The following is a 141,375-nucleotide window of genomic DNA, read 5'->3' on the forward strand; positions in this document are numbered from 1 at the left end:
AAGACTCACAATTGAAAATTTTAGAATACAGAAATGACATTCAAAGTTATCCTGCTAAGTCAACAAAGTAGTCTGAAAACAGCAAATAAAATTTTGCAGAGGCAAATGCAAAAAAAAAATTGTTTAAGAAAATACACAAGTACAGGATGAGACCACACTTAAAATGTAGTCAACAGTACATGAAAAGTTTATAATTCTAGTTGTCACAGAATACACATCAGCAATGTGATATGGCTTGAAAAAGACAAATGCAATTTTTTTACTCTTTTTTTATTATTATTATTATTATTTTAAGACAAATGCAATTTTAACTGCATCAATAGAAATATATTTTCTAAATCGTAAGAATCTTTATGGCAACTCGAGATATTGGAACACTGATATCATGTCCCCCCTTGTCCTTCTCTTCATTAAACTAGACATACCCAATTCCAGCAACCGTGCCTTATATGTTTTAGCCTCCAGTCCCCTAATTGTCTTTGTTGCTCTTGTCTGTACTCTTTCTAGAGTCTCAACATCTTTTTTACATTGTGGTGACCAAAACTGGATGCAGTATTCCAAGTGTGGCCTTACCAAGGCATTGTAAAGTGGTTTTAACATTTCACGTGATCTTGATTCTATCCCTCTGTTAATGCAGACTAGCACTGTGTTGATTTTTTTTTGGCAGCTGCAGCACATTGCTGGCTCATATTTAAGTGACTGTCCACTAGGATGCCGAGATCCTTCTCACAGTTACTGCTGTTGAGCAAGGTACCACCTACTATACCTGTGCATTTGGTTTTTCTTGCCTAAATGTAGAACCTTACTTTTTTCACCATTGAATTTCATTTTGTTAGATAGCCCCCAATGCTCAAGTTTGTCAAGATCCTTCTGTATCTTAAGCCTGTCTTCTGGAGTGTTGGCTATTCCTGCCAGCTTGGTGTCATCTGCAAATTTGATGAGTTTCCCATCTATCCCCTCATCCAAATCATTGATGAAGTTGTTGAAGAGCACTGGGCCCAGAACAGAGTCCTGGGGCACCCCACTGTTGTTGGTTAGTGTGCTGGCTTTGTTCATATGACCATTGCCAACTGCTAGATTTCCAGCACATCCTGGGTATATCTTGAGAAGATTGTTGTTGATATAGATTTCTCACTTTCTACACCAGGGGACTCCAAACTTGGCAACTTTAAGACTTGTGGACCTCAACTCCCAAAATTCCCCAACCAGCCATGCTGGCTAGGGAATTCTGGGAGTTGAAGTCCACTTCTTAAAGCTGCCAAGTTTGAAGACTCTGTTCTATACCATCCTGTATCTGGTTTCAGTACCTATACGAAACAAAGCCCAAACTGATGGGAAATATGCAAGGTATCTGCATAGGAATTGACACTGGATATCCTGGCAGAGCAAAAGGAGATGCAATACACCCACCAGGATGATCTCAAACCATGGAAACGGTGCTTGTTGCACTTACTGGTCCTGCTACCATCTGTCACTGTGAAAAGCAGAAATCAAAACACACTCTGGTTTCTGGGGACTGCACATGAGTACTATATTTATATACAACTTATCCTCCAACACAACTATGCAACAAAAAGGCTGAAGGCATAAATGCATAGCCATCATGTGACAATCAGAGCTTATGTCAAATACCCCAGATAGCTTTTTCACATGACATTAAAAAAGCTTCCTCCAAGGCATTGCCCTCCAGATATGCTAGATTTCAATGCCCAGCACTCCAGTGTAGCAAGATCATCGCAGAGAGAATTAAAGGGGGAAAAAAACCCACTTTTGGTAGATCCCAGATCCCAAGTACATGTAGTCCTCGACTTACAATAGTTCATTCAGTGATCAGTCAAAGTTATAACGCCACTGAAAAAAGTGACTTATGACCATTTTTCACACTTATTGACCATTGCAGCATCCCCATGGTCATGTGATTTACATTTGGATGCTTGACAACTGGTTCATATTTAATGACAGTTACAGTGTCCCAAGGTCCTGTGATCCCCTTTTGCAACCTTCTGACAAGCAAAGTCAATGGGGAAGTCAGATTCACTTAATAATCATTTTACTAACTTGATTAAGTTGTTGTGATTCACTTAACAACTCTGGCAAGAAAAGTCATATAATAGGGCAAACTCACTTAACAAATTCCTCACTTAGCAACATCAATTTTCAGTTCAATTGTGGTCATAAGTCGAGGACTACCTGTAATTAAATACAGTATGGTTATATAGGCTAACAGACCAGAGCTGCAAAAATCCAAAAAGTCATAAGAGGGAAGCAAGGAGAAAAGCATCTGCTGCCAGGCAGTGATCCTGCCAATTTCTTTAGCCACATTTGGTAGCCATATTGATACAACTGCCTTCTACTAACTAAGTCATGTTACCTACTCAATACTGTATAACTGAGCCCTGAAAAAGTCTGAGGAAACTACCCCACCATTCAGGAATTTCTATTTCTTCTTACTTAGACCGTCTCCTAATTACGCAGAGATCGTCCGGGATTCCGTTGCAAAAAAGGGGAGGGAATCAGTCAATCGTCTGGACTTGCATTAAGCTTCCCGCCCAACCTGACAGGCGAAAGCAGGTGGGCGGGGAGCTCCTGCCGTCCGTGACTATCTCGGAGTTTGGACGACATCTCTCCCCAGCCCGCCAACCCGAGCGCTTAACGGATCTGTCTCTCTCGGAGCGGAAAGGCGGCGATCGTCATGGAGACTTGAGGGGAGGTTATAAAGCCGATCTGGAGAGCCGCCGCCTCGAGTCACCAGCAGGCACCGAACCAGGGGGGATCAAGAGCAGCGCGAGGCCATGCTGAAACCGCGGGACCTGGGCCCGGGGGCGTCCACGCAGACTTTCCTGGAGGCCATGAGGGCAGGCCGGATGCATCTGGCGCGCTTTGTCCTGGATGCCGTCGATGGGACTATTGTGGATTGCCGATCAGACCGGGGCCGTTCGCCGCTCATGTACGCCGTGCTGCTGAAGGACCCGGCGTGGCGACTGGCCTTCGCGCGACTGTTGCTGGAGCATCGCGCCGCTGTCAACCTGAGCGACGACGCCGGGCGCAGCGCCCTCAGTTTGGCCTGCGAGCGCGGTTATTTGGAGGTCACCAAGCTGCTGGTTCAGTGGGGCGCCGACCCAGACACGGTGGACGGGCGCGGCTGGAGCCCCCTCATGTACGCCTCCTCGGAAGGGCGGACGGCGGTGGTCGAGTGGCTCCTGCGCGCCTTCCGCCGCTTCGGGCAACTCCGCCTTGAGCGCGCCGACCGCGCCGGCCACACCGCGCTCCAGCTGGCCGCCAGCGGGGGCCACCACCAGTGCGTGCGCGCCCTGCGCTCCGCCGGCGCTTTGCTCCTCATCTTCCCGGAGCCGCCGCAGTCGTCGCAGGCCGGAGACAAGGACGGGGCCGCGTCAGCTGCTTCTCCCCCGCTTCAGGCGGTCAGAGAGCGACAGCTCCCACTAGACGAGCAGGAGCAGAGATTCCAAGGAGAGGAAGGAGGAGGAGGAGGAGCAGAAGAAGAAGCGGATGGCTCAGAAGCGAAAAAGGAGCCTTCGGCGACGAGAGGCCGCCCGCTGCTTCGCAGGTCCACGGCGCCTGACTGTCAGAGTCTCCTCAGCCATTGATCGTGGGGGCGGGCGGGCGGGCGAGCGGCTGGAAGTGACCCGCTTTTCCTGGAGAGCCGCAGCTCATCTCAGCCGCCTGTCGTGTCCTCGCTTCGTCCCGAAGACGGCGCCGTTAGGAAGGCATCCGATCCAGCTTTGCTTGACAAATGTCTGGGGTTACCCATCCGTTAATCGTGCTGTTACTTCAGCTCGTTAGTATTTACATTTCTGCATCGCTAGCGGGTGGACTGGGAAAGTGGTGCTGGATGTGGCTTCTCGGGAAGGTTTTATTTAATTAGAAAATTAGAAGTTTATTTTTCTTTGCTTATGAAATGCAGTGTGTATGTTCAGTTCCTTCACCTGTGTGGTTTTACTGTATGACTTTTCATATCAAAGCTATGCAATAGTTGGTTTATTAAGTCTGCCCCTCAAAAGCTCATCTTTTTCTCTGAAATAAAAGGACTCAAAGCCCTTAGCGTCAGAATCTGCTCTCATGGTGGTCTTCTGATGAAGAAAATTATTTTATTTTCATGTTCATCAATCACTTTTCAACCAAAGAGCAAGAAAGTTTGAAAAAGCATTAATATGTGTCCATAACGGTTTCTATGGTGATAGTGAGGATTGTGTTTATATATGTTACAATTTAAGTTATAAGTCCTAATAGGAACCTGGAATCATGTACTATAAAGTTAAAAGTACAGACTTTTAGGTATCAAAGGTACTAAATACACAGCCTCTAACAAGAAGCAGAAGAGGTATAGAAACAACAAAAACAATATGATGATATTTGAGAAGGGTATTAAAGTTAAGACTTAATTTTAGCAAAAGCTTATATGGTCAATTTTTTTATTAAAAGTTTTACAATTTTATTACAATATAACCCCCCACCCCTCAACCCTTCCCCCTCCCCCACTTCCCAGAGCTGATTACAGGGTAACAAATAAACAAACATAATCTAACTAACATAAACCAACTATACTATCAATCAAAACCATAACACACTTTAACTCCTTCTCAAAACAAATATTAACCAATTAAAACAAAAATAATAATATAATTAAAACTATTAATAATTATCTAAAATCTACTCAAAAGCAAGGTAATACTTTTCAGTTTCATATTTCTTTTGAATATAATGAATCTATTTTCTCCAAACCATAATGTATCTTTCTTGTGAGTAGTCCTTCAAATAGGTGGAGATTTTCGCTATTTCTGCTAAATTAGACACCTTAAGTATCCATTCTTCCAAAGTAGGCAGTAAGTTTTTCTTCTAATATTGCCCCACCAATAATCTTGCAGCTGTTATAAGATTCAACTTCAAATTAATTTCTTTAACATCAAAATCTATAATAATTCCCAACAAAAATAATTGCGGAGTAATATGGTTATATGGTTCATTTTATCTTGTTAGCAATCATTATACTAATGGAAATGATATTTTAAATGCGCATATAAACCTGCCTTGAAAAGTTTGTGTAGAAGTTATTACTTTCTAAACTAGACTATTTTGCCTGCTTCTTTTCACTGGTATTTTTCCCCACATAACATAGCGTTCCAAGACCACTTCTGGTGTGCAGCTGATCTCTCTAAAAGAGTCTTTTTACTTGCAGGACTGGCTGCTGGGAATTAGAGGTCTTTCAATATTTTATGTGACATCTTTGGGAAGTGAGGGGGATTAAAAGCAATTGTGAGCTAAAAATGAGATTGAGACACTGGAAGTTGGAGGATGGGATGAGAGCTTTCCCTTTCCTCCTGCCACTATTTACCTGATGTGAGTTCCCACTGTGGCACTTGGGTGCAGTATGGTGTTCATATACAGCTCCTTGGTACTTGCCTGACTCTGTCTCTCACCTAACTACACTGAAGAAAAGGAGAGGAGAGTTGATATGTAGCAAAGCAAAAACAGTCAGCATATTTATTATTTGATATGTAGCAAAGCATATTTATTATTTGATATGTAGCAAAGCAAAAACAGTCAGCATATTTATTATTTGATATGTAGCAAAGCATATTTATTATTTGATATGTAGCAAAGCAAAAACAGTCAGCATATTTATTATTTCCAAAAATGCCTCTGGAACCCAAATGAATTTCAAACTCTGAGGAAAGGAGAAAGATAGATGATTGGTGCCATCAAGTTGATGTTGACTCTCATCAACCACATAGAGAGATCTTCTTCAGGATCATCTGTCTCCAGGCTGCCTCTACAAGTTTTCCAGTGATGTACCCATTGCATCTTGTCCCTCCACCATGCTTTCTCTCTATCCTCTTCTTTCCTTTCACCTTTCCCGGGTTTGTGGATTTCTCAAGGGAACTAACTGGATCTTTGCATAATATGTCCAAAGTATGATAATTTCAGCCTGGTTTTATTTATTTGTTTGTTTATATCCCACCTTTATTATGTTTGCAAATAACTCAAGGCAACACACATATTCAACGCATCTTCCTCTTCCCATTTCCTCCCAACAACAACCCTGTAAAGTGGGTTGGACTGAGAGAGAGTGACTGACCCAAAGTTACCCAGTGGGCTTTCATGGCTAAATCAGGACTAGAATTCACGGCCTCACAGTTTCTAGCCTGCTACCTTAGCCACTAGACTAAACTGGCCCTCAAGTGATAAGTCTTGATTTCTTCAATAAAAAATGAAAGGGGTTGCAGTTTGAAAGTCTGCTCATTTGTGGAAAAAAAGGAATGAAAACAGAGGTATAAAGAGAATCTTCTGCAGGAAGGGGCAGAGGAGAAGCAGATAACTTTCTGATAAAGCTCTATTTTGTATCTCGCTAAATCCTCTATTTTTTGTAATAAGGCTTGTCCACTCAGCCAGTCATTAACAACAGTATGCCTACCACATAACACAGACATGTCAAACACAAGGCCCAGGGGCCAGATGCAGCCCACGACATGGTTTCATGTGGCACACGAAGCCATCCTGGAAACAGTGAGGGAACGGCCCCTGCTGCCTCAGCCCTGGTTCAGGCTGGCCGGGAGCCAATGTACAATTTTGTGGTGGCCATCTATGCTGAAACCATTCAGTCTTAGCTCCACAAGGCCGTCTGGAAATAGCAAGGGACCGGCCCCTGCCACGTCGGCCCCACCCCCTGGGTACATGCTGGGGAGGTGTCACCCTTTGTGAGGAATGAAGAAATGCACCATCACCTGGAAGTGGCCAGCAAATGGCCCTCACCTACTTCATCTATCTGGCTTGATGGGCTCTGGGAAAGGGGTTTCAGTAAGCTCTTCCAGTGGACCATGCCTTGGCGCTTGCCCCGGTCCCACCCCCTTCTGCCAGAGACCCTCAGATCTGTCCCACTCCTGCCCAGGCCCCCACAGGCAGCCTTGACGCGAATGATGTAGAGCTGGCCATGCCCACCTAGTAGGCCACACCCATTCCAGCCATGCCCACCCAGTAGGCCGTGCCCACCCTGGCCACACCTACCCAGCCCCCCCCCCCAGGACAACCGCAATGCTGATGCGGCTCTCAATGAAATTGAGTTTGACACCCCTGACATAACATAACGAACCCTGATTTAACCACCTTTTAATCAGACATCCTTCGAATTTAGTTGGAACCTGGAGTGGGAAGAAGACAATATTTGTATTACTGTAGGTCCTTTTCCCCTTTCCATGACTGATGGTAGATTCAGTGGAATGATTTTATTCATGCCTATGATAGTGGAAAGAATGTTAACTGATCACCCCTCCCCCAGGACTGCACTTCAAAACTTAATTGTCTGTTAAGTGGTCTGCTTTAATCAAAGAAACCTAACCCTAGGTTTCCTCTGAGACATCTTCATTTACTCTGAAGGATACAGATGCACACATTCCCATGGACTAAAAGTATCTATTTTTTAATAATATTTCTACTTGGGAGATTAAGCTGCACTGATGGGGATTGTGTAGCTCTGCAACTGATCAAACCAGGCTCCATCAGCTAACATTGGCTGATTGATTGATTATGTGGCATGAAATTAATATTGACCCTTAGCCACCAGATAGATTTTCTGCAGGATGATCTGCCTGGTCCTTGAGGTCTTTGTAGGCTAGCTTTGCATAAGAAATCAGCCCTGAGACTTTGAGACAGATGGTACCATTCTAGATCTTTAAAATTATTGCTATGAAGATACATTATGCAGTAATAATGCAATTTCAAATCCCTGCTGTCCACTTGTCTCAATTATTACAGAGCTCTCTCTCACTGAAAAGTATTTTGCTTTTTTCATTGACATTCTAAGACAGTGAGTTTTCTTCTTTTTTTCCCCTTTCAGTTCTTGGGGCAATGGACTATTTGGCTTTCAAAATGTACTCTAAAATCCATTGAAACCTAGCTCTCCTAATTATGAATTAAATTGAATACTGTTATTTGGCCACTTTATTTGGTGTCTAATCACACCAATACTTTATTTGGTGTGGTTAGACACACAAGAAATTTGGTGCTTTCAGTAGTATGCCTCTGTAGTGGAGGCATTGTCTTCTATAGATGTGTCCCACAGACTATCTTCCCCAACACTTTTTCATCATAGGGAAAAATAGAGTCAATCTGTTGACTTTTTGAAGATGGTATCCAGTTTTCATTGCTTATGCTGGGGAGATTCAGTCTTGAGATTGTTGATTCATGGCCCATTTGATTCCTCAGATTTTCCCTCTAAGGATAGAGAGAGGATTCAAATGTTGGAAGGCAGGCAATAGGGCCAAGTTGTTTCTTCTGACAGCCTCCATGGCTAGTGCTATCTTGGAAACCTTCATTTTGAAATCCCCCCAAAGAGGACATGCTGGCTTGATTGATCTGAACATGCCCCTAACTAGAAATGGACTTATAGCACATGTTTAGATGGGCTAAATCTTTTTTTCTTCAATTTTAAGCAAGAAGTGGGAAAGAAAGGGCTTTTTAAAACATAAGCAAGGCAAGGAAGGAGGGAATGCAAATGTCTAAATATTCATTATTGACCTACCTTGCTGTAGGTAGGAATATTGAGATATTGCATCCTTAAGCACTTCAAACAAGATCCAAAATTGTAATGTGAGGGAACAATATAAGACTCCCTGAAAGGAAAAAGAGTCTGTGGAAAGGGACCCATTTATCTTTTCAGGTAACTAGCAGAGAAAGTGATCAGCCCACAGAAAAGGAAACACTATCAGTGCAGCTGCTTTTAAAGTTGTTGACTGAAGGCTTTTTGCTGCTCTGGAAGCAATGGGGCTGGACAACATTACTTTGGACATAGGACTGTTTAGATTCTACGTAGTGCTATTTGTTATGACCACCATTGTATTGGGCAGTGCTTTATGCATTTTAATTATGCATGTGTCCACAGAGTTTCTAGGTAACTGGAACATTTTAATTTAAACAGAGATTGTATTGTTTTCATAGCAGGCTCTAATTAAAAGACGAAGAAATCATAGGAGATTGTAGCAGCATGAAATATTCCAGGACTTAGTCCTCCTGTCTTTAAGTTGGGATACAACAGAATACAAACTCACTCTCCTCTCGCTCATAAATTTATTTACTCATTTATTGGGGAAAAAAATCCTACATACTATAAACCTGGATGGCATACAGAACAACAATAAAAACATAAAAACTACAACAGAAACTCCAGGCATCCCAAAAACAACATAGCTCACCCATCTACATACAAGTATACAGAACTCCAGCCTCACCTTTTCCAAATAGTTGCAGGAAAAAAGCCAGCTCTTTGAGGACTTCCAGAAGATTAGGAGGAAAGGGCTAGATCTCAGGGAGAAGGGGGTTCTGCAGAGTAGGGACCTCTATGGAGAAAGCCCACTTCCTAGGTCCCACAAGATGAATCATGGCTTGAACATTCCTGAGGCTAACAATCCAAAGTCTTAGCTGGGGCAACATTATTAGAACTGGGGTCAGAATCCGAATCTGAATCCTGGCTCATGACACACGGGGTGGAGGTAGGTGAAAGGAAAGGTTTTGTTTTGGGTGCTGGAGAGTTTTGTGAAGGACAAGTGTGCCTGCTCAGGTAGAGGCAGAAAGTGGGCTAGAGAAGCACCGGAGCCTGAGCAGAGCCTGTTTGTCTAGATAATTTATTTGGAAGTGGGTGGCTCTCAGTGCCTTGGGGATAGGGAAAGCTGAGGGGAAGGGAAGCTAGATAGGGAGCAAGAGGTGATGATAAAGGAGGGAATTGCAGTGGTGAGTATTGCCATGGCAATGCATTGCAATGGCTTGGGAAGGTATAGTGGGAGACAGGTGGGTGCTCTCAGGAAAGGAGGACCTAGGGTTTAATGCCAGTACTGCATTTTGGCTCCTTGTGTTTGGCCACAGAACCTGGTTTCCAGAGCGTTGCTAGCTTTAGTCTCAATCCAATTGTGGATGGAAGAGCCATCTGGCAGGTATCACTGTGACCTGGTAGGGCAATGAAGGAGAGAGGGATTCCGTCTCTGAAATATGTCTTCCTAGGTTTTGAGTATGGTATCAGCTGTGACTCCAGGACAGAGTGGCAGTTGTTACTGGTGAGTATCTGGTGGCCTTCAGGGACCCTGCCCCAGACATCAGAGGAGGTGAGTCTGTTTGGGAGGCTGGGGATTACTGTTTACTTACCTCTGTAGGGTAGCTGCATCCCTAACTGTGCTCCTGGACTCTGTGTCTGAGCTAGCTTATGGTTCTGGGGGATTTCAGCCTGCTGCTTTGGGGTCTGGATCGGAGCAGCAGAGTTCAGGGCACCCATGGAAGCCTTGCACCTGCTTCAACTTATTCATGATCTGCTTCACATGAGAGGCCACATATTGGATTTGGTGTTTGCCTCGGGGCACTTGCTTCACGATCTGGATTGGTGGTGGTGATATTAACGTAAGTTCCCTACCATGAACAAAAAGTGCTTAGGAGCTGCCCCTCATCACAGGGAGATGGGACCTATTACATTGACCTTGCCCAGATGCCTGATGGGCCCAGTGTGGTTTTAGAGAGAAACCTGAGTATTTTCCTGAAACTCTTGTGTGCAGTTGGCTGATGCCCTTGTCGCTGCTTGGAGTAAGCAGGCAACAAGGGCATTAGCCTGTGGGTTCTCTGTGCATATGGAAATCATAGATGCCATGGTTTCCCAAGCAACACAAGAGACTCCTAGAGTGTTGCTGGAGGAAGACAAGGAGTGAAGCTGATTGAGACAGTTGAGCCTGAATTCAGACTTACTTTGTGGCAATAAGGGTGGCAAAGTGTTCTTACTTCTCCACCCTTATTGCATCTGCAGGTAGCCATGCAACAGCCTTGTTTCAGTGACCAGGTCCCGTCTGAGTAAGGAGGACCTGGCAAGCTCCTGCAGGGTCATAGTGAGGAATATTCTCAACATCTGCTTGACTTTGTTAGGGTTGGGCTCTGGCTGGGCAGATCCTTTGAAATGACTTGAGTCCTGTAATCTGAGATAAGTTTGCCAGTTGATCTCAAGGAAGTGGACAGGTTCCTTGTGGATGTGAGGTCATCTATGGCATGAGCTGCACTGAGTCTCAGTTTACTTATGGGTGCAAGTCAAGAAGCTGATTATCATTGTAATTATCATGGCGCAGGATGTGCTTATTTGTGGGACTATCTCTCAAGAATATCTGCCTCTCCAATATATTGGATAGAGTAGGCATGCTCTAGTACAGTGATGGCGAACCTTTTAGAGACTGAGTGCCCAAACTGCAATCCAAAACCCACTTATGTATCGCCGGGTGCCAGGTGGGCATGGCCCACTGGGTGGATGTGGTGGTCATGGCAGACTGGGTGGGTGTGGCCAAGGTAGGCGTGGTCTCCTCAATGTTGCTTGTGGGGAGGGATGCCTGTGGGGGCTGGGCAGGGTTGGGGGAGATCCAGAGGGTCTCTGGCAGGTGGGGCGGTGGGCAGAAGACTCGTCCTGCACGGTGAGGCGAGGTGAGGCGAGGCAGAGTGGGGGTGCCACTGCTGTGGAGCAAGGTGAGGCAGGGGCTGGGGCGGCCGCTGCCCGACACCATCAGCCCTGCACACAGGCCAGCAAGCACATGGGGGCTGACAGTGTCTGTCAGCAGTCACAGCCTGCTGGCCCCTCAACTGGCGCACTCTGGGGCTCCGCAGCCCACTGCCAGCAGTTCAGAGAAGCTGCCTCTCAGCTGGACAGCCGGCCGACAGCTGAGGAGGTGATGCAGTGGGTCGTGTCCGGGAAAAAGACAGCATGCGAGGCCAGGAGGGATGGGATGGGGGGAGGGAAACCAGCTGTGCTGGAATGCATCCAGCCACGTGGGACCTCAGCGAGTTAGCAGGCGTCTGGTTGAAGAGGGACGGTTGCCATCTCCAGAGCATGGCGCGCGTGCCCGCAGAGAGGGCTCTGAGTGCATACTCTGGCATGCATGCCATAGGTTCACCATCACTGCTCTAGTACCCTTCTTTGAAATTCTGCCATCTAGTGGAATCTTGGAAATTGCCTTTTTCATGGCTGCCCCTACCTTATGGTTTACCTTCCCTCACCAGTGATTCAGGACACATACCCTTTAGCCTTTTGAAAGGCCATCAAAACCTGACTGAAAGAATGGAATGAAGATAATTGAGGCTTGCTGTGGGGCATATTAAAGGAGCAGATTAAGGCCAGGGTTTTTGTTCTTGTTTGTTTTACTGTTTTATTATTGTATGGTTTTGCTTTATAATTACTGGTTTTACTGCTGTTGTGAGCCGCCCAGAGTTGTTTAAAGTGAGCAATAGCAATAGCATTTAGATTTATATACCGCTTCATAGAGCTTTTACAGTCCTCTCTAAGCAGTTACAGAGTCAGCATATTGCCCCCTACATGCTGGGTCCTCATTTTACCCACCTTGGAAGGATGGAAGGCTGAGTCAACCTTGAGATGGTGAGAATCAAACTGCCGAACTGCAGGCAGCCGGCTGCCGGCAGAAGTAGCCTGCAATACTGCGCCATCACGGCTCATATAAATAAACAAACAAATAAATAATAAGATAAACAACATCAGTAATGACTCTGTGTACTCTATGGATAGATTATGTCTAAAATATGTTAATAAAGGAATTATAGACTTGGAACACATTTTATCTGACAAGAGAAAGTATCAAATGTGGAACTACAAATGACAGGTTAAGATAATGATTTCAAAAAAGATGCTTTACCAGATATATAAAAGAAACTGGATGAAAGTTTAAAAATTAAAAGGGAAATACAAATGATAAACCAGTAGAATGACTTGAGAAAAATTCCTTATTGGATCTGCAAAAGAAGCTAGTTAAAATCTTGATCAAATCTGTGCAATGGGATAAAGAAGAACTGAAATCAAATCCTATGAAAATATTAAAGATTCAGAATGTTAGAAAGAAATATAAAATTGATTTATTTAATCAAAACTGAAACAAGCCTTTTTCTTTTTTCTGCAATGTGCTGACAACTGTTTGACTTTTTGCTAATACCAGGATTGGAAACTTGATGTTTTATGGATTTGCTTATAGATAAGGAATGGGATATGGAATGGAGAATGTCTGTTTAACCTTATAGGGGATAAAGAGTTATTAAATTTGTTTATATTTATTGTGATGCAGATTGGAAATCACTTCTTTATATATTTCCCTTTTTTGTTATTATATTCTCATTTTTCTTTTCTTTTTTCTTGCACTTTATATTTTCATTCCATTCTCTTCTCTTCCTCTAGGTTTAGTTTATATTAGTTTTTACTATTGTAATTAAAATTCTTAATATTTAAAAAACTTTAAAAAAAACTAGTGGACTCCATATGAACCTTATTGCCCAAATAACTATTGACATTGTAGTCTTGGACCCTACTGAATAAACTTTTGAATTATTTGCTGAATTTTGTTGGCTCTTGCTTAAACTTCAGAGCTATAGGACTGCTATTCTTCACTGGAAGTTTAACTACAAAATAACAACTGCATGTTTAAACTATATCAAAACTGCAAGATATTTATGAATAATCAAAAATCTTTTAATTTAAAACAAAAGCAAACAACTTACACACACAAAGGAAATATTTGTTTAAGATAATTAGGTTTTTTTTTAAAAAAGGAACTTGCTTTGCACAGATCCTGAAACATACAGAAATATTTTACAGCAAAAATGTCTCTAGTATTTCAAGTTTATATTTTTACACAAATCTACACTTGAGTCAGATGGGTAATCTATCATGTGAGGGCAAACTCTGAGGCAGTAGAAATAAAATTTAACCCCCTTCAAACTCCCACCTAATTTTTTTGAAACAATCCTCACAGTCCACAAATTACAAAACATCTGTTTCACAAGACTGAACTCCAATATATTGTAATTAACACTCCATACAGTAATGCACATAATACCACTTAAGTGTCAAATGACCTTGTTCTTACACTGGTAAAATTCCCCATACAAAATTGCTGCATTGACATTAGAAAAGAATACTAAAAATGATCAGTCCACATCCAGGATGAGCATACATTTAAAAATCTGTTCCATGCTTTCCCCTGCTTAAAAAACATGGGAGGTAGAGGGTAAACATTCTCACCTGCAAAACAGACATTTTCAGGGGAATTAACAGGATTGCTTCCAAAACTTTATTCCCCTTGCTACAGAATTCAAAACTGGTATAAAATACAACCCAATAGTTGCCTCAATCAGTAACCACTGAGGAGTCCAGTGTATTTAGAGGGGTCCAGGATGAGTGCAGTGTACTTAGAGCAAACGTGCTTCCTTATTTAGATAACCCCTGTGCTGCCTTCTGTTTCAGACACTGCTAGAGAAGGCACTATGTTTATATGCTTCAGAATTTCAAGAATAAGATTCCAGGGGAAGTGTCTGCCTTACAGCGCTGCTCCCCAAAGATATTGTGTTAAGGTGGTGAAATGACAGACCATTCTAAACATTTGTAAAGCTGTAGGCTCAATATTATTCATTCTTGGAAAAGGAAAGAAAAGTTCTGGAGGAATGATTTAAAAATAAATAAGGGACAAGGTCATTTTATAGCAAGTTTAAGACAGACATGATGCCATTTAGAGTTAAGTGAATGAGAATGCTTATCCTTTAGTTACTATGAAAGATCAGACTTCATTCTTTCAGAAAGTTCTAGTTCAGTCACTATCTAATGCCTCTGGAGGTTGCAGATACATATGACCCAAGTTGACAGAATCATCTTACATGTGTTTCTAGAAATAAGAATCCAGACATTTTAAAATATTCATAATATAGTAAGAATTTGTAGGAATCCAGATTTTGATTGTCTTCAGCCACAAAATGAAAGGTAAACATTAAAAAGCAGCTAAAAGATGGTGAAAATTTCCTCTCACATTCACATCTTGGGAAAGAACCCTGTCCAATTTGAAGCAGTGTGCACAGGGCAATGCTGCCCTTCATCCTTTCCTAATCAAGTAAGAATTTCTAGGAAAAAGGTTGCACTTCAATGCTAGATTCAGGTTCAGAATCAGCAGGTAGAGGTGCGTTTCCTGTATCGCTGAATAAGGGGCACGAGGCATTCTGGAAGTCCAGTCTGAAGCAAAAAAGGGTGATCCAGGAGTTCTTGTGCTGTTGCTCGCTCTAAAGGATCTCGTGTTAACATTCGTTCCAGGAAATCCCTTAAAACTGGAGAGGTCTGTGGAAACAAAATTTGACAGTTTTAAGACACTTCAGGTAGCCAGTTTCAACCACACAAAAAGTTCTTCTAAAATTTTAAATTAAAATTGCAATTGCTCCCAGAAGTAATCCAAAGTTCTTTTTCATAAACTTCCAACGTCAGAACAAACAACCAAGCATGGAACAGCAACAATAAAACTGTAATTATAGTTTATTTTGCTTTTTTTTCCCTGAATTCAGACTTATAAACACCGGCTATTGTACTTGCAATCTACATGTCCAAATTACAGAATGTTGTACTTGGAACTGAGGAAACCCAGACTGATATCTTACTTTGACTACTCTCCCATCATATGCACATGGGTATTGCTTTCAGATTTTATACTTTGCTGTGAGGCCTAGGGACATGAGAGAATCTGATTACATAATACTGTCATCTAAATATTTTCCCAAATAATTAAAATCCTGGCTTGGTCACAAGGCTTCATGAAAGGTTTAGTATGGCGCTTTTTGCAAGCTGACTTTATATAAATAAAAAGTGCTATAGAAGTATTATGATATACAAATTAGATAAAGATTCATGTTTTTCTCTCAATCTTTGGCAAAGATTGATAAACACACCCAACTATTAAATAGTAAGATTAATCCATTAAACCCCGCCAGTCATTTTTAAATACATTGTGGAAATGTTTTATGCCAGGCCTCAAGAAACCTGGAAATTTCACTGGAAATAATATTAGACATTACATACAAGAAGACAGATTCCAGTAATGTCTGAAAGGATTTGCGTCTGATGTTACTAAAGGCAATAAAAAGGAAAGGATAAAAGACAGAATGTTGGAGCTTTTCAAAAACTGTGTCCTATATACTATTGGAGGAATTTATTTATATGATGATATCCTTTTAGAAAAGCAGAAATGGCATCAAATCTGATAAATGTCATATAAATTTTATTTCATATTTCCAAATTAACTCAAACTCATGCCACAATACATTTGTTAATCTTTAAGGTGATACAAAACTATCATTTGAGAGTAAAATGTAATATGAATATATAATTATTCTGAAGGATCTTTTAAAGTGCCAAAGGCATGATGTCTTTGCAATAAATTAGATAGAAAGAATATTTCCATACTTTTTTTTAGGCCCATCTATAAAGATTGCTTTTTAAATCCTACTTCTTCCACTAGAAGAATTTTGTGGCTCTTCAATTTTCCTTTTTAACAGAACTTTATACAAAGAGTAGGGAAAATAGAAAAAGTTGCAAATAAAATATGGATAGATTACACTATTATGTGAACTGCCTTTAAAATTGTGACATATCCTCTCAGCATTATAGCTGTGGTAGTTACATGGTTGCAATTCTAAAATACAGAAATTCTATGAAGAATATTTGGCAAAGAATAAAAGGTTAGAGATCTCTGGAGAATATAAGAAGTTCTTGTATTCTTCTTGTATTCTTTCCTGGGCCTGTCTCTTTCTTTACAGCATTTTAGAAAGCTCATATAGAAAGAGTCATGTATGGGAAACACATATAACCAAAAAGAATACAAGAACGAATTGAAGGAATTTTCCCTGGAGAGCTAAAGAAGAGAATCAGCTGAGGCTTGTGGGACATACTTAAAATAACAAAAGAGGTGGTAGGAATATTTCAGAACATAATAATAGTAATAGTAATAGTAGTAGTAGTAGTAATAATAATAATAATAATAATAATAATAATAATAATAATAATAATACATAGACGCCTTGGGTGCAATCCCAAAACAACTGGAGCACCACTTGAACACCATTGGCATTGACAAATTCGCTATTAGTCAATTGCAAAAGGCGGCCTTACTAGAAACTGCTTCCATCCTGCGACGATATCTGTAATACCATCAAACATCCACATCTGCCTATCCCAGGTCCTGGTAAGGACTCGATAGGTAGACAAAATGCCAAATCCAGTCTGAACATCTGGCTGACAGTGCGATGATCGATAATAATAATAATAATAATAATAATAATAATAATAATAATAATAATAATAATAATAATAATAATAATATAGCAGAATAGAAGAGAAAGAACTGGAGAAGATAACAAAATACAAAGACCTACAAATAGAAATAGAAAGACTGTGGCAAAAGCAAGCAAGGTAGTACCAATAGTCATAGGCTCCTTGGGTGCAATCCCAAAACAACTGGAGCACCACTTGAACACCACTGGCATTGACAAATTCGCTATTAGTCAATTGCAAAAGGCGGCCTTACTAGGAACTGCTTCCATCCTGCGACGATATCTGTAATACCCTCAAACATCCACATCTGCCTATCCCAGGTCCTGGGTAAGGACTCGATAGGTAGACAAAATGCCAAATCCAGTCTGAACATCGGGCTGACTGTGCGATGATCGATAATAATAATAAAGTTGGAAGGGACCTTGGAGGTCATCTAGTCCAACCCCCTGCTCAGGCAGGAAACCCTACACCATTTCGGACAAATGGCTGTCCAGTCTCTTCTTTAAAACTTCCAGTGTTGGGGCATTCACCGCTTCTGGAGGCAGGCTGTTCCACTGATTAATTGTTCTCACTGTCAGGAAATTTCTCCTTAGTTCTAGGTTGCTTCTCTCCTTGATTAGTTTCCACCCGTTGCTTCTTGTCCTGCCTTCAGGTGCTTTGGAAAATAGCTTGATTCCCTCTTCTTTATGGCAGCCCCTGAGATATTGGAATACTGCTATCATGTCCCCCCTTGTCTTTCTCTTCGTTAAACTAGACATACCCAATTGCAGCAACCGTTCCTTATATGTTTTAGCCTCCAGTCCCCTAATCATCTTTGTTGCTCTTCTCTGTACTCTTTCTAGAGTCTCAACATCTTTTTTACATTGTGGTAACCAAAACTGGATGCAGTATTCCAAGTGTGGCCTTACAAAAAGGAAAGAAGAGGGTCCAAGAATTTAGACTTGTCAATTTGGTACATGTACTGAATAGTGTTGTAAAATACATTTTTAGATAACATATTTATGAGCACTTGGATAGGAATGCAATGAGAGCCAGCATTTTTCACAAACAAATCATACCAGTTAAGTCTTATCTCGTATTTGACAGACTTACTAACTTAATTATCAGGGGGATAGATAAAAGTAAACCAGCAAAACATTCAGCTATGGTTCTCATAAGATCTTTATTAATAAAATGGCAAAATGAAGGCTAGATGATACAGTTGCCTGAAGGATTCATAGTAGGTTGAATGACTGAGAATATTTATACATGTCCCCACACCAGCTTTAAGAATATTCTCAATTGGAATACCACAAGTAATTGCTTGGATTTTGTACTGCCCTATATTTTTATTAATGACTTGGATAAATGTCATGATATTGCATTTACTCTTTAACTTGAGGTCTTTAGACAAAAGCTGAATAGCCATCTATACTTATACTCAAGCACCACTGAAGCTGTAAAATCCAGGATTTCATTTAAAATTTATTTTTTACAGGCTTCTTTGTTAAAAATATATATATATATATCTTGCATTCACCACTAGATGCCAGCAACAGTCTGCAGAAGTCACAGTTAAGCTAAATTCTGCCATCTCCAGCTTCTGAACAGACCTTAGATCTATGTGGTTGTTCTCATAGGCAGAAGAATGTTACCATATGGTACCATCACATTGTATCTGATATGCAACTATATTTTAGCTCAGAGGAACTTGCAGATGAGACAAAGCTAGGGAGAATTGCTAACACTTTGGAAGACAGACTTAAGATTCAGGATCTTGGCATTGGTCCCTATCAACAAGATGCAGTTTAGTGGTGAGAAAAGTAAGATCCTGCACTTAGCTAGGAAAAACCAGATGCCCAGGTACAGGATAGGAAATACCTGGCTCAACAGTAAGCCTATGAGAGAGATCTAAGTGTCCAAGTGGACCACTGCTTAAGTATGAGTCAGCAGTGTCCTTGCAGCTTCCCCCCCAAAAAGCCAATGCAATTCTAAGCCACATCAACAGAAGGATAACAACAAAATCACAGGAGATGATAGTACTGCCCTATACCACTCTAGTGAGGCCACAGTCGGACTACTGTGTCTAGTTCTGGTCACCACAATACAAAAAAGATGCTAAGGCCTTAGAAAAAGTGCAGAGAAGAACAACAAAGATAAGGGGTCTGGAAACTAAATCATATGATGAATGGCTAAGGCAGTGGTTCTCAACCTGTGGGTCGGGACCCCATTTGGGGTCGAACGACCATTTCACGGGGGTCGCCAAACAACGCAGTCCGCCATTTTTTCCCCCTTTTCCTTAGCTGTGCTACTCCCTTTTATTCTATTGGCTTTTGAAAGCCAATAGAATAGACTCTCTTGAATAGAGTCTAATTCTATTGGCTTTCAAAAGCCAATAGGAATTGTCCAGGCTGTCTCTGCCCTGCTGAGCCCGCCAAAAGTCCCATTCTGCAAATGGTGCTGCACCAGTTGAGTAGTCCTCGACTTACGACTGGTTGAGTAGTCCTCGACTTACGACCGGTTGGGGGTCGCGGCATTAAAAAGGTTGAGAACCACTGGGCTAAGGGAACTAAGTATGTTTAACCCAACAAAGAGAAGGCTTAGGAGAGACTGATGAAGGGAAAGGGGACTTATTCTCCATAGCATCTGAGGGCAGAAGAAGAAGCAATTCAGTAGAAGCTTGTCAGAGGGAGATCCAACCAAAAAATAAGGAAGAATTTCCTGACAGTGAGAACGACTAACCAGTGGAACAGCTTGCTTTATGGAATTGTGGGTATTCTATTGATGGAAGTTTTTAAGAAAAGATTGGACAACTATTTGTCCAGAATGGTATAAGGATTCCTGCCATAGGCAGAGGGTTGTTCTAAAAGACTCCAAGGTCCCTTTCAGTCCCATGATTCTATGATCACCAGAATTACTTCAAAGATGGTACTTATCACTTAGAAAGTCTCCCTAAGCGCAGAAATGGGAAGGCTGTATTATATGCTAGCTTATGTGTTAACTATATGAATATTGGCTTCATTACAAGTGCATACAATTTAAAGAGTGTAGATTTATGGTCAGGTTCAGTTTCCCCAGTAGTGCACATTCGTACAACAGCAATAGGTAAGAACAGCAAGAGGAATCCCTTGCAAACATTGTTCATGCTATTTCTAAATGTTTTTGTATATAATATTTAGAAGTGTATTTAGCTGCTACAACATACAGAGTTGGGAAATTTTTGTAAATATATTCACCTTATGAGAGTTTTTCAATTTGGGAGGAGGGCTGTCACGGAGCCGCTTCATTGCTTGGACTGGAGAATCACTGAAATAGGGAGGTTCTCCATCAATCATTTCAATTACCATGATTCCCAAAGACCAGATGTCTACCTGCCAAAACAAAAGATTGCAGGAGGTGATGTGCAGAAAGATACTCTATTTTCTTCAGAGTTAAGAGAATTTCCCAGCTGAGATACCAAAGAACCTGAAAGATTATAAATTAACCTTTTTTCTAGCATTACATTAAGAGGGTATGTTTATCTTCCTGTCGGTGTTGTGCCGTTGCTTCTGTTATTTATTTTTACATTCACAGTAACATATTCTGCAAAAATTAATGAATGTAACATTTTTATTATAACAGTCTTATAGTGATGCCAGCTCTGCACTGATGTACAGCTGTAAGCTGCTGAATTAGATGAGAAAGCCACATCCACCAACTTCTTGGATTCTGTCTGAACATGGTTTTCAGCATACTGGAAATAATAATACAGAGGGCATGAGGAGACATCGAGTCATACTTTGTCATAATATTGAAGGGTAGGTGCTAAAGGGAAGTTGGTATAATATTTCAAACTGCCACCCCTTTCAGATTCTGCAGCTATAATTACCTCAGTGGTGTATGGAGACCTCGAAATAACTTCTGGAGCCATCCAATATGGTGTTCCTACTAAGGATTTCCGTTTTGGTACATCCTTGCTGATTTGTGCACAAAAGCCAAAATCAGAGAGTTTCACCTACACAAAAGAAAGCAAGGTAACATTAAATATCCTACAGTGAAAAAGGGGAGGAAACGGTCCAGTAAAGAGATTGTAGGAGAAGACAGTCATAAAGGGTTTACGGGTTAAAGTCATGAAATGAATCTTCTCCCAACAGTTTGATGCAAGTATTAAAAAATATCACAGAGAAGCCCTCTGGTACTCCACAAAGGGACACTTGTCAAACTGATATCTGCTTCCCCTGCAGCATATTGGAACCATTTGCTTTGGAAGGAATGGAATTACTGTTGAATAGTGTCCCCAGCTCCTCACAGATAGTCCAAAAGAATATGTGATTGAAAGGGCCCAGAAAATCAGTTTCTTCTATGAGGTCTCTGTAACTGGAGCCCCACCACCATCTCAAAAATGTTCTCCAAAACGGAAAGCTGAAGATGGTAAATTTTAAGATGGTTTCTTTCCCCCCTCTCCTCAAGGGGCACTGATCACCTCCTAGACCCAACCAACCATTGCCTCCATGCCCACATAGGTTCTCAACGGAGTCTAGCAAGGTGTGACTGCAAATCCCATCTGGTTGTAGGATAAAATGTATCCCTGCCAAGTGAGCAGGCCCAGCTGGAAGAAAAAATGTAGAAGTGGGCAATGGACTAAAGGCCCTGCCTGAGGATTCTAACTGAATTCTCTGAATTGGCAGAGCTGGCAGCTTATTTACCTTTTAAAAACAATTCACACAATTGCTAACTGTGTGTATATATGGCCCCTTGTCTAATTTGTTTATTTTAAAGTGTAGATGTCAGGGACTGAACTTTGAATTTTCTACATACAAAAGCACACTTTGCTCCTGAGTTATGGCAAAGAGAAGCCAAGGTAAAAAAAAAAAACGCAGGAAATAAAAGAGATGAAAGAAACAAATTAAGAATTACCCTTCCATCAAGAGTCAAGAGAATGGAGTCACTCTTAATGTCTCTATGAATCACACCTTGGGAATGCAGGTAGGCGAGTGCCTGCAAGACTGACTCACATACTGTAGCAATTTGCTCTTCATTCAGTCTGAAATACAGCAGCCAAAATTGTATAGGGGAGTAATTTAATTTCATACAGCAACAATTAATTAAATGTTCACTTATAGCATGCGTGATATTTATGACACTTCCTGCTTCATTAAGAGTAAGAATTATGAACAGCCATTCTTAAAAAGTAGAGAAAGTCAAGAAATTCAGAATAAGTGATTTGGAATTCCAAAATCAAGTTTTACACACATACTAGACAATATTCTGGTGACAAAACAAAATTTATCATCCTCTTTCCCTGTTCTAGTGGAAAATTACTAAATTAATTTCATTACCAAATTTGATTCTGTGAAAATAGTTCTCAGGACACCCCACAGGAGCTAATTCTTTCTCATGACTAGGCATTATTGGTATTCTTATACTCCAAGAATTAAAGCCATCCAAACTGATAGGAATCGTCAGTATTCCAACAAATGTGATACTTTAAATGCTGTTTGGAAAAGTGCTCCCTTCCTTTTGTCTACTCGGCATCTCCTATCACAGAGTTTCCCTGGGTATCCCTCGTGATTTTTAAGAGCAGGCTGAAATTACATTCTTTGGCTGTCCTATAATATGGTGCAGTAAATTGTGCAAAACAAAGCAATTTATAAACCACAGATTCTCTACACAGAATTTCAGTGACAGATTTTCTAAATAACCCACCCCAAAATAGGTGCTTTGAATCAGAAGAGAGGGATTCATATATTCCTGCTTTTTTCCTACCTGATTTGAGAGAGAATGTCTGTAAGAGCTCCTCCTTGGAGAAATTCCATCAGCACCCAAAGCTCATCACCTACAAGGTAGCTTTTATACATCTCCACGACGTTGTCATGCTGATAGTCCCTCATTATCACAACCTGAGAAAGATGACAAAAGACAAATGACTGGTAATTCACAGTATGCTTTTTGCTGATGTGATATATCTCCAATTAGAATATTTTCTTTTAGCCCAGTGGTTCTCAACCTTTCTAATGCCGCGACCCCATAATACAGTTCCCCATGTTGTGGTGACCCCCAACCACTTATACATCACCGGGTGCCATGGGCGTGGCCAAAGAAAAGGGGGAAAACTGGCAGACAGCCTTGTTTGGCAACCCTCGTGAAATGGTCGTTTGACCCCAAATGGGGTCCCGACCCACAGGTTGAGAACCACTGTTTTAGCCTTTCAGTCTATGGCTAAGGGTCACAACCCATGATTTCAACATGCACTTCTTCACCGTCAGTATCCTTCTATAATTCAAGGACCGACAAGACATACTACTGGAACAAAAAGTTATTCCACGTTGCAATCTTTTTCTTTTCCTGGAAATTCTGAGCAGTTTGGACCTAAAAGACAACACTCAAGGTTGGAATAGAGACTATTATAGCCTTGACTAGATCATAATGATTTTCAGCCACCTCCACACTACAGTAGCACTATTTTCATTCCTGAAACTCTCAGTAGATTTTTCTGTTTGTGCTTCTGCCAGTTCAAAATGCTGAGAACAGGGAATGAAAATGAAATTCACTGTTCTGCCCAGGTTCCTCCAAAATTTACTAACCCCCTTTAAAATAAAAGTAAAACTAGAAAACAAAACCCAACATCATAGTCCTTTTAGAGGAAAACTGACACAACATTTGTCAATTTCGCACTTATTTTTACTGACGAGGTTCTGGAGGCCAGATTGCCAGCATTTTCCTGACACTCAGGAATTTGGAGAAAGAGGGGAGAAAGAGGTCCTTCAAATAATGAACTAGATTAATTACATCATTTTTTAAAAAGTAAAACACTTCCCTCCAGCTTTGCAACAATTCCAACTACATTACAATTAATCTGGAAATAAATCAACTCGGTGCTCCAACAGCTCTAAGGGGGGGAGACACAGAAGTTCAAAACTGTTTTTAAATCAGCACAGAATCCTTGATGAAAGTGCATGGGAAAGTTATTAAATGATATGAATATAAGGCACCAAAAGCAATCTCTAAAAGCCAAATGAATAATTTTCCTTCTGTGTCTTTTTAGATGCAGTACAACTACATCTCAATGACATTACTCACTATCTACTTTGGTGCAAAAAAGGTTACATCTAATACTGTATCTATTAATTTAGTCACCTCATTAAAAAGGAGTTCTCGTCGTTGCTGCTTTCGTAAATCCATCATCTTCACTGCTACCTGCCTTCCAGAATGCTTCTCACGAGCAATACAGACAATACCCGTAGATCCTTCACCGATCTTGGCGTAGCTTTCTAGCATTGTCCTAGGATCTCCTTGATCCACCACCATCCTCAATGCAGCTTTGAACTGCTCATGAGTTACCACCGCTGGATCCTCGCTGGTTGGCTGTGCTTTAGCATCCAGGGGAAGGTGAAGGTTGCTGGAGCTGGTTTGGGTGTGTCTGTTCCGTGGGGACCCTGCTGGCGATGGCCTACCTTGAGGCAAGCCAATTCTATGTTCGATTGTTGGGGACTTGTGAGGGGTACCACCAGCTTCTGAAATCCTAGCATAATCAGGCACAGGCTGGTCAGAGGGAAGAGACTGGGATTTGGCTGCAGGACTGAGCGGTGAACTCCAGTGCTGGGGTGCCCTGAAGAAGGGGTTTGGCTTGTAAAGAATAGAAGAAAATGTATCGTTAGCAGAACTGTCAGTTCAGATAAAGACATTAAATATATTTGAATCAATACATTGCTGATGCAATCTACATACATGGAGTTATTGAAACAATTGTTTTGAATGGAGATTAAAGTATTCTTTGTATTTTGAAATAGCACACCTATCGATTGCAGAGGATGCCACCTTGGGAAAAAATTACTTGATACAAACACACACACTGTAATGAGCACTTCAATATCTAAGTCCAAATTAAAGCATACTTGATACATGATTGTGTAGTCTTCACTTGAAAACATTCAGCAGAGGGAAGTCACAATCTCTCAGAGTAACTGATACCATTCTTCAACAACAATGTTAGGAAATTTCTTCTAACATTCAACAAGAATTTGCTATATTCCCTGTCCTGCACTTTCAAATAGTAGAGAGTTTCTTGAGCTCCTCCTATTCTTCTATTTGAAGAACACCCTCATATGCCACCTCAGTTTTCTTGGCTTAAGTATGTATGCATATGTATGATAGGTATTGTACAATCATCACCTTGTGCAATTTCATATTTACGGATAGAGCAGGGATGAGAAACAAAATTCTTATTATTTTTAAAGACATATAAAGTGAGGTAAAGAATCTATCACATGCAGTCAACAAGCAAAGCACTTATTATCTTTAGCTGAGCTTTAAAGAGATAAGCATCTTGTGTTGCATCACAATCCCCCTCCTAACTGATTTAGTGGTACTGGAAGTTCAGTAGAGGAAAACGTTTACACTATTATACATTCTCTAAAAAAATATGTTGCTTGTATAAGCGACTTTTTTTTCTTGTTAGTACACCATTAATACAAGACCAATAGTTTAACTTGGTCATTGCCCAGGTGTTTTTTCAAAATATATATACCACAAAGTTACACAATTGGATTTCATGCTACAGAACATTTTACATATCTACTATCTACATGATAACAAACATTCAATTGTGTATCTTATTCACAAAAAGAACCATTCTAATGATAAACTTTAAAAACTAGAAAAGAGATTAAAACAAGAATTTATTTGTAACAATGGCACTCTAATAAAAATATGTCATAAACTCTTCTAAACTCTTGCCGTGATTATATATGCACAACTTTTAAATAAGCAAATTCAGAATATGTTAAAATATGGTAATGTTTAATAACATTATTACAGAGAAAGGGGATCTGCTGCAGATAATTGTGAGAAATAATGTGATTTAAAATTAATTCTCCATTCTTTTTATTCTTACTCTCTCTTCACAATCTCCACCAGTTCAATCAGGCAATCTTTTAAAAAGTGTTTTTTTTTAATACATCCCCAGTAGGTTTGGCCCTCAATTTTGCAGCTTATTTCTTTTATGTTTCTTTATCCCTTCTGGGGTTTTTTTATACTTCTAGAACTTCAAGGTCTGCTAAAGTACCCCTTTTGGCATGGTGCATGGATGATGCCAGCTGAGCTGCTATAAGGGCTGGAATTTCAAATGAAACGTTTATCAGATCAATATAAAGGTGATCTGCAACAGAAGGAAGAAGATTTTATGTTCTTCCAGAAGATTTAATCAGTAGATTCTATTCTGAACACCCAATTACTCAGCTACTACATATATTCCATACTATTATTGCTGAAGGGACTTTCTTTCCCTGTGCTTTTATTCCCTGCTGTTCTCCCACTCTGTAAAATGGAATATAAATATTCTGGTCCATTTATTTTTATAGAATGTATGTATACAGATAGTCCTTGATTTAGAACCACAACTGAGCCCAACATTTCTGTTGCTAAGCAATGCATTTGTTAAATTGTGCCTCATTTTACAACCACTTTTGCAACAGTTGTTAAGCAAATCACTGCAGCTGTGATCAGAATCATGTGGTCATTTAGTGAATCTGGCTTTCCCCACTGACTTTGCTGGGAAGGTTACAAATGGTGATCACATGACCCCAGAACGGTGGAAGTTGCCAAGCTCCCAAATTTTGAACACGTGACCACGGGGATGTTGCGATAGTTGTAAGTGTGAAAAATGGTTATAAGTCACTTTTTTCAGTGCTGTTGTAATTTTGAACAGTCACTAAATGAAAGGTTGTAAGTCGAGGACTACCGGTACAACTACCTCTCTCAATCAAAAAGTAATAAAATAATATCATAGCAAAGCCAACCCCACTAAAACAATACCGAACTGAACCGTACATGTCAGACTTAGCTAACAACCTGTCCTAACCCTGAGGATAAAGACAGCTGTTCAGGACTGTCTGGCAAGCTAGGAGAGTCGGGGCTGCCCAAATCTCAGAGAAGATCCTGTTCCATAGGGTAGGTGCCACGACGTCGTAGGCGTATTTCCTGGGTCCCACTCGGTGCTGTTTCAAAGAAGGACTCGGACCCCGACAAATCTTGTGGAATGAGCAAACATATAATTGGGAATTAGCAGTCCTGAAAAGAACTTGACTCTATCCTATATAGAGCTTTATAGCTGACCATTACCATCTTAAATTGCACTCAGAAACCTATTGGGAGCCAATGCCAATGTCTTACATGGGCCTACCACTGCATTTTGAACTAACTGCAGCTTCCAAATACTCTTCAAGGACAGCCAGATATAAAGCACTTTGAAGTAACTTAGGTGTGAGTGACTGAAAGCTAATCCTCCTGTTCCAGGAAGAGGCATAATTAGTGCAAAAGATGAAGTTGTGCATAGGCGCACCTGACCTCAACCATTCCCTACTCATTGAGTGGGAGCCATGAATCTAGAGGAACTTCCAAATTGTGTGCTAACTCTTTGGGGGGGGGGGTAGTGCTATTCTATCCAGAATAAAAAACCTCCCTTCCATCATCATCATCACTAAAAAGTTTTTTGAAAAAGTTTTATTCTTTTAAAATTGTTTAAAAGAATTTATGGTATCTAAAAGATTATCATATTGCCATGGAATTGCTATTGAGATTTATTATTAGCCACTGGTAATCACTGCTACATTACTATGCAAGTCCCTATCTAGTTTTTCTCCTCAAAGAGTGCAATAAGTGGGAATTACTTGATTTTATCATTACAGTAAGTCATGTTTAATAAACAAGGTATTTGAAGATCTAGTTGAAGATCACCCTATTAATTTAATGGCTATGCTGAGTGGAGAAAGGATTCAACTACTATAGTAGTGGGTTCTTATATTGTCAGAGAAAGGGACTAAATGATCTTTAAGTAGTAAAGTAGAAGGGTATAGAAGACAACTTTGAAGAAAATATGCAAGAACTGTTACCTAGGCAAAGCAGCTGACACATTTTTTAAATCCAGAAGAAAATGACATTTGGAAACAGTTCAGATAGATGTCTCTCTAATTCACTGGACTATAAGAAGGAGAAGAAGGTATAGCACAATCAGACTTGCAAGATTCTGTTATTATAGCCAGCATCAGTAAAAGTAGTTTTAGCTTTCCTGTTGAGTTGATTTCCTGGTTTTGTCTAATAAGATTAATATCAATCTTAATGTTTTATGATTTCTCCAGGCTAAGTTAAAAGTTCTTATCATAATACAATACTAATTTTTCTGGAATATTTAGCCTTACCTATATTTAGCCTTACCTATAGTAGATAGCCATCTACTACTGACAATAATTCATACCTATCTATGTCAGAAAGAAGATCTTAGGTTACCACTGATGGAACCAGTAGATGCTGGATTAAAGGAAGCCAGGCCATTAATACAATTCTGTATTAATTAGGTGAAAAACAATTATATGTATTTAAGCAAGTATATAGGGTGAGAGAAGAGATTATCCTTATTTTGAACTAGTAATATTTACACTGCAAGCAAATATAATTAATTATCTTGCATGTGCATTTTTTTGTTTTGACTCCTGTGGATATACATACCAGTAAATGAAAGTATATATTGCAACCATTGTACATTTTGAGTGAGTGCAAAGAGGGAGAACTATCAGCACGCACAATTACCAGGATCTGCCTGATGAAATGTACTTCGCTCATGTCTGTCTACAATACCTTTTCAGTCCAGCTGAGACATGTCCCTGATAGCAAGGAGTGTTCAAATCACCAGCTTTGTTTTATGTACTCTAGGGCACCCGTAAAGGTTCCACAGGTACTTAAGCTGGGGGTCCACTTTTATAACTAGCTTGCATTATAAATTCAGCACATTATTTATGTGCCAATTTTTTAAAAAATTAGCACCAGAAACATGCCCATATTTCCATTTATTTCTAATCATTTAATCCAAACTATTATCCTCTTCCCAAGACTACATCCAGATAGTTTCCACTGCTACCATCAAAATTATTGGCTATGCTACCATTTCATCTTAAATATGTTTATAGTACAACATGAGATTGCAATGATATGAAATCATGGGAAAATAGATCTAGATTACAAATGAAAGATGACTCTACCAAAACGACAGATGCAAAATGAACTGTCAGCAGAGACCAGATTAAAAAAAAATACACACTGCTAGGCGTTTGAGGTTCAGTGGATGATCTGTGGCCTCCCTTGCTCACAGTTCTATAATTTTGCTGTTACTGGGCTCTCCTACCATCATTCTTTTATTTATGAATATGTTCTGAGTCAGCAGGGCTCTGCACATATTCTCTTCAGTTTCCTTCTTGCAGTTGGTCCAAGCCAAATTTGGTTAGTCATTAGCAGCTACTAATTGACACTAGCGAACAGCTTTATGATCTCGTCCAAAAATTCTGAGATCCTCACTGCAATTATCACTTTTGAAAAGCAAAATCCAAAACACATACAAAGGATATGGAAGTGTAAGAAGGCTGATTAAAATTGAAACTGAAAAACATGTTATTGCAGGTACTGTGTCTTCTCAACCCCCTATTTGTACTGTTTTGGAGAACCAACATTAGAAAATTTGGAATCCTATAAACATATTTATATCCTACCACTACTTCAAAGAGACTAGGACAGTACAGACAGAGATTATCTTTTTTATTTATTTTTATTTTATTTATTTTTACTCTTAAACATCAGCTTGGACTGAAAAAGAATGGCTAGGCTTCGTGGCAGGACGGCAAGTTGACTTCACATCTTTCTGTTCTAGTCCAATACTCCATCCAGTTTAGCAAGGTTTTCAGACCATAATGATGTTTACATTTTCATTTGATTCTGAAACATTATTCCATGCTCAGTACTTATTTGAGAAGGCTTTTATCATCACCAAATGCCACTATAGACAAAACCTTCATTTGATTCAAAGAATACAGTGGCTATGTTAAACTGGAACAGACAATTGCTTTGGGATACAATTGCCTTGCAGGTAATCCTTGACTTACAACCAGTTGATTAGCGACTATTTGAAGTTCTGATAGATTTACCTGGGTAAATCTATGGCACATATGACTTAGATTTGAAGTTTCCATGGTTGGATCCCCCTGCACTTTGACCGCTTGGCAACTGGTCTGCCTTTACAGCCATTTGCAGTGTCCTGTGATCACATAGCTGCATTTTATGACCGTTTTATGGAAATTGGTTTGCTTAACTTCCGCAGATTCACTTAATGCCCATGGTGATTTATTTAATGACCACCACAAAAAAGATTGTAAAATTGGGTTGCTCATGTGACTGGCCCATTTTACAACCATCACGAGTTATGACTGTGAGAGACAGGCTCCATTATGTTTGTAACTCAAGGACTACCTATGACATGAAGAATCAGATACAACATTTGGAGAATTCTTGAACCCAGTACTACCTATGGGAGGGGGAGGTGCTCAATAGGTAAACGTGCCTTTTTCTTCAAACTTTCTACGCAAATACACCGGTTGCTTCAAGACTGAACTGCTGTAATATTCTCTATATAAGACTCATGCATTACAAAAAGCCCAACTCCAATTCATGCACATAATGTACGGTCAACATTTAGGACAGGGGTAGGCAACCTTGGCTCTTTTATGACTCGTGGGCTTCAACTCCCAGAATTCTGGGAGTTGAAGTCCACGAGTCATAAAAGAGTCAAGTTGCCTACCCCTGATTTAGGACATGTACTCAGAGAAAGCCTACATGTATACAAGTCTGTAAATACAGACTTTCCTTTTGTACACATCCATGCTAAATAGCCCTCTCAATTCCTGGCAAATAGATGGGGAAGAAATGGAGGTAGTGACAGATTTTATTTTTCTGGGCTCCAAGATCACCGCAGATGGGGTCTGCAGCCAAGAAATTAAAAGACGCTTGCTCCTGGGGAGGAAAGCTATGGCAAATCTAGACAGCATACTAAAAAGCAGAGACATCACCCTGCCAACAAAAGTGCGTATAGTCAAGGCCATGGTTTTTCCAGTTGCAATGTATGGATGTGAAAGTTATACCATAAGAAAGGCTGAGCGCCAAAGAACTATGGTTCTGGACAAGACTCTTGCGAGTCCCTTAGACTGCAAGGTGTTCAAACCAGTCAGTCCTAGAAGAGATCAACCCCAACTGCTCTTTAGAAGGCCAGATCCTGAAGTTGAAACTCAAATACTTTGGCCACCTAATGAGAAGGAAGAACTCACTGGAGAAGGGCCTAATGCTGGGAAAGATTGAGGGCAATGGAAGAAGGGGACGACCGAGAATGAGGTGGCTGGATGGAGTCACTGAGCTTAAATGGACTCCAGAAGATGGTAGAGGACAGAAAGACCTGGAGGAACATTGTTCATGGGGTCGCGATGGGTCGGACACAACTTTGCAGCTAACAACAAATGCTAAATAGGAGCAAATGTTATCTAGACCACTCACATACAGAGAGCTCCACACAACTTAGTATCTGTATAGGGCTCCTCAAAGAAAAGCATTGGAGTGGCATGTACTTATGAGAGTTATGCCAGCTACTTGCTTGCCACTGTATGCAGCTCTATGGAACTCACCCTGATTTCACAACCTTACTCTATGTGTTCTACTTAAAACAACACCTCAGGTAATAGGGACTTAAGAGTAGGGACAGAGCTTATAGATTGCAGTAGAAGCAGCAAGGCTCAATTATTTCTGGGCTTCATAGAAAACTTAGAAGCTGAAGAAAGGTATGTCTTTGTACCTAAGGCCAAGTGTATATGTGTATGTGTATATGTATATGTATATATGATTGGTAAATATAACAACCGAGGATATGAAAAGATACAACCCAAAATATAACAGTGCTAATAAAATCAGAAAAAAATATATAGAACAATGAATAAATGAGCAACATTTGTTCAAACTAAATATATATCCATAAAATGTTAATATAAAGCTAACTCAATCCTTTTAACATTATTAACTCTAGCTCTATGGGCCATTTATTATTCCATTTTCTCAGTTTGGGTACAGCATGTTATTTTTCTACCTCCCTTATTCTGGTATATTGGAGATAAAAATTCTGCAAGCATTTCTTCTTCTCCTCCATGTCTGGCAGAAATAAATGTAGCTAGAAATTAAACATTTAACAATTGCTAACCTTGAATGACATCCAAAATTTTCTCTCTGCCAAATAGTAGATCTGGTCCTGCCAGATTCAGAGCTATTTTCTGAAAAGGTGCCACTTTCAAGGCAAAAGAAATCATTCAAGTCTGACGAGCACCAAAGGGAGTTTCCTCATGATGCAAATAGCAATGCCAGACCACATTTTCATTTGGAATTTAGCACTGGGAAAAGACTTAATCTTTCCCTTTCTGCTCTGTAGTACCAGTCTCAACACGCTTGCACTGTTGGTTATTTCTGCTTCAAAATAGATCAGACACACTAAATGCACAACTCAACAGATTGGATAGTTTGGCCCTGGACACTATAATTTTGCAATCAATATAGTTACTAAATTGCCAGCTCACGAATAAACAAAATTATTCTGGTATCAATATTGTCAATAAAAATAGTTATTGAAATATTTTGTAAAACAAATGGTCTTAAGCTAGACTCAGGCTGATTTAATCAAGACAAGAAACAAAATTATTACTAGAGAACTTAATTTTTTTGAAAGCAATTTGGTAAAAATAAAAATGCATAGCAGAGAAGTTGGAAGTAATGAAAAAGTCCAAGAAACAGTATGGGTACAAAACCCATAGTAATTTATATTTTTCCAGCCAAAATCATTTTCAGAGGGCTATGAGTTTGCATGAAAGAATAAAATGACTGGCGGGGAAATTGCATTATTATTTTTTCTCTCTTTCTGATAATTTCTCTGCCGCAGCTAACGCCTCTCCCCAACTTTCTAGAGTAATGTTTTTTCCATTTAGATTATGTTTCATGTAATTCTTATATAAAGATAAGACATGCATTTTCAAGTAAACAATGACATTGACAGGGAGAAATGGATTTTTTAGATAGTTGGCAACTGAAAGACATTCATATACATATACTGTGCATGTAATGATAAGTATTGAAACTTTAATATCAACATATATTTAAGGCTATCCTCACAATATAAATATAACCTCCTGAAATGATTTGCAAGTTGTAAGAAGAGGGGTTGTAAGAAGATTCTCAGAGCAATATTTGCTTTGAGAACTGGAACTTGGAAGCTCTCAGGCTAGAAAGGTACTAATATAATACCTTCTAGGGAACCAAGCACACATACATACCTTTATCTGTGGGTTGTTTCCAATCTTATTTGAAGGGTTGGATGACGGGAACACAGTTCGCAACAGCCTCCGCTTCAAACTGTTTTCCCTTGATTTAGAGCCAGGACTACCTTCTCCAGGTGGCCTCAAATTAGCTTGGCTCTCATGGCAGGGCTGAGCGTAGTTCTCTTCAGAGTTTCTTCTTGCTACAGCATTTTCTCTGTTTACTTCAGGAACAGGGACGTACTGCTGGTGCTGAAAACCTGATGAGAGTGGGGCAAAGTGGCTGTTTGCCCCTTGGAACTCTGAAGGGTCAAGAGATTGAGCTTTCATGACTAGGCTGTTGGAATGAGCCTGCCCGTCCAACATGGGCTTGTAATCAGGCCATAAGGTCTGCCTTCTAGACGATTTACTTCCACCGTTGCAGTTGAGGTAGTTTCCATATTTGTCTGCCCAGTCTGGTTCAGCGCAGTGTAGATATATGTCAGTTGGTTCATCTTCTCCTAGAAGTCCTAGCGACTGGGCTCTTCTCCTGCTAGTAGGGCTCTTACCCCTCAGGGTGTTAGAACTGATGAGGGAGAGCTTCTGGATGTCATTGAGTATTCCAGAGATATATCCTTCCACTTCAAATGTGCTGGCTCGCACAACCGTCTACCACAAAACAATTAATTAATTGATTAATTGAGGAAAGTCAATGTCATCTGCTCATTCATTAAGAAAGGGAATATCTAAATCTGGGACAAATTTACATATATTTCTACATGCTGTATGTAATTAGCGAACTATTCCTAGTTCACTCTGAAAATACAGATCCAGGGAGAAAATCATATTTTTATTTATCGCGTAGTGCTCAACAACTAAAAAATGGTTTGGTGCTACTAACAAATCAGGTGTTACAGAGTCTATCCAAAAGTGAGGCTAAACTTCCAAATAGAGCAGATCTACAAAACATTGATTTGTGTTGCCTACCACTGTTTTTAATTCCTAGTTTGAAGCAATGACTAAGGTCTAGTTCACACAACCACATGCAGGAAGAAAAAAACATATAGTTTACAGGTAGTCCACAGCAAACATGCACACTATGAGCCAATTATCTTTGATACACAATCTATTTTTTACTGCCTGCTGCTGTTTTACTGGATAATATGTTGAAAAACGAAAGGCAAATAAATGTTCTTTTTTTACATCTGTTATAATGATAACTCAAATTCTAAAATCATAATCCATCAGATTTATTGGTGTGAATAAACAGAAAGATGAGATATGCACATTTAATAATAAACAAAAATAAAAAGAATTCATTTTCACAGGAAATTAGTTATAAGCCAAATAATTTTAGCTATGCAAAGATATTGACTTGGAACACAATAGCTGCATTTTCCTGCCCAGACACCTACCGCCACTATACATTACCTGTCTTACAACTCAGCCAACTCATTAACATAGGAAATCAGAAGCTTAAGAATCTATTAATATTATTTATTTCTCCAAAGGGAACTTCAATATAACAATGCCATCCACTACATCACTTCAAAACAGCAAAAATGTTACAAACTGTGGTCAAGTGATTGTGAGATGCTGCAACAGTTGTATATGCGAGCTAGTTACCAAGTGCCTGAAATGCAGTCATATGTCGGAGGGGGGGGTGCAGCATATTTCACAACAGCTGGAAGTGCTTTACAGGCCATAAAATAACTTCTCCAAGTTCTCAAGTTCTTTGAATGGTTGTAAGTGACTGCTTGTTAAGCGAGGACTATCTGTATGCTTTTATTGTACACTATTAGCCATATACAGTAGAATCTTGTGATAGGGTGATACACCAACCTTTGCAAGGAGTCTGAAAAGCTGCTGTAAATCACGATCCATTTTAGAAGATAGTATTTGACATGGCTTAAATAGAGCAAATACTTGCATTTTCTAAAAAGTGTTCCGTCCTCATTTTCATCTCCAGAACACTTATCATACATTATTGAATTTATGGATAAGTTGCATTTTAGGTGCTGGATTCATTTAGGAACTGTATCCATATACAGATAATTAAAAATGCAAATAGCCATTTAGCGACAATTGGAACCAGCAACTCAATCATTAAGCAAAGCAGTCACTAAGTAAAACTGTGACTATGCTTATAATCTTACTGCAGCTTTCCTTTGCTTTACAGAACTGTGAAAGTCGAAAATATGAGGATTGGTGTAAAGTTACTTTTCATCATGATCATAATTATAAAAGGTTGCTAAGTGAGGACTACCTGTAAGGGATAATTTTCATTTAATTTTTAAAATGGTTTTGGTAATTTATTTCCCAAAAATCAAAATAACTTTGAATTAGAACCTTGAAATAACTAAATAGACCTTTGTTTATTCAGATCTGTCTCATCTATGTGTTGCTTGCTATTTAATGGTTAATTATATAGTTCAATATTTTTCTGTCCGCACTAGACTTCACTAGTTACTTAAGAATAAGGTGACCAACTTTTTTACAATGAGAAGGACACAAATAAATTGAAGAAAAAAAAGTGAGTCTAATGCGTGCATGTGTGCTGTGTCGTGTTTCAGTAAGAAGTAAACAAAGCCACTTGCGTGTGGTGCACTCTTGCGCACGGCGCACTCTCTCAAAACAATTCTCCTGTGCAGATCGCATGCATCTCATAATCGCGTCTCAACGCACTGTACCGAGCCTTGACGAATCGTCATGTCAAATACAAATACGTCACATCACACGCAACGGATCAGCTCGGCATTGATCGAATACGGAGATTTACAGATTAGTCTTCAAATATCGAAAAGGAGGACATGTAGGAGGACAATTTTCGAGAGAGGACAGAACTTACAAAAGAAGGACTGTCCTCCCTAAAGTAGGACGATTGGTCACCTTACTTAAGAATAATGTCTTCCAGTTTATTCTCTCACAAGAAATATAGAGACATTAACTCTAGTCCAGTGGTTCTCAACCTGTGGGTCGGGACCCCATTTGGGGTCGAACGACCATTTCACGGGGGTCGCCAAACAATGCAGTCCGCCATTTTTTCCCCCTTTTCTTTAGCTGTGCTACTCCCTTTTTTTCTATTGGCTTTTGAAAGCCAATAGAATAGACTTTCTTGAATAGAGTCTAATTCTATTGGCTTTCAAAAGCCAATAGGAATTGTCCAGGCTGTCTCTGCCCTGCTGAGCCTGCCAAAAGTCCCATTCTGCAAATGGTGCTGCAAGTTGTCTGCAGCGAAGGCAAGCTGTCTGGAAGTTTCCACCCCTCCCTGCTGAGCAACTACTAAAAATGTAAGTAAAAGAAGGCTAGGGGTGGGAGATGGGAGGCCGGAGGGCACAGGGAGGGTTGCTGGCATGCATGGGGCCCGGCGGGTGCCTTACCTCCCTTGGGCTGGGCCAGGTGGTGGCTCAGCTGGTGGTCGGCCTGCTCTGTCTCTGCCGCTTGCCAGTTACGCCTCGGACAGCGCAGGGGGCGGCACCACGCATGTGCGGTGCTCCCGGGCAGGGAAAGTCCTCGACTTATGACCGGTTGGGTAGTCTCAACTTACGACCGGTTGGGTAGTCCTTGACTTACGACCGAGTAGTCCTCGACTTACAACCGGTTGGGGGTCGCGGCATTAAAAAGGTTGAGAACCACTGCTCTAGTCTTTCCATGGAATAAAACCTGGCTGAATGACTCTGGACCAATCATTCTTTCTCAGCCCAAGCTACCTCACAGTAATTGTGAGGAGATGTGAGCATTATATATACCACCTGGAGTTATCCAAAAAATATTTATACTATTATTTATAATCATAGGTAAAAATGGGATATAAATCAAATTAATAAATAAATAAGGTCTTTCAACAAAGCTCTCAATGGCTGGGTTTACATATCATGCTAATCTGAACACACAATTTGTTCAGAATAAAATTAATCCAACTCAAAATAGCTGAAGTCACATATTATACTAAAGCAAACAAAACAAACACCTTATGACTTAACACAGCTTAGAAAGATGGTCTGATGATTGGAAACTTCTTAACACAATGTCTGATATGCGATAGCACATTCACACATTTCCTTAATGCTAGTTAACTCATCCAATATCGTAATTGTGCCATGTATAACTCATCTACATTTTCACAATTCGCTAGCAAAACCTCCAGAACACCCTGATCTATAATACCAATAAACTATGGCATCCTAGCAAAATTTCCCAATTACCCTGATCTATATTGTTTGCCTGGGTTAAAAACAAAAACAAACAAAAACAACCACCCAATTTTCAAGAATGGTAGAAATGGTCTAAATTCAAGCTAAAAAATCTTTCAATTATGTGCTGTCATGGAAAATTATCAGCTCTCCATGCTCAATGTACGTAGAAAATGGAAATCTAACCATTGTCAAATTCACTTTTGTATATATAAAAAGCGATTCATGTATTCTCCATAGAGAGGGATCTCTGGAAATCTGTGTTTATTAAAATCCATAATGGAAGAGATTTACTCCCACAGATAGATTAGCTTATTACAGTCCTTTCCTAAAATGCCAGAAAGAAGGAACTGTCATTAAACAATCTTCAAACCTGATCAACTGTGACTTAGTCAATGAAGTATGATTAAAAACAACGTATAAACCAGATCAATATCTAAATAGTCAAGATGTAGCAGATTGCATTAGAATGGAAACCATTCTGGAAAAAAACTTACAAACTGAGAAAATAAAGTTCTCCAAAACTCTTGGGAATGCAATTAAAGGGCATTTTTAGATGACTTAAGCTTAAGATGGCAGGGACTTTCCAATGTCAATATCCTGGTCATGAAATACCCTTCAAAAGAAGGAAAGAGTAGCCCTATTCCTGATGGTTATTCAACATGCAATGGATCCAATTGTCTTATATAAATCCTGCCTGCCTGTTTACTTTCGTTCTCAAATATATCTTGCTGTCCTAATCATAAACTCTAAATGGTATACAATCAGGGGAAAAACATCATAACATCATAGAAATTTAGAAATTTATAAAATTGGTCTACAATATAATACAAAATTACACAAGCTGGATAAAATATAGCAACCATGGCAAGAATAATCTCAAGTATTTCAGCAAAAAAAATAGAGTAATGCCATCAATATTTATCTCATACACACATAGAATCATAGGGCTGGAAGGTCTTCTAGTCCAAATTCCTGACCAAAACAGGCATCCTTATACCATCCCAGACAAATGAATGTTCAATCTTTTCTTGAAAACCTCCAGTGACGGAGGGAGGCTGTTTCGTTGATTAATCATTCTCATTGTCACGAAATTTCTCTTTAGTTCCAGGTGGGATCGCTCTTTAATGAGTTTCCACTTTTGGACAATAAGTCAACCTCCTCATCTCTGTGATTGCCTTCAAGTATTATAGCAATAGCACTTAAACTTATATATAGCTTCACAGTGCTTTACAGCTCTAAGCAGTTTACGGAGTCAGTATATTGCCCCCAACAATTTGGGTCCTCATTTTACTGACCTCAGAAGGATGGAAGGCTGAGTCAACCTTGAGTCGCTGAGAATCGAACTGCTGAACTGCAGGCAGCCAGCAGTCAGCAGTGGGCAGAAGTAGCCTGCAGGACTGCATTCTAACCACTGTGCCACCATGGCTCACGGGCCACTCCTAATTCTTCTCTTCTTTAGGCTAGATGAACCTAGTTCCCTAAATCATTCATTGTATAGTTTAGTATCCAGACTTCTTATCATCATTCTTGCTCTTCTCTGCATTCTTTCTAGGGTCTCAGCATGCTTTCTGTATTATGGAGACCAAAACTGGATGTCGTATTCCAAGTGTGGCTTCATTAATGCAGTATAGAGTAATACTACCACTTTTCTTGATCTTGATGCTATCCCTTTATTGATGCAACCTAGGACTGTGCTGGCTTTTTTGGCAACTGCAGCACATTGCTCTCTCATACTTAAGCAATGGTTGACTAGGATACCTAGATCCCTCTCAAACTTACTATTGTTGAGCCAGGTACTGCCTATTCTATACCTGTGCATTTGATTTTTTTCCTGCCTAAGTGCAGACCTTACGTTTTGCAGCACTGAACTGCATTTTATTGGATAGGCCCATTTCTCTAGTCTGTCAAGATTCTTCTGAATCTTGAGTCTACCTTCCAAAATATTAGCAATTCCCCCAGCTTGGTGTATGCAAATTTGATGAGCTCTCTTTCTATCCCCTCATATAGATCATTGATGAAGATGTTCAAGAACACTGAGACAGAATCTTCAGGAACCACACCGCATGTTTCTCTCAATGTAGATGTAGCTTTGTTGGGGGCTACATGCTGAGTGCGGTTTGTCAGTCAATAGTAAATTCATCTGGTGGTTGTACTGTCTATACCACTTTGTTCTATTCTACCAAGAAGTAGGCTATGGTCTACTGTGACAAATGCCTTACTGAAGTCCACGTATACTATATCCACAGCATTGGATGCTTGATCTACCACGCATCATATTCTTGAATTACTAATTTAGTCATTTTATCAAAAAAGGCAATAAGGTTTATTTAGCACAATCTGTTTTTAGCAAACCCGTACTGGCTTCTGTTAATTGCCTTGTTTGTTTCTAGGTGTTTACAAATCTGCTGCTTGCTTATCTTTTCTAGGATTTTCCCAGGTATTGGTGTCAAGCTGATTGTTCTGTAGTTTCCTGGTTTCACTTTATTCCTCTTTTTGAAAATTTGGAATCACATCAGCTCTTTTGCAGTCCTCTGGCACTTCCCCCATCCTCCAGGAGTTCTGAAAGGTTTTATTCAGTGGTTCCAAGCTCCTTCGGAATCCTGGGATGTAAATCATCTGGTCCTGGCAATTTGAACTCATCAAGTGAAAAAGGTGTTTTCTTACTAATTTTTTCTTATTTTGACATGTTTTCCTGATCTGACTCCCACAGTGTATTTTTTTCCTTTTTATGAAGACAGACACAAAGAAGAAATTAAGCAATTCTGCCTTTTCCCTGCTGCCTGTCACAATCTTGCCATCTTCTCTTATCAGAGGACCTATCATTTCCTTGACTTCTTGTTCCTTACATATCAAAAGAAACCTTTTTTGTTATTTTTGTTTTGCAAAATATGTTTTGCATTTGTTACAAGTCCTATTTCATTCTGATCCTTAGCTTTCCTTAAACCCTTGCAGATTTGAGCTATTTTCTGATACTGTGCTCTAGTTACGAACCCCCCTTTCCATTTTTTACATTTATACTTTTTGTCCTTCATTTTGTCAGAGATCTCTTTATGCAACGATGCTGGTTTCATCTGGGACCCCTTTTTTCCTTTTCTCTGTGGTATTGTGTTTGATTGGGCTTTAATAAGCTTATTTTTCAGTTTCCAAAATATCTTGGGTTGTTTTTCCTTTTAGGATTCCTGTCCATGGAATCTTTCCTTTCTTAATTTGTTGGAATCAGCTCTCTTAAAATCTAAAGCGCTAGTCTGACTTTGTTCAGTTATCTGTTCCTTTATTATGATCAATTCTAGTATGATATGTTCACTCTCCCTGAAAGTTCCTACGACTTCCATCCCTTCTATCATTTCATTCCCGTTAGTAAGGATTAAGTCTAGTGTAGGTGAACCTCTGGTTCCTTTCTGTATCCTTTGGGTAACAAAGTTGCTTTAGAGTTTGTCTCCCAGTTTATGTCAGGGTAGTTAAGGTCCCCCATTATTACAGTGGTGTGTTTCCTGAATTCCTGTATTTCACTGAATACCAAAATGTTTATCTTTTTCCTCTGCCTGGTTGAGTGGCCTATGGTATACACCCCTTTCCCAATATCCTAAGAGGAGGAAATTAGAAGAAGCATATCCACCCTGACTGAATGCACAGAATGGGTAGATTTTAGTGTTCTTTCTACACAGCAAAAGAAAATGAGTTGAGTTTTTTTAAATATGTCCAGGAAAAGCATAATATAGATAAATGCACACTAAAAGTAAACTGCTCCTTTGACATGAGATGAAGTGAATTCTAGTCAATGCCATAATTCAGCCTCCTGATGTACTGAAACTATAGTTCTCAAGATTCCCACTATTTAGCCAAGAGTACCAATTCTGAGGAGTTGCAGCCACAACATACCCCAAAGACATCACATGGGATAAACTAATACAATCAATGTGTTAGCTTTCAGGCAATACACAGCTCTTTCCAGATTTTCTGTAAAAGACTAATGCAGAGATTCACCACTGGAAAACATTTGCCAGAAACCTTCCCAAACAATATACTTAATGAATAATATTGAAGTTTGATAAAGTTCTGATTTGCTTGTCCAGCAATTTTTTCCCAACTCTTCAACTCTTATTCATGTCTGCACTTTTTTACCATGAATACTAACATATTAGTATACTAATATACTAACAAACCCTGCACTGGAAGCTCAGATACCTGGTCAATGACTCAACCCACTCAATAAATTCCCCAGAACAATTTCTCCAATGCATCAAACACACCAAGATCAACAAGAAAGAAATTATGATCTCCTTCATCATCACTGCTCTCTTCACCTCGATTGACATCGACCTGGTTAAACAAAGCATACACCACCTACTCCCTAAAAACCATACCCACAAAGACAATGCCACTACAGAACATTCCATGTCTACAGAAACCATCATGAGACTCCTGGATCTATGCCTCAACACATACTTCAAGTTCAATGGGAAAATCTACAAGCAAGTACAAAGTACCCCAATGGGATCACCCATATCAGGCCTAATAGCGGAAGCAGTCATGCAATGACTTGAATCCATAGCTTTACCCACTATCCAACTAAAATTCTGGACATGCTACGTCGATGACACCTTCATTATCATCAAGCGCTCTCAAATTGAAGAAACACATCACCTACTCAATAACGTATTACCTGGGATCAAATTCACACACAAAGAGAAAACAGACTCCTATTCCTTGACATTGACATAAGGAGACTAGACAACAGAAAACTGGAAATCTGCATCTATCACAAACCCACACACAGAGATCACATCCTCAGCTTCGCCAGCAACCATCCCACCATACACAAAAAAAGCTGTGTCCAGAACCTATTCAGAAGAGCGAGGATACACTACAGCACCACAACAATAAGAAAAGCAGAAGAGAGATGGCTGCTTGACGTTTTTCTCCAACATGGCTATCCAAAAAACTTTGTATTCCGAAACACAGCAACCAAACCCCAGGACACCATCCAGCCAACTACCAGACAAAAACTAACCCTACCATACACAAAAGGAATGTCAGAAATGACAGCCAGAATTCTCCAACACCTAGGAATAACAATAGCTCACAAACCCACAGCCACACTCTGCCAGAACCAAAGACAAGATACAAAAAGGATGAAAGAAACAATGCCATCTACAAAATCAACTGCAACCATTGCAACCAATTCTATACGGAACAAATTTCATGTCAATTAAAAACCAGGCTCCACGAATACCAGTTGGCACTCAAACATCATGATTCCAAATCCTTAATCTCTACCCACATTGACACCAAACAGCACCAGTTCGTTCAGAGCAACACAAAAATCACCGACAACGCTACTACCTACCACGCTTGTGAGTTCATTGAAGCCTGGCACTCCACAAGCAATTCTATCAACAGACACATTGACCTACAACCAGCCTAGGATCCCCTCAGAATCCAAATCAACCACACAGCCAACCAGAGAAAGCACTGAACCTCAACCAACCCACATAAGCGTCCCCTACCAGCAGTTTACTACCCAATGACCCTGACCTGATGTAATCTCCCTATCACAAAACTCACTGATGACTCACACCTGACCCATCACAAGACCCTCACTCAACATGCCCACACCTGAGGTTCTTATAAACAGAAGAACACAGACACTAGCATCCCCTAAACTCCGCTGCAGATGTTACCTAGCCTGGTAACAAAACGTTCAGAAACCAACCCACAAGCTCAGAGAACGAACCTTCACCCTCAACTAACATATTAAGCTGCATGGAACACCTTGATTGGGGGAAAGGGAAGATTCATACATACATATATGAATTAAATGATTAGAACATGTTCTGGAGAGTGCTAATATTTTCTTCTTACCTTCATAGGCTGAAGCTGCACCCGGGTGATTCTTGAAGGGTCTACAACAGGTTTGGGGCGTTTTAGAGTGTCCAAAATGTTTTGCCATTGAGGTGGCAAGCCAATAAACTTCCCTTCCTTTGGATCAAAGGATGTGTGTACACGATGCTCAAAATTCTGAGGAGCAGAGATCTCAGGTCGCTTCTTTTTCTTTTTGCGAAACATTGTGCCTAAATGAGAAAAGACAAATGCACTGGAGTGTTTATCCAGCATCAGTTGCAAGCAGTTTACACCATGTGGCACTTACTAAACCCCACCTGAGAACCACATCTCTAGGTCCATTAAAAGTTGACCATCTAGTTCAGCAGAAAGCAAAATAGCATCCCAGATGCCACCCTGCATCCATGGTTCCTCCTTGCCAAAATAGGCTGAAAGATTTTAATTTGGTGATTTTAATGGCTGCGAATATTACAAGATTTAACTGAGATTAATACACCTGCTTTCCAGATGACTTTCTCTTTCTATGTAATTTGGATTTCTTTTACCTATTTTTTTCTAAGCAAAGTTTATTCTAATTAAAATAACAGCCATAAGAAACTCTGTTCCTCATTCCTCATTCCTTTCCTGGAACAGTGAGCCACTGGAAACCCAAGCAAAAAACCCAGCCCTATGAAAGTCCTCTAAACAACTGCACAGTAGGAGGAATAAATATAGCTTAAAAGAATTTAAAAAGTCTGAAAAATAAAAAGCCTTAATTTTTTTCTGAAAAAAAAAACAAGAAAAAAAAAGCAATGTTTAAGAAGTCTGCTATAATAATTATTAAGCTTCTTTGGGCCTAGAATCAGAGAATGAAGATGACTCAAGAAAATGTCCATGTAATAAAATATTTTCTTATTTGGACTACTGATATTACATTTTGATCCCTTAAATTTCTGATCTTGCAGAAAATGAATCACAATAATAATCTCACTATGGCTGCCAGTGTAGAAAAACAGAAGTGTAAGTTACTCTAAACAATTATATTACTGAGATTTATGTTTTAACACTCAGGATTATGAATCTTGTAAAACAGAGTAACCAGCACAATCTTCTGGTTGCTTTCTTCTACAGCTTGGAATTTAACATCAGTCTTATGAATTAGTAAATGCTGTCTTTTGCTATTAAAGTGACTGTCTGAATAGATTACATACTCCTTTAAATATTAAATGAGTCACTGTTTATTGCCTATCTAGAAATGCATAGTGTTTTCCTTGAACCACACTATCTTCAAGTATTCAATGCTATGTTTATGTGAGTGGGAAAGGATTAATCCTGCTATGATTTTGGTTATTTCTATAACCAATCAAAGAAATAACTTTCCCCACCCATCCTTTACGGGAAAAATCCTTTGTTTTGTAAGTGTGAATGAATAAGTGTAAGAGTAACTTACACTTCTGTTTTTCTACACTGGCAGAGAGGAATATATTCACTTGTTAATAATTGTTGCTATTGTTATCATTAAGACTATTTATGCATGTTATAATTTAATTCCTCTTCTACCATTCTCTCAAGGTAATAAGCCAGTCCATTTGTTTTACTCAAATATAGTTGTGGGTTGCAGAACTGCAATAATCCAGAAGCATTTTCTGATATTCTTGCATCTTTCCCTATACCACAATGCTAAAAGCTGTGCCTCACTTAGCAAAGAATGACATTTCTCTAGTAGAAATGTACTGCATTTGGATATATTGGAAGATGAATAATTCTATTTTTTGCTGCCCAACATATTATCTGAAAAGGCCCTCAAATCTAATTTTCTGTTAATTTGGGTTGGAATACGAGTAAGAGACACAGTGCCTATGGTACCAATGTGCTAATAAGTGCTTGGTACCTATAGGTCTCATCTCTACCTGAAATGTAATTATAAATTTAATAAATGTGATGTTGACTATAGAAAAGCAAAGTGCCACCTTCCAGCAATACCTGTATAGTATATAAAAGTAGACCTTTGGTCTACATAGGGCTCCATAGGGATTCTTACAAAATGAAAATGCTTTCCACAAAACAGCGATAACATTTTAATTTCATTGCACTTTCGCTGTAATTGACTGACCATGGACATCCCCTTTTCATATGGATGTCTTGTTGTTCTAATGTGTTTGTGTTATTCATGCTTTGTCCTACACTAACCAACATCTCACAATTCTGGCAGTCTACAAGTATGGTAAGATATTATTAAGAAAAAAGAGGAGGAGGAAGAGAGGCTACAGCTCTGATCTTTGTTTGAAAGGACTTTTTTCACTTGCACTGGGAAAAAGAGAAATTAGGAAGACAAAGAAATGTTCAAAGTTTGACCACAGCAGCCATTTTGTAACTAGGTAAACCTCACTCTGGCAGCCATTTTTTAATCACACAACATGTTTTCAAAATTCAGATGAGCTCAAAAAGGCTGCCTAAATTTGGGCTTTAGTATAGACATTTATATACAACAAAGCCTTAGGTTAACATTGTGGTATAAAAACATTTGATAATTTATCCTCCAACCAAACCAGCAGCTTCTTGAAGAGCTTTTCCGCATTTAGCAGATTTTAGCTGCCTGCCCAGCTTTTCAACTTCACAAGAAGCTCTCTTGAGCCTGCGCACTACTAGAGTATAGATATTCTTGCTCTAAATTTGGGTCAGAGGTATAGCTGAATTTAGTACGAATAATTTGTACTGCAGCACTAACAGACTTGTTTTAGCAATATTTAGCAATATCTCCTCTCACACTTCAGTGTCATGCTTGCTAACAGAACTACATTCTATATTGTAATCAAAAGGAGTGAATACATTACTTCAAGTAAAATATTCTACACTGCCCTATTTTTCTGAAGCCAGTAACATCTAAAATGATTAAATAATTACCTGCTCACAAAAGTGTTCAAATGTAATAACTAGGTTATTAAAGAGACACACACAATTTAAATTTTTAAGGTAAGGTAGAATTATCCTCTTTTAAAATAAATCCTATACCTAAGGAAATCTGACAAGGAAATACCCAAATGGTAGAGTTTATTGAAGGCAAACCCTGGCAGAAAGAACCATCAAATCCTGTCTAATATTCTCAAAAGGAAACTGCTGAAGTAACAAAGCAGTTGTGAGTAGTGAGCTCTTGTTTGACTGGCAAAACTACAAGCTCCTCTGGATAATATTATGGTACCTCATTCGATAGCTGTTTTGCATGATCCAACATCCGCCAGATGCACAGGATTACACTGCTAAAATTCTCAGCCAGCTAAGATTTCTAAGAATTGTAATCCAAAGTATCTGGGAGGTGTTAGGTTGGAGAAGGCTGAGTTATAGCATATCAAAATTACTTTAGTGAAGTCCAAGGCACATTAATCACTATGCTTCTCTTCAAATAGTGTATCTTGTTATCATATAACTCTATCCAATATCCTAGAGTTGCAACCATGGGTTGTACTAACACAATCCTGAATTCTTAATTATAAAATAGCCAGTACTATATAACTCTTACCAGCTGACTGAGTATTAACAACTGTGAGCTAAGTAAATATTGGCTTCTGGAGGAAAGGCAGGACAAAAACTGAGTAAATATCAACATATTAAATCTTCCTGTCTCATCATATTGTCTATGTGACGTATCAATTTGTTAATGAAATACAGTCAAGAATATGAAGGCATTCTAACTTATATAAAGTAGTGAGGCCATCCAGATCTTGCCTACAGCAGCTTAGTAGAAGAAATTCTGGAAACTGATTTCTTCAAATGGAAAAGACTAAAGATTACAGTATACCTTTTTATTAGAGTCCATAAATAAAAGATGAGTTCACACTACAGTACCATGATGTAGAGAACTACTTTATCTACAGCAGTAATGGCAAACCTATGGCACACATGTCAAAGGTGACATGCCAGAAATTTTGGGTGACAGACCAGTGTTTGCCAAACCCCAAAACAATTATTCTTAAAATCATATCCTATTCTAGCTTGATTTTTGGAGACTAGGTGACAATGAGGTATGCTCTCATGCAGCTCTGGAGTCTCTGAAAAATGTATGAAAGCAGAGAATGCTTCTGAATTATTTTCAGGTGCTGTAAAAGCCATGGAAGAGCATTCTTGGAAGCCTAGTTGACCCAGATCTACCTCAGATAGGCCACAGGGGCCTGTCAACAGAAAGAGAACACCATCTGAAGGTAATTGGTACACAGCAGCTCTTGGGGATTACACATGATTGGGCTCTATTTTTAAAAATAAATGAATATATAAAGAAAAGTTTCTCTTTTGTTTGATTGTGTGTGTGAGAGAGGCACACACTAGCAGAGTCAAGTCAGCCTAAATACGAATTACTATGCTTCTAGTAACAGTAAGTGTCAACGCTGCTAACATCGGATGTTCTTGCTTTGACAACAGATGAAAATGCAGCCATATTTTCTATGCTTTCAGAATTAGTTGGTACAGGGAGAGGGGATTGGGATGAGAGTTCAGTTAATCATAATAATAATAACTCTGCTTTGGGAATCCAAGGACAAACTGAGTCTTGAGCTGATAACGTTTTGGCAGCTGGAGAGCTGGGGAGAAAGTCAGCACTTCAAGCTAATTGGGGAATGTGCTTTATGACTGTTTATTGGGGGTGGGAATTGTACTTTGTTACTTTGTATCCAGGGGAGGGGAATTTAGTTTTTGGGTTCAGCTATGTAGTGCTGATACTTCGTTTCCCGAATAAAAGATTCTTTAAGGTAAACAACGCCTCGAAGTTCTTTTGAAGGGTTTTATCTTTCAGAACCATGACAGTAAGAACAAAATGACAATAGCAGTATTTTGACTTAATTTATAGGACTGAATTGTTGAAAGTGACCAAGAATTCATAACCAAACATCAGGAAATATATTCAGTATAAATGCATGTGTTAATCATTTAATAGTGTCCATGTGAATAACAAAGCTCAAATTAAAATAGTGTTCTCTAATTCCACTGCAACATTTTCTCCAAATTTAGTAACTTCCAGATGTGTTAAAGTTTCAATTCCCATAATTTCTGGTCCAATTTAATATATCTTAGGGCAGTGGCCCCCAATCTTTTGGGCACCATGGAGAGAGGTTTTTTCGGTGGACCAGAGGTGCCGTGCTTTCATGTGCTGCCTGCATCCCATAGATGAGGCTTTGCTTGTTTGTGCAACCCGGCTGTTGGCATGCTGCGGACCAGTGCCGGTCCACAGACTGAGGGCTGGGGACCCCTCTCTTAGGGCATCTGGAAGAAGCAGGACAATTTACAAAATAGTAGGCAAGTTTTCATGATAAATTGAACTGAACTGGCTAATAAAGAGAAAGTTTTTTGCTGTGGGGGGGGGGAGCCAGCTTCCCCAATTAAAAAATGGCCATGACACAGTAACAGCACTGATCATCAGAACAGTCAGAAAGCAAGAGAAGAATAGCAGTAAGAGACTTCCATTTCAGGAGAGAACGGGAACTCCCACACACTAGGACAGTGGTGGCGAACCTATGGCACGGGTGCCAGAGGCGGCACTCAGAGCCCTCTCTGTGGGCATGCGCGCCATCGCCCCAGTCCTAGGCCTTCAGCTGGGTTTTATAAAATCTTTTCGCTTTAGGCCTCTGCCATGTGCAAAAAAAAAAAAGGTTCAATCAATCAGTCAATTTCAACTTCTCGCCGGGAAAAAAAAGAGCTTGCGAAGTTGGAATTGATTGATTGAACATTTTAGTCCCACCCAGTCTGCTGTTACCACCGCAGCCATACCCACCCAATGGGCCACACCCACCCAATGGGCCACACCCACCTGGCACCCAACGATGCATAAGTGGGCTTTGGGTTGCAGTTTGGGCACTCGGTCTCTAAAAGGTTCGCCTTCACTGCACTAGGAGACAGAAAGGGGTAGACAGTTCCCACCAGTAGGAAGCTACTTACCAGACAACAAATCTATTTCCACTGTGTTTTCTGAAATTAAATCTTAGTCTGATGCAGCCTTTGTCTAATTAGAAGAATTCTTAGACCTACTGACTTTAGAGTAAGCAGAATTTTGTACTACCGTTTAAAAAAGTTCAGATTTTAACAGCTCACTATCATGGTATTGAGAGTTTTAAAAAAAAATCTTTTACACGTAGTCTTCGACTTAAGACCACAACTGAGCCCATAATTTATGTTGTTAAGTGATACATTTGTTAAGTGAGTTTTGCGCCATTTTACCACCTTTCTTGCCACCATTGTTAAGTGAATCACAGAAGTTGTTAGTAACATGGTTGTTAAGTGAATCTGGCTTCTCCATTGACTTTGCTTGTCAGAAGGTCACAAAAGGTGACCACATGACCTTGGGAGACTGCAATTGTCATAAATGAGTCAGTTGCCAAGAGGCTGAAATTTTGACCATGTGACCATGGGGATGCCGCAATGGTTGTAAGTGTGAAAAATGGTTATAAAATGGTCACTTTTTTCAGTGCCATTGTAACTTCAAAAGATCTTTGTAAATCGAGGAGTACGTGTAGTATGTGGAAGAATTTAGGCAGGATGGTACTCACAGGTTTTTTTTTTTAATTTATAATTCTCTTGGACTCAAGTAGTTTATTTTGGGATCCTGGCCCATTTGTTTTATCTTGCTTTCCCTTTTACCAGCAAGAGTACTTGCTTAATTTTGGATTCTCTGAAGATAAATTAATGAAGAATGTAATGGTTATAATTAGTAGTAGTGTTTCCCTCTGACTCAAATCTAATTGATTTATGGACTAAGGATTAGAATTTCATTTGTGGGTTACTATTAGCCAACTTTCAAGTATGCATCAAACAAAGCTTCCCAGAAACAAATCACACATTCAGTGGAATCTCAAATAAGACAATTGCACGTGTAGATACAACACCTACATAATTTGGAAAGATACACACTTCAAATATATTCATAGATTTATCAGTGCCATCTTCAACAGCCTTGCATTTGACCAAATATAATCAATGACAGTTGTTTTGCACCTCCCAAAATTATTTTAACAGTAGCTAATGCCATATAATGGAGCATAATTTTAAATCATAAGTTTTCATTAGAAATGCAGAAAATATAAATTTTAAAACCTTTCCAATTTAATAAGCATGGAGCTTGTATTTCAAGATCCCTGAGCAACTGCATTGAACCAGTCACTTACATCTTTTGTTTCTCATACATTAAGTACTAGGTTTCAATATTTGTAGAACATATTTGCATCTCTCCCTTTCTTAGAAAAAGCATGAAACAAACACTTTTAAGCAATGAGTGAATACATGATGGTTTTAATTCCTAGAATAGGGAATTATATCTATATGGACCTACTAAATAAATGGAAAAATGCATACCTGAAGCTTAAGCAATCAGATAAGATCCTATTTTGTCAAATGCCTTGCACCCCAAGATGCTGATGCTTGAAGAATCTTACTATTCTGTAGTCTTTCCAGTTCTGCATTTACATTTGCACTGAAATGCCACAAGCATAAATAATCAGTCACTGCCATGAAGTAAAAGCCTCTGGAGACTGAAATTCTCTCCATGATCAATCCCTGCTGCCAGGGAGCCACATCCTATTTTTCAACTCCAGATCTAGCCTTTTCATAGATAATGTAATTCCAAAGGCTGTCACATCTCCCAATAAGTATGAGGGTCTTTTCCCCCCAACCCACCTCCCACCCCCCACCCCCCCTCAAGCTGGCAGATTCAGAGCAGAGGGAGGGATTAGCTGAGAGGAGGAGCGAGACAAGAAAAAGGGTCAGGCAAAGACAAGGGGAAAAGAGACTGATTTTTTTTCTCATAAGGAAGAGGCGCTGCCAGGTAGGAAATTTCTATAACGGCAAACATAATGGTAGGAAGAGGTAGTATGGAAACAGCAATAAAGAACTATCGTTTACTTTTGTACTTCCTTTCGAGGATAAAAAAAAATGCCTCTGCTTCTGAACTGAGAGGTTTAGAAATGCAAAGCAATCCTGATAAACAATGGTCTTTGTCAGCTAAAATAAGCAGAAACTGGATAGGGGACTTAGCATCTATGATGTCTTGACAGCAATTCATCTGACATGCATCATCTATTTTTAAATCACATATTTTTCAACTAGATTAAGGAGGCATGGGGGAGGGAAGCCTTCCAAATTAAATGCAATTCCACAAATACTTGACTGCAGGTTTGATCTAGCTACTCCATATGATTCATTTCACTGGTCTTTTGTTTGATCCTCATCTTCACTTGGAATATAGCAAGCCCTGAAAAGTTGCAACTGCTCATACTACTATTCTCTTTTTCTTCTTCCTTGCCTTCTATTGGCATATTTGATATTGAGATTTTAATCAAGAGCTCCACAGAACAGAAGATTGCTTCTTTTTTTCTTGTTTTATCCCAGAATCTTATATGAATTGTATGGTTCTATGGTAGTACTAATACTATTCACCTTTTGACCATACTTGAAATGTTTAGTTTCATTTTGTGTGTGTGGCTTTTGTTGCAAAAAAAAATTAGAAAAAGGCAGATGATGTGAAAAAGTAGGGTGTTATTGGAGAAAACAAAATATATTCACTTTGAATTTTTTCCAATGGTGGTCTGAATGGCTCCATGCACTTCATTGCTTTCAGCTCAGGAGCAAACAAACTGATTATGCCAAGTACTTGAACCATGTCTAATTCCAAAAATGGATCAGGGATTTAACAAAAGCACAAATAATAACAGCAGAAAAAAATTATTCAGAATCCATCAGCTATAGTCGGCATATTCTACAAGTAGCCCCCATTGCCCTTGCAAAGTAAGAGAGTTGTAGTTAAAACCAATGAGGAAAACCTGATCCTGACAAGGGATGGCTAAAAAGTTTTCTGCCTTCAGTCAGTACTGTAAAGAAAACCAAACTCTACCTTATATCTTACCATAAGTGTTGAATCAGAAGACAGACATTGATTATCATGGCAGAATGAAATACTACTGTACCGGAGCCAGAGGCCTCAATATTCATGTACATAATGATCACTGGGGAAACACAATGGAGTCTGAAACCACTTGTATCGGCTCCCAAGGGATTTTACTGAATATATACACTAGAAGAATTTCCAACTGCTGCTATATTCACCAAATGCATACAGAATATCTCTTGACAGGCAGTAGAAAGCTAACCCTAATACTTTCTACAAGGTGATCTGACATAAATAAAAAGAAGTCAAATAAGTCAGCTTTTCCTTCCCCAATACTGTATTTGTTTTTATGTATTTACCGTATTTATTAAATGTGTGTGTCACATATTTAATACCCAATGACTCTGCTCTGAACAGGAAGAATCCCTGAAAGTCAAATAAAAGCTTCTACCTGATCTGGAATTGTTCTTTTTCAAGTTTCATGGTCACTGTGAAAAGATGTATAAGTAGTTCTTATCTTATGAGTGGTCGCTTACTGGCCATCTGAAGTGACGGTGAACCTACCTGGGGGTATGACCCAGAATCGAAGTTCTGATGATTCCTTCCCCCCGAAGTTATAGGACCACAACTTGGGCACTTGGCAACCAGGTTGCATTTAAGCCTGTTTGCAGTATCTTATGGTTATGTAACTGTATTTTATGACTGTTTTTGGCAAAACTGGCCCGTTGTAGACCATTGGTTCACTTAACGACAATGGCATTAGCTTAACAACTGCCACAAAAAACATCATAAAACCATCACAAGTTACGACAGTGATGGACAAGCTCAATTATGGTTGTAATTTGAGGACTATATTCACATTGGCTTGAATATCAGAAGCCCGGTGCAAATTTCCTCACCCAAAATAGGAAAATAAAGGATGGTGTAGCCAAACCATAGCATTTACAGCAGAGGTGTCAAACTCAATTTCATTGAGGGCCGCATTAACATTGCGGTTGCCCTCGGAGGCCAGATGGGTGTGGCCAGGGTGGGCACGGCCTACTGGGTGGGTGTGGATGGAGTGGGTGTGGCCTACTGGGTGGGCATGGTCAGCTCTACATGGTTCGTGTCAAGAGTGCCAGCTCTACATCGTTCGTGTCAAGGGTGCCTGTGGGGGCCTGGGCAGGAGTGGGACAAATCTGAGGGTCTCTGGCAGAAGGGGGTGGGACCGGAGCAAGCGCCAAGGCACGGTCCATTTCTTCATTCCTCACAAAGGGTGACACTTCCCCAGCATGCGCCCAGGGGGAGGGGCCGACACAGCAGGGGCTGGTTCCTCACTGTTTCTGGATGGCCTTGTGGAGCTAAGATTGAATGCGTTTCAGCATAGATGGCCACCACAAAATTGTACATTGGCTCCCAGCTGGCTTGGGCCAGGGCCAAGGCAGTGGGGGCCGTTCCCTCACTGTTTCCAGGATGGCTTCGTGGACCACATGAAACCACTTCGGACCGCATCCGGCCCCCAGGCCTTGTGTTTGACATGTCTGATTTACAGACTTGCAAAGGCTGATAGCTGAAAATCTGGGAAACTATTAAATTTGTATTATACCACGGTTCCTTTTTACAACACTGACTAAAACACTTTGTTACAACACTGACGTATAGCTATTGTGAACCCTGTGTTTATTCTGTTTAAGTTTTAAAATATCTTACTATACATGTTCATGGCATTTTAAAAATACAAAACTTATAATTCATTTCTCAGATGAATTTAATCAATTCAACAGAATTTTGCCCAGGACAAAAATCTAGCAGTAAGAAGAGGTATTGATATTAGCCATGGTGTCTGCCAAGTTGTCCACCCTTCCCCAGCTTGACATCTCCAAATGTTTTGGTACTTGCATTTCCTAACCAGAAAAGCACCTGGTTGGCGGTGTACCTTATACCAGGGCTTTTCAACCTTTTCACAGACTGTACCACTTTTAGGACATGACAATATTTGAGTGCCACAAGTGCTTAGCAAGGTGACAAAAACTTATTAATTAAAAAGGGGGGGGGTTGACTGATTAGATTCATTTGTTGTTATAGAAATGTCTAGTTTATAATATTATGGAAAAGTAAAAAGTTGAGATTCAATGTTAATGCTTCCTTCTACTACAACAGAGGAAGTTGGAAGTCAATGCTTTTTCTTTTTCCCTTCTCCCCCTCACTTTTTCCCCCTTTTTCCTCCCCACTGTGTCCTACTATATGGTTTTGTATTTTTGTATTTTATTTTATAATCTAATAAAATGTTACAAACTGTAGAAAAAAAGGAAAAAAGTACCAGTTTTAATTTCTTCGCGGCAGTTCCTTTGCTGAATCACTTCCCCTTTGCACTGACAAATGTATGATGAATTTATCCATATTTATTAATATGCACCATTACCAGCTGGCTAATCGGCCATTCTTTCTCTCTCCTTCTCCTCTACTTCCACAGTGTAGTAAGAATGCACACACACACACCTAGTCCCTTCACTGTACCCCTAAAGACACAGGAATCAAGCACAAAGTGAGAAAGGCTCACAAAAGCCTCCCAGAACAAAGAAAAACTAACTTTGTTTTTTTTCTATAAGCTGCCTCAGGCATGTCACAATGTTGCAACCAGAGCCTAAATTAAGCCTGTTTACCTACAAAGAAAACTTGTAAAAGCCATAGACAGACTCAAGAAAAGAGGGTAAAACTAATTGCATTTGTTTAAAGGGATTAAAGCTACAGAATCCAATATTTTGGACTCATTGCTAGCCTTTGTGAAACAGACTAAAATATTCCAATAACCAAAGCACACAAACCGAGCCTCTGAATTATAAAATGCTGTAAAAACTGTATAAAAATCCTTATGGTAACCCAATCAAGCTTCTAGCTGACCCAGAACTAAATAAACCAACCTCCTCTCCAACATGCTCGTCTCTCAGCTTTTCATTTTATCAGCACTGATTGCATTCTTCTGGCTGGAGAAAACGAATCAGCGGACCTTTTCTTCCAGCAATAGCTTCTTCTTCCCCGTCTCTTTTTCCCCCCTGCGTGCTGAACTCTCCTTTCACAGCTTCTTCTCCGTTCCCTTTCCCGCTAAAACCACCTCCTTTTATATACTCTGTTCCCCCCCCTCTTTTTCTCTTCAGTTCACCTCCAGCTATGGAAGCGCCAATCAGCTGGAGCCCAGCTCATTCCCATCCCCCGCTACACTTGTCTAGAAGGGTCGCATACCACCCATCACGTGCCAAAGTACCACTGCTGGTACCCGTACCACCGGTTGAAAAGCCCTGCCTTATGCCATTAAAGAACTATGGCATTACAACTTTTGTTCTGCTTCCTTTCCTCAATCCTTTTCTGCAGATATTTTTATATGTCAGATTCTTCTTAATTTCCTTAGAAACAAAGCCCTGCTACTTTCCTAGGACTAGCATGCTTGAATGAAGTGATATTCTAAATCCTTCTGTGAATACCAGTTTTATTCTATTAGAAACAAGTCTCAGAGAGCTATGTATTATATTGCTGGGTGTATCTAGGTACAAAGGAGAAATAAACTGCAAGAACCCAATTATTTTACCTAAAATTATTTCAAGGAATGTAAAAGGAAACCTAAAATGAAGCCCTCAACTTTTATTTGCTTTTTGTTTCTTTCTCATTTAAAAATAGTATCTGATCCATAACAAACACATTGGCCTTTACATCTCTGAGAACATGAATTAGAGATGCCATCAGGAAGTCAATATGGTTATAAGATTGGGTCCCTCCTTGCATGTGAATATACTGACCTGGCCCACGTAATGCTCTACGGCCTATGCGATATTGTGCTTTCTTTAATTTTGGCCTATTGAATGTGTTGCCACATTGTTTGTAAACAAAGGTTTATCTATTGCAATTATGTCTTTCCAATGATTATGTAAATCAAAGCTTCAGGCAACACATGAATCAGCATACTATATTAAGATGAGTAAGTCCTCCAATTCTTATATCCTCCAGATCTATTGGCTACAACTCCTTTCATTTCCATGTAGAATTAATGGCCATGCTGCTAGGAAATGATGGAAGTTATAGGCCAACACTTATAGAGGGTCTGAATTAAGAAATGAGGTATATAGCATTTCTCCATGAAAATTCATAATTCAGTTACAGCAACAGCAAATGATAACTTCCATATATTATTAAACAGTTCTCAACGATGAAACAGTAAACCAACCTCGTCTATGATATATGGAAACTCCAATTTCCAGTGTTTTCAGGCATCATGGGAGGTTGGTTGGAACTCTAGGAAATGGAGCCCTAATCTACCTGCAGGGCACAAGGTTGGGGAAAGTTGCACTATAGCAAAAAGTATCCATGTCACTTTCAATCTGATAAAGTACATTCTGTTTTGCTTAATTTATCTTGTGAAGCCAACAATTCCAACTATATTTATTCTTGGTGCAATGTGAGTTTTAGATATTTAACACTGAATAAAATCATGGGAGAGTTCATGTGATTACCACACACAAGGCAGGACCACACACAGACTCCTGATATATATTCACTTTAATGTAGCAGCATATTTTAACATTCTGGACAGCGATAGATTTAGATTTGGTGAGGCCCTAAGCTATATAAAACTTTGGCACCTCCTGTTAAAAGTTACACCAGAAAGTTTCACAAAAGTATGTACCAAAAGAGGACTTTGGATCAGCACACAAAAAAATAAAAACATATATATGCCTTGTAATTTATATAGAAAGCCATTTTAAAATCATGCCTAAAAGTTTGCTGCACAAGAATTAAAAAACTACAATACACATTAAAACCACAACAATTCTAAAAGAAAAAAAAAATCTGACTTTTTGTTAGGCCCTATAGATTGTGAGACCCTAAGCTATAGTTTGTTTATCTTATGCTTAAATATGGCTTGATTTTTACTTGTAGCTTCTATGAAGCTGTATATTAAAGCCAATTCATATGCTGATTCTTTCAGATTGCTCCAGCTAGAGGAACTGTCTGTTATGGAGTATAAGTGTATAAACTGAACTGATGGGTCATCTTATCAAAAATATACCAAAGTGCTTCTAAATTTAACTTGTTGATGGCAGAAACCCACTGTGATTGAGCCATTACAGGACCTCTTTCGCATACCATCAAATAGCCAGTCTTATTAACTCTTAAATAGTTTTATCTGTACTAGACACAAAAGTTTCCTTTATTATAAGAAAAAAAGTAAATTAACATTTTGATTGCAGTCCTATACTGTAACCTCTTCCAATTTACACTTTCAAGATATTTTGGGAACTCTGGCAACTATACACACTTATTAAGGGGGAGTGATGGCTCAGCAGTTAAAAATGCTGAGCTTGTCAGCTGAAAAGCTGACAGCCAGGCTTCGAGACCCGAGCACAGCATGATGGGGTGAGCTTGCATTACTTGCCCCAGCTTCTGCCCACCTGTAAATGAGAGTAGATAAATAGGTACCACTTTGGTGGGAACGTAATAGTGTTCTGAGTACCTCGGTACATAGTCATGCTGGCCATATGACTATGGAAATGTCTTTGGACAACATTGGCTCGCTTGGCTAAGAAATGGAGATGAGCACTATCCCCTAGAGTCGGACATCACTGGATAGGGAAAGTTTTACCTTTACCTAGACATATTTACAGTATCTGGAATTTGGTGTCATTAGATACAATGGAACTTGTTTCAGAATAGACAAAGCAGTAAGCTACCAGTGCCATAAACATTTCACAAATTCAAGCAACTCTTCAAATTGAAAGTGATGAGCAATGAGTACACTGCAGAAAAACCACGTAATCTTTGCATATGGTTATAGACTGTGTTTTCCCTCCATAAAATCTGAAAAGTCTAAAAGGCTCAATAGATGAACAGATGCTTAACAATTATCTTAAATGCAATTGGGATTCATCAGTAATTTTGTACCCAGGTTTTGTCACAGGTGTTAGTTCATTACAAATTTCATTAGATATATTATTAATAATTTGTGTTAACACAGGGAGTGTTATATTTTTGTGGATTAGTGCTTAGAGTATTAACTTCCTTTCTGGGCAGTTCCACAGACACTGACTCATTATATTGTTAAAGGAAATAACCTTCCAGCCTTAATGAACCTTAACGAAAATGAGATGTGATTAAGTCTAAGGATATCTTTATTTATTACACCTGTAGGCACCCAACTCCACTGTAGCTCTGGATGGCATACAACATGAAACTGTTTAAAATAAACTAATATAAAATGTTACAAAAACAAACATCTGGAAATATAACACAAATTCTACCAGACAAATTATCACAAAAGGTCCATCATCCACTCTAGCTCAAGCCCTGGAGGAAGAGCCAGGTTTTGAAGGCTCACTTAAATATGGGAAGGCATATGAATCTCATGGGGGAGGAGGGACATTGTTCCAGAAGGCAGATTTACATTTCAAGGGCATACGTATGATATAAGGTAAAATGGGGCTACAATTACACCAGCAATCCTGCAAAAATATTTATAGATTTTATCTTTATACACACACACACACACACACACACACACACACACAGAGAGAGAGAGAGAGAGAGAGAGAGAGAGAGAGAGAGAGAGGAAACATCTTCAGATTTAGCACAACTTTCCAAAAGGTATTTCTATGAATACTAAGACTCACAAAAACTTGTAGGATGTTTTGATAGGAAAGAGAAGACAATCTTTACCAAGACAGATTTGTGCAATTTGACATCTTTTTTAGCAAAATAAAGGGGGATTTTAAGGCACACTTTCTACCTGTAAATCACAGAAATTGAACCAAACATAGACTGATAATTGCAATCACACACATATGCTTTGAACTCATTCCCAAATTCTGAAGCATTCTGTAACAACAAAGGGGGGGTGACTAGAGTTATAGTATACTTATGGTAGTATTACCCTACTCTAAAGTGGGCTATAGATCTTCTCTGCACTGTTTAGCTGTTGCCCTTTCTATCATACATATTAAATAATACCTGTTGCACCATATTCATAATCTGTATAAAAAGAGGCCAATTCTCCACTAACATAAAAATCTAGCTGACAGGTGGCCATCCAGCCTCTGCTAAATACATAAAACAAAACAACTCCAAAGACTTCATGCAGCAATCTGTTCTGCTGTAAAGTAGCTATAAACCTTTAAAAAATGTATTCTAAAGTCCACCCCAAATCTTCTCCTTGCCATTTGTACCTGATAAGATCTAGTCTTGTCTCTCTGAGCAATAAACAGCAAATCTGCAGAGACAGAGATATGTACATCACCCTTAATAACATTTCCTCCCCTTTTTTCTCATCCTATCACTTTTTCTCAACCTGCCTACCACTTTGCATCAAACATTATTTGTGTTTAATTTTTCCAACACACAAATAGCATCTTGCAGATCAAGTAGATACACAAATGGTTTTGCATTACACTTATTACATAGCTGGGAATTTAATTACAGGTTGAGGACCATACACATGGTCATAGATACACTCATCTTCCCCACCCAGAGACCTGTTCAGGAGCACTGCTTCCTCGCTGTGGCAAGCAGCAGCCAACCAGTGAAGCACAAGGAAAATAAGAAGGCTGCCTGGAGAGAGGCATCCAAAAAAGCTTTCCTTCCCTCTAACCCACACGTCAAAATCGCAACGTCATGTGACATCGTACGACATATGGGCACTGTTTCCTCATGACACATCCGGCCTGTGGGCCAGCAGTTTGACACCCGTGTTCTAACCAATGAACCTTCTTAAGATTGCCATTTCTTGCTGCTATTAGATAATTAGGAGAGGTGACAGGCATCACCCCCTTTCCATTTTGGTGAGGTCCACCTGAGAGCAGCTGATTTTCAAATACCATTAGCAGTAATCTGTTACTTAACACCTAATCAATGGCTGGTCAGTTAGATGTCAAAAGAAAACAGGCAGAACTTCCAGGAGCTCCAGCCCCAGGGCCTGAAGGAACAGTAGGACCACCTGTAGATCTGCAGGTTGCCAACCTCTCTTGATTCTCTTCAATGCTCACAGTACATTTTGAAGTTCTCACCAGTTTATAGTCTGCTGCTGTCTCTTCACTGTTCAGTCCCAGAGCACACTACTGTAGATCCTTAATAGCCTGGCAAACAAGAATACACAGCAGTCAACAAACATTAGTTAAGCATTCCCACAGAGAACAAGGAACTAAACACACCCACACCCACAATTACCTGTTGGAGTAGAGGAAATAAGTTTGCCTTTCTATTATAGCACTAGACAACATTTGCAATTGCTTGCTAATTTAAAAATAAAACTGGGTCCCTCCTCCCAAAACCCTGCCAATCTAATCATATTGACAATGATTTATTAATACTGTAAATCTGAAATAGGTGTGGTCAGGGATTTCTCCAAAGATTCAAAAGTCCTGGCTAGGCAAATGGTAATAATACCTTGCACATATCCAGAAGACATGTTGCCTACATGCAGCCTGCTTTCTGAAGCATCAGTTGGGCCATCTTTTAACTCCTTCTAGTCTGCAGTGACAGTTCCAGCTGTCCATTTTTCACTGCACAATTTGACAGTATTCAGAGAGAGCCACTCCCTCAGAGAGATGCCTCCTCCCAGGTCTGTTTTTTATCCCCCAGGTCCTCTGCCTCCTACAAGAGTTGAAGCTGGCAAGGCTGAGAGAGGAGATCCAGCCCCCAGAAAAGAAGATGCTAGGGAGGGCAGTTCCAGGGGAGAAGGGAAGAAAGGACTGCTAGCAAATTGCACTCCTGCCATTGAACAAAGCTGATTGGAGGACGGGTTGTTGCTGGGTTACAAGAATGAAGATGGAACGAAGGCCTTCCCCAAGGAAAGACAATCTTTCTCTTCCCCTTCCCACCCCTCAACCCCCAATATAAGCCCTTAAGGGGGAAACAAAAGCTGGGTACCCTGACAAGTAGCTCCCTTCTCCCTGCGAGCCCATTCAGTGCCCGGCTTTAGCCATCCAGAGTGCCAGGAGGTGGTTTATTGTCTGGGCGGGTGGGCTTCAAGTGCAGCTCCGCAGAAAAAGAGTTAAATCAATCCTCGGGAACGGAGACGTTAGTGGAAACGGACAAATCCAGCGCTCGAGAACGGCGGAGACGGCCTCCTCATAAATAAACCGACCAGCCCCGCCGCCCGAGGCTGAGGCTTCAGCTTACCGGCGTCCTAGGGCAGCAGCCCTTTTTGGAAGGGAGTGGGAGTTAAGCGCGTGCCGAGCCGCCGGCGCTCCGCGAGCACGAGAGCTCAAGGGAGCGCGGGAAGCCGGGCGGAGGCCGACCTGACATGTTCGTGCAGAGCTACGTTTCACCTGACCCTCGGAGTTTGACTTCAGGGCGTGGTGCCGCGGCAGCAACAGCCGCCCGGGAAGGCGCAGCTTGGGAATTGCGACAGGCAGACCGCAGCGGAAAGCTGGCGCTGGGGCTTCAGCAGCCTGGAGTCGCCCCTCCGCCCTGAAGTAGAAGGCGGCTTTGGCGAGGGGGGGGGTGTGTGAATCTTAAACTTGCGGCGCAGGGCTGAGCCCGTCTCCCCCCTCCCCCCCCCTGTCGCCTGTTCATTAACTAACCTACGGAAAGAACCGCCTTCTTTCAAACCTGGTGCCTTCCCGAAGTGTTGGACCACAGTGCTCGTCACTCCGGGCTGAAACAGCCAGCGTATGTGGTTGAAGTAGAGGGGGCGCGAAGGCTAGAGGAGACGAGGTTTAGGCGAAGCAGAGCAAAGCTGATCTCAAGGCCAAAAGTTCTTGATAACCCTTCACCTAATTGAGAAGCAGCACTGACTTCCTAATTATGTCTGGCAGAAGCAGCTTGTTCACTTTGTCTAGACAGGCACAATCATACCAAAGAGAATCTCTGTGGAGACTCTCAATCATGCAGGTCATAGTTGTGGTTTTTCCAAAAGGCAGCTGAACTTTCTTGGTGGTTGTTTTTTTCCTGTGAAAACGTTTTACTTCTCATCCAAGAAGCTTCTTCAGTTCAACTTCAACTAAAGAAGCTTTCTTGGATGAGAAGTGAAAACATTTTCAAAGGAAAAAAACAACAACAAGAAAGGCTAGTTGCCTTTTGGAAAAAGCACCTTTTGGGATTATGAAAGAGTGTTATCGGTAATAAGTGTGAGTGTTACAAATATGCAAATAAAATCTACATGAGCCAGTCAAGTCAATAGTACTGTATTCCTACACTGCCCCACAGCTACAAGTGTGCTAAAGCTCACAATATACTAGAAATGCATCTTTTTATGTCAGTCAGCTGGAGAGAGCTGGACATATCTAGAAGATTCTGCTACTGAGGACATTTATAAAATAAAAAATAAGGTCACAGTTTAATGGCTTGCTAAGCTGTTCACAAATAAAAATAGGCTGGGTTTATTTAGAAAGATTAGAAGCAAACAATGAATGTTAAACATCAAGACTCTGTGTATCCAAACAGCTAAGATAAAAAGTGTCATTGTCTCTTTTTGCCTGTGATGCTGAGAATCAAAACATTTTAGTTAAATCAGTCTTTCCCTAGCTTGGCATTCTTCAGATGTGTGAAAATTACAATTCTCAGCCAGAACAATTTTGAGCATTGTTAATTTTAAGGCACCTGAGGAGCACCACATAGGGAAAACTAAATTAAGTCCTCTATTTAAAAAAACAGCAACCACAAAAAACAAAATCTCACTTTTTATCCTTTTTGTTTAAAAATCCAACTTATTTCTCCTCAAGCATTGTTCTTTGTCAAATGATCTTATGAATGCCACCAAAGTCTACCACCATATATACAAGCCACCCAGGATAGAAGGACCAAGAGTTTATGAAGAATTTAAAAAATGGAAAATTCCAAAGATCAAAATAAATTTTAAAAGGCTTTGTATTTTAAGTATATCCCACCACCTGTACAAGGTTACTAGGAAAACTCATTTTGTTATAGTATGATTTACTAAAGTGTGTTTGGTCAACAAAGTAGTGCTAATAGCTCTAGGTATTATATCTTTAATAATTACTGGAATATGAATATAGATTCTCATTCTTTTTAATTTGTAAAGGGAAATAATGAAATGTACTGCGGTGTGGTAGAGGCTAGATTATTCATTCTAATATTTTCCTTGGTGGAGAAATCCTTTTAATCCATAAAGTTGGAATATATCATAGGAACACCTTGCTCCCCCCCAAAGTTGAAATCTGTTCCTTCCAAGAAGTACAAAAGAGGGAAGCTCTTTACATTAAAGAACTATATGCTAATTTATAAGTACAGATGCACATTTAAATATTGCTAATTATTAAATGTCAACAAGTCACGTCTGATTTCAGATGATGAATGGACTGATGCTTAACAATCTGACTTGTTCAGTAATCTCCTTGATCCTGTATAGGCACTTTATTCATTATCATTCCTTTTGATTTCCCTTAATCTTGCCAAGCACAGATTTTTTTTCTAAGCTGCTTAGATCACATGATCAATGCATGTGAGCTACTGCTTATTGAGTATTTCTTTGAACACTTAATCTATTTTGGGGCCTGGATTGATTGGGTCTTGCACTCCATTGTATTTTTAGGAATCATCTCCAGATCTATTATTTAAAAGGGTCTATTGTCTTTGTTCTCAGGGTCCAACTTCATTGGCTGTATTTGTCTTGGAAATATCCATATGCTCCACAATCTTTTTAAAGTTGTCATTGCTTTCTTCCTTAGGATTTATTTCTAATTTTCATTCTGGATCTCATCTCTTCCAATTCTGCTATTCTTATAATTTATTTGTTATATCAGTCAAATAAATATAGAGACAACTTGCAGAAAGTTTCAGAAACACATTCTCTTGTGTTGTCTTCAGTATAGATATATTGTTCAATATTTTCCAGTCTCTAGGGCATAGTCTTGTTCCTCATTTGTTAACAAAGAGCATTTGTTATACTTTAACTGCTGTTTCTCCTTCATCTTGAAACAGTTCAATAGGTCATTTGTGCTTTCCTAATTGCCAGCTAGTCATTCCTGAGTATATTTGATGTCTTCTTCTAAAAAGAGTCCTATAATTCTGTTTACAAAGGGTTTTCACTATAAGCTTTCTAACTTCCTTTAACCACATTTTCCTCTGTTCTGTTGCATATTACCTTTGAATATTCTTATTTCATCCTGTGATTTCTCTATTCTTCCTAAAACCATTTGTTGTTTTTCTTTTTTCGTTCTTTCCCTCTTTTTGCTGACATTCTTCATTGAGATTCTTTGTTTTTGTTTTTTGATTTGCTTGGTATTGAAATTAGTGATTAGTCAATTCCAAGGCTTTCCTTCATTTATTTATTTATTTATTTATTTATTTATTTATTTATTTATTTATTTATTTGTATCACGATAGCTTCTTCTGAAAGCTGTTTGAATTTCTTCCTCTTTGAAATTTCGGAAATACACTGTATTGTTTTCTGCTGCAATTTTTATAATATCTACTATCTCTTCCTATAGCACCTCAGGATAAATATATGAAATCTGTTCCTTTCAATGATCCTATATTCTTACTGTAGGTCCTCTTGGTTAAATCCTGCTGGTATAACATGTTGCAATCCTTGTCACTGTCTCCTTAATGCCTCCTTAAATTTGTATTTTTCCAGAGCCCAATACTGTGTATTTAGGAAAAAGGGCAATTCATTTAAGAGCAGCTAATAGGTATAGATACACCAATGTCATATGAAGCATCCTTGCCTCCTTCAAATCCAAATGCTAACTATCTCAACTATTAATGCCTCTTGCATTATTTCATTTCCCAAGTCTTCTTGTAATTCTAAATTCCTTCATTTTATCAGTGTCTGCATTCCAATTGCCCATCAGTAGCATTGCATTCTTCCCCGACAGCTCTGAAGTAGGTAGATATCCTTGTATACTGTAACTCTGATGTTCAATGGATATCCATTCTAAGAATATGCTCATATAGGTTTATTGGCTATAGCCAATGGCAAACTTGGCTATAGACCAAATGTCCTTCTTGCTACTTTATTCCCTTGTATAGAACTATATTCTGAGATAGACAGAAATCTATCCATTTATTTCATTCATTCTGAATATTCATCATTCTAAGGTAGCTTTTATCTTTATCTCACAATAAAGGTTGGACTGAAAGTGAATGAGTGACTGACCAAAAGTTAATCAGTACGTTTTCCCAGCCCTAGTTCAGTTTATTAACCACTATATCACACTAATCCGATTTAAACTGACCATTTCATCCACTTTTTTTCTTCCTAATGTTTCTTTTTGTGAGTGCAAGTTCTGCTTTTTTTTATTCACTAAGTGTTGATCCATTGGTTGTGACAGCTTGTTACCCAACCAGTTTGTTATCCAAGCATGATGTCATGAGCTGAGAGTGAGTGGTCAGGCTTTCATGCCTAAGGCAGAACTAAACTTCACAGGCTTCTAAGCTGGTGCCATAACCACTAGACCAGGGGTGTCAAACTCGCAACATCATGTGATGTGTCGTGACATATCACTTTTTTGCCATTGCCGGCAATGGGGTGGGCATGGTTTTATTATGATGCATCCGGCCCATGGGCCGGCAGTTTGACACCTGCACTAGACCAAACTAATTCTCAAACCAAAGTGGCTCTTTCATCCACTGACATTTGCTTATTCCCAAAACATTCAATATAGTAACTTTTATTTCCTCTTCAATATTTCAACTTTTCCTTGTTTCATGCTTCTCGTGTTTTCTGCTCCAATTTTTCTGGATTCTATTCACCTTCTGCCTTGCCTGTCAAATAACTACTGTACAAACATTGTACTGATCCTCACAACAACACATGGTAAGGTGGGAACAGTGATTTCTAGTGCAGATAGAAACCACAGATTCTCAAAATGCGTTACACAGCAGACATACCTTAGAAACAATTAAATGATTATTCTGAATGATGAGTGGGCAGTAGGTTGGGTCTTAACTCATAAGCAATGCCATGCTGATTGACCATTCAGAGCATCTGCTATTCTCCCTCCTTGTGGTAGAGTTTTCTTGTTTTTTTCATAGAAACATTACATTGTAAATCTTCAGCGACTTCCATCTACAGAAATGGGCTTTGGAGAAAAATGACAAAACTTGTGAGGTGTAAGAACAGAACACCCCTTCAGAAAAAAATGTTGAAAAAGTTTCTATTAGAATAGCTTGCAAAAAAAAAAAAAAAACACAGAATGCCATATATATTTTTTCTGTGCCCTAATTTTGGTGAAGCAGAGGAGGGGCAGAAAACAATTCCAAGGCTTGCAATCAAAGCTATCCAAGTATTTGGCAATGTTTTCTGTTACTAATATTGTCCCATCTTGGTCAAAAGCCAGTTCTATGTCATATTTCAATGTGTTGCTAAAATAAATAGGCAATTGGGTGGTTGAATTAGCACAAAAATAAGTCATTCACTGAATTGTTCTAACTTGTATAATCCATCTCTTAGTGTGCTGGTGTCAACAATTTCTTCTTATTACTTGCCTCAGACTTTCTTTACCAATGGAGACTGCAAGGAATATTCCAAAATATAATAGTAGGCTTTTTTCATAGTGCCATGCTTTTATAGCACCAATTTACTGTTCAGTAAATCCAATTGTTCACTAAATCTGGACTTAGGTTATTGATATAATATATGTCATTTACATAATTTTAACATATGTTAATTATGTTTCTATATCATATATATGAATGTGAATGTGGATCAAAATTCAGTTTATATAACTAATGCAAATCATGTAAATCCCATCAACTGTCTGGACTGTTTCGGAGACAACAAACATTACACATTGTCTTGATATGAAGTCCAAAATAAAATATTGTGTATTCCATCAAAAGGTAAAAATATGGGGACTTGGGGAAGAAATGGTGGCCTGAAAAGGAAATCGGCTGCAAAAAGTGAGATGAATAGTCTAGCTTTTTGATAATTCCTTTGTAGACAAGAAGAGGACTTGAGATCACCCACAAGTGCTCCAGACAGTTGCTCCTTAAAAGGAGACTGCAAGAAAGGAGTTTTCAGTGGGTTTAGAGCTCTGCACTCAGCAACTTTGAAAGGACGTTAGGTTTGTATACTTCTTCCTCACTCACTTTTGGAAATTGCTTGTTAACTGCTTTTTGACTATTAGGAACTTTTGGATCAAGGTATTCTACAGCATTGGTGAGTTTCCATCAAACTTTAGTGAAAGATGTTTTAAATATAGGTTTAAGGGCTTAAAAGCATTTTAATAAACAGCAAAAGTTTATAAATTAGATTTTAGAAAGTTACAGATTAAACATCCAAATAAAAATGAAATAAAATTTTGGAATTATACAAAAAATCCTTCCCATTTGAAAATAGCAATAGCACTCTCTGAATGATTTATAGTATCAGCATATTGCTTCTAACAATCTGGGTCCTCATTTTACCAACCTTGGAAGGATGGAAGGCTGAGTCAACCTTCGATCAGAATCAAACTCCAGGCTGTGGGCAGTCAGCCTGCAATACTGCATTCTAACCACTGCATCACCCTGGCTCCTTGTTTTGAATTGTTTAAAAAATATTAAGACTTTAAAAATTGGACACTAGAGGGAACTAAAAGAAACCAAAGCAGATTCTTAAAGGAGAAGAACACTCAAAATTGATTCACAAATATAAAATGAAGCAAAATATTTGAGCATTAGACATATTGAACAATGACCCAGAAATTAATTATAAATAGACTGTTTAAAAGATGTTATGGAAGAAGAACATATTTTACTTGACAAGATTGAAACTGATTTGAAAATGATTTTAAAAGTACATGCTACAAGAAATATGGAAAAATATGTTATATTGGGCATACAAAGGAAACCAACTGAAATTTTAATAATTAAAAGGATGATGCAAATAGCAAATCAAAATGTACCTGAATAATTTTCCCAAATTGGATTTAGAAAAGATACTTGGTAAAGCTTTGAAGAATTTTGTGAGAAGGAAGAAAGAAAAAATGAAATCAAGTCCTAAAGGCATTGTTTGAAGGGATCAAAGATCAAGCTTGTTAATATAAAGCTGGTTTATTTAATCAAGGTTAAAATAGATGTGTTATCTCTGGTAAACCTTAATGGATTTCTGCTGACATCAGGCCTGAAATGATGAGATTTTAAGGATTTGTTTATAGATAAGAGATGGGATATGGGAAGAAGAGATATTTGTTGTATTTTTTTAAGTGAAGGTGATAAGTTACTAAAATTGTTTATACTTAATTGTGATAAATCGGGAGTTATTTATATATTCATTTCCGCTATAGGTTTGCTTTTTCTCTCTTTTCTTTTTTTCTGTTTTCTACATCTTCTATTTTTTCTTCTTCTTCTTTTAAGTTTGCACTAGTTCCTATTGTTCTAACTGTAATTTTTAATACAATTACTATAAAAATCAAAGTTACAAGTACAAATTAAAGAATACCAACAAAATACATACTAAAACCATCCAGCAATTAGAAACCTGGCAAATGAAAGATGTCTTTACAGACTCTTCTAATGCTAAGAAAGTCGAGGCAAATAAAACTTCTGAAAAGGTGCAATTCATAGCTTGGGAGCAACGCGGAATAAGAACCTATTTCATGTACAGTACCAGAAATGTGAACCTCTTGAGAGCAGACATATATTCAGGAGGGTCACGTCTCCTAATCTTCACCAGACAAGTTCATACCAGGAAATGTGGTTCCTTAGGTAATCAGGAAGTAAACTGTGTAGGGAAATAATGGTCATTTCCCAACACCTTAAATTTGCTAAACCAATTGATCCTAGAACTCTCTTAATCCGTTTACAATTTAACTTGGAGTATGGACAAGACTGCAGCTATATTTTATTTGTTTCATTAATTTTATTTATACATGGCCTTAATTATTCAATTCTTAGTAGTTTATAGAATATAAAAGTTTGAACCATCCATGGTATATATGAAATAAAAAGTATAAAAGCATGAACAAGCTCACAGATCTAAGCACCAATTCAATACCATCACCCATACCAGTGATGGCGAACCTTTTAGAGACCGAGTGCCCAAACTGCAACCCAAAACCCACTTATTTATCGCTGGGTGCCAGATGGGCGTGACCCACTGGGTGGGCATGGCTGTGGTGGTCATGGCAGATTGGGTGGGTGTGGCCATGGTGGGCGTGGCCAGCTCGATATTGTTCATGGGGAGGGACGCCTGTGGGGGTTGGGCAAGGTTGGGGGAGATCCAGGGAGGTCTCTGGCAGATGGGGCGATGGGCAGGAGGCTCGCAAGGCAAGGGGAGGCAGGGCAGGGGTGCCATTGTCACAAGGCAAGGCAAATTAGGGCCTGGGGCGGCTGCTGCCTGACACCATCGACCCCTGCACACAGAGGCCAGCGAGCGCATGGGTGCTGGGATGCATCCGGCCATGTGGAAACCTCGGTGAGTTAGCCAGCGGCTGGTTGAAGAGGGACAGTTGCCCTCTCCGGGGCATGGCGCGTGTGCCCACAGAGAGGGCTCTGAGTCCGCCTCTGGCACGCGTGCCATAGGTTCGCCACCACTGACCAATACCATACTATTGTACAATGATTCATTCATGTGTATGTTCTTTATTTTCAGTAAATATTTTAATAAAGTAATTTTCAATAAATGAATAAACAACTGTAAATTGCCCAGAGTTGCTGGGAGCTATATGGTGTCAGACGCTGCGAGGCCTCACCAACCGGACGGGTGGAGTCGCTGCCTGCTTACCGCTCCAGTGAGGCCCCATTCTCTGTGCTGCTGCCCTACGTCTCCCAGCGCCATTTTGGCCGACTGCCGTCCTGTAGCGCTGACATCATTGGGAGGTGCCGTTGACATCATCAGAGGGCGCCCAGCTCCATTTGCTGCTCTTCGGGCTTTGAGCCTAGCTTGGACTATGGACATCCTAGCCTTGCCAGGTCCGACAGCATTTTGGAGGACTGCAAGGCCAGGCGGCAGGGGGAAGGGAGTGATATTGCCTGAGCTACTGGCAAACGGCCTTGCATGGCCGAGGGTGTATTAGCAGAGGGGGAGGAGGCACAAGGGTGCAGTGGTAGGCAGGGTTGGGGCTAGGCACTCAACGGGTGCTTCCTTATAACACCACCCTAATCGTGGCTTGTTGAGTCAGGGCTGGGCCAGGTAAGGGTGGGGTCTGGTGTGGGTGGGGTGTGCTTGTTGTATATAAGGCACTGGGAGCAAGCCATTCCCAGTGCTAACTTTGTTTCCATATAGCGAATAAAGCTGTTGGTTGTTTAACATTCCTGGTTTTTGGCTTTCATTGGAGCTCAAGCAGGACAGCTTAATATATGGCATATAAATTTAAGAAATCATTATTATTAAAGTAGCAATAGCAATAGTACTTAGATTTATATACCCTTCATAGTGCTTTATAGCCTTCTCTAAGCGGTTTACAGAGTCAGCATATTGCCCCCAACAATGGCATGGAGGAGGATGGAGGGCTGAATCAACCTTGAGCCGGTCAGAATCAAACTCCTGACACTGAGCAGTGAGGTAGCCTGCAATACTGCATTCTAACCACTGTTCCACTAAGGCTTATTATTAAAGTAATACATTTTGAATTGAATTTGGCCTTTGAGTACATATACAACAAAGGTTTAGAATATTAAAGTGATGAGCTGATTAAATTCCCCCTTTCCATTTGCATCTCTCTGGTATGTTTGGATCTGTTAAGAGAAGGGAGGGGCTGGTGCATTCTTGGGACTCTTCATCACTTGCACATAACCATATGCTCAATAGTGCTTTTTATTTATTTTAATTTTTTTTTTGTATTCTGTTCCCGTCATGTTGCCTTCATCTCACCCCCAGCCTTTGGGTAAGAGAAACAGCCTTAAGCGATTCATAAGTGTGTTATTGTTAAAGTGGTATTTCCCCCTTTTCCAACAGTATCCAAGGGCAGCTTCAATGTGTATGAAGTCTGATAGGGTTTGTCTCCCATTGCCTTGGAAGGAAGTCAGATGATTCTGTGATAGAGACAATAGAACCAGGATAAGGACTGGCAATGCAGAGAGCAGATTTCCTGTTGCAATAGTTTTTTGTTGACTCAAGAATGGGTGGACAGCATGTCAGTTCAGCAGTGGGGAAAAGCCCTTGGTGTGTACACTGGGGAATATGAGGGAGGGAAAGGGGAACTCTACAGGCCTAAGCAAAAGTTCTGTCACAAAATTCTGGATTTAGTAGATTACACGGTGCTTTTTTGCATGCTTTATTTATGAAAATATATATATATTTGCGAGACCGCAAATATATTTGCGAGACCGCCTACTACCTCATAGTTCCCTACGTCCGGTTAGATCCCACAGGCTGGGCCTCCTTCAGGCCCCGTCGGCCAAGCAGTTCCATTTGGCAGGGCCGCGGAGGAGGGCCTTCTCTGTGATGGCGCCCACGCTTTGGAATCAGCTCCCCCCGGAGATTAGGACCGCTCCCACCCTGTTGGTCTTCCGTAAACTACTTAAGACCTGGCTTTTCCGGCAGGCCTGAGGTTTATAAAACCTAACCCCTGGATGATTGTTTTTGTATTGTTGTTTTGTTATGTTTTATGTGTTTTTTATTGTTAGCCGCCCAGAGTCCTTCGGGAGTGGGGCGGCTTATAAATTTTAAAAATAAATAAAAATAAAATATAGTTACAAACAAATGTACAGCCTTAATTTGAGAAAAAGGAGAGTAACCATATGATTCATGAAGAGAGTTTGAGAGCTCTTATACATCCCTCCTTAACACTGGAAACAACTCACTAATCCAATATTATCACTTGCTGGTATCCATGTTAGAGATACTGTATAGAACTGGCTTTGCATATTATGACAGAAGAGCCTGTTATGACTGTCCTTAAGCAAATGCAAACTTTAAAAGTTTTTTTCTCACACATATAGAGCCTAGATTATCAAAGGAGCCATTTATTCAAATTACATATTTGAATTATTCCAAATCTTTAAATTAATCCATAACTCCATACTCTATATTCCAGTGATGATTACTGTATAGATGAATTACACTGTTTTTGTTATTTCTCAACTTTAAAAAGTAGAAAATCAAAATAAGAACATGGCTGTTATAAAGGATTCCTAAGAAATTAATTCTACTTAATAAGATAGAATCCCTTGGGAAAATTTAGCCTATAGTAATTAAAATGCCATGCATAAATTATTAAATACAGCCTCTGATTTAACCTTAAAACATGCATCACAATTTCATCCAATTTTAACAAGTGATTTTATCATAAGCAAAGTATTCAAGATTTTATTATGAATATTTTGCCTATATTATAATCACGTTAAAAATTGATGAAAAAGAAATATAAAACACCTTATTAAAATTGTAATTAACCTGCTAATTTAAAGGCTAAGAAAATATGTGCTTATCTCCCCCCAATAGTGTTGTAAATTATGCTTAGATTGGGGGCATAGTTCATCATGGGTTGTCATGTACAGTTGTTGACTTAGATGTGCAAAATAGCCATTTCCAAATTACTAGTCTTTCTCATCACCTAATGTCAGATCAAAAATAAATTGTTAAATGGCGACAGCTTGTACCTTAATATGAGAGTAACCAAATAACAAATGCTGAAATGAGAGCCTGTAGAAGTAAAATTGCTCCTCAAGCTCTTCCAATTTTTCAAAGGGAGTTGATATTTGCACATGTGCTGACAATTACTGGGAGCTGATAACTATTTTTTCTTTTTCTTCAGGCAGAATGAGAAAGCAACCTGCTGCAGCAGATTTGGGTATCATAAAAAGACATCACAATATTGGTCATTGCTGGATTAGATCCAGATTCATTCATAGACTCAATGTAACCTTTGCACTGAAAGTTATTAATTGCTGCTACAAACTCTAAGCAAGGACTTAGAGGACATTTTTACTTAGAAGGAAGGAAAGAGTTGCTTGTGGAATTCTCCATCTTAGGTCCTTTAAAAGCATACTTAGTCTTGAATATTTGGCATCTTAGCTATGGGTGTGTTTGCATTACATATGACAAGAAAACTGCTGCAGTGATTTTCTACTTCTCCTCCCCAACAGGTATTTCAGCTCAGAGTACAAGCAGTCCTTGACTTACAACCATAATGGAGCCCAAAATTTCTGTTGCTAAGCAAGACATTTGTTAAGTAAGTTTTGCCGCATTTTATGACCTTTCTTGCCACATTTGTTAAGTGAATCACTGCAGTTGTTAAATCAGTAACATGGTTGTTAAGTAAATCTGGTTTCCCCATTGACTTTGCTTGTCAAAAGGTCACAAAAGGTGATCACATGACCCCAGGATGCTGCAACCATCATAAATATGAGTCAGTTGCCAAGTGGCCGAATTTTGATCATGTGACCATGGGGATGCTGCAATGGTTGTAAGTTTGAAAAATGGTCATAAGGCAGTTTTTCAGTGCCATTGTGACTTCGAATGGTCACTAAATGAACCATTGTAAGTTGAGGATTACCTGTAGTAGATGTGCTGTTGCCTGGTTTTATATCTAGATCTAGGAACATGGAAAAAACACTCATTAACTCTGCTACCCTGATGTGAATTTGTATGCCATGGTTTCAGCCAGCTAACCTAAAAAAAAAAAAAAGTAATGAATTTGGCTTGTGATTACAGTTTGGTGTAGTGGTTAAAGCATCAGGCTTAAAATGGGGAGACTGTGTTCTAGTCCTGTCTTCTACCTGAAAACAGCTGGGCGACTCTGGGCCAGTCACTTTCTTTTGTGCCTAGAAAGGAAGAAATGGCAAACCACTTATGAAATTGTGCCAAGAAAACTGCAGGGAGCTGTCTTCAGGACAGCTGACTTGAAGACATACATATAGTGGCTGATGGCTGAAGTTCTAACTCATTCAACACATTCATGGACCATTACAGTAGTTAGGCTAGCAACATATCCCATTTTATTGCTTGCATACACTCAGCATAAAGTGACACACACTGTTTGTTCCATTTAAATAGTATACTTTAATGTAAACTTTAAACTCAAAAAGTGCAGGATATGAAAAGGCTTAGAGACTCCTGTGTTCCATATGAAGAGAGAGAGCCTTTATTTAGGGTCCAGGTCATTTAGAGCTTAAAGGCAAGTACTTAAAAATAACAAGAAATCTAATCTAGGTGATAAAATAAACAATGATTAACCTAGTGTAGGTAATGCCAAAGATGACTAAGCACAAAGCTGCTGACAACAAAAATAATTTAATAGTTTCTGAGTATAAACAAAATCCAGTTTTGTGCTTTACTTACCTTCAGTTACGTGTAATATAATTAATGCTTCCAAAGATTTACCCATAAACATTATTATAAAGGAGAATAGGGATTACCTTTTGAACTAATGGTTTTCAAGACATTTGTGACAGAAGAGACCTCTGCTTAACTTTGTAGGAGTAGAGAGTTACAGCAGTGGTGGGAGAAGGAAAAATCTGATAACTGCATAGATAATAGGAATTTGGTTGGGCTTGTTAGGAGCTACTAGTAGAAAATTAAATCCTTCTCAACCATGTCTTACTTCGGTACACATATCCTGATACTTATGCTATGGCTGGTGCATACATTTGATATCACCAAGGCAAGAACCTATCTCAGAATATCTGTTACTGAAAACCATACAGGTGCCTTGACTTCCAGTTCTAAGGTTTTCTACAACCAGATTGTTCCTGTCACTTTAAGCATCCTATGACTATGGCTCCTATGAGACTTGATTATTCTTTCCCACTGTTTCCTCCACTACAATACTTTCTTTGCCCGTCTGTTTAAGCTGTCAAAAACTATACTTCTGCTTGTTGCATGAGTTGGTTTTGTGTTTTAAGGAATTTTTAAAGACATGATGAAATTCTCTTAAGCAACTTTATTGGGCATTTTCAAAATATGGGTATTATATAATAAGATTATGAAATATCCTACATTGGCGTCCTTGAAGACCTAGAATAAATTACTAGTCTGTCACTGGCTGAGCCATTCCAGAGAGAGATAATAAAGTTGGGCTGAGTGCCCTGAACACTGAAAAACTCTGGGATCTCTTAATTTGACATCATAATAAAACTGGGAAGAGCAAGTTAGAAGACTGGGAAGAGCAAGTTAGTGTAGGACAGGGGTGTCAAACTGCCAGCTTGCGGGCTGGTTGCATCATGCGGAGGCCGTACCTACCCCAGCTGGCAATGCAAAAAAAGTTGTGATATGTCGCATCATGTGACGCAGCGAGTTTGACACCTGTGGTGTAGGAGGATTTTGATTCTAGCAATGGAATTGCCTTATGGCAGGGGTCTTCAAACTTGGCCCTTTTATGACTTGTGGACTTCAACTCCCAGAATTCCTCAGCCAGGTTTGAAGACCCCTGCATACTTATGGCCTCCCTGGAACCAGATTACAGATAGTCCTCGATTTACAACCACAACTGAGATAAGAAATTATGTTGCTAAGCAAGACAGTTGTTATATGAGTCACACCCACCTTTTTTGCCTTGGTTGTTTAGATAATCACTGCAGTTAAATGAATCATATAGTTATTAAGCAAATGCAGCTTCACCCATTGACTCTGCTTGTAAGTCAAGGACTACCTATATCTTAACACTTCCCTCTTGTTTGACAGTTTAGGACAATCCTAGTCTTGTAGCTTTGGTGGAAACCCTCTAATAAAGTTAATAGTTCGATGGAAAAACAAATCACCACTGAACATTTGACCCATTTTATCAAAATTCAAGAATTTATATTCCCTGAATTTCATTTAAACTTTAAACTTTCTTGCTGTTTCTGTCAGTTACAAACTCACCTTACTGTTAAATTCATGTGTGTACCTGTTTTTTACACCTTCTCCTGAATGTTGTTATTCATGGCTCCTTCAGGAGATGTTGCCCTTACACATTCCTTGATATGAAGGACTTTTAATAATCCATGCTCTCATTTCCTGTATTTCACTAGTACTGGTAACTTCCTGTAATCTCTAATTTCCTGTATTTCACCAGCACCTAATATTGATAGTGCCAGTAACTGACAGGCACTATCAACATTAATTAAAACATATCTGCATTTTTTCATCAACAGTTTGTGTCCATGAGGAATATTAACACTATTAATTGGCCAGCTCTCTTTAATTAAGGAAAGAATCCTATTACATTGGCCAGAGACATAAACAGAGAAAGTGCTGAAATACAGAAAGGAAACAAAAAAAGTTTAATATGTATGCTAGACATGTTTGGTTATTTAATATTTTGAGTTACTTTTTTAATTTCCAACTGCAAAACTGGGGATGGAGACTTTATATGCATGTAATAGTTATGCCATGAGAATTTCAAGAACATCTTTTGATTTTCTGCATAAGAAGTTGTACCACCAGAATTTCCTATTCTGTATATTTATTTATTTTTTTAAAAAAGGAGCTGGCTAGCCATTCTGATTCTGCTTGTCTTCTCAGGTACTTTGGGCTTTTGAGATCCCTCAGCTTCATTGGATTACAGATCTAATGTAATGTATAAGGTTAAGGGAGCGGTAATCCAGCAAATTGGAAACTGCTGCTCATGAAATTTCATCATGATACAAAACTCATTTGTAGTCCAATGCAATTTATTTAAAATTTACCTTAAAAAAACACAACTGAAAACCAATTGAAAAGAATGATTAGGAGCAACATATTCCAATATTTGAGGGCCTGCCACAAAGAAGAGAGAGGCCACCTATTCTCCAAAGCATCAGAAGGCAAGGCAAGAAGCTATGGATGGAAACTAATCAAAGAGAGAAGCAGTCTAGAACTAAAGAGAAATGTCCTGACAGTAAGAACAATTAACCAGTGGAACGACTTGCCTCCAGAAATTGTGGCGCTCCATCAATGGAGGGGCTTTTAAGAAAAGACTGAACAGCCATTTTTCTGAAATGGTATAGGGTCTCCTGCTTGAGCAGGGGATTGGACTAGAAGACCTCCAAGGTCTTTTCCAACTCGGTCTAAATTCTGGAATGCTTTGGTACATGGATATGTATTGTGTGGTTTTGTTATAGTACAAAACCACACAAATTAGATACTTGTCTCCTTTTCCTTTGTCCTGATGATTTGAAAAATACTTTTAACATCTGAAAGTGTGCTACTGGATATACAGGGCAGGTAAAATTGGACGGAATTTCTATTTCTAATTATTCCTAAGGCTGTAAAGAGATATTGTATACGAATAAGAGATCTTGATTTCCACTTGATAAAAAAACTATTCATGCTATCTATAAAAACTTCATACAGGACTATTATATATCTGAATCTGACAGCTAGTTTTCACACTATCACAATATTTTATGCATATAGGGCAAACCACCCAGGCGTTTTTCATTGAGGAAGAGTCTAATTTTGCAATATATTTTATATAAATATACATTTCAGAATAGTTCAAACTGAGTAACATATTCACATGGAAGATGACAATATAGCTCTCAACTTTTCATTTTTCAAATACTAACACTATTAGACTTCAAAATTCAATGCACAAATTAGTAAAGGTGTTAGTTCGATTCTAAATAAGTCCCAAATCAGCTAAGATCAATGTCTGCCAGATGCAGACTAATACATAGGAAACAAGAAATAAATAATTTTATGAAGCTACTTGTGTTCAGGATATAAATTCTTAGGGATCTGTCCAATTTGCACACCTACCTGCAGTAAACAAACTATTTTTTTAATCTGGCAAGAACTTAATTAAGAAACCCAATTAAAGAAATATATTAATCGAAGAACTGAGAGAGGGAGAGTTTAAAATAGATACTGAGATTTCAGTGTATATACTAATAGCCGAAGGTATGTTAGCAAAAAGAATCCCTTGTTTCAATAAAATCATTATGGAGAAATACATGTTTAACTATTTAGTCAAATCATAATATGTAAAAGCTTCAGAATCGGCCAAATTCGCATTCACAATCACTCACCATTTACTTCTTTGATGTACAAAATCAACATGCTCCATTCCGTGTTTTTTTCAAACTTAGCTAATTAAAGATGCGCGGACTCCAATTCCCAATACCGGTAGTACCCACAGCCATGGAATTCTGTTAATTGAGCTTTACACATCTTCAAGTCGCCAAGTCTGAAAAACGCTGCCCTGTTTCCACCCGTTTGTGATTCCATATATCTAGATACTTCCCAAGTTCCCATCCACGTTTGAGGTTAAGGTGTTTGCTCAAAAAATCATCCCTATTCCCATTTGGTTAAAGTAACGCCAGGTTTTCTGGCATTAAAAGCCTTACCTTTTCCCTCCACTCGTTGGAAGTTATAAACTGGGGGGGGGGGAAATGCGGCTCCCATTGGCTAATTCAAACCCTTAATCTGAAGAGGAAGTGTGAGAGCACCGTCCTCATGCTTCTGGAATGCTCGCAGGTTAGTTTATTCCAACCCTTATTTTGTCTTTCTCTATCTCACACACAATCCCCAACGAAATTAAAAGCCGAAATAACAGCGCTTGTGTGTGTGTGTGTGTGTGTGTGTGTGTGTGTGTGTGTGAGAGAGAGAGAGAGAGAGAGAGAGAGAGAGAGAGAGAGAGAGAGACTAAATCGCAATAGGAGCAATCAAGACGGCACGCGAGGCGTCCGGCTTCCCACAACTCTCTTTATTAGCTGAAGTGGCTTGTATAACATGAAGGGGGTGGACCGACACGCAGGAATTTGGAATAGAAGCCCGCCCCCCACCCGCCCCCCACTCGGAGCAGCCAAAGCAAGAGCTCCCCAAAGGTAACAGAACTGCTTTACTGCAGGTCGAAGAAGCACACAGGTCGAAGTACAGACAGGTCTAGGTATAGGCAGGTGAGGGGATGGGTCTAAATCCAGAAATCAGCTAAGCTGATCGTGGAAAAAAACGGGGTCTTACCTTTTAGAGAGAAGACGACCTGCTTCTGAGCTGCTCGGCTGGGTTCCTCCTCCCGGGGACTTGCAAGCTCCTGCTTGTTTTAAGAGGAGGGAAACATCCTTTGCTTCAGGCAAAAATTCTCCAGGATTTCATCTCCTGAGCTTTGAAAACACTCTAGTTCAGCTTTATTCCCCAGCTCATGCATCCCTGAGCATCCTTCTCCGCTGCAGCTGCTTCCTACCAGATTCCCTTGTGCCAACTAGCCAGCTGCGGTGTGGAGGCATTATGAAAATGCCAGACGCCCCCTCGCCCAGGCATGTGGTGAAAAGGAAAAAGGGGGAAAAGAAACAAAACACAAAAGTTTCCTTTGGGAAGGATGGGCTAGAAGGATACATCAGGTGTTCTTGTTTATGCCAACTAAGCCCTTTTCCTCCCTGTGTCATTCAATAGTGTCATTCAATTGTCTCTGTGCCCATTTAACAGATATGAAAACAGGTGGTATATTAAAATAGTGGTGACTGAGTTGCTCCAAATCACCAGTGAGGAAACAGCTAGCTTTCCTATGTAAATGTGCACTTCATTTTGCCTAGATTTTGCACATGACCATCCTGGTTACATTTTCTCACTGCTTCCCAAGAAACCTTAATTGATTTTCATGGGCAAAATAGAAGAATAAGCAGGATAATCGGTTTTGTCCAAGTTGGAATGTCTTCACATGGCTTGGAGCCTTTTCTCACTATTGAGCTCAATGCCTTCCACCCACCCTTCAGTAAGCACAAATAAAAAAATAAAATAAAAATGATTTGATTTTGTGCCATCAAATGGTTGTTGACTCCTGGAAACCACACAAATTTCCTCCTTTGTGACCTTCTGTCCCTAACCTGGTTCTTCAGGTCTTCCAACGCTGCACTCATCACCACTGTAATTGAGTCTATTCGCCTCAGTGCTGGTCATCCTCTTTTCTTTCTTTCCAACTTTTCCAAGATCGGAGGTTTTCCCACTCTCATATGGGAGTCTTATCCAATCTCTATTGTCTCTGTTGTAGTCCTCATAGTCAGTTGAACTTCCCTCCATGGTCACAGATGCAAAACCTAATAGGTTTCCTGCACTTTGAGGCTAGTTTTGGACAGTATGGATTAAGGAGGAAAAGTTCTGGTACAATTAAGGACACCTAAGGCTGCTTGTCTCACTCGTAGGCTGGAGATGAAATGGGGGGAGGGTCACAGTAGAAAAATGATTTTCCTACCTAGGACATGCTTCTTGCAAGATACTTGCAAGAGGAGGAATGGCCATATTGGGTTTCTTAACTATAAATTATCACTGAGAACAAGACTCGATTTCCTTGTGTATTTCCTATCATTTATTTTATGTTTTGTATCCATACTGGAGAAAATTTCCCTGCAACTTCCTTAAGACACTTTCATTTATTGAGGGCTAATACTGTAGAGAAAATAGAGCAAGGGAATAAAAGGAATAATAGAAGAATAAATCCTTCTTGCTGATCTTTTCCAGATGATTTAGGCTACAATCCCATAATCTCCAGCAGATCAAATGACTAAGTCAGTTTATCTCAATGATGGCGAACCTTTTAGAGACCGAGTGCCCAAACTGCAACCCAAAACCCACTTAAGCATCATTGGGTGCGAGATGGGTGTGGCCCATTGGATGGGTGTGGCCCATTGAGTGGGCGTGGCTGCGGTGGTAACAGCAGACTGGGTGGGACTAAAAAGTTCAATCAATCAATTCCAACTTTGCAAGAACTTTTTTTTTCCCAGTGAGAATTGAAATTGACTGATTGATTGAACCCTTTTTTTTTTTTTGTACATGGCAGCGGAGGCCTAAAGCGAAAAGGTTTTATAAAACCCAGCTGAAGGCCTAGGACTGGGGTAATGGCATGCATGCCCACAGAGAGGGCTCTGAGTGCCGCCTCTGGCACTCGTGCCATAGGTTCGCCACCACTGTCTTATCTCATATTTTCACAATGCGAACATAGGCTTCCATTATTAACTATGATGACAAAAATATTACAATATGTGCAAGACAACCCCCACCTTTCACTGCTTGCATCCTGACTTTGAATACAAATACTTAAGTGTTTGCACGTTTGCATGATTATGCTATATTTGTATGATTATGTTATATTTGTATGCTATGATATCAAATAAATGCAGCAGCATCCATTTATAAACTGCAAAGATTAACACACTTCGCAAAACGCTATTGTGGCAGCCACAAATATTATTTTATGTGGTTCAAGATAAGAATATTTCTTTTGTCGTGAAAAAGTTTCCTTGTTCTGTCATACCGAGTAAACAGAACATATATGCATAAGAGGTGTAAGTGCATATGTATGTAGGGGATAATTTTCCTTGTGTGGAAGAGCCATTTCACATCTACATGGCATTTCTCATTGATTAGCTATGCATTAGTGGAAACCATTTAATATAAAAGCAATATCCCCAACTGATAAACTTTTATGGGCTCAGAAGCGAAGTACCGTTGGTCTGGTTAGTTTTAAGACAGCAGGCTATCAGGGAATGCCAGGGCTTTAGTTGAAACCAGGGCTAGGCAACCTTGACTCTTTTATAACTCGTGGACTTCAACTCCCAGAATTCCTGAGCCAGCCATGCTGGCTCTGGAATTCTGGGAGTTGAAGTCCACGAGTCATAAAAGAGTCGTGGTTGCCTAGCCCTGGTCTAAACTAAAAAATCACATCTCAGGAAAAAAGCTTTGGTATTTGTGTACCTGAAAACAAAGTCTCCTCCTTCTAGGATACATAAAGATTGAAAATTGAAGCTGGAAAATAACATTGTCACATCCATTCCAAAACCTACAAGTTTGGAATTCCTTGCCTGAAGGAAAAATCTGCCCTATGATTTTTAGATTGACAGATTACCTTGTGCAAAATATGTATTTCTGTAATTCTGGTGATTGCTCACTATATTACTCTGTTTCCTTGGTTTAGAAACCTAAAGTAGAAATGGGGGAGACACATTAATTACCACACTAAAATTAGAGCTAATATAGTACTGCAAGAAAAAAAATGCACGTATGACAACATCTGATTCATGATATGGACTGAACCAGGAGGCTTAGAGGTATGTTCATCTGTGGAATATAACTACACTCACATATATGTAGGCATTATTCCAAAATAATTGGTTCATCATGTCAAGTCAAACTAAGTAAACATGCCAGGAAATAATTATTTCCCATTCATACACAAAAATATTTGCAACAATACCAGTTTCTGTGGGAAAGTTCCACATAAGGACTTTGCCACTTCAGAATCCCTCTGAGCCTCCATAATTTCATGACCCAAACATTATCTTATTTCTGGTTTAACTTTAATATATTTGAAATCACAATTAAACTAGTATTTGAAACACTGTTAACTCTGTGGAGCTTCTGCCCAGTATGCTGAAACTCTTGTCCCATTCAATCTTCTGCTCCAGGACTTCAACCATCCTAATTTGTCTTTCAAAGATGTTTTATGATTTTACAGTTTCCTCTCAGAGGCAGATCTCTGATTTTTTTTATATACAAATAGATACTGAACATAGTAAGAATAAGTATTGCAAGCTACTAAGTTATTCTACTTCTCTTTTGGATAGAGTAGGAATAAGTCAGGGATCCATAAACTCTTCAGTTCATTGACCCTTTTGTAAAGTTTCAGATAGTTAATTAACCCCCAAACACTCATCATACGAAAACAATTTAATAACTACCACTTTATCTAATAGTACTAGGAATCATAATAGTTAATAATAATGATCTCTTAAATAGACCCACAAAATCTTGGAAGTCAATATTGACTACTTTGGAGAACCCTGGAATATGCTCCTAGTTCCCCACTTTGTAAGATCAGTGGAAGAGAATATGATCACAGAAGTCTTAATCTTCTTTCAGGAATTCAGAAGTAGAAATGGTGACAATGTGGAAGTGTTTTCAGATTTCTTATGTTTTCTTGGAAGAAATAAATCAGCAAATATTTGATCCAGAGAAGACATCAGCTCAATAAAATAAAATAAAATAAAACTGCTGTTTCCACTGTTTTTTATTTAATCTAATTTCCTCATTTCCATTTCTGTAAGTGCATATTTTCAGGGGCTTATAATGATGCTTGATAATTATCAGAATCTGATGGTAAGAGATGACAAAGAGAGAAATAAAATTGCAGAAAAAGAAATAGAACTGAAGGCAATAAATTAATGAGGGAGAATGTATGAATAAGTCATTCTCAAGCCTTCTGCTTAGTCACCTGTGCATCTTTTCTTCAAACACATGCCCACCTAATTTGTACAGATGCCCACCTAATTTGTCATTTTGACAAAGATGGTTATTAAAGAACAATCAGAAGGAAAAAAAAGGTTCCTATAAACTGTAATAACAGGATCAACCTTTCCAAATTTGACAATTGTTCATTGCCAGGACTCCTCCCACCCCTTAGCTCTCATTGCTTAATTTCTCAGTTAATCACAAATTGATAAAGCATTGCATTTTCTAAATGTTGCCTGGTAATTTTGACCTCGTGGGAAGTTGCTATGGGAAAGAAGTTGATGTCATTAGCACAAAAAGCACTGAATTTACACATACAACAGGAACAGAGCTATTTATATAAAGAGCATTTTATTACCCTAGCCTCCCTCTTTCAGTGCTGTCATAGAGAGAAGAACAGTGATTTTCCCCAGTCCTGTCTGAGATAGACTTTGCTAATTTGTCAATAAATGCTTTGAATTCATGCAGAGCAAAGGACAGAAAGCTGGAGGTCATTTGGCAGACCATTCAGGCATACATATCTACTTAAGTCTATGCTTTTATAAAAGAAACCTTGAAAGATTCCAGAACTCTTCCTTGAAATTTGTAAGGCAGTGTTGTGCCGTCCAGTACTATTGACCATTCACAATAATTGAACTCCACACACCCACTACTTGTAGCTGTTTTCTTATGTCTTTACACATCTTGTCCTGTGAACAAGTATTAGGATGCAAGTAAAAAAAGGCATGAGATTAAGTTCTGTGCCTTAAGAAAAGCAAGATCATAAAATCTTCAAATTATTTTTTAAATGAAGGAGACTCCCAGTATAGACATTACAGTATCTGAAATTCAAACTTTGGGAATACATCTAATTCAGTCATTAGGAACTTTTCACCTAGCGATATGCTCTTCTCCAGTATTCTTCCTGAGTGGCAGGCTGGCATCAAGATGAGGGTCCTGTCGTGAGGACATGTCCTCAATGCCATCTCAGCATTGAGACAAGAAGAGTACTGTATATGGAAGAGTCCATGTAATGTTACCCAATTTTACTTCCATTATTGTTTTTTGGCACATTGCTGAAAAGCTAAGAATTGCTTAATGTTGCTATATTTTGTTGATCATATTCCAAGATGGTGTCAGGTTTAAATGTGCGAACGCATTTTGAAAAGTCAGTACGCAACCATTTGTTTCTTTTTCCTAGAAGTTCTTGGAAAAGGTCTACGTGCAACCTGAAATCATCTCAGTACCTGACAGAGCCTAATTTGTAGCCTACTCCCACATTGCATCATACTGTATACTGTAACTAACTACAGATTGTAGCTTGAATATTAGGCTTTCCTTTTCTTAATGCTTTTCGCTCTACCTAAGAGTACTTAAGAATTTCCACAGTATTTTGTAAGCTAAAACAGAGTTCTCCAACCTTTCCAGCTTTGTGGACCGGCGGGGGGGGGGGGAGAGGGGATGGTTCCATGTGAGTGGCTGGCAAGCGTGTGCATGTGCACGCAGCTCCATTTGCACAAATGGTGTGCATGCATATCCACTGCTCATGCAAATGGAGCGTGCATGCATGTGCTTGCCGCTGCTCACGCCAGTGGGAATTCACATGCACGCTCACCTAACTTTTCCACGGCCCGGTTGCAAACAGCTTATGGCTCACTAGTGGGCCGTTGTCCAGAGGTTGAGGACCACTTAGTTAAAAGACAACTTGAGCAGTATTTGCAAAACATTCTACCACTAATGAATAACCTTTAAAATGGAGCAATTTTAAGTTGATATAGAGATGTGGCTCCTCCTCTAGCAGTTTCTGCCTTCAGATCTGAATCGGCCTTCAGTCTTATCACATTTTTTTTTTAGCATTTGGCTAAAAAAAATTTTTAGTAGTAGATGAATGGAGCTGTATTTTTTATTGCCTATTTTCATTTCATCCATGATCTGGTCTCTGACTTCCTGATATCTGTCAATAAACTTTAGCTACGGTAGAGTTGACCAACACCATCTAAGCTTGCAAGTTTGCGTTGTGGTTAAGGAAACAGACTAGAAATTGGGAGACTGTGACTTCCCGCCTTAGGCATGAAGTCAACTGGGTGACCTTGGACCAATCACTCCCTTTCAGCTTTAGGATGGTGGCAATAGCAAGCCACTTTTGAAATCTTGCCAAGAAATCCGCAGGGATTAATGATTGGAACTAATAAACTGCAGTTCCAAAATTATTGAAATTTTGAGAATTAGTTTCATGTAGTGATTAAGGCATCAGGCTAGAAACTGGTAGACTGTGATTCTGATCCCGCCTTAGGCACAAAGTCAGCTGAGTGACCTTGGGCTAGTCACTTTCCCTCAGCTCTAGGAAGGAGGCAATGACAAACCACTTCTGAAAAACCTTGCCAAGAAAACAGCAGGGACTTGTCCAGGCAGTCCAAGAATTGGACACGATTGAAAGAAAGAGAGACAGAGACAAAGAAAGAAAGGAAAGAAAGAAAGAAAGAAATAGCTGATCTTCACCATCCAATATTAGCACAGCTAGAAAGACATCAGCATATAATGTGAGAAACCAGGAAAAGAGTGAAATCATCTGAGTTGGTAATCTGAGAGTCCTTCCACAGTACAGTATAGTGTTTCCTAAATAATCTTATCTATTAGTCAGTAGATACTTGGTGTTATGCAGTTCTTCAGTGCTCACTGCCTACAGCTAAATGATAATTTTAACCTTCAGAAAGGAACAGTCTGGCAAAAAATATAACTGTCTTAAATCAGATAGTCAAGTATTAGCCCTTACAGGAGGTTCAGGGAGTTTTTCTGTTTTAGTAAGCAGCAGTACACATCAAATACAACAAATTAGTCCAAGGTTATTGTTGATATGTATTAATAGGGGAATGAATATAAGACCAGAGACAGCTACATAAACATTTTAAAACACAAACAGAACTTTTGTAGGTGTCAAACATTTTTGAAATATATGATTTATGTATTAAGGCAAACACAGAGAATTTTTAAACAATTCCATCATTTGTTAATGATTAGGTCATAGGGATGGAAAAAACCTTGGAGGTCTTCTAGTCTAACCCTCTGCCCAGGGCAGGAGTCTTCATATCAACTCTTAACAAATGATTATCCAATCTTTACTTGAAAATCTTCAGTGATGGAGCACTGACTCCATGAGGCAAGCTGTTCCACTGCTTAATAGTTCTGTGAGGAAATATGTCCAGGTTGGATCTTCCTCTGATGAACTTTCATCCATTGCTTTTTGTGCAACCATTAGGTACTATAGATAATAAAATGATGTCCTCTTTTCTAGCAGACTTTCAAGTATTGGAAGACTGTTATCATGTCTCCCCTCAGTCTTCTCTTCTAAAGCTAAATATATCTAGCTCCTTTAGACATTGTTTACCAAATTTAGTCTCCAGATCCTTTATCATATTTGCAACATATATTAGATTTTAATCATTGTTTGAGGCAAATGATACAAGTCTTTGGTTTTGTTACATGCTTGAACACAGTAAATGAATCTGTAGTACTTAAAAGAATTATGCATAACACTACAGCAAGTGGTTGAACGCCAGTAATAAATTAAATTTGTGTTTAGCTTATATTGTGGTTCATCAGCTACCCTCCATAACTACTTACAAGGGTGAATACTTTAATGGAGTGGTGTTTTCTAATAGCAAAGGCAGTAAACACTTTGAAAAGAAACATACATTCATAATTTGTCACTGCATGAGAGGGAGAAAAAAAGAACCTGGAGCAAGCTTTGAGCTAGTAATGAATCTCTTATAAAACTTGTATGTAGGATATATACTTACCCATGCCAATGAAATTAGAGATGGTTAGAATTTCTGTTTTGAGGCCCCACAAGTAGAATAACTTGGAGGCATTCCCTGAGCCTCCACTAAAACCTTATCAGGACTTCTTCCCAGATATTTGTAGAATACGTTTTGAGTTTAAGAGCCTGGATGCTGGAGATTTGTTTTATTCTATTTGAATGTATTTTCCTATGCTGTCTATCAATGCATTCCTATTTGTTAATAATGTCTTAAATCACCTTATAAGTGGGATGCCAAGTGGGATCATGTTTTTATGGTTATACATTCAGGTACATGTCCTGCTGAATCAGGCCAAGGTATATCTTACAGTGGCCAGATGCTGAAGGTTCTTATGAGCAAATGAAGCCATCTCCATTTCCAACCATTATTCCTGTGTGACTGGTACCAGTAGTCCTTGACATGCACCTTTTATTTAGTGACATTTGAAGTTGCAATGGCATTGAAAAAAAGTGACACATCTGTTGCATCCCTGTGGTCACATGATCAAAATTCGGATATTCGGCAACTGGCTCATAATTTTGATGGTTGCAATGTCCCAAGGTCATGTGATCACCTTTTGTGATCATCTGACAAAAAAAGTCAACCCAGATTCACTTTACAACTCTGTTACTAACTTAACTGTAGTGATTCACTTAACAACTGTGGCAAGAATGGTCATAAAATGGGGCAAAACTCACATAACAAATGTCTCACTTAGCAACACAAATGTTGGGCTCCTTTGTTGTCGTAAGCCAATGACTACCTGTATTTGAAGCATGTTGCCCATGACTTGGAGATCATATTTTGTTTTCAAAACTAATAGCCCCTGCAAACCTGTCCTCCATGAATTTATCTTCTCTAAAGTAACCGAATTTAGTGGTCAACACAACATCTTGTGATAGTGAAGTTTAGGACTCTATCTTTTAAAAAAGTCAGCTGAGAGAGATAATTAAGGTGTGTAAAATCACAGAAAGTCAGATATTTTTGCTCCATTATATTGGTTATACATTTTCTTTTCTACTTTTTTCAAATGTAGTGACCAAGTGTACACGTTTCAGACACAAAATGTACTATATAAGGAACTCTTTAGTTACAGATAGCTTACGCCCCATATCAGTTACTGTAATGGATTTTTTTTGTCCAAAATACATTTTATACTTAATTAAATGGACCTGTATTGGTCATTTGGTTGGCCATTAACCCAGAGCTCTTTCTAAAATGTTCACAACATCCTGTTTTTAATCACCTTGCATTGACTGGTGTCATCTCCAAATCTAACCTGCTTACTGCTTATCCTGAATCAAGCTAACTATCAACTGAATAAGCAGTTTATACATTATACACAGAATTTCAAGGACTCCATTTCCTACTTCCTTCCAGTAAGAAAACTGCCAGTAAACATTTACATTTTTCTTCTAACCAATTAGCAATCCATAAAATGATGTTTCTTTGTCAAGTATTTTGAAAGACCAAGTATACAATATTGAACAGGTCTTCTACATCCACATGTCTATGTGGACACTCTACCAGGTTTGATGAGATCTGTGCTAAGACAAAAAAAAAAAAAACTTTAAAAAAGCAGCAGTAGAAAATGCAAACTAATTTTTAAAAGATTGTCAAGATATTCACTCTTAACCAACTTTGTAAGCAGATTACCTGTATTATAGTAAGAAAATAATCTGCACTACTGGGAAATATAATATGCACCGAGACCAGTCATTACCATAGGGTCATTAACTATTAGGAAAGGGTTAGCGTTAATGCCATCAATTTAGTTCATTCTTACCAACTAAATTTCAATGAAAAATATCCAAGGGTGAGATCCAAACCATCTTCTAAAGCAGTGTTTCTCAACCTTGACAATTTTAAGGCATGTGGACTTCAACTCCCAGAATTCCATAGCCAGCATTGCTGGCAGTGGAATTCTGGGAATTGAAGTCCACATGCCTTAAAATTGTCAAGGTTGACAAATACTGTATAAAGGAATCACCACAGGAGACAGTAAGCTGCTGCAGAATAAGTGTTGGCAGCTTTCCTACATAAAATTGGCATGTTCTCCATTAGCAGATTGCAGCTTCCATCTATAGTCAAATGTAGAGATTTATCCTATGATTTTATAGGTACAGAATTAACCTGTACAAATTAGAGACAATTTAGACTGCCAAATGAATGTATTAATATTTGAGGAAGAGATCCATGGCAATCAACGATCTAATACTGCTACTGACATAAATGTTACTGCCCAAAGTAGAATTTTCTTCATGATCCAAATAGCAGCCTAGGCAGCAGAAGTGGAGGGCAGTACTAATGCAGAGGCAAAGGAATAATTTTGCCTTCTCCCTTCCGCTAAAAGTAGAGAAATGCCAATTATGTAACTAACACCACATCAAAGAGTTGGCATTTTGCCTCTCCCAGGATTTTTTTTGATATATAGTTTACGAACATGTTCAGATAAACCTAGCAATCCAAACAGATGCAAAAAACTAGAAAGAATGTCAAAAAAATTTCGTTCATCCAATAATTCTAGAAATTTTCATAGTGGCAACAAAACAGTTTTACTGAACAGTGATTACACAGAAAGAATACAAACAAACAAGTGATTTACAACAGTTTAAGGATGAAAAAGTTAAGATATTACAAAGCAATCAATTTGGGACATTTATAGAGAAGCAAGCATAGAATACTACCAATAGATAGCAACTGTACATATTCTTAAGGCATCAGCTAAGCTTCATTTGACAACATATGAGAAAATAATTGTGAAAAATGTTCTTATTGTTTACACATCTAACAGGAAGATCAAGCATGAGCTTTCATTTGCCTTAGGTGGTACAGAGGGGAATAGAAAAGTAGGGAGATATTAAGAGGGGCACTTTCTCTATGTCAGAATCATGTCTCCAACATCAAGGAAGTCTTCCAGCTTAGTATGAAATCACAAAGGCGTCCGGGGAAAGAACCATCAAATGAACTGCTCAGCTCTTCTCTGAGATCTTGCAGAAGAGGCACAGTAGATTTCCCATTTGGATTCAGAATTTTGTCAAAGAATGTATTCCACAAATCACCAACAGTGAACCTAAACAAGAAGAAAAAGGTGCTTTTTTGAGAGTATTCTGCATACTGCCACTTCCAGATTCTTATATAAATTAGCACTTTCTCAGTTGTCCTTGAATGTAGCCATAAAGTTCTCACTTAGATGTAGATGCTTTATTATTAATTTCATAAACCACATTATGAGACATATGTTAGTAGTTAAATATGATGAAATATACAGAAACTTTGAAAGTACTGAAATTATTTGTGGATATTATGCCTTCTACTCATTATGAAAAAAAATGGAAAGCTGGCACAAGAAGTAATTTATTTCTAAACATGAACTGAATTGGATCCAGAGCATAAAATTATGAGTTAATATTAATTGCTATGGACATGTAGGATTTTATGATTTCCAAAAAGGTTGTTCATTTCAAAAGTGAAATACAAAATTTCAAATATTACATAAACACATCTCAATTCAGAAACACAGTAAAAGATCTGCAGAGATCTCATAACAAATAGTCTAATTGTTTAAAACTACAATACTGTAAATAGACTTTAAAAAATCTACTTTTGCCATTTATTTCATTTTTCTATTATTTCATTGCATTTGTTTATTCAAAGGGCAAGTTTTGATACAGATAAACAGCTCCAAGATATGAACACTGATACAGTGCACCTTCCTGAAATGAACCATTTTTTCCTAAAATGAAGATTGTGTACTATATTTTGTTTCTACTGACTAGTTTTGGAAAAGGGGAGGGGGTGAGTAAATAATACAAAATCACAATTATGCACACATTGAACATTGCCACAAAAATACCCTCTTGCATGTCTGTGCCTGCTGAAAGAAAGAGCAACTCTCTTTCTATTTGGTCAGCATGGAGATACAAGTCATATTTTTTCTATTAGTTTTCAGTTATTTTCTGCAAACAGGCTGCTAATAAGGAATTGAATCCCTTACTTTGTAATAATATACAGAATATAGAGATCAGGTGGATTAGAGGAAGGATAAAAAACCCTAGCTTTGCTGGCTGAGGAATTCTGGGAGTTGAAGTCCACAAGTCTTAAAGTTGCCAAGGTTGAGAATCCCTGCCCTATTTCTTTCTCACCAAGCTGTTCTTTGCTGTCCAAAATTCTTGATTTAAACTATCAAATAGACCTGGATGACTGAGAATCTCCATAGATATCAAATAGATTGTTAACCTCAGGAGGCAGGAGAACAAATTATAAACAGCAAAACTATTTCTCAGTTTAAATGGAGTTGGGATTTGAATTTCCCCACCACTAGGTCAAAAAACCCTCTTCATCTGAAGGGCCAGAATAATTCATGTTGAAACAAAAAGCATGGTAATTGAAACTGTAAACCCACATGTAATGTAATGTAATGCAAATAAGTTTATTTAGGGAACTAATGTGCTTAGGCAGAAAAGAGAGCATTATTGGGAACACTTTAAATTTATCTAACTGAAAACCTTCCATCTGTGCAATATAAGCATCAATTTAGGGACAGGAATAAGGAGTTCCTGCACTATTCATGCAAGTATTTTAGTCGATATTCTGAACAATCTGATCACCACAAGCATATTGCTTAGATCTGCTTGAAAACTCTTCATATGAATTTCATTATCCAGAATGAAGCTGTTGATGCATATTCATCTATTTAAAGCACACCCCTAAAAGGAAGCACTATAAAAAGGCAACCTTGTTTTTTAAAAAATACCAACAGATTATCTATATTAAAACTGAGTAACTTAATTTATCAAATATGAGTTATCATGATGACTTATAGCTCTAAGAAAGAAACCTGTAGGAAATAAGAATTTATACATTCCCTTGACTGTATACATGATAAAAATAAGTACTCTAAAATAAAGTTAAAGGCAAATAAGTATATAAATTGACAATTTAACACTGCAGATCAGAAAGAGTTCAGTAGGATAGCTCTTGGTACATCTCATGATGGCTTAAATCATCCAAGAAAAGGCTAATACAGACACCCCAAATTTCATGCTATTATTCTGAAACCCAACATGTGATAAAAAGGTGAGTAGAATTCAGGCCAACTGAAATGATTCAATGATTCAATCAATCAATATATACTTTGTCTGTACTCCGGAGAACTGATGATAAAATACTTACATTATTCTGTGAAACGTGTTAGGTAACAGCAAATTCTTCAAAACTAATCTGACCAGCTTTACAATTAAACTTAAAATGTAAAGTTTATTTAATTAAAATAATTAAAGTTTAATTAAATTTAAACTTATATTCTGCCTGCTAAAATCCAATGATTTCCATTACCAGAAGTTCTCCTATTTATCCACCATGAACCTCAAGATCAAATCTGTTTGTAATGCACTTTTCTAAACCATCTGAACTGTTTTCCTTGCACTCCATCTCCCTCATCCAATTGTTATGTTCAGGTCTGTCTCCGGAGATCAAGTCTCCTGTCAAAGGTACATATTCATACTCATTCTCCTCAAGGTTAAGAGCCTCAGCAGGACATTTGTAAGTGGGAAAAGAGGTTGCCTCAAATTACAATTGTCACAGACATCACTAAACAATAGCTCATATATTACAGGTAGCCCTACTTCCCATATACACAAGCTGCTATATGTCTCTAAAAATGTAGATCTAGTTAGTTTGTAAAATATTTATCTTAGTATTTTTCTCCTCTATCCTCTTTTATCAAATTAACAGTATGTTTGTGAAAGTTTTTTAAAAAGTTTTGGTTAAAAAAAAATAACATTTTCTCTCAGTTATAAATAAAATTATACTAAATGTCAACAGAAATGTTACACATATGTTGGTAAGTAAGTTCTCTAAAAATGAATCAATTGTTCTTCTACATTCTCACACATTGAGTTACCTATTAACTAGCCATAAACTTTCATCTCAGATTTTCATCTCATTAAACTACCCAAGCTATTAACTAGCTCTAAGTTTCTTGAATGTCCTAGGCATTCATTATTCCCCAGTTAAAGCCATACTGTATGGATAAAATGACCGATTAGCTATAAAGGGGGGGGGGAGGAATTCTGCTGAATTGGTAAGGGATCTGGCTCAAGCAGTGCATGGAAGGGAAGATAATATAATTTAAGAAAAGCAGTTGGAAATACAGTAGAAAAAGACTACTGTAGGACAGTAGCCACTAATCTACAGCTAAACTTGGAAACAGCACCAAATATTAATTACTTATATTAACAAAGATCAAGTTAACTAAGAATAAACAAGTAATACTCTCTATGTTGTAAAATGCTGAATTCTGATTTTATATCTTTTAATGCATATGCTCAAGAAAGAAGTGATATAGCAAATTTAATTTCAAGCCTTCAAGCCCGGGAGCATTCTTTGTAATTTATCTTGCCAGTCATTCCATGAGCTCCATGATTGTATGGGGGACATAACTTAAGTTTCAAATTTAATACATTAACCAGTATACTATACTGGTTAAACAGTAGATTACATTGATTTTGAACAGAGGTAAGAAGCAGTTTGCATCAATTTACTCAGCCCTTAAGCAACTGAGGTTATACCACCTTACTGGTCTGGGCAGCACTACTACTTGAGGTGGGGTTATCCCTGTCTTATCCTAAACTTCTCAACGCTGGAAAAACCTGTTCCATAGCCCCCATATAGAACATGGGGTCTCACTTCAAGAAGGGATTTTTAGAGGCTACTTAAATAGTATTTTTACTCCATCGTTTGTCCAAACAGCACAAAACAGTGTACAACTACTAGCCCCAACTACTGCTATCCAAAAGAAACTAAGTTGACAATGCAAATACATGAGTTCATGAAAGTCTGTGCAGTTAATCAGGAATCTATGCTATCCACCGGAGAACTACAATATCTTGGAAGAATCTGTGAGCATCAGTGCAAAGTGAAGAGTCACACATACCACTTCTAGCTAACATGGCCCCTCCTGAAGGACAAAGATGTATACTTCAAGGACCTCATTAAGTTCTCCATATATTTCAGTGTGGTTAAGCATATAGTGAGTAATGATATTGTACGCCGCCCTGAGTCCTTTGGGATTGGGCGGCATATAAATATTTGTAAATAAAAAATAAAATTAAAAAAAAAATGTCTCCAGTTTTTTTCCCCCCTCAAGTGTATCACCTGGGCATGCTACTCAAAGCCTATGAAGAAACTTTATCCCTGCTTTAGAGTACTTGAAACAGTTTCTGGAATAAGCTATAGGGCTGTGAAAGCATCTGTTTATTTTGGCCTCAACAGGCAGACATTGATTTTTCAAAGACTACTTTGCTTTCAAATGGCTGACTGCCATATTCCCACTATTAAAAATTATTATAAATGTTTCTGGTACAGATATTTAGCAACAAAATGTTTGTGTTTTCCAGGTACTAGATCAGGGGGTAGGCAACCTTGGCTCTTTTATGACTCGTGGACTTCAACTCCCAGAATTCCTGAGCCAGCCATGCTGAGGGGAAAAGGAGAGATTTCCAAGCTGAGCCATGCTGGCTCAGGAAATCTGGGAGTTGAAGTCCACGAGTCATAAAAGAGCCACAGTTGCCTACCCCTGTACTAGATCATTCTTTGGCTAAATGCAAAGTATAGGAAGAAGTAAAAAGCCATAATATTGTGATGGGTAGCCTCTAGTTTCTACTTCTTGAATGGGGAAGGTCCAATCCGTCCACTCTTTTGGTTAAAGGGATTAACTGTTTTTGCTGTAGAAGGCAGTTGTAGTTAATCCTGTTAGTTAGTGACTGGATTCATGTTATGCTAAGACATAATGTGGTTCGCTTGGTTTTGGCTAACTATGCTTACTCAACAAACCATGGCTAAAACAAATAACAATTTTGTGCATTCAAGAATGTGTTGCAATTAAGAAACATGCTATCTCCATTGGTATTCTTTTATCTTTAAGAAGACCTCAGCAGCACTTTGCAGTGACAGCTATGCATCTGTCACTGCCATCAGTTTATTCAAGATACCTTTTAAAAAATAGTCTGTCAAAGTTCAACAGATATAAATTAACAGAGTTCAGGAAAAAGTGTATTACTATTTGATTAACAAAGAGGCCCATTTATTTTTGATATTCTGTCTGTAAATATATTAGGGTTAAATTATAGACTCAGCAGGATATAACTGAGCACACAAAATGTCCCTGAGCATTTTTTTCACATTGCAATTCTACATTAAAGTTAATACCAAGTTTAATATTTCTATTAAAAACATGAAATAACTTTTATTTTCTCACTTCATTGTTTAAAAGACATTTAAATTATTTGACATCTTAGCAGTATTTGTTTAATCATAATTCTGGGCCACCCAACTCCAAACTACTGTTGGCAACTTTACAAAGTGAAAAAAAACCACTTTGTAAAACAAAACCCATCCAAGATAGTAAACCATTCTTCCACATCTTCCCTGCCTTAAGTAGCGCAAAGCCAGGTTTTTAAAGAAAGTTTGAACACAGGCAAGATAGTCACTACACTATACAGAAGAGGCCTACTAGGAATCTTGGCTGGTATGATCCAGGAGACCTTTTTTGCCAATGGCTCCTGCCCTTCCGAACCTTTTGCCACAGGAGGTGAGATTCGCCCCCTCTCATTTCTCTTCAGAAAAAACTTCAAAACTTGGCTATGCTGATCGAGTTGGACTCCTGAAGGAGATGCTGTTGGCTGGAGATGATTGGTGAGAAGGAACCACCATCTCTCTGTTCCAAAGACAGGGATTTTAGTTTGTTTGAATTTTTCGTATTTTAGTCTTTTTTATATTTATAATTGTAGGGATATCTGCATGCACTATCACATTGTAAGACACTCAGAGTCACCCCAGACCACAAGATGGGTGGCAAATAAATTTAATAATAATGTAATTATTACATTATATTACATTCCAATTCCCCTTTATGGATTACTGCCTTGTCGTGGCAAAGGGGCTTGCGTAACTCAATGAAGCTATAAGCTATGCCGTGCAGGGCCACCCAAGACGGACAGGTTATAGCAGAGAGTTCTGACAAAATGTGATCCACTGGAGAAGGAAATGGCAAACCACTCCAGTATCTTTGCCATGAAAACCCCATGGACAGTACTAAAAGGAAAAAAGATATGACGCTGGAAGATGAGCCCCTCAGGTCGGAAGGTGTCCAATATGCTACTGGGGAAGAGCAGAGGGCTAGTACTAGTAGCGCCAGAAAGAATGAAGCGACTGGGCCAAAGCCGAAAGGACGCTCAGCTGTGGATATATCTGGTGGTGAAAGGAAAGTCCGATGCTGTAAAGATTTTTTCTCCATAGGAACCTGGAATGTAAGATCCATGAATCAAGGCAAGCTAGACGTAGTCAAAAAAGAGATGACAAGACTGAACATCGACATCTTAGGAATCAGCGAACTAAAATGGATAGGAATGGGTGAATTTAACTCAGATGACCATCAGGTACACTACTGTGGGCAAGAATCCCTCAGAAGAAATGGAGTAGCCTTCATAGTTAATAAAAGAATAGGAAATGCAATACTGGGATACAATCCCCAAAATGACAGAATGATCTCAATTCGAATCCAAGGCAAACCATTCAATATCACAGTAGTCCAAATCTATGCCCCAACCACTGGTGCTGAAGAGGATGAAATTGACCGGTTCTATGAAGCCCTACAGCACCTTATAGAATTAACACCAAAAAATGATGTCCTTATCATCATGGGGGATTGGAATGCTAAGGTAGGAAGCCAAAAGATAACCGGAATAACAGGCAAGTTTGGCCTTGGAGTACAAAATGAAGCAGGGCACAGGCTAATAGAATTTTGTCAAGAGAATACGATGGTCATAACAAACACTCTTTTCCAACAACCCAAGAGACGGCTCTACACATGGACATCACCAGACGGTCAACATAGAAATCAGATTGACTATGTGCTCTGCAGCCAAAGATGGAGAAGCTGTATACAGTCAGTAAAAACAAGACCAGGAGCTGACTGTGGCTCAGATCATGAGCTTCTCGTTGCAAAATTTAGGCTTAAATTGAAAAAAGTAGGGAAAAGCACTAGGCCACTCAGGTATGAACTAAATCATATTCCTGATGAATATACAGTAGAGGTGACAAATAGATTTAAGGAACTGGATCTGATAGACAGAGTGCCTGAAGAACTATGGATGGAAGTTCGCAACATTGTACAAGAGGTAGCAACTAAAACCATCCCAAAGAAAAAGAAATGCAAGAAAGCAAAATGGCTGTCTGAGGAAGCTTTGCAAATAGCTGAGGAAAGAAGGGAAGCGAAAGGCAAAGGAGAAAGAGAAAGATACACCCAATTGAATGCAGAATTCCAGAGAATAGCTAGAAGAGATAAGAATGCCTTCTTAAATGAACAGTGCAAAGAAATAGAAGAAAACAACAGAATAGGGAGGACCAGAGATCTCTTCAAGAAAATTGGAGATATGAAGGGAACGTTTCATGCAAAGATGGGCATGATAAAGGACCAAAATGGCAGAGACCTAACAGAGGCAGAAGAGATTAAGAAGAGATGGCAAAACTACACAGAAGAACTATACAAGAATGAGCTTAACATCCCAGATAACCACAATGAGATGGTCACTGACCTCGAACCAGACATCCTAGAATGTGAAGTGAAATGGGCCTTAGAAAATCTGAGCAACAACAAAGCTAGTGGAGGTGACAGTATTCCAGCTGAGCTATTCAAAATCTTAAAAGACGATGCAGTAAAAGTGCTACACTCAATTTGCCAGCAAATTTGGAAAACTCAACAGTGGCCACAGGATTGGAAAAGGTCAGTTTACATTCCAATTCCAAAGAAAGGCAATGCCAAAGAATGTTCAAACTATCGCACCATTGCACTCATTTCACATGCTAGTAAAGTTATGCTTAAAATCCTACAAGCTAGACTCCAGCAGTATGTGGATCGAGAACTACCAGAAGTACAGGCAGGATTTCGAAGAGGCAGAGGAACTAGAGATCAAATTGCCAACATACGCTGGATCATGGAGAAAGCTAGGGAGTTCCAGAAAAACATCTACTTCTGCTTCATTGACTATGCAAAAGCCTTTGATTGTGTGGATCACAACAAATTGTGGCAAGTTCTTAAAGAGATGGGAGTACCAGACCATCTCATTTGTCTCTTGAGAAACCTATATGCGGGTCAAGAAGCAACAGTAAGAACCGAACACGGAACCACTGATTGGTTCAAAATTGGAAAAGGAGTCCGGCAAGGCTGTATACTGTCGCCCTGCCTATTTAACTTATATGCAGAGCACATCATGAGAAAGGCAGGGCTAGATGAATCAAAAGCTGGAATTAAGATTGCCGGGAGAAATATCAACAACCTAAGATATGCAGATGATACCACTCTAATGGCAGAAAGTGTAGAGGAACTAAAGAGCCTCTTGATGCGGGTGAAGAAGGAGAGTGCAAAAGTTGGCTTGAAACTCAACATTAAGAAAACCAAAATCATGGCATCCGGCCCTCTCAATTCCTGGCAAATAGATGGGGAAGAAATGGAGGTAGTGACAGATTTTATTTTTCTGGGCTCAAGATCACCTCAGATGGGGACTGCAGCCAAGAAATTAAAAGACGCTTGCTCCTGGGGAGGAAAGCTATGGCAAATCTAGACAGCATACTAAAAAGCAGAGACATCACCCTGCCAACAAAAGTGCGTATAGTCCAGGCCATGGTTTTCCCAGTTGCAATGTATGGCTGTGAAAGTTGGACCATAAGAAAGGCTGAGCGCCAAAGAATTGAGGCCTTTGAACTATGGTGCTGGAGAAGACTCCTGCGAGTCCCTTGGACTGCAAGGCGTTCAAACCGGTCAGTCCTAGAAGAGATCAACCCCGACTGCTCTTTAGAAGGCCAGATCCTGAAGTTGAAACTCAAGTTCTTTGGCCACCTAATGAGAAGGAAGGACTCTCTGGAGAAGAGCCTAATGTTGGGAAAGATTGAGGGCAATAGAAGAAGGGGACGACAGAGAATGAGATGGCTGGATGGAGTCACTGAAGCAGTAGGTGTGAATTTAAATGGACTCCAGAAGATGGTAGAGGACAGGAAGACCTGGAGGAACATTGTCCATGGGGTCGCGACGGGTCGGACATGACTTCGCAATTAACAACACAACAACAATAATGTAATATAGTAGGTGCCTTGGGTGCAATCCCAAAACATCTGGAGCACCATTTGAATACTATTGGCATAGACCAAATCACCATCAGTCAATTGCAAAAGGCAGCTTTACTCAGGACAGCTTACATCCTGTGACGATACCTTTAACACTATCAAATATCAATATCTGCCTTTCCCAGGTCTTTAGGAAAGACTTGATTGGTGGACAAAAATGCCAAATCCAGTCTAAATATCTGGCTGACTGTGACAAACCATAATTGATATCGAAAAAAACCTTATTCCTGAGTCCCACTAAATGACATGCTTAATCAATGGGACCCAAAGCAAGCTGGGTCTCTCAAACAACCCCATACAAATCACACAGTAATAGCCCACCTTCAAAGTGTCCAAGTTGCCTATTTGTTATGTTGATATTAAGATAAAAAAATAGTATTAAACTGCAGTTTAGTACAGCAACACCCTGAAACACAAAATGTAAAATTGGGTCCCATATACTTAAGTCCCAGGACCACACTTGGTTGTCACAATTACTTAACTGATTAACATGTTATTCTGATTTAAATTTTATGTCCTTTCTCTCAATTAATAGTATTTCTGTCATGGTGAATCTAGAATGAGAAACAAAAGGCAAAGAGTTTTTGAAATGCTAAATACTTACTGAGATAAATCTCTACTAGTTTTCCATCTGTCTTCTTCCCAATGAACTTGCAGGTACTCGCCAAACAAAATCAAATGGGTAGTGTTTGCAATGCCAAGCATGTCCACCTGAAATGATTAAAGGATTTCTATGTTAATAATAATTATCTGTAAATTTCATAATCTTGAATCATTCGAATCATATAATAAAAAAGTAATGTTTAGAAGCAGCTTGCTCCAGAAATATTACATCAACTTCAACCGTATTTTTTTCTGGGATTTTCTATTAAGACATCCAAAAATTTTAGATATTTTTAAATAAGAGTTACCAAGAAAAATGGGCTTTTACCTGATGTACTGGGGTGTTTTCATTAAAGATCTGCTGTCCAATCTGGGTGTGAGTTATTGGGAAGCTTTTCAATGAATTCACAGTTGGCTCTAGTTGTAAATCTAGGCTGTGAGAGAAATCCACTATCTTCAGAATTTTGTTAGTCTTCTCCATGGCAAATGGATTGTAAATCCTGAAGGAGAGCAGATTTGCAGTTTAATTGAATGGTACAGTATTTGCACACGTCTGCCTTACTGCTTCCCTCTAGTGTTTGCAATAAGAATTTGCTTCATTTTTAATGGTGTATTGATGTAAAAGAAAAACAAGGTTTTCCCTTCAATTAATCAATTATCTGTGGATTGTGTGCACACACACGTGTGTAGAGGTATTTTGTATTTGATGAAAATCCTGCCATAGGAAATATCATTGAAAGGAAGTCTGTGGGTAGCAGCTGAGGATAATAAAAGCAAGTGGTTGGAAGAAGGATGGATTTGTATGTATGCACGTGAAACCGTCCTCGTTACTCTGAGGCAAAAAAAGGCAATCACATCAGCCCTGTTCTCTTTTTGTTGCCTTTAAAAGATGGAGAATGAGTGTCTACAATGGAGACCTCCTCTATACATGAAAGTCAACTATGTGACCAAAGTTGCCTGAAATCAAATCCTCAGTTAGCAAAGAATATTTATAGTTAAGAATTGTTCGACTGAAGATTTCATCTTCTGCAAATGGAAGGTAAAGAGGAGGCTAAGGCTACCATACTTATCTGGAATAAGTGCCACTGAACTCCATAGGGCATTGCAGAATAATTTATCTTTGCTGCTGTTAGATGTCCACCGTGTTTATGTGCATGAAAGGGTAGTTTAAATAGAAAATGTTTGTATATGTATTTCTATGGCGATCCTCATTCATCCAGGTCATAGTTATCCCAAAGGTGCTTTTTCAGGAGGCAACTGGACTTTCTTGTTTTTCTTTGAAGATGTTTCACTTCTCATTCAAGAAGCTTCTTCAGCTCTGACTGGATGGTGGTGAATGGAAGGATTTATACTCCTTGCAGACAAGCTGGTCATAGGAATATACCGTATATGCCGGCGTATAAGATGACCCCCGTCTTCGGTGCCGAGTCGCATGCCTAGAAAGTCGTTTTATACCCTGGAAACTACCAGTATTTCCGGTGTATAAGATCACTCGGCGTATAAGACGACCCCCGACTTCGGCGCTGATTTTAACACTTGCGAAAGTCGTCTTATACGCCGGAATATACGGTAAATCCTTCCATTCCCCACCATCCTGTCAGAGCTGAAGAAAGTTCTTGGATGAGAAGTGAACCATCTTCAAAGAAAAAGAAAGTCCAGTTGCCTCCTGAAAAAGCACCTTTGGGATTTTATATATGTATACACAGATAAATACATTTTTCACATGGATGCTTTATTTTACAGTTCCTCAGTCAATACTAATTTATGAAAACTATCCGATTTTTTTTCTCTGTAAACAATAATCAAGCAAATCATGGTTTACCACAGGGTTCTGCAAACTTTCTGGGTTGGTGGCCTGGAGGGAAAGGGAGGAGCAGGGCAATGTGCGCCCACATGCATGGCAAGGGTGCTAGAGCCTCTGCACATGCGCAAGCGGGCCATGCACAAGTGGGCATGTGCATGGTGGGGTTGCTAGTGCCCGCATGTGCAAGCGGGCCATGTGCACCTGCGGCACCCGCACAGCGGTGCTAAGCACAAGTAGGGGGGTTAGGACCAGCCATTCTCGGACCCAGGGGCCAACAGGCTGCAGCCTGGTACCAGGTCACAGTCCATAGATTGGAGACCCCTGGTTTACACAATGTTTAAATTAAGTGCATTTCCTAATACAAGTTTTTTCCACTGTACAATTGATATGTGACACCCAGTTCTCCATAAACTAGAATATTAATGATTACACCTATGTGTTTGTGATCAATAACATTGAAGGTCAGAGATGGCTCCAAATGGATTGGTGAACTTCTTATAAATCTTAGGTACAAGTTAGGATAGAATACAATCAAATTTGAATTTACTGACCCAAGTATCTGTATTGTTCTTATTCCAACACCAATTTAGAATGAATTATTATAATGCTCTTATTTTTCCCTTAGTGACATACATTGCTCAAAATCAAGCTTGCATCTACTTGGAATATTATTTTAAAAAGTGCCAGTCTAAAAGCACAAAGCTTGAGGTCAATAAAGAAAGACAGCCAACCTGTCTCCCAAGAACAATGTTTCTGGATTCAGATTCCCATGGATTATTTCTGCTTTATGCAATTTTTCCACCACTTCTAGGAGGTTGTCAATGATCAGCAATATCACTTCTTGAGGGATAGCTTTATCATGCTGGATCATATCCTGGTGGGGGGGAGAAATAAAGATTAGGCATAAGAAAACATTCTACCACCCTGATCCCAACTCAGTTAATTAAATCTTGGAAATATCATGCCTACATTTAAAGCTTGCTTTTCTTAGTCATATACCTTTCTTTTTATTTTGCATCATCTACTTCAGTTCCAATGCTTCATATAGCTGTTTTACTTACACATGAAGGCAAATGTAAACAAATTGTTCAACTCCCACTCACTCAACAATGTACACACTGACCTGAACAGTGAGAGAGCATATTGTCTCATGGAGAGTCACACAGCCATTGTGATATAAGAAACAAGTGCAGTATTGACTAAAGTTCTGGTCAAATTCAGCACCTAGGCGCTCTTGAAGTAGCAATAGTATGAAGAAGTCCCATGGCACAGGCTCAGAATGTACCTGAATAAAGAATATTTACAACTATGACTTCCTAATATTCAGACCTCAACCAGCTATACTTATCCAAATTTAAGTGATTATTTTGTTATCTGATAATGTACAAACTATAGTTAATGTTCGCAGCCTAGAGTTACCTGCTTGTGAGATAGACGCTTGTATAAATTAGATAGGCAAGTAAATAAATGGTGTGTTTATGTAGCAGATAAAGTTGAGCCAATATGGCAGATCTCATTCCAGCAATTGAAATTCCATGCTTACATTGCAGTTTCACCATAGAAAGATATTCTGTGACCACTGTGCTTCACTGCCTGTAGAAAATCTGAAAACATTGCCTAATTCCACCCAGGTAACAGAGATGGGATGAGCAATTAAAATTGGATTCCCCACATCATGCAGGGAAACTACATACAAACTGAATTAAAATGAATTGGTTATATCTGACGGTATCATTCTGCTAGCAAAACATCATTTGCAATTATATGTCTTTCCAAATAAGTGAAAATGCTCCCTAGAAAAAATCTGGGACACAGTTCAGGCAGACAGAACAAATGGAAGTTTCATTCTGACCTGAACTCTTATGCTTCAGAATTAAAATACAATTTTATTTCACCTTACTTTTCATTGAATGATTTTTTTTAAAAAAAAATATAACATTACTGTTCGGCTTAAGGCAGTAGTAAAAGTTAAATCCTTTGTTGCCTTTCTACTTTTTATGGTGACGATCTTTTTGTATTTTTAACTGTTGTTTGAAAGGAATACATTTTTGTTTTTAATTAGAAAACAATCTTAGGGGCTTTGGTAACTTGTCATTTTAGAACAGAAGCAAGAGAACTGCACTGCAATTTAAAGGGATAGGTGAAAGGGCTTCATAAGTGTTCATAAGTGACTATATGGGAGTTTGAAAGAGTTAATTAAAGGATGATCAGAATAAAATAATTATACCTTTATTAAAAATGCTGCTGAATCCTTATTTGTAATGTCAGCTGATACAGCAGAGAATATCTTGTTTTGCTCACTGATCAAATACTCACGAGTAACATGGTAAGTAGCATTTCCTGTTGAAACAGAATTGTTTGCAATAACAAATCATTACTAGAACACTTCATGTTTCTAATACCTTTACACATCTAGAAATAATATTTGGGCATATGAACATTTAATTCAAACAAACCCTACATCTCTACACATCTCTAGAGTTTCTTTGTTAATCTGGAATTATTGGGAGGATAGTACAATGGATTGCATGTGGAGGGTTGCATAACCAACATCACTACTTGCATATTTATTTGTACTGTGCAATGCTTCATAAATGCTTTGAAAGAGGTACTTCAAACCTCACATGAGGACCGCACCTGCCTGCTATTAAAGCAACAGACTTTTTTCAGACTTCTGCATGAGCACAAAAGTTGTCCTTGCTTTGAAAGCTGCATTAAAGAGGCAGCTTCTTACAGCAGCATTTTTTTCTTCAAGCTCATGAGGCAGTTTGAAAAAAACCTGGAATCCTTTAAAGCAGGGGTGTCAAGCTGCCAACCCACGAGCCAGACGCGTCACGTGGAAGCCGTGCCCACCCCATTGCCAGCAATGGCAAAATTGTCCCAATACTTTGCACAACGTCACGTGATGTTGTGAGTTTGACATAGCTGCTTTAAAGAATAGTAGGAAAGCACTGTGTTTGCCCAAGATTAGAAACACCTCTCCTAAATTATTTTCAACCTTATATGGACACTGTTGCCTGCTGTACATTGATAGGATAAATGTTTTAAATATGACAAGACGAATAACTGAATTCCTTAAGTAACTTTCTGTAGTTCCCTGTATCACTGGAATTTAAGGCATCATCAATTAGATTCAGGTAAACTATTCAGTGTTCACAAAATACACTTCATCAAGTTTGTTAAAGATCAGCATCCGCATGGTAACATGGTAAATTAAAAATGAGATAAAATAAAGTACAAAAAAACCCTAATAACAATTCTAGCCTTAAGTAACAGATTAGATCTGGGTTGTACACTTTAATCCAAGGTCCAACTACTTATCTGAAATTGAAAACAATAAGAACAGATCATTTTTCAACCTTGCCTGAAGTAACTAACCCCTAATCAAATCCTCTTCCCACCCCAAACTTGATAAAATCCCTTCTTTTTCTCTATTGGCTCTTAGGGCCTACTCTGGACATATAAAACTAGTCTGTAATTTAAAGGACCAGATACTCCCCACCCAGGGTAAATTTGGTTAGTAATCAAGTTTAGCATCACAATAATACACACTAATACTGAATGCTGATAGTGTTTTTTCCATCCACATAGAATAGCTAATGAATTCAAGCAAATTGAACTAGAAGAAAAAAATTATATACTGGCTTAATTAAGTTCCCAATGTTTTATATATCACAATGCAGAAATGGCAATTTTTTGTACCTTAGAGGCAGTCTTTTGCCTTTCTGTATTGCTTATGACATCACTAGAGCAGAAGAAACTGATTTTTTTTTTCTCCTTTAGAAACCCAACATGAAAAAAAGAAAAACTGACCTAGTGGAACCAGATTTAAAAAGGGAGCATCTTCGCAAGATTCAAGTCATCCATTTTAACAAAAGATTCAACAATTCCACTTCATACATTCTAAGGGGACCGCGATTGCAAATGGGATGTGGGGTTTCATGCTGCTCATGGCTTTTCCATTCTCCTTCTAGAATTTATGATTAAAACAGATTATACCATAAAAAGATTATAACTATAATCACCCAAATTAACTTCTTTTTCCAATTCTATCCAAGGCATAAGCTGATCCTCCTGTTTAAAGCCACAAGCCTCGGTCAAGAAATCTGGAAGAGGTTGAAAGAACTGTTTGCGTCGTTCAGAATTCTGCAAACCTTCCGAAGAGTCATCTAAAAAAGAAAAAAGAAAACCCAAACCATATATCTGTCAGATAACAATTCCATACTGCATAGCAATTTTCCTTTATAACTACACAGCAATTGAATATCGCTGTTCAAATCGCAGGATGTGTTTTACATTACCAATGTGTATTTTCTTGCCTTATACTTGACAACATTGTCCAGCCTGACCTGGTATTGTACCGTTAACAATATATAACACAGCTTTGCTATGATATGATATGAAAAAGATGTAAAAATGTATGGATTTTATAAGGATCAAACTGTGTTTGATAAGATTTTGTTAACCTCAGATGAGAAATTAATTAAGAAAATGTATAATTTTTTGTTAATTTTGGAAATGGAAAGTGAACAAGTGAAAGAAACAATGATAAGATGGGCGAAAAATTTTGGATATAATATAGAACTAGAAAAATGACAAATGTTATGGGAGAGAAACTACAAACTAACAATGTCAACTTCATATAAAAACTTGTATAAAATGTTTTATAGATGGCACCTGCCACCAGCAAGATTAGCAAAAATGTTTAAAAATATGTCAGATAGATGTTGGAAATGTAAACATAATATAGGCACGTACTACCACATTTGGTGGACATGTGGCAAGGCTAAGGCTTATTGGAGAAAGATACATATGTGGTTAGAAAAAATATTGGATGAACAAGTTGATTTTAGACCTGAACTTTTTTTTACTAGGTATAATGCCTGAAAAGATTAATAATCTATATTTAATCTTACACATTACCACAGCAGCGAGAATAATTTTCGCATAATACTGGAAGAATGAAGGATTGCCATCAGAAGAAGAAATAATCAGAAAATATTGGAATGTGCAGAGATGGACAGACTAACTATGAGACTGAAAGATAAAGAAGACACAGACCACTATCAAATTTGGGATTCATTTTATTGTTGGTTAGAGGAAAGAATGAAGGATTAGGAATTGAATATGTATTAGCATAGCTAATCCCAGACAACTTGTTGATTGGAAAAATTAACATATGTTTATGAAAAAAAAAACCAATAAAATTTGTAACTATATGTATGTATGTATGTATGTATATATATATATATATATATATATATATAATACAGCTTTGCATGAACCAAGAATCCAGTTAACTTTGGGACAATGTCCAAGCATCCCTCACCCCTTCAAAGACATGAAAAAATCAGTGGGGGTGCAGAGCAGCAAAGTCAAGTTGCTCTGCTCTAAAACTCAGGGATTGAAGCCACACCATTTGCTAACTCCTGTGTGGCTCACAGACCACTAATGCTAAGAAGCCTTGCAAATAGTCCCTCAAACAGTTCCTGGTATATTGCTAATACAGTTTTCAATTATTAATTGAATCAATTGCCTTATTAATGAATTACATGTAGCAACTGTTTTACAAAAAATGAAGACTGGAGATTGAGTAAACATTGGGAGATTACTGAGAGGTTGTACCACTTCTTCCAAGGCCAGTAGCACAATACCCACCCTTAAAGAAATATTAACCAACTCCTTTTGCTGAATTGTTTGTAGAACAGTTATAAATGTATATTTATTAGGCATATGCTTTAAGCCTGGAATAAGAAATTAAGTTGTCAGTTGCAGACTCACCAGAGGCATTTTCAACATCATTGGTGATTTCATCAGTAGTGTGAATCAATTCCAGTTTCTCAGGAATTTGTTCCAATTTAACAGTAGAGATTTGTGTTGGGGAACTTGAAGATGCTGAAGATCTGGTATCTTCTTGGCTTGCCTCCAAAATTGGACTATACATAATTGGAAAACAACTGTATCAGATTTACATCCTGCAAATTTATTCAAGCTGCCAACAACTCCAAAGGCCACATATTTAAACTGGTTATTTTTTTTTCTGAACCTCCTTGCAGTTAGAAGGTAAGTGGTAGTAGAGCTGAATATCATTACTGTTTAGATGCCACTTTATTCCAGAGCTGCATATCAACTTTCCCAGCAGTTTCACATACAGATATTAAAAAGCACGGGAGAAAAGTGTTCAATGCATTATTTTTTAACATAATCTGTGAATTATTATTAGTAGCAGCACTCAAATATAATTTTGTATTGAAACTCTGCTCACGAGGCAAGGTGTAGGGCTCAAGTTTACACAGAATTTTATGAAACAGAAATTCCTGGATGCAGTGAGGATAATATATAATTCTCTTGATATTATCATGAGCAATTAGCATTTATTTCTAATTTTATAGCAGAATAGGCAAGCGATCTGGGAACCATCGTGAAAATCTGTACATTATATAGCCACCATATACGCAACCAAGACAGCTGTGTGCGCAATCCTATATAAACATTCAAAAGCTGTTGACCTCCCAACTGAGTTACCTCAGTTTTTTCACATAGATGGATTCCTCATATTGTTCTTCACAAACAACCGTTTGTTGATTCAGAGGTATAGTCTTAGATTCCAGACATTCTTGCTCTAGTTTGTCATCCAGCTGATTTCTCTGTTCTGTTATTCCATGGAAAGGTGTTGACACTAGATGGGCAGCCCTAACAAAATCACATGTGTCTTCAGGATTAGGACAAAGAGTTTTGTTCTTATATAAGCCTGTGACAATTGCATATTCACTCAAGGGTTCAATTCCTTGAAGTTCATCCTACAGAAAAATGCAAGAGATTACAGCATGACTATCTCAGAGAAGATAGATTCTGTGATTCGGATAGGCTTTGCAACACAAAATAATTGGTTTGGAATTCTATTAAAAATAGATTTATCTCCTAAATTATTTTAGCAGCAACTGTAACTTTTACATATAATTTTTCCAAAGCTCAATCCCAACACATGGAGTAGATTTTGTTAGTTATTTTAAATTGCTGTATTCTAAATAACTTTAGCCAAAAATGAATACATTGTTAAAGAAAAGGAGTTTTGATTCTTTAAAACTACCTATTTTGATAGCTGGCAAATTTCTTGTCCTGGTTCTTACCTTTTATTTGGTGCCACACTATTTTCTGAAATATACTGTTGCATAAGGTAAACCAATCAGCAATTCATATTTAATTCACAGACAGATAGATATCAATATATAGACAGATATAGATATACTGATTGCTTAACCAGAGTCAATTAACCGAAAATGCTATAAATTTGCTAACATTTGCATGAGCATGTGTGTAGACAGACAAAGACATCACCTACTAATAAAGAACTTTATCTTGGGATTGTGCAGAAAACATATAAAAAGGATTTGCAATCTGAAGCAGTTGAGCTTAATCTTAATCAGCCTTTAGAGTGATTCCAAAAACTTGAACTAATGAACCATATTTCTGGTAAAAGTGATCTATCCCTGACAGCTGCAAAATAGCAGGGGTGGGGAAAGGTCATAGTGAGCATCCCATCATGCCCTACATTTGACAAGTTGCCAGTGTATAATTTCTGGTAAATTACCATAAGTAGAATGCAGCTTTAATCAAAAATACATATATTATTTTCCAAGCTTGAAATGAAGCTTTTATAGGTAGATGAAATTTGAATTGAAAATCATCAAGAGTTGTTAAGAAACAGATAGGAGTGGGTTACAGATCCAGATCAGACAGCTGGCCCTAGGCCTTACTATGCATTTTTAAATATGTTTATTCACAGATGTAAGGTGCGAGAACCATAAATTTGTTGGCTGCAATCTACTATGCATGCAAACATATTTTTGATGAAAGTAGTATTTTAGAGGCAGGAAGATATCATGGGTCTTTAGAGCAAAATATATTCATATAATAGGCATCATACAAACTATGAGCACTTACAGAATTTTCAGGAGGTATGTTTTCCTTAGCAGTGATACTTTCTGAAAGTTTGCGGATTGCGAGGGGATGTCTACCATGTACCAGGGAAAGACCAAGTGAAAAACTAAAAGATAAAGCAAATGACACTGTTTGGATGACACTAAAAATTCACTGAATTCTAGAATCTTATTTAAAATACTGGACTTGCAATGTGCTGAAAGATATCATTTATTAGTTTTTAAAAAGTTTATATTTACCTTGCAGTCTTACTTTCTAGAGCAGATGACTCATCAAAAATAGAGAAAGGTATAGAATTCACAGCCGAAGAGGTCTCAGCATCTGAAAGATAAGCTGTTGAGTATTATGGTGGCCAGCTTAATATTTTCTATAGGCCGAGTACATTAACAATATAATTGTCAAGAGCACTTTAATATCCTATCTCTGCATTCACTGACTGTATAAACTTTTTCTGAAACTGGCAACGGCTGACAAGCAGATTGATTATAATGAAGAGAATTACATCCCACTTAAAACTTTCTACACAACTCTCATCAATTATAATTGTTGGCAATTGTCAGTCCTCCAGCAGAATAAATTAATACAGGGATCTAGAAGTTTATATCTGAATAGGCTCAAATCAAGTTCATGTGCTTAAACACCATAATCAAGTCCATGTGCTTAAACACCACAACAGTCTCAGTCTAACCTATTTAATTGCTATGAAGAAACCATATAGGAAGTAAAGCAGGTAATCCTCCCTTAGCAACCACAATTGTGGCTAGAAGTTCGGTTACTAAGCAGAAGATCATGCAACTACAACAGACCTTACTTCCTCTTCAATTGTTAAACGAAGCAGTGCAGTTGCAATGCAAACAATCACGTGAGTCCAACATATGATTTTATTTTCATGGGTCCACATTCTGCAATGACACTGTTTGCCATAAGTGATTATGAAGCGCACAAATGGTGATGATATGACCAAGAGGCACTGCAATGGCTGTAAATGCACTTAGGTCACAAAACGTCCAAATGTGAGATCATAGGATACTGTGATGGCTATAAATGTAATAATTGGTTGTAATTTTTTCACTGTTTTAACTTCAAATGGTTGCTGCACGAGGATTGCCTGTGTGTAAATCTCTTTCCTAGGCAGAGTGAGATATAATTACCATAAGAAAAAGCCATTCCTAGTCTCAATCTCTTTCTCCAAAATGGAAATGGAAATTTTGGAAGAACACAGCATTTCCCACTATTTTATTTTTAGAAAAGAAAAAAAATCCATACCATAAACTGTTACCTGGCTTTTCTACTAAAGGTCTTTAACAATGTCATTATGTGATAAGTAAGAGTTTTTCTGCCATTTTCTCTATCTTCATAAGCTTTAAAGAAAACTTTCAGTAGCTGCCAACTGCTGTTTGTACTTTGTTCTAGTCTTTTGTGTCAACACTTTCTTCAAAGACACCAGTCAGATAAATGTACAGTGTCTTCAAGCAGATTAGACACACAAAGATGATCAAATCCCTTTTCAGATAAAGCATCCACCCAGTTCTTCCAGATTCAGCCTCTTTATAAAGGAGCACAGGAAGAGGGGAAGGAGGGAACAGAATGGTTCATAAAACAGATGTTTTATGATGTTGAGATGTTTTCCCATCAGCACTATAACTTTATAAATTTGTATAAATTTACAAATATAATCTGAGATGCTGCATGATAAATTTTGGCTTACATAATGGTAAACTAGGTGAGTGGCTGTATAATGGCTACGATGGAAGCAGTATGTCCCCCACTAGAAGTGAAAAATTTCTCTCCCTGCAAAGTAAGCTAATGAAAGAAGCTTAAGTTGCAATTTGATTATTTTCATGCTCTCAGAAAAGAAAAAAAAAACCTAACTCATTTCACCAATGGATAGGAGATTCATATAAAAATACTTCCCATCTTCCCTTTGTTTGGACTCATAGTTTGGATTCTTTTTTAAAAAAAATCTATAAATATAACTTACCACTGGAGTTTGAATTTTTACACTCATTATTTTCAGCCAGCTCAAAATTGCTATAACAAGGATAGAATGTAAAACAGAAAAGAGGTTAACAAATAGATCTACTAATACTTGTTTATTTAAATGTATGTATGCAAGTAATAGCTTGTTTTAAAATTTTGAAATTCTGAATAGAATTTTGAATCATTGGCTTTTTTTTTTTTAAAGATCTCTCTCTCTCTCTCTCCCTCCCTCCAGCAAAGCAATCTTTCTATTACCTTTTCATGGAAAAACACCCTGGAAGGTATCCTTCAACAATTGCTTCAGTATCTAAAACATGTTGCTGTTCAGTTGGGGAAAATTTCAAATCCTTTGATGCAGCAGGAAATACGGCTGCAGTCTCTTGTTCCACTTGTTGCTGTGATCATTGAATAAACAATAAAAGTTTGACTATATTCATCAAGTATAATGCAATTACACAGAAGTTAAATAATAAACTTATATAAAGCCAAAACAGAATGTTACCCGAGTGCCTGATTTCTGCTTATTCTTTTCCTGCTGCTCTCTCACCACTTTTTCCATTTCTTCAATCTTTTTCTGCAACTCGGCTTTTTTTTGTGCTAAAGCCTGCAATTCTTATATGAAAGAAAAACAAGATAAAATCTTCATAGAAAAAGCGGTGTAGCAAAATCCTACAGAGGTGCACTAAAAAAATTACTTAGACTCCTAGTCTATGCAATATATAACTCCAGGAACTCAGCATCATGACACTAACAACATTCTCTAGATTTTAAAAGAGAAATTCAGAACTAGGATGCCCTGTGTGTAACCCCATTCTAAAACATAATTAAAATAAACGTATGATTTGCTAAAAGATTCCTCTGTCCCAAAATTGTTGTGTGGACAATAAGAAAAGGATTTGCAAGCTAGCATAAATATTCTGGGGTAAAAGATGGGAAAGGAAAATTGGTTATATTCTTTTTTGAATACCCAAATCTTTTAAAATCTTCCATTACTTCTTCTTTAGATAAAGATGGCTCATGCACATTATGATGCATGTCTTGTCACTTATATTTAAGGGCTCATTCGAAAATTAAAATTGCAGCATTCTTACCTCAGCTTAAGAAAAACCTCTACTGTATGTGTGTGTGTGGGGGGGGAGATCCTTTTTTAAAAAATGTATTACAATGGTAGGACAGAGATTATTTCAATTGTAAAATAATCCAAAGGTGCTTTTCAAACCTCTTTCAACCATGATGCCAAATATAACAACCTTTGAAAATGATCAGTGCATTCCCCCCAATAACTCTTAAAATATTGACATTTGGCAATTCTGGAAGTTGCTTGTAATTTTGGATCTAATACCTTCCCTTCTCTTTTTTCTGTAGATTTCATCTCTAATCTCTTCAAAGGAGAACTCCTCTACTCCAGCATATACTCTCTCTTTACAATACATAGGCTGTTCTTTCTTTTCCTGACCATCTTGATGATGGCTTTGCACACGTTGTAGTGGATCCTCCTCTTTTCCAGGTTTTCGGGCACTTAATACACAGTTAATGCTGGACTCTATTTTATGAGGAGTCCTGAAAAAAACATGGAACAAAGAGAGGATGGATCAAGTACAAATAATCAAGGAATTAGGAAGACCAGTTTGTCATAAAAGAAAAGCTACGTTAAAAAAACCCCTCTAATGAAAAACAACTGTTACAAAAACTCATAAGGGAAATTACATGGTATTTTCCCCAGAAAAATAAAAGTAAGAGCAAGCAGCTTTGGATGAGATGGTGGAGGGAACCAAGTGTGTAATTTCCAAATTGGCTTTGAAAACCTATACTCCAAATACGAGATGTAACTTCACCATAATCCCAGTTATTCCAAAGGGAAAGAAAAAACTGAATCTGGTATAGACTGATGCTTCACAAGAGAACAGGGAAACCCTTGGTTTTAAAAGGTCTGCTAAGTGCTATTGCTACATTTTGCAAGCAATTAAAACGTCAGACAATATTTGGAAAGTATTCATATAGCATCCTAACACAATACTGTTCCAGAAACCCTTCCCAGATAGACTACTTTATTCAGCAAACAATATATCCAGATAAATACACAACAATAATACTCAATAGTACAAATAATCAGAAAGAATATTAACAAAGCTAAGAAAAATAGCTAGGAACAAAACTAACCCTCTAAAATGTTTCTTGAATTATCTTTTGTCATTCCTTACAAGAAGTAGTTCCATCAAAAAGACACATAAAAAATGGCACCAACTCACTATTGAAGGAGTTAGTTACACCTCATAGAATAAGTAAAAGTAAATAAATATTTATTGCAAATTGCTCTATTCCTAAATGTTTCAAGGCAAAATTAGTCACTGCTTTTTAATCATTCTTGGGGGCTGGAAAAAAAAAGTATTAAAACATCCAGGCAGTTTTTCCTTTGACCTAGAAATCAGAAGACAATTTTTGTTTTTTGGGATTACACAAAATAAAATTGTCTTTTCAAAGGAAGATAATTGCTATATACTTTATTCTCAGATGTGTTGAGCAAAATGAAAGAGACATGGTCAGAGATCCCACAAACAAAGGTCTAATAGCAAAACCCATTACAGCAGATTTTTAAGAGTACTTTTTCTCTTACAGTTATTTAATAGTCTAAGGCAGTGGTGGCGAACCTATGGCACAGGTGCCAGAGACGGCATGCAGAGCCCCCTGTGGGCATGCGCGCCGTCGCCCCAGTTCTAGGCCTTCAGCTGGGTTTTATAAAACCTTTTTGCTTTAGGCCTCCGCCGTGTACAAAAAAAAAAACCAACAACAACAAAAAAAATCAGTCAATTTCAACTTCTTGCAGGAAAAAAAAAGATCTTGCAAAATTGGAATTGATGGATTGAACTTTTTAGTCCCACCCAGTCTGTCGTTACCACCGCAGCCATGCCCATTCAATGGGCCACGCCCAGCCAATAGGCCACACCCAGCCAATGGGCCACACCCACCCGGCACTTGACAATGCATAAGTGGGTTTTGGGTTGTAGTTTGGGCACTCAGTCTCTAAAACACTGGTTCTCAACCTGTGGGTCGGGACCCCATTTGGGGTCGAACGACCATTTCACGGGGGTCGCCAAAGAACGCGGTCCGCCATTTCCCCCCCCCCTTTCCTTAGCTGTGCTACTCCCTTTCCTTAGCTGTGCTACTCCCTTTTATTAAACTCTCTTGAATAGAGTCTAATTCTATTGTCTTTCAAAAGCCAATAAGAATTGTCCAGGCTGTCTCTGCCCTGCTGAGCCCGCCAAAAGTCCCATTCTGCAAACAATGCTGCACCAGTTGAGTAGTCCTCGACTTACGACCGGCTGAGTAGTCCTCGACTTATGACCGGTTGGGGAGGGGGGGGTCACGGCATTAAAAAGGTTGAGAACCACTGCTCTAAAAGGTTCGCCATCACTGGTCTAAGGCAGACAACTTACATGGCCTGCTGCTCTGCAGTCTCTTCAACATACGGAGTAAAACTGGGGGTTGCAACAGAAGCCATGACAGTGGGATCCATATTGGTTCGAGGACGCTAAAACAAAAGAAAATCCATTTTTTATCTCAATGCATCAACTGATGGACTACTTGGTTTGCAGATATTTTGGACTATATTCTGATTAAGAGACAGCTGCTACGAGCAAAGCATTACTAGAGCCATGGAAATGTGACATAAACAGAAAATATTCACAATACCTTGAAAATTTGTGGAGCCTAAATATATTTAAGGGGAAGATTTAGAAGAAACCTATCTAAAGACAGTACTAAGATAATGAGAACCCTTAATAATTAGCTGGAGTTTTTCCCTCCTGAAGAATACATCAAGTTGTTTCATACTGACACATAAAATATATTCCAACAGCATTTAGCAGATTTCCTATCTCTTACCCTGCCTGTGGTCCACGGACCTGCTTTCAATTCATTCTCCTTTGATTTAGTGGGTGGAGGAGCAACCCAAGGCTGTGGTGTAAGTACTGGAAGATCAGGTGTAGAATCTGCAACTCTGTTTTCATCAAACACAGAAAAAGTCGGACGGACTGATGCTTGCTGAGATGGTGGGCATTGGAATCTCTGTCCTTGGCTTGGGACTATAACACATCATTGCATAATTAAGTATCTCTGTTTCATTAATAATGGGCAAATTATAATAGCATAATAACAACTTACCTTTTACAGCACTTCCTACACGACTAATCGGGGCTTTTATGATTTTCTTTCCTCTCCCCTTCAGTTCTGCCAGTGTGGTTCTCTGTGGTTCAGAAACAGAACTGTCCAACTGCTCCTCCTCATCACAATCATTTCCTAGCTCTTCTAAAACCTGTCGAGACACACGGGCTTGGAACTCCCTACAAACAGAAATAGCAAGACTTCCGCTATCATTCCTGCCTTTTTTGCTTCCTAATGAAGCACAGTGTCTGAATCCAAAATAATCTATGCAAAGAGATTTTTTTTGCAAAGTACCTCGGCTAAGTTCTTCCCAGTGCAGCCATGCAATTATAATTCCTATCCAAAATCTGGTGGCATTTTGTTCAACTATTAAAATGCATAAATTTTGTGAGCTGAAGCGCACTTCATCGGGGGCATAAAATGTCTACTGTGTGATTAAATTGGGCCAAAGTTTTGGAGGGGAGGAAGAGAGGTTGATCATGCAGTTGCAGCTTACATGCCAGACAGAGTACAAGTACTTTATCAACTAACTATTGTAATGGGCTAAGAAAAACTGTTCAATTAATTTTCTGTAAACCCAAGCAGTCATCTCTAATTTTCATCAATTACCTGTGATGGGACAATAATTTATCCAAAGGCTCTGCTTTACAAAGGATCCCTTCCTGGAAAATCACATCAGCTTTCTTGTAATTCCCTCTTGCCTCCAGCTCCTCTGCCCAAGTAATGTAGAGTTGTGCTAGTGAAGTGCCTATCGCCTGGCTATGCAGGTAACTATAAAGGTCCAAAGGTTCACTGCAACAGTTCCCCTGAAAAACAGAGACAAGGAAAAAAAACCTTCGTATTATAAACTATTTTTCAAAGAGATACTCAGAATTTCTGTAACTTAAAACCCCATATAGCTCTACTTCTAGCCCTTATATCCTCAGATAAAATAGAAGTTACAATAATTCAGAAAACTCTCCAGAAAGATGTTCTGTAATAGATGCAGACCAAAGCCACTTTTGCTCTGGGAAGTGATTTCCCGCGATAATGGCAGGAGCAGGAAACAAAGCTATTGGGCCATGGAATGTGCAAAAAGAAAAGAAGGGACTGGGAAAATCAAAGATCAGTGAGCTGATGGAAGATGCCTTGCTGGGGCATTGATGGCTGAGGTAAAGATCAGTGGAGGGCATACAAGACATACAGAGGATAGGATTGCGGAGTGACATTTCCCCGCTTTGCTCTACTCAGGCCACACACACACCCTCCAATTTTGTTTTGGCTGAAACCCAGTACAGCAAAATTCTGAGTTTTGATTCTGTTGAATCATGCCTGATCTGAAAATGGTTTGGCACAGTTTTCTGAACACAAAAGTGCCATACTTAAAATATATTTCTCTTCTGTACACATTCTTACTAAAGTGAAACAGAATTAGTAGCTAAAAATCAAGTTTTTTCTCTCTCTCTAAAATCTCTAATTTGAGCTTTCTGGACCCTAGACTTGTCTTTATTTTGGGGCTTGGATTCCATGGTAAGAGATGCATTACCATGCATTTCTGCATGCTGCTTGTGTTCTCTCAGTTTACAAGAATTGAAACAGATGAACAAATGAATTATTAAGTAGTAGGTAGACATGGGGTCCATTTTAGTTGCCTTGAAATATTATCTAACAAAGGTATTTGTTCTTTAAAAACAAATACCTTTACTCCACTCTAATTACTTGTCTAACCATATTATCCATTTTATGCAGTTCTAAACTAATATTGTGACATTGAGAATAAATTATGTGGTCAAATTACTTAGGAAATGTGGTTGATTGCCTTTCCTTTTGTGCTTATTACATCTAATAGGGATGGGATTTCTGACTAGATCCAGGAGTTATAAATTTATAGTCTATTTTAGTTTTAGAAGTTTAAAATTGTAGTTCACTTTAATACATTTCCTTTCTGGGTAAACTCCCTCAGCAAATTGTTAACCAATTTCAGATATGCTTGAATAAAGCTCATACAGCTAAATCAATTCTAGTCAGGCATCAGGGTTATTTGGGGACAAAACAATATTGTGCTGGTGATTACTGAGAAATGGGCAGAGGAAGCACTGATTCAATGGTCTTTGGTCTATGGATTAATAAGTAAACCTATTAAAGTATGTATACATATGTTCAGTTTAGGTTTATTTTGGTCTTTTAAAATAGTTGTTATAATGCTGTTATTTTGTTAAGGGGAGAGGATTAAGCATGATTTGTTGAACTATTCAGAGACTTCAACACATTACATATTAGTGCAGTACTTCTGCTCTATGAAAACATAACTGGGGACAATTCCCATAAAGAAAGTTTTGTGTGAAAATATTGTTTTTCACAGCATATGACAATGTGTCATATCTAAATAAAGTTTTCTAATGAACTGGGCACAAAATAATATATTACTTACAAATTTAAGCCAGAGGCTAAGATAACGGGGATCTTGATAATATCTCTGCTGTTCATTCAAAGCTTGAATAGCTCTCTCCAAAACAGCAGAAAGATTGCCCTCTTTACCTCCTTGAGGGAAGGTCTGTTCTGTCCATTTGATATACCTAGAGATATTAAAAATAATTATAAACACAAGGGAAACAAGAATAACTGGATTTGGAAAATATTTTTTTTCATATTTCACTTACAAAAGTTAAGCATACCTGTCCCAGATGTCCAATGGATCATCTCCACAGTAAAAGCGAATTTCAGATTCAAATGCCCTAAAATGATAACCAAATATATGCCTTTTACATTACATATTGTTTTACTTGTTGATTTTTCTTATATTGCTGTATTGGTTTATTGTAAGCTGCTTAGATATAGTAAATGTCTAAAGAACCAGAAAAAATATTTTCAAATTAAAATGGCATGCAAAATTCAGATCTTTAGAGAAGAGAGTGTACGTGACACTCTATAAACTGGAAAATTCCTACCAAGAATGCAATGATAATAATTGAAAAGTATAGCTGTAGTGCTTACAAATTATTTGGAAGATGCATCTAATTTAAACTTTCAAGACGATCATAAAAACAAGCCTATTAGGCACCATATGTATCTCCAGAATTGTTTAATCAAGAAATATATATTCACACCAGGAACCATAACATCCAGCTATCCTGTTTGTATGTAAAATAAAGCTTTGCCTTATTTTAAAGTAAGAATTGTAAATGAGATGCCTACAATACTGAGATAAATTAGTGTATCACATTCACCTCTTTTGCTGCTGAATAATTGTGTGAGTAGAAACATCTTGCTGAGCCAAAGCTCCTTGCAAAGTAGTCATTATTCGCCCCTGCCTCAGAGGCTGCACATTTTCTTTGCTCAATTCCCATTCATTCCCATCCGAAGCCATGGTAACTTGTGTTGGCCTATTCAATAAAATACAGATAGATCCACAGGTAAGTGTTGAAAGATGGGCAATCACAACATGTGTAAAAACAAATGGAAGAGTGAAAGATAGGTTGCTCAGGGCTTTGTAACTATAATTGCACCAGAAATCCAGACGAAACCTTTACAAACGACTCCTCTTCGATAGAAAACTCCATGGCTTTCTTTTATATAACAATTGTTCAGAAGTTGTATATGTGTATGTTGCAAGTTTACATAAGGATTAAAAGAGCTGGGGATAATGGTATAAATGGATTAGCTTCTCCGGCTTCACGTGTTTCTGTGAACTATTGCTGCAATTAATTCAATAATTCTAAAAATCTGACTTTGTAATTAAAATAGCGACTGCTGCACGGAGCAGAGAGAGATCATTTTAATTCCCCCTCCCACGGAAATCCCACCATTTATAACACAAACACGCGCATTTCTCCTTCACCTGTTTTGGCCCAAAGCAATCGAACACAGAGCCTCCAAACTTTCATTCGCCAAAGCCGGAACGCAATAACCGAATCCCCCAAGCCTGCTAGGTCGCTTCTTCCACCGTCTGCGTTCAAATATTAACCGCCATCAACTGCAGCGGCTCGTTTGGTCTGATTGGCTCCTTCCTGACTTTCTCGCTTCTGATTGGACAGAACGACATGGAGATTAAAAGACTTCTGCCGTATGGCGTTAGTACGCTATGGACGTAACTCTCTGTGGGCGGAGCGGCGCTTTCTTAAGACTGGGACCGCTGTGATTGATTCATTCCCCGCTAGATGGCGATAAGATTATGGTTTAATGAAGAGTGATTTTATTTGCAGCTTTAGCTTTGACCCAGGTGGCCAACAAATCGCAGCCATATGAGTAAACGGCTTTCCTATATTTATTACCCCCTTTGTCTAAATCAGGGCTCTTCAAACTTGGCCCTTATATGACTTGTGGACTTCAACTCCCAGAATCCCTCAACCAGCATGCCTGGCTGAGGAATTCTGGGAGTTGAAGTCCACAAGTCATAAAAGGGCCAAGTTTGAAGACCCCTGGTCTAAATTGTGAGATTACACAGTTTGCTAAGAGGAGATAAATTGTTTGCCTCTGTTTCTACACTATAGCTCAGTCAGACCCTACAACACATGATTGCACTGCTGTAATCAGTAATATTTTCAAAAATTAAATTCAGACACATGCTGTATACTAGAAGTCACCTAACCCATTTGACATTGCAAAAGGAAGGTTGATTATTTAAAATGGAAAAACAACAAAGTATTCAAATGTATCTGGATTTCACAGTTTCCTTTGGTTACATAGTTTATAAAACTCAAAAGGTATTCTCTATGTAGGAATGGATTTGGGATTATTCCTATGCCTACTCTTTTTTTAAAAAATGCTATGGAGAATATTAATCATTTGCAAGAACTTTGGAATTAAAAGCTATATATGAACAAGTGAATAAGACGCTTAACAAGTGTAAGAAATTAAGATGAAACTAATGAAAGTTTATTTTGCAGGAATGGGAAAATTATGGGACATAGCAAAAAATGCTTTAAAAAGTTTTTGCTATCATCCTTAATGTTATTTTATTAATATATTACTCAGTTTTAAAAAGTGTCAGGTGGTATACATCAGAACATTAACAAACACCAATGCAATATAAGGAATAAAGTTCAGAAATGAGAACAACTCTGGTTAAAGAGTCAGACTAGGCATAGAGATTCTCAGACTATAATCCATCCTTCACCATATAAATTTAGTAGGTGACTTTGAGTCAATTACTTCTCTCAGATCAATCTACAAATAGAATTATTGTAGGGAGAAAATGAATAGAAGGAGCATTATGTACATTGTGCCTAAAATGAAAAATAAGATATTATTTTAATATCTTGCTTCTTCCCTCAACCTTTGCAGGCAATCCAGAAGGATACTGAAAGCCATTAAGAGACACAGATACAATTTGATTGAACAAAACATGACTTTGTTGTACAGATGCATCCATAGAAACGTAATACTGAAAAGAAATGTATATTGACACCTTATCAGTAACATCATCAGTCTACTGATTGTGCATAAATAAAATACATAATAAATGCTGAAACTAGTAGGGCAGTTAATTATATTTTATTATATTATTATATTTTATTTTATATTTTATACTTTGGCCAGTAGGGGCTGCTATTAAGATACAGAACTTTTTAAAACCAGCTCTGTTCTGCAACAGAGGTACTGCAAGATCTTTCCTTGCTAAATAGTTGATCCTGGTTTTAAAACTACAGTGCTTGTGCTACTTGGTATCTCTTGCAGATATACACTTCTGTACTTTCATGAACAGGGACCCTTACCATTGTACCTGATATAAGTAGTATCAGAATGCAACTTTTTAAACTGAAATGCAATCATGGTACCATACCATACATTGACTAAGAATGATTACCTCTTCATGTTATCTTTTTAACCATGGCTCTTGTTAAGTGATACATCCCTGGGACGCTTTCTCATTCTGCAAATAGTTACTGTTACCTCTGTTACTGTACATTTGTTTAATTAATTGCTCATTTTGTTTCCAGACTGTAGTATTAGCCCAATGTGCTTAAGGTATGCATGAGTGCTTAAAAGGTGACAAGCCTCTGAAGGATGATTCTGTTAGTTTAATTTATTTATATGACTTAGATACATGATCCCCTATTAATTGCAGCTATTGCTAAATGTGACTTAATGTAATGTTGTTTCCAGGCCTCTTTAATTGTGCTGATACTAGACCGTTAGTGTAATTTAGATCTTAGCATTAGTCATCCTTCAATAATAAAATAATAACATGAAGTCTTAAAAGATGAGTATTTGTTTTAGACACAAGCAAGCTGAAGTCTGGTCTTTAATTAGCCTGAAAGTTGTCTGCAAGAAAAAATTTAAAAACAGTTTAGTTTACGTTTAGTGGAGAACAAGATGTATGACATCAAAACCTGAAACAAAGAAAAAAATTGATGAAAAATTTGTTCATAGAGGATGCTTGGAATAGCATACCCACAAGGATCCACATACATTACAACATTACTAATATTCCTTGTCTCTTGGGGGGGGGGATTCTAATTTAGCAATAACTAAGCAAGCATTTGGCTTATACTATAGGATGATTGTGCAATCTGTGATATCTGAACTCCTTTTTGTAGTTCTGCAAAAAAAAAAAAAATCTAATCCATAGTTGGAACTTGTCTTTTGTTTTTTCTTTTTTGCTATCTCAGCTTCATCTCACATTAAAGTGAGTGAAGGATGATTGAGATTTTTTTTTTTTTTTCATCAAATGGTGATATTCTGTAGGAAGGAAAGGTAACACAGCCAGGAAATCCCCCGGTTCCTGTTCTTAAGATGCTTTGTGCCTAGGATAGTATGAATATTGACAGTGTTTACCCATTGCACCAAATCATGGTTTGTTAACATACTTTGCATAATAACAATTGGCTCAATTCACATAATATGCTATTATAAAAGCCATAGCTAAACAAACAATGGTAAGTAGGTTCATATAGAAATCAAAGCCATAAGCAAATAGTATGACAGAAATTATCTTTCTCTATCAAAAGGTTTCAAGGTATCGTCTAAGAAAGTAATGCTATTTTTGAATATAAATTTATGTCTTTGATTTCCACTCTGTATCACACTAAGTGTCAAGCTAAATAGTTTTATAAGTTAGTTATGTGCCATACAGATGAGTGAGCACCTGATGGTTATATGAACATGTACTTGCCATCTTGACTTGCTTTTAATAATAAACAAGTAACTCTTCCAAAAATGTACCTGTAATCCTTTTGAACCTATCTACCCATCTTACTAGTTATGTTTTCTCAATTATGCCAAGTATATTAATTTTTCTACTCCAGTCTCTAATATCACAGACCCATGGTATGTTAATTTCTACCTCCTGATCATCATCTCAGTGACACAGTCAGCTTTTATTTGTTTGTAATCTGCTTGATTTTTCTTAAGTTCCCCATATCATTTGTAACCAGATCTGTAATTTCTCGGTATTCCACTTTTTACAGCCATGGAATACCACTGGAAAGGCCAGTACTTTAACAATGAAGATCTTTCCCATCACTGAAATATCTTCATTTTTCCAGCACATCAACTTTTGAACAGTCAAAAACAATGTCTATCATCTTAACTTGTTCTCTGAACAGTGCTAGTTTGCTATTTGGTGTTATATTTGGCTTCTTAATATTTAACATTAGTCCCGATTTTTTCACTTTCTATTTTTAGTTTCATAATGAGCTCTTATAAATTATTTCATCTTCAACTAATGAAGTAATATACAAATCAAACTTGGTATGATTGATTTTGCTCTTGATTCCCGATATCATCTCTTCCCATCATCCATCCATATAATATTTGACATACGCTCCAATTCAGTGTACATTTTCTTGGGAGTAAATTTTGTTGAACAAACCCCCTCCCCATTGTTTATATCTTAATAAAAATTATAAGATTGTGCTCCAGAGTATCAAGAAGTCAAATTGCTCTAAGTCTTTGAAGGATTATTTTAAAACACAAACTTTTTTTAAAAAAAAAAAAAAAACCTGGCAAAAGAAACTATTTTGGAAATAGATGGTGTTCCCATTGCTCTACTAGGTGAATAGGGAGATAATTGACTCTGACCTTCCATCCATCAACACTGGTGACTATCAGGAGTACCCTTTCTATATGTTCTGGCTTCCCAAGAGTTTAAGCAGCCTCCATTCTTTGTTTTCTATTCAGTGTTGGGATGAGATGCTTTATCTGTGATCAGGGGGGGGAGTTAATTACATGGATGATATGCCTGCAATGTAAATAATATCTGCTGGCTCAGCAACTGAATATTGTCAGTAATAAATGGATCAGTATGTTTATATAATCTTCTAGAGAACTATCATTATATAATGACTATGGCTATAACAACTATAGATAACGGTATGGACATAATACAGGGTATATATTCCTGTTATCCGGAACACAAGGTTCTATAATGCTTGCACAGAATGCATATGGATGAATCAAAGATACCCACTAAGATCTCCTTTCTATAAATGGAGCGGAGATCTATTCTAATTCTAATTAGGAGGCCATTATTTGCTGGGGTAAACAATACTTCAGCATATAAGCCTCTTCCAAGAGGGTTGTCGACTTTATGTAATTTCTGTTAAAGTGGTCAGATACCACTCAGCAAGGCACCCAACAGCTAGATGAGATGAGATTTTAAAAGGCCAAGATCAAATGGCTGGTTTTTGTTACAGGTTTCCAGACAGCTGAGACAGAGTTCTGATATAACTGTGATGTGCATCCCAGAAAGCTTTACAACTGACATTTGTCATTGAGAAGCCACTAAATAAACCATTTACTCCTTATACAGCAATGTAGTACAGATGCTGAAAGATCAGCTATCATCTTTTGACTGACATCACTAATTGCAATGATCTCTATCTCTTGGGACTGTAGACTACTTACTATAATCTTCTCCATATAATCTTACCTCCACACTGACTAAAATAAATTTATTATTTTCTTCTAGTCTATTTTATTTCAAGCTTCTTGCAAACAAAACCATGCTTCTTCTAACACTTACAGTATAAAACAGGAACCCTTTCATTTTAAGAAAGTGATTAAGTTGGTAAAGTTACCTGGTAGGGTATGGGCAATGGAGCATGGCTTTATCACAAGTTTATCACTTGCAGCATGTAGAGCTCTGAGTGTTTTCTCCCTAAAATTGTTATCGAATTATAATTGTTAATAGAAAATGAGAACTTAACAATTAGATGGAGAGTAGTATTTAATTAATTAAAAAAATCTATATTCCTGGTTTGCTGAGAGCTGACAATGAGTTAATGGCTGTTAATCAGTAAGGCAAAAATAGTTTGGGCTTGCCTTATTGCTTTTTAAAAGTCCAGCAGTGGGCACAAACTGAACACACAAGGACAACATGTATCCTGAAAATGATTGAGCTCAGAATGCTTTCACATAAACTATTAGTGGTGCAAAATCAACCAATAGGCTTTATGACTGAGTTGCCATGTACAGGTAATCCTTGTGTTCAAGACGCATGTAACTGATTGGATCAGAGAAATTGTCAACACTTCAGAGGGCATTTTGTCAGTGGCATTAAAAAGAAAGCTGTGCCCCTTTTTGAAAAGACTCTTTCTGAATCCAGTAATTCTTCCCAGTCTTCAATCTTTTCTCAGGATGGACTGGAGACAGTGGTGGGATTCAGCCAGTTCACATCACTTCGGCAGAACCGGTAGCTAATTTTTTGTTGCCCTAGCCCAGAATGGATTTCTGGAAGCGGCATCCACACAGAGAACAGGTTGTTCACATATTTGAATCCCACCACTGACTGGAGATATCATGAAGGTCTTTCCTTCATCATCCTGACGATTGATAGCAAGAGTCTGGATTGGGAAGAACAAGCTTAAACTCTAGTAAGAGCTTTCAGGCCTTTGTTCCTGTATCTCCAGTGTTATTTCTTCACAGGGAAGTGATACCTCTAAAAGAGTGCTCTGTGACTTGGAGGTCCTCATGAACTCAAAGCTTCTATCAGGATGAGATTGTGGCCCAAAGGACCCTTGCCCAGTTTTGACTGGTGTGCCAGTTGCAGTCTTAGCTAAGATGTGAGAATTAAGCTAAGTGACATATGTCTTTGTCATCATGACTGGACTATTATAATCCTCCATACATGGGCCTGCAATACAATACTGTATTGGAAACGACTATTATTCCAGAATGCAACATTCTGAGTTCTGATCAGCACTTGGCATCAGCAACATATCACATTTGTTCCCTACACACTATCCTGGTTTCCGTTTGCTTTCCAGGTACAATTTAAAGTGCTGGTTTTAACCTACAAAATCTTCCATGGCTTGGTACTTAGGTTTCCAGGACTACATTCTCTAAATTCTTTTCTGTTGAATTTCCTAGTCAACAAGATCATTCAAGAGAAATTTCTACTGATACTTCAGATGTAGAAGAGCACAGAGATGACCTTGCAGAAAATATGTTTCAGCTATTAATAAAATCAAAGCTTAGCTTGGGAAAAAAAGAGCACGAGAAAGGAACTAAAGATTGTCCCACCTTGATTCTCGTTGGTATTAAGAGATAGGGAAGGGGGAATGCCTATATCAATAAAATAGAGTTCTAGTATTACTTGTGATGCCTATTTCCTGACCTAGCCTATCTTGAAGGACTGGCACCACTTCTAAGAAATTTCAAGGGTTGTTACCAGGATTACTTCAGCTGGAACTGGCTGTCATTGACATCAGGCTTACTCCGCTTCCAGACAACATTCAGGAAATAATCAAAGGTGGATAAGCTGTTGTTATTTCTCCATAGTATATGGACACCATCGGGGGATTTCATTGTTGCATATCTTAAATATTTAAACATATCACGAATGTTTTAATATTGTGTTTGTTACATCCTTTCACCACAGATATCTTATGGTTCTGCTGTAAACAAGAGTCAGTTTTGCTGTACAAGTAGTCCTCATTCAATGATCATTAAGTTGCAACAGCCACCTGAGCCCTAAAGTTGCAGCCATTGCAGTACACATGCAGTCATGTGATCAAAATTTGACAGCCTGCCCTCACTTACAACCTCAGGGACACTTCATCTCCCTCCTACCTATCTATCTCCTCCCACCTTGCCCTTTTGACCACTTTCACTCCACTGCCTCTGCTAACCTTACCATTTTGTGCTCTGCTTACCTACAGCCCTGCTATTCTCAACTGGCCTTCACCGTCTTCTTCCTCCTGCTGCTAATGAGGCACATCTCGCCTAGCCCTTCATGAGGTAGTTACTGGCTGTGCCAGGCTGCATGTAGCCTTGTCCAAATCTCACACAACTTTCTTATAAGGTTTTGAAGCCTTCCAAAGCCTTGTGAGAAAGTTGTATGTGATTTGGACAAGGTCATGTGTATTTTGGACAAGAATGGGCAGCAGGACCAGCAGAGTACAGGGTGTGGTAGGGCCAGTGGGGGTCTATGACCTTCTGGAAACCTAAAAGAGTGCAGGTCCGCTGGATCATCAGGTAGGAGCAGCCATAGAAAAGGCATGCTTCTGAGGTCCAAAATTTCATAGAAGGGACCTCTGAAGGGACAATATGGATCATTGCAATAGTTGTGAGTTACATTTCTTTAAATATTTCCTTTTCGATGTTTCTATAACGTTGTTGTTAGGAACAAAAATGATGAAATTTATAGTAATAATAATAATAATAATAGTAAAGTTGGAAGGGACCTTGGAGGTCATCTAGTCCAACCCCCTGCTCGGGCAGGAAACCCTACACCATTTCGGACAAATGGCTGTCCAGTCTCTTCTTAAAAACTTCCAGTGTTGGAGCATTTACTGCTTCTGGAGGCAAGCTGTTCCACTGATTAATTGTTCTCACTGTCAGGAAGTTTCTCCTTAGTTCTAGGTTGCTTCTCTCCTTGATTAGTTTCCACCCGTTGCTTCTTGTCCTGCCTTCAGGTGCTTTGGAAAATAGCTTAATTCCCTCTTCTTTATGGCAGCCCCTGAGATATTGGAATACTGCTATCATGTCCCCCCTTGTCCTTCTCTTCGTTAAACTAGACATACCCAATTCTAGCAACCGTTCCTTATATGTTTTAGCCTCCAGTCCCCTAATCATCTTAGTGCTAATAGCCTTGTGACCACAGAAGTGATCTTCCGCAGTAAAAGAAGAATTGGATGCAGAGATGTTATTCATAGAATGTATTAATTGTAAACATGTTTGCAGAAAGGGTTTTTTTCATGCTGGATATATATTTATTTGGGTTTGGGTGGCACATGGAGCCAAAGCCAAAACAACACATTATGGCTTAGCATAATGTACAGGTAGTCTTCAACTTATGGCCACAATTGAGTCCAAAATTTCTGTTGCTAAGTGAGACAGTTAAGTCAGTTTTGCCCCATTTTATGACCCTTCTTACCATATTTGTTAAGTGAATCACTGCAGTTCTTAAGTTAGTAACACGATTGTTAAATGAATCTGGCTCCCCCATTGACTTTGTCAAAAGGTTGCAAAAGGTGATCACATGGTCCCAGGATACTGTAACCAACTTAAATATGAATTAATTGCCAAGCGTCCAAATTTTGATCACGTGACCATGGGGAGGCTGCCATGATCGTATGTGTGAAAAATGGTCATAAGTCACTTTTTTCAGTGCCGTTGTGACTTCGAATGGTCACTAAACAAATGGTTGTAAGTCAAGGACTACCCGTATCAGCTCACTCATTTTTTTAAATCCCACCCTTATTATTTTTATAAGTAACTCAAGGTGGCAAACATATCTAATATTCTTTCCTCTTCCTATTTTTTAAGGTGACCAACTTTTTTACAATAAAAAGGAGGACACAAATAAATTGAAGAAAAAAATATTGTAAATAAAAGAAACATCTTTTTCATTGCAACAATAATATAGACAACTTGCATGTGCAAAGTTTGCCAGCCGAGTGTTTTGGCGTGCTCAGCAGCAATTCCTATTGGCTTTCGAAAGCCAATAGTGGGAGTAGCGCAGCTCATGCAAAAGTTGAAAAAAAAACCATCAAAAAAAGGTGCCGGAACGCCATTCTGAGCGTTCTATGAGGGGGGGAAAAAGCCCTGCAGATTAGTCTTCAAATATCGAAAAGGAGGACATGAAGGAGGACACTTTTTGAGGGAAGACAGAACTTAAAAAAGGAGGACTGTCCTCCCTAAAGGAGGACAGTTGGTCACCTTATATTTTTGCACAACAACCCTGTGAGGGGGGTTGGGATAAGAGAGAGTCCAATGTCCCCCAGCTGACTTTCATGCCAGCATAGAACTCAGACTCTCCTGGTTTTTAGCCTGGTGCCTTAACCACTAGACCAAACTGGCTACAGATCTAGTTATAACATCGTATGTGTTTCTCAAAATGTCATTTATGAGTTGCTAGGTCTGCAAACAGCACTTCAGTTACTTTTCTTGAAAAAATGTTCTACAGCGAAAACAACTGAAAAATTATTTCATGCATTGTATCTTTTAAATTCTCTACGATTGGAATCCTGGCCTGGATTTTTCAAAGGCCAACTCTCGATTGCCCTAGCGATTACTGAACAATTGTTTTGTGAGTTTGTATTTAAACTTTGGACTTATGCCTGGTTTTGAAATGCAATACACTTGTGTGCACTGAATGAAGGTTCCTCTTCCCTAGATTTCCCTTTACTTCCCCCCCCCCTCCCCTGTCTCCATCTCCAATGTCACTGTTCCTCAGCAGGCTGAGACTACAAAGCTTTGAGCCAACAACTTCTCAGGTAACTCAGTTCTTCTGATCAGATGCAGTCTTAAGAAACCCTGATAATGTGGTGTGCATTCCAGATTCCACTTCAATAATTCACACTAGGATTGTACTTCAGTATCTTTCACTCAGACAGTTCTTATCTTGCTTTACTTTCTTGCTTCTGTTTTAAATGATTTGCTATACACCAAACATAGTGAAGGATTTGGTTTCTCCTTCATTTTAGAAATCAGTTGGATATGTTTTCCAACAATAACAGTCTAACTTTAGCTAGGTATGCCAATAAATACATTACCTTCTGAAGGAGAGCCAGTTTAGTGTAGAGGTTAAGGTACCAGGCTAGAAACCAGGAGACTGTGAATTGTAGTCCCATCCTAGGCACAAAAACAGCTGTGTGGCTTTAGGCCAGTCACTTTCTCTCAGCCTTAGGATAGAGGCAGTGGCAAAACATTTCTGAAAAATCTTGCCAAGAAAGCTGCAAGATTTGTCCATGCAGTTGCCAGGAATCAACACTACTCAACACATCCCTCCCCACAAATAAATAAATAAAATATATCTTACAACATCAATAAAGCAGATGTGAAAGACTTCTGGAGGAGAGAACGTAATTTAGCACGATGCATGGTAAAATTGAAGCCAACATTCTAGTTAGAATAGATGGTTCTGCCAATAGTCATGTGCCAAACATAAAGGACTTTATAGGTTAAAACCAGGACTTCAAATACCCCAAAACCAACTGTCAACTCTGCAATGAACATGGCTGCAGCCATTTTTCTTCTCATTTTAGGTTGCCACATAGTATGAACGGAGGGGGGTTGTCCAGGTGCTTTGCTAATCACAACTATCTTCTGTCCCATGGGAACCAAGGTCATCTCCTGCTCCGGGACCAGAGACTGGGCGCTGCCTAAAAAGCCCGCCAAACAAATATAGTTGCTTGCATAGTTTTGTGGGTGGGACAATATACCTTGTAATTGGGTAATTGTTACTTGTGTATTCAGACTTGGTTTCACTTATGAACGTGCCAATACTTTGTACAATAAACATGTTCTTTGAGGAATTTGAAAGCCTCTGAGTTCTGCTTTATTCATCTCTGTCTGTTGGAACCATGACACCAACTGGCAGTCAGTGCAGAGCCTATCAAACTGGTATTATGAGTACTCAGGCTCCTTTATCTTGGACCAGTTGTAGTTTCCAAATGGTCTTTACAGGCAACCCCACAGAAAGAATGATTTAATCTGTGGCTGTAGTGACTATTGACTGGATTCTCACATTATAATAAAACGTAAAGAGTAACAGGGTTGGAAGGAAACTTGGAAGTCTTCTGGTCCAATCCCCTGCTCAAGCAGAAGATTCCAAACCATTCTGGACAAATGGTTGTTCAATTTCTTTAAAATCTCCAGCATCCACAACCTCTGGAGGCAATTGATTAATTGCCCTCACTGTCAAGTAATTTCTCCTTAGTTCTAGGTTGAATCTCTCTTAGATAATTTTCCATTCTTGTTTTGCTTTCTGGTGCTTTGGAGAATAAGTTGACCCCCTCCTCTCTGTGGCAACCCCTCAAATATTGGAAGGCTGCTATCAAGTCACCCCTAGTCCTTCTTTTCACAATTTCTGCAACTGTTCATCATATGTTTTATCTTCTAGTCCCTTCTAGTCTCTTCTCTGCACTCTTTCTAGAGCAGAGATCCCCAACCTTTTGGGCACCAGGGACCGGTTCTGTGGAGAGATGTTTTTCTGTGGCCTGGAGGGTGTGTGGTTTTGTGTGCTTCCTGCATCTTGCGGATGGGGCTTTGCTTGTTTGTGCGGACAAGTTGCTGGCATGCCATGGCCCAGTATTGGTCCACGGACTGGGGGTTGAGGACCCCTGTTTTAGAGTCTCAACATCTTTTTGTATTAGGGTAACCAAAATTGGATGCAGTATTCCAAGTGACATCTTACAAGTTTAGTGTAAAGCGGTACTAACTCTTCATGTGATCTTGATACTACCCTGTTGATGCAGTCTAGGACTGCATTTGCTTTTTTGGCATCTGTAACACACTACTGGCTCATACTTAAGTGGTAATCCACTAGGACTCCGGCATCCCTCTCACACTTACTGAGGTTGAGCCATGCTTGGCTGTAAAGTATGGAATACAAAAACAGCATTAACTGTATGCACATATGGTGTTAATCCAACATCAGTCAATCAGTATTATAGTTTAGTTACACATGCAAGCCAGGTTATTGCCTAATAACCAACAGAACCTCAAGATGTCTGGTAGGCATTTTCCAGACTTACCTAGATATGCAAAATCCTAAATCATACATAAACCAGCAGTGATCTATTTTGTAAATTTATGTTTCTTGTTGCTCTGGAAAACATTGTGGAAATTTCAGTTGGGGCGGAAGGCTGCCATTTGATCAGAATAGAATTGACCTACTTTAGGAACCTTCTGGCTCATAAAAAGAGTGACAAGTAAATCCTTTAATTTGTATCAACTAGAGAGTCCTCCTTGGGAATGCTTTGTTTCCATCTTGTTCAGGTTTAGCGGCAATGTATTCTTCTTCTTGTGCCATATCTATTATTGGATGTTGGCGATCATATTGGCGATCCTATTTTTATCAGCAGCTGCATGAAAAAGTGCTGCTGAGTTTTGTCCAAATCAGTCCCTTAGATTTTGAAGCCATGATGTTCTTCTTCTGCCTGGACCTAGTTTGCCTTCAATCTTTCCCTGGAAGATTACATGGAGTATGCTGTATTTTTCTGGATGTTGCATCACATGTCCGGAATATTTTAACTTTCGTGGCAATGTATTAATGCACTCAAATGATAATTGAGGCTAAATCAACATTCCCAGTGTGATCATTAAAGAAAATTACCCTGGGTAATCTTAATATACTGATAATACCTTATTCAAAAATTCTTGATCGCTGCATCCAAAGCAGCCTCAGATAAAACAGTGTTTTAAAGAAGGATTTAAAAAAAAACTCTGATCCACAATGTCATGATTTTATCTAATTTAAATCAATCCTGTGTATATTAATTCCATAAATGAATTCTACTAACACAATACACAGGATTCAGTCTTAGAGAATCAAGAGGGGATTTTTGCTGTGTTTTAGAATGAAAGCCCAGTAAATTTTGAATATGTGTAAATCAAATTAGAATATATAAGTTGGCAATCAGTCTTAAGAAAACTTTGATTACTCATTTCCAGTCATATATCTTATTGTGATTGGACTTAATTGCAATTTAATGCATACTATGTATCATGTTGTTCACTCTTGCAGTAGCAGATTATACTATAAAATCAGCTCTTGATTGACAGGTCATTTGCTCTCCCTCTCTCTCCCCCCTCCCCCCCTTCACTAGCTCTGGAGTTGTTCTGGTCAGCAGTGGATTGAATCAAACAAAAGAGTAAAGCAACATCAAAGGAAAACATCATGCAGATTTAATGATACACTAAGAAGAGTTAGCATAATAGATGAGAGCCAAGATCTCCCCATTCCCTCATTACCTTAATGAATAACTGTAGTTATAGTATATAGAAATACATGTAAGTCAGATTATACTACTATGTGCATACAGATGCAAAAGTACAGATGGAAAATCAAGATGCATTAGCAGAATCCAAAATAGAGGCAAGTAGAAGGTGACAAATTATATAATCTGTAATTTCCACAGTCAAAAGGTAATAGAAATAACATGTGTGCCAAATTAATTTCCTGCATGGCTCAGAAAAATTAACACAAGGCATGGCACTTCCAGGATGTACAGAATAAGAGTGTTGGAAGAGACCTTGGAGGTGACCTACCCATACAGTAGATCTGCTTGTCAGCTTTAAGGTGCTCAAAAATGTAGGTGCTCAAACAAAAGAGACAAAGGGTGAAAAGAAAGTAAGCTAGAAACTTGAAAGGAGATATTTTGCTTTATCCACAAGAATTATCAGGACACCTCCAGAAGAATATTTTGTAACAGGTGGTGTTGAATCAAGTTATTGGCGTTTATTGGGAAATAGCCTTTTGCAGGGCACCTGTTTGATGTAAACACAAAAGGTATTTAAAGGGGGTCATGGGTGAAGAAAAGGTTGAGAACCACTGATCTAACTAAATACTTATTATTTTAGCTAGTTAATTCTCAGTGGTGAGTCCATCTACACTAAGAACCAACTCTACTTTTTTATATCTTCTCATTTACCTCTCCTCCCTGCAAATACCTCCAGTTAAAAATTTGCAGCTGTAGTACACCCACAATTGAGATTGTAGCACAAAACCAAGGAGTGTAAGAATTTTCTTCTGATTCTAATTCTGGGGAAATCTTTCCTCCAGAATTCAGACTGGGAAAAGTGAAATAATCCACTTGGTGACAGAATGTCATTAAGAGTTTACAAATCTGGAAGCTGTAATAGAATATTCAACATTTTGTGCTGCTAAATTGTCACCTTCATTTTATGGCTGCAAACCAATAAAGGTCTACAATATTACTGTTTAACAACATGATCATTGCTAGTCACACTGAATGATGCAATGAATTCAACACATTACCTCATTGGCTAGAGCAGCCCAAAATTTTCTTGGAAATCTATAACTTCTAACATTCTGCTTCTTGTTTTAGGACTAATGTGAGCATTGTGTGTGATGCTAAAGTAATATTTGCTTTTTTTAAAAAAAAAAACCTTCACTGAAGTTTTAAAAATTTAGTAAAAAAATTCTAAATGCTTATTTAGAATTCAGCATCTGCTCTGGTGACTATTGGTATGTTGTTGTTGTTGTTGTTAATTGCGAAGTCGTGTCCGACCCATCGCGACCCCATGGACAATGTTCCTCCAGGTCTATTGGTATGGAATAGGGCAAAGCCTAGTCATCTCATAGCCCTCTACACATCTGTGTCACATTTTGTTTATTTTGAAAAACAAATGCCTAAACAAAAGCCATTTTCCAGACCAAAATGCATGGAAGCCTTGAAATCAGAAAAACAACAAGCCAATATATTGTGAAAGTAATCAGAAAAACAACAAGCCAATATATTGTGAAAGTAATGAAGAGAAAGCCTGCAGATATGAGGATGGAAACGCATGGGGGCAATATCTAGCAAAGAATATGGGGGATTTGGAAAAATGGTGAGGACATTTCTTCTGCTCTGCCAGACTAGGGGGAAAACTAAAGCAAATAATATGAACAATCATTTACCAGGGAGAAAATGGGCTTCTACATTCTGTTAATACTGACAATCCCATAGAAGGAAAGCCTGCTGTTCTAGGTCTGTTTTAAAAAGCCCTCTGCAATATATCTCATCCACTTTTGCCTATGGCTTCACGCACCAGATTTTAGGATAACTCTAAATATATTTAGGACTTGGGGGTAATCTTTATGAGATTTTTATAGTGAAATTCTGACCATCAGATTTCCAACTTGCATAACTTCTGTAGTGTATGTTTTCATTGCTCTTCTACAGGAGGAAGGCAGGGTAATAATCTTGTCTGATTTAAAGAGGCATCTTTACAAGAGAGAGGAGCATGTAAGAAGATCTGGTCTACCTCTTTAATAAGTAAAGAATTTGGGTGATACAAGACCTTCTTGTATCCAAGGGAGAACATTTTCCTCCTTGGGAATTTGAAGCTCAGTTGTTATTAAAAATGGAAATCTGTCTCTGGCTTTCAGTCAATTTCCTAGAAAGGATAAACATTTAAAAGGAGTGAAGGAGGAAAAAGAACCAACAAATAGAATCTTTTTCACATGAAACTCTTCCTATCACCAGGATCAGAAGATCTGTGCCAATCAGTCTAATATAGGCATGACAGAAAGATGGGTGAGCTATTTTGATTAATTCTGTATTTAGCAAATTGGGCATACCCTCTTTTTTGTTTTTATACACCATCCTTGTCCCACCTAGTACCTTGTAAGTTTATTTAATTGCAGTATCCATACTGAGCACGAGAGTATAAGAATTGTAGTCCAAGATATTTGGAGGGCATCAGGACAAAGAAGGATGGGTTTACATGCGGCAGAAAAATTTATGATGAGCAATTACTAATTCTTTATATGATTCAGAAATGACTCGTGTAGCAAATGTGAAATCTTCAGAACTATAACAATCAAATATTCAGAAAGCTACCTAGAATCACCTTATTTAAGGTATACTTAAAATGCCCAAAATAAGTGAATAGTGTTAGGAGAATAAACAGTGAATTGTAAAATAATTGCTATTAGCTACAAAATCTCACAGGGTAATTACCTCCATGTTTCTTTAGATATAAGCCTTTTTCCATTCAGGAAGACTCTCCCAAATATGTATAAGACTACTGAGATATGCTCATTGTTTTCAATTCTTAGCTCTTGCATTCAGGTTGGCAGGAAAATTTATTTTATCTCCCAAGAAACCAGAGAAGGTTTTCTGCGGACACTATCACATTTTGAATTGGATCCTTAATATTTAAATTAGTGCTTTCACTTAAATATACAAGTTGAAAAATCCAATTAGTTCACAATGAAGTTAGAAACAAGAGTCTATTCTTGCACCACAGGCAATTGGCAAAGAATCTCTTGTCAGACTTTTAAAAGCATTTAATAGTTATACTTATTTTGTAAGTTAAAGCTTACAAAATAGAGAGCCAATACAAAGAAAACAGAACTACTTATTCATTTGCCAGTCTCATTTAAAGTGCATATTATAGCAATTGTGTTTGCATGTGGAGCAATGTTGAAAATCAACAGTTCCAGAGCGGGCAAGGAAGATGTAAACGATTTTCTTTCTTGCTATGGATCTCTGGGAAATCTGTCCTCCAAAGAGCCTGGATGAACTCCCACTGTTGTTTTTACCCCATTGTCATGTTTAGTTTGGCTCTAAGAGGGAAGTGGTGTGTAACAAGTGAGTAGTTGAAATGATTAAAATAATTTCATTTACATTTTAAATCTGTGGGAAATAAATCTTGATTTTGTGTTTTGTTTTTCAGAAAGCTTCTGCTTTCAATGAGAGTGATTATCCAGTGGAAATAATGCAAAGACACAGCATTTTCAAACTATTTCTATACATTTAATTGGAACTAGCATGGGTAGGGGGGAAAGTGTACTTTATGCTATTATGCTAGCTTCATCAGCAAAGTTCAAGCAAAATCATCACTACATAGTTTGTTCAATTGAAACATTTTTTTTTTCTTTTCAGACAACCTGTCTCTGTTCTGGATTGTTTACTCAGAACCCATTGCTTAACAGTGACTAATTTCCTTGAGGACCCCCCCCCCCCAGGTTACCTTTGATGAAACCCCGTTATATCTCTCTGAAAATCATTACAAGGCTATTATTACGGTATTCTGCTACTGTCATGACTAGTTGGGTGCTCACTTTTATTCTCATGTAATTTTTCAAATTCCCAAATCTTTTGCATGAAGAAATGTCACTGAAGGCAAGGATCATGCCATGAATCTTTTTGCATTTTGCTTTTAATTCAGGATACATAAAGCCTTTTGATTCCTTTGCCATCCCTCTCTCTCTAATTTCTGCAAAACTGCAGCATAATGTATACATGGCTTCTTATTTATCTACCACAAATCAAAAGGTTATGAGGCAATATTAATATCCTTCAGAAATCAGTGCTGTTTTTGTTTCTCCTTGAATAAAAAGGGGGTTCTGTAATTCTATCTCATTCTCAAGGTGGTTAGGAGTGCCTTTAGAAAATTTTTTTACAATGATAATGAGTTTATTTTAGCATTGTAGATTACTAATCTGTTGTAGATTACAGATACAGTATTGTATAATGAAAGTCACTTTCCCTTCAAGACTAAATTAAGTCCAAAATATCTCCACTTCATCTTTTTTCCATCTTTTAAAATCAAACAATAATAAAAAATGCAGAATAAATTTGTTCACAAAATGTTAATTGTATTTATTAAAATTTACTCACCCAATAATGAATCAAATTACTTGTTCAAGTAATAAGATAGCAAATCATTTAAAAAATAAGGAATATTAATATGTAGTAAAATAAATATAATATATAGAAAAGCAACCATCTACCAGGGTGGTATTTGTACCATGCACACAGAATCCATAAATGATATTAAAAATATCTGGATTAAATCATTTGTGGAGGAAGAATTAGTATGAGAAGGATTCATTAGGAAAGGATATTACATACATGTGCAAGGAAAACAAACTGAATCTTGATGGCATACTAAAAGTAGGCTCTTTAAATATTAACACAATCACACACAGATATACACATCAGCACCATGATATGACACCCAGGTAATTTTCTGGAAATAATATTAAACTTCTCATTCTTTTCTCTGTTGGAATACAAACTCAAATAATTCGCCAAAATAATGATAGTGGATATTGGTACCTACAGCCAGTATTCTAGTTACTTGGATTTTAAAGACAATTCAATATATGGCTCTTTTCCATGGATAGGGCTTGATACAATTCCCCTTGGAAGCAAAAGTTTTATTCTTATTATATCTAATGCCAGAACTGGAGTCCAGGAAAAAAAAATCCTTTAAGAAGCACTATTGTATGTGATGTCTGGCCTCTTTTGTTTCCTCAAATGTTTTTGTTGCTTGATATGGCTTTTTACAAAGCTGTCTCTTGAGAAATTTTTGTCCTTTTACTAACCTCTTTTGTTCCAACAGATCATTAATTTTATTTCATATTAGGTGCACAGACATAAACACACATTTTAGTATGTTTCATTGTTTCCTATGCTTAAGTAGTGGACTGCTTAGACTTCAAATGCCTCAGGGAATCTCTAAAGCCCAAACAAACAATTGTTTGATTTGAAAATGACTGGGCTGCTGCAGCAAAAGACTGAAATTGGTTGCAGCCCATCTAAAACTTTCCAGAACATCTGTTACAATAGCTGCTTTCAGAATTGAAATCAGGGCCATCAAAGATGCAGAGACCTAAAACTAGTGGTTTGAATAGGAAAAATGTAACCCATGTGATATTAGTTCAGAATGAATTAGTTTACATTTGTCCTTCTCATTCATGCTCGTTTAGAATAGAAATTAGAGTTACCACCAAAAATCAAACACGGAAATCGATAATCATTAAACCTGTGCGTGTAGATGGATAATTTCCAAAATATAAAAGGCATTTCTATATGGGCCCATTATCCATAGGCGTTTGCCAAGGCTGTGGCCTCACAGCACGTTGCACATGTAATGCAATATTGAAAGCCATGAAAACTTCATGTGCTTCTAATGCAGTGTTTCTCAACCTTGACAATTTTAAGCATGTGGACTTCAACTCCCAGAATTCCACAGCCAGCAATACTGGCTGTGGAATTCTGGGAGTTGAAGTCCACATGCCTTAAATTGTCAAGGTTGAGAAACACTGTCCTAATGCAACAGCTGTCACCCCAGTCAAGGTGGATAATAGTAAAAGATGTAGGAATGTTTCCTGAAATGGTATGCTTCCTAGATAAAATCCTAACCAATGAATAGTAACGTCCATTTTCAGTAACTTTAGACTAGTGAAACCTGCTCAAATTTAAGAGTTAAATTATGGTAGCAAACATGTCCATCACAGTTTTCTTATATGTTAGGATAGTTGTAAAGTTCATGAATTTACTACATTTGATTTGCGCCAGGCTGTAGGCATACAATTGTCAGTGTTAATCTCTTGCAAAAGGTTTATTAATCAGAAGCTGATAGAGAGAAGACCTGCCATATTAAACCAAAGGCTCACAACAGCTTACAATCCCGCCCGTGGTCACAGACATTGTGACTAGTAAGCCTAGCTACCTTTGTTTTTCTCAAAATGTGTATAATCTTCTTTTAAAACTGTTGACAATCATCCTAAATTTCATCCTAAAGAATGAAATCTGCAGATTAATTATGCACCGCATGAACAAGGATAAGAGGAGAGTGATACTTTCTTTTCCACACAAGTTGAAAATAGTTTTCCTCTCCTACAGCAACCAGTTGGGTTTCTGTGTTGGGTACAGAAGGAGGACAAAGTGTTCCATTCTGTAACTGCCAGCTGGTTCCTTCACTTGCTTCTCATTTGTGCTACAAGACTCATATTTAAAATGAGGCTGGGATGTAGGCCCAGAAATTCAGTTTAAACGGTTTTTTAAAAAAAACTTGAAATTCTTGGTGCTCGCTTTTCTTACAAAAACAGTTCTTCAGATGAAGATTTTCTTTTCAGTTTCAGAAGTAGTCAGCTCACCATGCCCTATAACGGGCATGTCAAACTGCAGGCCCGCTGAAACTGCATCCACCCCATTGCGGGCAATGGGGAAAAAGTCCCAATACGTCACGCGACGTCACATGATGTTGCGAGTTTGACATGCCTGCCCTATAAAGAAGCTCCTCCCTTAGATGGTTCTCTTTAGGCCTGTTGTGAAAAATGTATTTTATTTGATAAAAGACAGGAGTTTTGTCTAGTAGGACCTCAGTTAAGAGCAGGGCAGATAACTTGTTAATTTCAAAAACCTTCAAGAAATCATCAGATCTTTGATAAGAATGATCTGATGCTTCTCTGCCAGTCCATAGAGCAAAGAGATAGAAACAGACAAGAGGTAGAAAAAAAGAAGCTACTTTTCTTTGCTAATGATAGAAATGACTTTTTTTTTTAAAAATGTCTTGTTTTAGCTATAATTCTCTGATGATAGAGAATTTATTTCTATCATTTAGGCAGAAACTCTGCACATATAAATTAGACCAGAGAGGAACCAAGGGGCAGTCATGACTAAGTATGTGTTAGTCTTGTGTCATCTGAGCATGGTCCCTAAGACCTGCTGTGATGCTCCTCCATAGCATTGATCAACCAAGGAAGAGGCTGGGTCACTTTTACGAAAGCAACTTCTGTGAGATGCAGGCCCAGCTATTGGTGAATGCTGCGTTCACCTGATTGGCTCAGGTTAAACGTTTTGTATTGTGTGAACGAAGCCTGTGTAAATAGATTTATTTTAAATGCAAAGTCAACTTACCTGGAAAATAATATATTGTATTATAATAGGATTAAAGAAAAATCAGTCACGTGCTGTCATATTGTGGTGCAGCAACTCAAATGGAAGTTATGCTTATAAAGTATGAATTATGTAAATGTGGAGAAAATACTGGATTATGTAAATGTGATTGCATAAACAAAAACTATTTTTTTTCGCATGATAATATTCTTTTGAACCCCATATTGTACCTAATATTTGAAAATTAAAAACTGGACAATGTAAATGGATTGTCCCTTTATCATGGTCAAAGGACTGGTATTGCAGCATTGGAAAGATAACTATATGTCCCTTTTGACTTAATGGACTGATTGTACTTTCCACCTAAGAGTAGGTAGCCAATATACAATATACTTTGTATGGACACATACATAGTGAAATATGGGACTCATTTATAAAAAAATAGGTATAAAGTTAAAAGGTAAATTACTATATATAGTTATATAAATGTATTATACATATGTACTTGAACAATTGCATTAGATAGCTATATTTAGAATTGTAATTATTTACAACTAAAATAATATACATTTTTTAATTTTGTTGCAATTTTTCATTTTTTAAAAAAATATACTTTCTATGTGTTTTTTTTTCTTGGACAATGCGTGAATTTTGATCTTTGTGTTTTTTTATTTTTCTGTCATTTTTTTAAAACAATAAACAAACAAACAAAAACAAACAAACAAATAAATGTAATTATAGAAATCTGGCCAACACTTTTAAAATCACTCTCCCCAAGAAGCAAAAGTGAATTCAAATATTTCCTCTGAAGAAGATGATGAATCTTAAAGAACCAATAGTGTCTTAATATACTGTACTTTTTATTTGAAAAGTGCTAAAACCAATCCTGTGTGTTGGTTATGTTGCCTTCTACTGGTAAGTTCAAAGAAAAACAGCCCACGGTATTTCTAAGGCAGTGTTTCTCAACCTTGACAATTTTAAGGCAAGTGGACTTCAACTCCCAGAATTCCACAGCCAGTATTGCTGGCTGTGGAATTCTGGGAGTTGAAGTCCACATGCCTTAAAATTGTCAAGGTTGAGAAACACTGTTCTAAGGGGTGTTTTTTAAACATCAGGGTTTTGCACAAATACCTGTCTCTTCTATAGAGTTATCTAGTTATCTGATGTCTGATTTGAGATGATATAAGTTGCAAGGAGATACCATTTCCCCTAGTCATTGGCTGTGCATTTTGGATCTGGGAACATGCCATTCTTTCTCCCAGGTAAAACAGGAACGCTGCAGTGCAGAAAAAATGAATGCAGAATGTCACAATATTTTTGTTTTAGATTCTCCAAGATAAGTGGCTATTGTGGGAATGCCGT

General features: G+C 38.3%; 3 protein-coding genes and 1 long non-coding RNA gene across 12 annotated transcripts; 2 read left to right on the plus strand and 2 right to left on the minus strand.

The window, feature by feature from the left end:
• Window positions 1–2,479: 2,479 nt before the first annotated feature.
• ANKRD63 (ankyrin repeat domain 63) lies at window positions 2,480–3,605 on the plus strand. Its single transcript, XM_039342669.1, has one exon. It carries the CDS (start codon window positions 2,793–2,795, stop codon window positions 3,603–3,605), a length of 813 nt encoding a protein of 270 aa, XP_039198603.1. The 5' UTR covers window positions 2,480–2,792.
• Window positions 3,606–13,473: 9,868 nt separating this feature from the next.
• On the minus strand, window positions 13,474–78,868 carry LOC120307664 (serine/threonine-protein kinase PAK 6-like). 9 transcript variants are annotated; one of them, XM_039342644.1, is made up of 10 exons: window positions 78,797–78,868; window positions 60,108–60,176; window positions 43,266–43,474; window positions 33,247–33,876; window positions 24,206–24,694; window positions 22,835–22,968; window positions 21,986–22,112; window positions 20,958–21,083; window positions 20,326–20,460; window positions 13,474–15,127 (listed from the first exon to the last, which is right to left on the minus strand). In XM_039342644.1, the coding sequence occupies exons 3-10, from the start codon at window positions 43,467–43,469 to the stop codon at window positions 14,960–14,962; spliced, it is 2,013 nt and encodes a 670-aa protein (XP_039198578.1). In that variant the 5' UTR covers window positions 43,470–43,474; window positions 60,108–60,176; window positions 78,797–78,868; the 3' UTR covers window positions 13,474–14,959. The 9 variants fall into 9 exon arrangements, with proteins under 9 accessions (XP_039198578.1, XP_039198580.1, XP_039198576.1 ...); XM_039342646.1 differs by lacking the exon at window positions 78,797–78,868 and adding an exon at window positions 78,181–78,199; XM_039342642.1 differs by lacking the exon at window positions 78,797–78,868 and adding an exon at window positions 77,863–78,143.
• Window positions 78,869–89,426: 10,558 nt separating this feature from the next.
• Window positions 89,427–119,438, minus strand: BUB1B (BUB1 mitotic checkpoint serine/threonine kinase B). Its single transcript, XM_039342648.1, is given in 24 exon segments — window positions 89,427–89,757; window positions 89,760–89,902; window positions 99,617–99,723; window positions 99,944–100,115; window positions 102,151–102,293; window positions 102,543–102,704; window positions 103,647–103,759; window positions 105,445–105,588; window positions 107,201–107,355; window positions 107,945–108,219; window positions 109,364–109,466; window positions 109,600–109,681; window positions 111,342–111,391; window positions 111,596–111,735; window positions 111,843–111,952; window positions 112,683–112,900; window positions 114,775–114,869; window positions 115,223–115,422; window positions 115,502–115,680; window positions 116,111–116,307; window positions 117,912–118,056; window positions 118,156–118,215; window positions 118,708–118,863; window positions 119,319–119,438. Coding segments are annotated over 23 exon segments (3,183 nt in total). The 5' UTR covers window positions 118,848–118,863; window positions 119,319–119,438; the 3' UTR covers window positions 89,427–89,707.
• Window positions 107,345–111,831, plus strand: LOC120307668. Its single transcript, XR_005556599.1, has 2 exons — window positions 107,345–107,482; window positions 111,576–111,831. It is a non-coding gene; the product is annotated as an uncharacterized LOC120307668 (long non-coding RNA).
• Window positions 119,439–141,375: the final 21,937 nt, after the last annotated feature.

The sequence above is a fragment of the Crotalus tigris genome, unplaced genomic scaffold, assembly GCF_016545835.1.
Source record: "Crotalus tigris isolate CLP2741 ecotype Arizona unplaced genomic scaffold, ASM1654583v1 scf7180000017800.2534000, whole genome shotgun sequence".
Lineage (NCBI taxonomy): Eukaryota > Metazoa > Chordata > Lepidosauria > Squamata > Viperidae > Crotalus > Crotalus tigris.

What these genes read in the sequence shown, in the direction of transcription:
- ANKRD63 (XM_039342669.1), top strand. Translation starts at nt 2,793, where the DNA reads ATGCTGAAACCGCGGGACCTGGGCCCGGGGGCGTCCACGCAGACTTTC.
- LOC120307664 (XM_039342638.1), bottom strand. Translation starts at nt 77,893, where the DNA reads ATGTTGATTTTGTACATCAAAGAAGTAAATG. An exon ending in GAGAACTCCTTTTTAATGAG is followed by an intron (nt 22,969 to 24,205) that starts GTGACTAAATTA and finishes CATCTTTCTCAG; the next exon opens with GTTGTGATAATGAGGGACTA. An exon ending in GACATTCTCTCTCAAATCAG is followed by an intron (nt 22,113 to 22,834) that starts GTAGGAAAAAAG and finishes GCTGTATTTCAG; the next exon opens with ACTGAATGAAGAGCAAATTG.